The following is a 144179-nucleotide window of genomic DNA, read 5'->3' on the forward strand; positions in this document are numbered from 1 at the left end:
AATGGAAGGCACGGGAGGAAGCTTTTCTCTTGTTGTCATAGAACACACATGTGTACCCTTCACGTCTTCTTCCTGAGTGGTGTCAGCAGAGGCCTGCAATTAATTTGTGTAATTGCCCCTCCCCTCCACACCCCTCACACACACACACACACACACACACACACACACACACAGACACACACATCCATCCCAACACCACCTACCCCTCCATCCCACCCCTTCCACCCTTGGCACTGCAGTCGTCCTGTTCTAACCCCCACACATACATACACAAACCCCAGCAGCTTCCTTTCAGAACTTTGATGGTGCCAGTGTGTGACAGTGTCTTTGTGTTTAATTATGTGTTTCTGAGTTACTGTAGCCTGATGATCAATAGGTTTCGAATGTTATCCGATGGGTTTTGAAATAATGGAAGAACTGACAGCTTTATTTAGTTTTAGGTATTAAAATGGCAAATGAATATGAACTAGGTTGCACATTTTTTACACACAGGTTTTAACAGATAACAGTGATTTATGTAATTTTGTGTGTCACAGTTTGATTGATCTGTCAAATCAGATCTTGCAGATCTCCATAATTTGTACTTTAAGTCTTGCTCAACTAGCTCCTGTAGCTCACTGCGACCTCTCGTTCAGCATTTCTTTCATTGGTCTTTCTGAAAACATAAAGTGTGTTCCTGGGGTTTACAATCATTACAAATTGGCATCCGCACACCAAAAAAACACAACCAAAACACCAAAGCTTCCATGAAAATGTACCACTTCTAAAGCATGGTTTAATCCATATCCACGACACACACCTAGACTTAAGTCATTTTTCCTACATTTTAGCTGTAATCTCTTGTCTGAAAATGTCTACACGGCTGGTTCAGTCCTCTCTGTCCCGAAATACAGACGGTCCAAAGTAACCATGACCCTTGACCTTTCGAAGGAATAACCCTTTCTGTTGGACCAGGACATTTAACCCGCAATGGTCTGGGGCTCATGCGAAGTGGTGTGCGTTAAAGGCGAATAAAAACACGAATGTTGAATAAGAATCAAAATCAGATTCTCTTCTAATTACAATCCTCTGTTCCGAGGCTTATGTTCTTAGTTATGTTTTAGTTTCTTTCTACTGAAGCAGAACGCGGAACTTTCCCTTTAGCGCTCTATACTGCAGCTTGGAGAGTGATATCTTTAAAAATAATCTTACTCACTGAAGATATTATTTTCATTGCGAAAGAAAAGACATGCAATTCATTTTATGCTGTTCAGAGTGGAGTCATAAAGCAGTACTAAGACCAAAGGACATTAAAGTAACGATAGTGATAATCCTAGCAATCGCAATCTATCCAACACTGCTTAATATCACATTTTTAATTGAGCAGCATATCGGCCTAACCCTCGGTGTTTGTGTGCGTGTTTGTGCTTTAATAGCAGCGCTCCCGTGCTGCCATAGGGAAAGTATGTGTGGAGCGGCAGCTGCAAAAGAGGGGCCTCCCAAACCCGGGCTGACGCGAAGTGACAGCTCTGTATATCTCTCACTGGCACCGACAGCTGACAGATGGATAGCACTCATACACCGCAGGAAAAAAAAAAGAGAGAGAGAGAGAGAGAGCGGGGGAGGGTGAGGAGGGGAGGGATGGAGAGAGAGGAAGAAAGAGAGAGAGAAAGCCCCCAGGATGATTCGCCAGCATTGCTCTCTGTTCAGAGGGCCGGCGTTTGATTGAGTGCTACAGAGAATAATAAACCCTCCACTACCCGGTGCAGTGCCAAGCTTTCTCTCCCTCCTTATCTCTCGCTTTCCCCCTCCCTTTCTCTCTAACCCCTCTCCTCCCTTAATTCTCTCCCTCTCACCACAACCCTTTTATTGTCGCCCCTCCTTTTGCGCTTTTGCTCTTGCTCCTTTATGCTACGCCTCCTATTCCCCAGGCCCATCTTCAACACCTCGTGGTCTATCTTTATGTTTTTTCTCTCTCTTCTTCTCTTTCTCCCTCTCCCTCTGCTCTCCCTTTCGCTCGTCTGGTATCTGCCTCTATCTGCCATCCCGGCGTATTTGTCTCTCTCTATCTGAGGTGTGAGAGACAGGGGTAAGAGGTCCCTGTCAAACAAACCAACAGTACTCACTCACAGCTATTCCCCTGTGTATCTGACTGTGTATCTGGCTCTGTACAGCCCGCTCTGTTTCCACAACTACAGATACAGGCAGCGTACACACACACACACACACACACACTGCGGCTTTCACCACAGCGGGGGGAACATGTGATGTACAATACTAGCATTAGCATTATATCAAAGGCACGTAAACATTCACTATGTGTGGAGACTTGTGCTGTATTGATGAATAAACCCTCAAGAGATTCTGAACTATGTAGCAAATGATAATGTAAGTGCCAGATGACGTTACAACCTAGATGTAGAAATAGTTATCTTGTGAAGTTATATTATACAATTCAGTTTTTTTATCTTTGACTTGTATAACGGGAAGATTTTCAACTTTATATCATCTAGAAATTGTAATATTCTGGTCCTGGAATGCCAAAAAACAAGTCACATTAGGTCCTCTAAAGTCTTTATGATGCACACCGTATGATTTCAGGACGTTGTGTATAAAGTTGGATGAAGAGGAATTAGCCGAGGATTTCTATTTATTTTCACTTGCATTTCAATACGAATCAACAACCAAATCAAACCATCAATGCTGATGTTTTGTGAAAATATATAAATGCACATAAACTGGTCTTACATTGCGTGGATGCAGTCTAATGCAGAGACACACTCCTTAAGGCCAATGTTCATTGGCTGTGGTTAATATTCCAGCTGTGTCGTGGTCACATCATCTTTTTTTATGAGCGATATAACGAGTGAGATGTTTCTCATTACAATACTGCAAAAATGTGAGGATTTTGTTTCTAAAGATTACCGGTCTGCTGTAAGCGATAGTCAGCGACATCCTAACACTTTACTGCACACCGTGCAAACTTATGGTCCATACTAAGTTTAGCACACACACTGCGGGAGTGAAAGCAATGATTCATGCTAAGCTCACAACACAGTATGTCAAGTTATCATAACACATAAATAAGGTATCAACCATGAAAGAGATTATTTAGCGGGCCGCGAAGCAAATCAAAGTACAGAAGACAAAATACTTAAACTCACAAATCTCACCACCAAGAAGAAACGAAGTAGTGCAGTACAGGTGTGCACAGTTCTGTGGATGTGTTTACCTTGTGAATTTGAAACTTGCTCTATTCATGAGGGCACCAAAACACTCCGTACTGCCACTGTATACTTGTGAGGACATATAAATTGCATTCCTTCTCTGGAGGCTTAACCGTAACCTCAAACCTGAACCATGATCTAGTGATGATATAAACCTAAACCCTGTCTTAAGTCTGAACCCTAAAATAAACTGTTAACCCCATGGGCGCAGGGATTTTGTCCCCAGACAGGAAGCCAGTCCTCACACATGATGGTGTGAAGAGATTATTGACACGCACACACACACTCACACATATATATACAGAGACACATGTTCCTGTCATTCAAACAATGCCCCTCTATTAGGGTGAACTCTATACCATATCTATGGATGAAGGCACAATGCGACGAGCGACCCCTCTTTGCCCTCACCCCCCAATTCCTTTTTCCTCCCTCCTCTGCTGCTTTTATTTGGGAGTGTGAAGGAGAGGATTAGCAGTGGCTGTGTGAGGGAAGGATGGGTGGAGGGAGGGAGAGACGGAAGGGTGGAGGGTCGCGTCGGGGAATTAAAGGTGTGTATTTGTTGTTGTTTTCGATGTCCACGGCATGGCAGAAACATAAAACGAACACCTCTGTGTTGTGGTGCTTGGACGCTTCTAGATCTTTCTCTCTCTCTCACTCTCTCTCTCTCTCTCTCTCTCTCTCTCTACACACACACGCACACACACGTATGTTCAGTTCCGCTCTATTTTCCATCTCCTCCGTGAGGGTTAATCTGTGGATGTGTTCCAGTGCCCTCCTTCTCCCTTTCTCTGTCTGGCCCCCCTATCTCCCCCCCCCCAGCTCCCTTTTCTTTCCCCTCTCATCCCTCCATCCCCTGGGTTTTGTAGACGGCCTGTTTCTCTGCATCCCAACGTGGAGGGGAGAAGCTAAGAGGCGGCCCGGCTGCTCGGCCGGTCTGCTGCCGTGGAAGTGAAAGATGTTTACTAAATAGACCCTGTGTCCCTGCGCCCAGCATTTAGCAGTCAGGACTCTTAGATTGCCTCGGCGACACGTCGCATGCTCCGTGCGTTTTCATGCCGCGCTCTCGCGTTCACAGTTTGGAAACATTTGAATAAGTCATTTCAATTAACGCGCAGTCTTGAAATTAGTTTTCCGACTTTTTATTCGTCTAGGGAAACACCGGAGCGTCTTTTACACTTCCTGCAACACCCTGCGTCACGTTCATCCTGACATATCATCCACGCTGGATGCAAAAGTGCCTCCTCCAGTTGCTGCGGGAGAGAGGAGTGTCATACACCCGCTTTCCAGACTCACGGTTGTTTTTAGCGACTGGATTTGTGAAACAAGAGGTGAATGTGATATTAACGACTTGTTAAAATGTAATTTCTTTTGCGGTGGAGGTACTTCTCTCTCTCTCTCTCACTCTCTCACGCACACACACACACACACACACACAAAGGCAGGCCTCCCCATCTGTGGCTGTGAGAGGGACAAACCAGGCCTCATCATAAATCAAGATGATAAATCCTGATCATAAGTCAGTCAGGCTGGTGTCAGAGCCAGCAGGCAGAGACATGCCCTCAGACGACAGGGACACCGGTGACACCCATCACCTTCACATTACACCCAGCTGAGACACATAAAATGTACACACGCGCACACACACACAGACAGGCCTCTCTCTCTGCTGCCACTTGCTTTCCTGTCCTTTAACCGTCCCGCCAAGGACATGAACCCGAAAAAGCAACACACACACACACACACACACACACACACACACACACACACAGACCCAGGTACACACTGCACACATTCTCTTCAAAATAGAGCTATCTGTTACCCGAGCAGCATTAGACAGAAAAAGATGACTGCGTTCCCTCCTTTCATGAGATTTCCAAGGCTGCGAGACAGAAAAGGCCTCCGCTATTAGCCTGAGCCGACCTTCATTAACGGATCGCCATTGATTCCTCCCAATGAGCTGTTTACCTAATTAAAACCCGGAACCCCGCATCGGTTTGCCTAAATAAATATGTCTATTAAAATATGACTTCAGCGTGTACAGACAGGGGTGACGGGTGGCTCGTTTCTCTGCGCTGCGCTGCCAGGCTTTGTGGGGGGAAACAGAGTTTAAATCACACTCGGAGAGGCGAGTGTTTGACAGACCTGGTCCTTGTGCCGCTTGTCACGCACATTTGATATTTTGATAGCTTCCCGTCTCTTCCCATTAGCCCCTGGGGTCCCGAAACCATTTTAGATGTTTATCGGCAAAGCGCTGGGGGTTAATTTCGTGTCTCGTCAGGAGCGCCGGCACAGAACGGTATCGCACTGTCACCCGTCGCGGCCAATCGTCGCAATCGGCCCGGCTTTATCGGGGAGAGTTGTGTTACACTGACTGACACATGACAATGACCCTGGCGACTCTCTGAGGGCCGATAGCATCTGGGTTTCCTTTTTTCGCTACCTCTCCTTACTCTCCCGCTCTTTCCCTCCCCTCTCTCCCCCCCCTCCCCCCCTCGTCTTTCTGTTTGACTGCAGGCAATGGAGGAATTGGGACTTTGTCTCTGGGGAGGTGGAAAGAGTAGGAGGGAGTGTATGGAGTCTTTGTGAGTGTATTACTCACACGCATGCACAGATAACACACAAAGCAAAACCCCTGTAAACCCAGTGCACACACACACACAAACACAGGAGCTAACTGAGCAGTGTGTGTGTGTGTGTGTGTGTGTGTGTGATAATATGCATGCCTATCTCTGGCCATCCAGTTTTATCAGCGACAAAAAGGTATTGGTTTCACTGTTTGGTGTGGAACAGCATGGTGCCACGGGGCATGCCTGCTCAATAATCTGCTAACACACTGAAAACAACCGCTCACACACACACACACACACACACACACACACACACAGGTTCATAGATGCAAACCAATATGCATAAGCACGCCAAACCCAAGCAGGTGGCACGTGTAAAAGGTGGACATGCACATGCATTCTGCAAAAATACCCTTCAGACACACATATTCAAAAAGACACACAAGGTGCATTGTGGCTGTCCATCAAGACTCTTAACAGTCGTCTCCATCCTCCCCTGTCCTCCCTGCTAGTTCTTTTTTTTTTTTCTTCCCCTCTGCTTTAATCCCCTATACTTGCTTTGAGCTGCTGGTACTGACGTGGTGTTTATCTTCACACATACACACATGGCGCAGCTTAAATGACCTCGTATGTGTGTGATTGAGTTCATTTTTTTGCAATACAATTCGCAATACATCGCAAATGAATGAGTATACAAGCAATTCACGTGTCACACTTCTTTAACCTAAATAAAGCATGGCGGCATTGATTGAGATGCTTCATGTGACAACCATGAAGGAACGAGACCGCGGTGGCTTCGGCCGACCTCTACGCCGCCTTTTTGTTTACGCCGGCTGCAGCTGACTTTGATTTTGTCGCAAACCTACTGATACAATATGCGACACGACGGGAGATTGTTTCATAACACGAAACAGGAAGCGGGTGCTGCTCTTTCAAAGCAAAATGAGTAAAAGAAAAAAAGAAGATAAGAGTTGTAGAAGGCCAGTATTCAGAAAATGCTCGTTTCTTGTGAAATACAGGATCATTCCAAGTCTTTAGAACCCCTAAAAATCCTTCAGACACAGGAATCTGAAAAGAAATAAATCATCCTCACTAAGTTCATAACCTGTGTTCAGTGGTTACATTCCTTCTTTTTAGGCGTTCACAAGGCAAAAAGGTCAGGAAGCAATAGTCTAAATCACGGTCTTCTTTGTTCAGAGTATTCACACCTAGACAGCACAGGTAAACAGCCAATGATATATTATTGCTAGATTCACTGAAATTAAACCAATTCTTGTAAATCATACATTTAGTCCTATAATTCATCTATTGGACAGCTGTAGTACTAGCTGTGCTACTCACATTTGTGGATATTTGCTGAAGTGAGGAAAGCAAAAGGCAAATGTGTGTGTGTGTGTGTGTGTGTGTGTGTGTGTGTGTGTGTGTGTGTGTGTGTGTGTGTGTGTGTGTGTGTGTGTGTGTGTGTGTGTGCGTGTGTGTGTGTGTGCGTGTGTGTGTGTAATTCTTTGGGCGCCAGCCATGTCAATCAGCCCCCTGCAGCGCAACTGCCCTTCACACTTCTGTTTATCTGCTGCTGCTGAGGACTGGGAAGACTGATAAGAGTACATCACTCTCTGTCTCTCTCTTCCTGTCCCTCTGTCAGTCTGTCTGTCTCTCCCTCTCCCTCTCACACACATTATACACAAACACCCACAGTTTGTTAGCTGTCCCTTTTAGCGCTCTCCATCAGCGGTGAAGATCATCCAGGCTATGTTTTCTTTGCAACCGTATTGTTTGAAGACCTGACCTTACCAGCTGTACATTTAGGATGTTTTGCTTCCACTCATGTTTATTCCTCAGATGTGGGAAATTAATACAACGGTGTATTTATTGGTCAAAGAGAGACCACGTTCTTGATTTTCAGGTTGCTCATTCAGACTCTGAGTGTGTGTGAGCCGTTTCAGATTGTGCCCTATATTATAATCAAGGATCAGAATCCTATTTCCCTATCAAAGCGCTTGCCGCCGGCAATGTTGATTAGCACAAACCCTCAAAATGTTTTCTTTTTTCTTCTTCTTCCTTCTTTTTCCCCACCGCCACCTGAAATGTTCTCTTTTCATGTCTGACGGCCGGCGACTGCGAGGCTCCCCATTTCCCTGGAGACGGGCCATTGTTACCATGGTCGCCGGACAATATTGGCGGCCATTGTGCCACCCATGTACACCTGTCACTCAAGGATGGAGAGGGCCACTCTCAGCACACAGGCGCACTCTATTGAGGTGAACATGAGTGTATGGATGTGCTGAGTGCTGAGGGAGTCCATCCGTGTATATTGAGTGGGTTGAGTCTGCATGCCTCTCTCTCTCTCTCTGTGTGTGTGTGTGTGTGTGTGTGTGTGTGTGTGTGTGTGTGTGTGTGTGTGTGTGTGTGTGTGTGTGTGTGTCCTCACTCAGTCAGCCAGCTGAGTCTGCAGTCAGTTTGCGTTTGACTGCAGGGCAAAAGCTTGAGCAAGAAATGAATTCTGACTCACCGAGCGCCTCACATAAATTCCTTTTCTCATATTCCGACACAAAAGACAACATATCTGCATTGCATTAGCCCTGGGACTCCTTTCTCATTCTGATGATGATTTAGGGATGTTGAGATCTCCCCATGAACCTCTGAGACGAGCCAGAGAGAAACAGTGAGACAGAGATAAAGAGGGAAGACACACTGGGAGATGGTTTTTGGGTGTGGGGGTGAGGTGATGACGGGAGGGGGCGCCGAGAAGAGGAAAGGAAGGGATGAAATGATATTTAGGTTTCATGTGCAGCCAGAATTGATATGTTTTCCCCTCAATTATTTGTTTGCCAACGTTTGAATTTGCATGCTGTTAAATGTAATGTGCGACCCGCTCCGTTATTGGGCGGCTGTAAAGTTAACGACTTAACATTACCGAGAATGTAATATTCTGCTGTTTGAGGATTACACTGTAGGAAAACTTTATCTGCGTTTCTAACAGACTAATAGAATGTCAGTATAGGTATATAAGTACATTTTTATTGACTGTCCCGTTTGCACGGTAAGTTTTCAATCAAATCAAAATGTATTACATCCATCTGACACTTTCATAATGTGCTTATGTCTTAAAACACCTGTTCTGTTTACCTCTCTACCTCTCTACATCTCTAATAAAGTGCTTGTCTGATGATAATATTGAACATATTCCCCCACGCCTCTAGCGGTCTTGTGTTGGTTGTCTTGACATGTATTGCCACGTTATTGGTACCTTTTTATGCAAATAAAACCTACTAAAGGATCTGAATTCCACAGAGACATTCATGTTCCATGTTTTTCTCTCACACACACACTTTCTCTCTCTTATCCCTGAGGTGTACAGAGTGACGCTCGATGTTTTCTTTTGACTGAGGGGACAGCCTTCGCCACCATTAGGTCCCTGTGATGCCACCACCGAGGAGACGGAGAAAAAGAGAGGGAAGGAGGTGTACAAAAATGATCGATTTCAGTTTTTGGCACCTGTTGTTTAAGGAAGTCGTCTGTGCGGCGGGAAGACATTTTCAAAGAAGGGAAAATACAGCATGTGCTCGCTTTGACACACTCAGGAAATAGTCCCTGGTCTTGAGAGGGGCCGTTTCCTTGTTTGTGTCTTTTATTGAGAAACGCTTCACTCGTCACTTGATGATGATTTGATGAGGTGAAGAACAACTTTTGTTTTTTGGTTTCATGTTTAAGGTGAGGTGAGGATGGTTGACGTTGTCAAATGACAGCATATACTCTACTCATACTGTTTCATTGGTCAGCATGGCTCACAAGTGGCCATCTAGTAATCGGAAAGTTACTGGTTTTATCCCCGGCTCTTCCAGAGAGTGTCAAAGTAAAATCAATACACTGAACCCCAGACCGATCTGCCTCCAACACATTCTTATTCTGGTATAGGGGAGAAAAAAAAACGTGGGCTTGTTTGTATTTCTTTAAACCAAATACAATCGTTTTGGGCGGCACTAGGCACGGAGAAACTATAGTGAACTCAGCGCTCCTGATGACAAGATTGGCACCTTGCATGGCAGCCCCATCAGTGTATGAATGTGTGCGTGAATGTTGCAAAGCGCCTTGCAAAAGCACCTTGCAAAGCGCCTAGAAAAGCACTGTATGAATGCGTTCCATTTAACATTTTACTTTTCAAAAGGTGCTCTGCTGCTCCACCTTACCAACGTCTCAACTCTCAATGCACTCAGAGTGGGTGGAAGAAAGCATGTCGTTTGTTCGTTCTCGCCGAAACAGCGGTGGTGTCAAATGAAAAGTCCAACAGAACACTGATGACACATTTAAAACACTGCAAGTCTGACTGGCATATCATGTGTTGCATCTGTTCTATCCACATGTGTGTGTGTGTGTATCGTATGAGGGGTGTGTTGCTATCAGAAAGGAAAGGGTAACATGCAGGTGTGAACCTCTCATTACCCAGTGGCATCTGTCCTGTCACTCATTCATTGTTACTGGCCGCGTTCACATCTGAGCTCTTTCATATTACTCATCCTCTGTTTGCCCCACCTGACCTCTTTCTCTCTAACACACACACACACACACACACACACACACACACACAGAACGCGGAGTATTCAGGCAGACAAAGCCTCTGCACTCTACAATATTTATACATCTCAGTTGTTCTTGTGTGCTCAACTTAGAAGAGGGGAAATTGTTTTACAAAATACTGCTTATTCATTATTTACCCTTCTTTTCCCTCTGTTTGCTCTACTCGCCATTCCTTTGTAGCCCCACTTTCGAAACATGAGCGTGGAGAAATCTTTTTTTAACAGGATGTGTCCTGGAACACGACTAATAGTTTGAATCACCTGCTGCCATCGTACTAGACAAGACACTTTGGAATTAAAGGACCATAATGTTCTCTACAGCCAGTCGCTCTTAAAAGACTGGGACGCGGCGCACCGGTGGGTCGCAGGAGATTTCATCAGGCTCGCCAAATACATTTGCAGAATTTCTTCCATTGTCCATTATATCTGCAGTACACCTCTGAGCCACATGAGGGAGCCTGAATGTTCGTATTGTTATGATAACTGGAGCGTACTATTACATTGAATCCAACATGAAAGGCTAGTGTACATTCAATTAAAGAAGGTCAGGAACGTTCATTTACGCACTACTTACGATTTATAAATAAGGCCTGTACTGAATGGGGTCGTGATGGGTGGTCAGTTTTGGGCTACTCTACTCTATAGAGGTCTGTGTCATCGTGCCAAGTAATCTTCATAATTTGTGTAAAAACATTTTTTTAAATATATGTCAAATCAAAAGCTAAACCATAAAGCTGTAGAGTGACGGAACTTCCATTGACGATCCCATCAGTTGGAAATGTGATCATTAAGCATCTAACCAGTGTTCCAGGTGTTCATAGGTCAGATGCTGGGAGTTTGTCTTCCTCCATGAACTGTGTATTTTGAGCATTGGGAGGCGTGGGGAACAGTCTTTTCTATTGTGCTGTGGAGCTGTGGATTATGGAGGCCAGGACGGCTGGTGGGGTAGTGACTGTGTTGTGTGCATCATTTCATGGGTGACAGAAAATGGCGAGCCCCCCAGTGGGCGCCTCCTTCTGCTCAGAGAAGCCAGGGGAGAGGGACTTTAGGGACGGAGAGCGTAAGAAAGAAAGAAAGAGAGAGAGAGAGAGAGAAAGTTAAAGAGACGAAGTGAGAGAGAGTGTGGGGGGGGGGGTCCTGGCATCACATGGGACAGATCAAACCACAGCTGGCTGATTTCATCCGTCCCTTGCCTCCCACTCCTCCCAGCCACCCTGTCCCCTTGAACCGCCTCGCTCCATTTGTCTGTCCTCTCTCAGCGAGGCTACGGAACAGAGGACATCATAATGTTTTCGGTGTTCAGCCTGTTGATCGTTTACTGTTTGTCCAACGAAAACTATCCAGGATTTCCAAATTCCTGCACAACTGGCATTGATTTGTTTTGAGGCAAACCTTCTTGGTGTAAAAACAAAACAAACAGGAATTCCTCTGCTGGCTGCATCTTTTTTCAGGTTTACTAGCATGATGACTGAAGTGAAGTTACTCTATTCCTCATGCCAACAACAATATAATAAGCTTCCTGTTTCATCTGTTTATGACCATGACAACGGCTATAATTTAGGATGGTTAACTATCGGGATTGTAACAACATCACTTGGCTTCACTTTTACGTCACACATTTGGCACCGATGTATCACTTCATTTCAGCCCAAGTCCTTTATCAAAAAGACTTCCTAAAGATATCGTCCAAGACAAGGACGACCACATCCAAACAGTACAGATGACCAAACTATAGAGCCATATGACCACCGGCTCTATTTCAATCAGCGCTGTTCCTCCCACCTCCTACGCTTCCTGCTCTCCTTTTTTTTTGTTTTCCATGCAGGGGAGGAGGAGGAAGGAGCGAGATCAGACCACACATGCAGATCCAGGCCTCCACCCTCCACCCTCCACCCCCAGCCTCCCGATCCCCCGCCATCTGTGCACGTCCCTCCGCCTGCAACTCCACCACAACAACAAGGCCCTGAACCTCCGCAGAGGAGTCAATCCATCACCGGAGGAGAAGAGAAAAAGACAAGAGGAAAGGAAGCGAAGGGAGAAGGGAGAGAGAGGGAGAGAGGACGAGGGGTGAGGCTGTATGAAGAGGGAGAGGTGAGGAGAAGCGAAAGTGAGATGCCATGAAACTTAATCACAGAAAGGGTCGTGTCGGGCAGAGGAGGGGAACAGATTAAATTAGCATAGCATTAGATATGGAAAATGATCTCTGTCAAAATCATCCGCTGCACAATTATAATATGTTAATTACTTATTTCATTAAGGAAGTTTATTATGGCCTCGCAGATGAAATCATGCAGGCCAAAGACACCTGGAGGAAAAGCAGTGAGGCCTGAATATCTCTCTCTCTCTCTCTCTCTCTTCCTATCTGCCGTCACTCTGGAGTCTCATCTGCCTCCCCCCCCACACTCCAATCCTCATTCCTTCACTCTTCTCTCTCTTTGTTCATCACTACATCACTCACAGTGTCACGCGTTAAAACACAGTGTTTAATAATCGCTGTACGAGTGCTATATTGACGACCACCAGAGTAGAGGTTTGATGTCTACCCCTCCGTCTCCTGGTTCATCAGTAAAAGTGTGCATATAAATAGTCTGGATCTGGATGCGTACAGTACACACACACACATGGAGGCTGTACAAAACATCTGCACATGCAGGTTTACGTCTTTTCGCTGAAGACAAAAACTCGCTCCATCCAAGTGTTATTCTATTTTAGTGTTTTTACAAATTCAGAGAAGCTGAACGGTCTTAGTAATTAATAGCCAACATTCCACAGAGTTTTTTTTCAATGTAATGATGCAATAATTATACTTTTGTCAAACACACGGATGAAAAGGCCTCATTGCTCAATCAAAAAGTGGCTTGACAAACATTATCTGTCTCTATACAGCAATAACAACTTTCCCAAGTCGTATTAATTATTGAGAGGCCAGTGGCTGTGTTTTTATTCATTCATGAAGCCAATTTATTCACTCCAAACCCAAGTGAAAACACATTTAATTCACATTCTTTTTTTTGCGAAATATCAAAAGTTTGCATCAAAATTTGCTCGACAGTTGGATGCAAACGGGGGGGGGGGGGGGGGGGGGGGGCACGCACGGGGCAGTTTGCATTTGCTTCCACAGCCCTGCTGTCTGGCTGGCTGCCTTTCTGGCTCGTCAGCGGCGGTCCGACACACAGACGATGATGATGACAGTCATCGGGGATGTAGCAGCCTTCCGCCCGTCCATCCGACAGCGAGAGCGAGAGGAGCAGGTGCAGAAAATGGAGAACAAAGAGCAAAGAGCGCGCAGAGGGACTGATGGAGGGAGAGATAGGTTGGTTGAGGGTAACAAAGAAGCCCTTCTCTATACCTGTTGTCAGGTTATATTGGTTCAAACTCGAGGTCAGGAAGAGGCAGCACATCCAGCCGTACATGTGCCTGGTGGTGTTCTGATCAACCAAACAAACTCCCAACTACAAAGGCGGTCAAAAGTACGACGCATCAACTATTCCCATTAAACGAGTATCAACCACATGTCGGAGATAGTAACCACGTTGGGCAACACATCACTTTAACCCCTCCCTTATTTATCACCAAAGTTAGTGGAATGCATCCTCTGAGGACAATGAATCTCTAAAGTTTCATGACAAGCCATGCAGCTCGCCTAGATCTTTCAGTCTGGACCAAAGTGACATCCGACGATAGACATCGGCCTCCATAGAGCCAAGCTGCTAGCATGGCTAAAACAGGTGGTGTAAACGTCACTACGCTGGTCAGGCGGTTCTCATAGACCTTTCGTAGCTATACCTACAAAAAGTAATGTTTGTATGTATGCCACGTATTCGTGAACCACGAAATATAATGATAAACAAACTCTGCATAGGCAGGTCGGTGTGGAATGTGGGGTCCATACGAGACTGTAACCCAGCAGACCGCGGTTCATGTCCTGTGTGAAAACCAGAAGCCAATGCTGGTTTATTTGTCACACGTAACTTCCATGCTTAAGTAACGCCCCTCCCATAGTTATTTTGACCAAACTATGAGGTTTACCTAGACCTAATCAAGTCATTTTTTTTGCCTCATTAAGTTGTTTCCTGTGGCCAAAAAAAAGACAACAGTTTATTTTGAAAAGACTGTATGAATGTAACGAGCCAAAATTTGACATGTGTTGCTGGACATTTGTAGAAGAACGCTAAAAAATTAGGAAAAACTTGAACTTAAAAAGCATAAAATATCATACCAACTGCAGTCTGAGGATACATTGAGCTAGATGTGTCTTTCGTGCTTTCTTCCAGGCATGAATGTGGTGCTGCCAGCAGACTGAATATTACATATTTTGTCATAAGAACCTGTAAAATGTAGATATATAATCATGTAAATGTATTCAATTGTTAAACTGTCAATATCAGTGCATATTTGTTGTGAACAATAGTGAGATAAAACCTTGCCTATTACCACTACCCACATCCTTGTCTACAAATACTTTTTATATGCATAGATATAATAAATTGTGTCAAACCGATGGCAGCTATAGATAGGACTATAAAGTAAAAACAGCTGAGAGTAAATCTGTTTTTTCTCATACTGGTCATTATTTGATACATAATCTTATTGATTTTTTAAAAATTATACTATATTACTATGTATATCATCCTATTATACAATTTATAATATGTCGTCTTTCAGGGGTTTATTATCTTGTTCAAGGATAAAAAAAAGAGATATGAGCTCATGAAGGATTGAACATCAAACACCTAAAAGCCTTGTATTACCTCAGAATGAAAATATATTAGGGAATCTTTTCAAGATTTTAACTACTGAGTCTACGCATGAACCACGCAAAATATGCAGTAGGACGATCGGCTGATGCAGTGTTGGTTTCAAATGAAGCAAACCGATTTTCAAAGTAGATTTATAAATACATAAATATGCATATCACATGTTCATTTTGTAACGATAACTGCTACATCCCGGATTTAGTGATCCGCTAATAGATTCAAATGCAAGAATCAGAAACATTATATAAAAAGCCAGAGAGAGAGAGATCAAAGATAGCTGATAAAAAGCCATAACGTCTGATGCACGTACAGTATGCAGCTGGGAACTGGGAAAAACAAATTCAGACGTTTAACATCTCTCCGATGATCCCAAATTTTCAAAACATCTTCGCTGTTTAACATGTTTAGCATTCCGACTTCAAAAAATCCCGCAGCTCCTCTCATATTGGCCGCGAGGCTTCAAGCGGAAAACCGTATTGATCGCAAAGTGAGAGGACTTGCAGAAGATAAATAAAAGGGAAAAAGAAAGGAGATGAGAGAGGAGGAGGATCGGGAGATATATATGGCAAGAGAACGAGGGAAAAAAAACACAGAGACAGAGACAGGCCAAATAAAACCAGGGGCAATATCCTCAGTATCTGGGGCTCTGTTCTGCAAGGAACACAAGGGGAGGGGGGGGGGGGGGGACGAGGACGAGAAAAGAGGAGAAAAGAGGAGGAGAGCGAGAACATCTTAGAGAGTGTGTACAAAGAGAATGAAAACGCACACACACCCGAAGGCTGGGGTCACAGTCAGAATGCTAGAGAGGTGCAGCGGAGCCGACGGCTACGCAGGAACACCTCGCTCTGCCTTTAATATACCCTGCCCACCCCACAGATTTCAAAACAGATAGTCAAAAACTAAAAAAAATAAAATCAACGCCCCCAAACACTCACGCACAAACACACACACACACACACACCCTCCGCCATGCACGTAAACTCTGCAGCCCCCATGCAGATGTTGCGTAGCCTTGTTAGGTCGAGCTCAGAGGGTGGGAATGGGTAAATTTCAACAATGGCAGCCTCTGGGGAATTGCAGAACAGTCTCACACATACACTAAACACTCTCTCTCTCTCTCTCTCTCTCTCCACATCATGCTCTCTCTATCTTGATCTCTCTCACACACACACACACATACAGAGGCAGAAGTGAAAGGTAAGCTTTTCTTACGCTTTCATGCATAATTCTGCCTCACAGCGCCAAACATTGTGATGAATTTTCACAGGGATTTTTTTTCTTTTTTCGTTGTTGTGTATTTTGAGGCCACGAGGTGCCGCGATGACATGATAGTTAAGTTGGTTTGGGCAACAGCTTGTTTTCAATCAGGACATTTATGAGGGGTTGAATCATTTATGCGCCCGGCATCCCGGGCGTATGACAGATCCCTCGGAAACACAAATTATCATGTTGACTTGCAACAAACACTGTGTAATTACATCATGGCCTGTCGAGAGGCATTAAGAAATCTTCTCCCTATCGCCGAAGTAATGAGACGCTAATGCAGCTATATATGACACAGTCATTGGCAGTTAAAAGATTCACCCAAATACGCCGCCACTGAATAATTATGAAATATCTCCGTTTTATAGGTTATGATGTTAGGGGGTCTCTAGCATGTCGGCTCAATTTCAATAAAGGGTTCAGTAATAGATTCACTATCAGGGACAAATGTCTCTGTGGCCTGCTGTTACATCTGGTGTATCCCCCTGTGTATCAGACCGGCCTGTGCTTTCATTTATACATTTCTATTCTTAGTTGAGGAATAAAAGTGCCCCGACTTGAAGTCCCATTTGAAAACCAGCGGCTCCTGCCGTGTAAAAGAGCCAGAATTGGGACAGTCCTCGTGCATGTGTTAGCACGCCACTTGATCCATCAGGCATCTATCTATTCACAGAGGTCTCTTTAGGAGCAGACCGCTCAGGGCTGTTTGCCTTCCCAATGAAAGTGTGAGAGAAATTGGGAGGGCCGTAGCCCTTAATGGTGTAGCCCCCCCCCCCCACACCCAAACGCCAGCCTCCTATCCTTAAATCTGCAGGGAATAAAGAGTGCTGTTAAAACCAAACTGGAAGAGAAATGGTTTTGTTCAATGGGAAGCTGCCTCCATAAATTCCCACTTAATGCGGTAGAGGAAGGCTGAGGCAGAAACAGGTGATTTTGGCGCAGTGAGGGACGCCATTCATTACCTCTCAGCAGAGGGGGAGAGCAGGAGAAGAAAAGGCCGGGCACTGTAGATGGACAGATGGACGGACGAGTGGAAAGAGTAAAGAAAACACGGCTGTATTCTGGTCGTTCATATCTCATCGTCAGAAACTCCATTTTAAATTCTTAGCCCGGAGAACATATTGTTTTTCTACCCTTTTATTAAAAACCAGTCAGTGTCTGGTATGTCTGATTTGATCCTGTTGCCGTTTGATTGATTGTAATTGATTGCAGTATATGATCCATATGATTTTGGTCGTCCATTTCATCAGATTCCACTTCATTACTTAACTTACGAGGATGATTTTTGTTGCAAACACGTGGAAGTTTACGCTTTAAAAAGGTTAAAATAGGTAAAACATGTGACAACTCATCAGTTACAATCTAACAACACTGACACTGGTATCAGCATTCCAAAAATGTAAATTACGGGCCTTGACCGAAACACTTAGTATGTATGATAACAGTGGTCTAGTGCCTATTTGGAGTCCCTGACCGTTGCCAAAGTGCTAAAAGTGATTTCTGTTCAATAATGTAATATCTGGGCAAATGGCCGAGGAAAGGAGATATTCTCCGAAGAGATGAGGCGAGGATAAGACGAGAGGCTCTGAAGGGTGAGATAAGTAACTGGGGGGGGGAGGTAGGAAGGTAGGGGGGGGGGTGTTGGAGGAACAGTGGTTACAGGGAAGAGAACTGGAGTTTGGAGTGAGCGGTAAGTGAGTTATATTTAAACCATTAGGCAGCTTATTCGCTCAGTGCAAATGCAAATGAACCGGCATTATCATCACGGCCTCTTCCCTGGAAATCGACTCCCTCTGTAATACCTCGGCAGAAGTGGACCGGTCGTGAACCCTCCTCCTCTGCAGTGCCAGCTAGCCCTCAAATGGCCTACATAGGCAGCTAGACGCACACACACGCAAGCACGTGTGTGCGCACACGCACGAACGCACACATGCAGCCAGTACCCCTCCTCTGCTAGGCACCCGCCCAAATCAGAGATCAAAGGCTGGATTTGTAAAGCTAATGGCTGCTGCGCTGCAGCCAGGGACAGGGAGGAATGGAGGGAAAGAGGGCAAAAACAGACAGCAACAGCGGAGGCAGAGCAGCACAGACGCGCCGAGGAAGAAAATTGCCTTTGTATTTTTGCAACGTGCAAAATTACCACATACAATGTGGAACGCGAATGCCACGCTATTTAAAAAAAAAAAAATAGGCGATGTAGAATACAGTGGGAGGTATCTCCAAGACACCTAGACAAATGCCACACTGAGGCGTTCACACTTTAACTTTTCACTGGGTGCAGTTTTTACTTTTTAGGCGAAGCGATGAGAGACACGTCCACAGATGGTGACTATCTCTCGCTCGTCACTGTGTGGGATTGTGGGATTGATGGTGTTGAAACAGACCTTTCTCTTTGTCTCACACATGGCGCAAGTGCTGCCGCTATTCCCACAGTGCAGCGAGAGGCCATTGAGATAAATGGCATGAATACAAGAAAAGGAGCGAAAAAGGAAAGAAAGGAAAGGAGGAAAAATGTGTCTTTGCCTTAATCGGGGGGGGGGGGGGGGGAGAAATCTCAAGCATTCAGTCTGCCAGTTTGTATTGTCCCAACATTTATAATGCTTTAAGCTTGTCAGCGGTGCTCAGTCACTCCCACTCATTACAGTACGTAGAAATCCTCGCCGTCACAAACAAAAACGTTTTATCACGTGCGGTGATTTGGTGATCACAGAAACATATTGAGGGGCAGATTTCAGCAGCTACTATCTCTGCAGCATGTATACTGAATCTCATACATTAACAAGCTCAACTCTTGGCGTACCGTTTGCCATTCGCTCAATTAGGAGCCATTTTGGTGGCGAGTGGCTCGCTGACAGTGATGAGAGGGGAAAAGTAGCTCTTGCATACATTAGCAGTGGAACCAGGCCAAAATGCTAGATTTCTCCTGATGACACTAACACTGTGACTTCATTATCATGACAATAAACAAGCGAAATGAGCAAAAAATAAAAGTGTCAGAGCAGCAGAAACGCGCCGGTGGCTGGTTAGAGCCTCCTCTATGATGCCGATACCTTATTCAATGTGTTAATCAAGACAGCTGGTAATTCTCAATGGAGATTTCACGCTTTTGTTCTTGTTGTTTGACGGTGAACAAACTGCATTCAAAGCGTTTTCACCGTCTTAATGCCGCAAACAGCCTTGTACGTCTCCCTGTGATGAAGATAGCCTTTGAAAGTGCCATCACCCCCCCCCCCCCCCCCACCCTCTTCCTCCTCACCCATCCCAGAGACTCCATCAGTCATCATGATGGGGCGCTGAGGCCCCACCATATCCCCGTGAGAGAGAGGATGAGGAAGAGGATGATGCAGAGGGATGAGGGCCAAAGCCAGAGCCCTTTGTCAGGTGACAAAAGCTTTCCAACGCAACAATAGCTATCAGTCACTCCCCGAGCCTGTCGGATTATGGGGATCACTATACGGCAGCGCTGCTATGTGTAGGTGTCTGTATAAGTGGTGTGGGGGGGGGGGGGGGGGTTGGAGGTGTGGTGGCGGGGGGTTGGGTATTGTTTGAAAAGCTGGACATGGTTAAAACCTGCTCTGCTCCTCTACACATTTAACTTTCAGTCAATCATTAAGCTTACATAACAGACGGGTCCTAAAGCAGCAGGGCAAGCCAAGGATCAAACGTCAGGGTCCAACTGGTGCCGTTGTCTGGTTGTGTATAAGGCTGACTTCTGGGTCATGGCAAAAAGAGAATAAAGATATATGATAAAAGATATTCTTAAGTTGTACTCTTCCCAGAAATATTATTAATTTGAGCCTTTATTGGACTGTTAATAGTATGTCCCGGCACATACTCTTTGGTAGTTTAATCTATAACTACGTAAGTTAAGTTCATAGTAAATCTGTGTATGTATGCTAAATCTTTATATACAACTGGCTTGTAAAAAAACATTTTACAATATTTCCCGAAGTAACATTCACCAGTGAACACAGCACGTTATTGGTGCTTCTTTATCGACAACCAAACAAACACAAACTAATATAATAATGTACTTTGTTGCGTATTTGTTAACTGAGCTATCATAGATAGAGGAAAGTTAAATATTAAAGTTAGCAGCTCATTTACAGTAAGAAGTCGTGTTGTAGTTCACCACCTTGAGTGCGCACGTTTAAATGGAAAGTAAGTGGGTGTCTGTCTGAGTGTATTAACTGCAGTGCATGCTGGTGGAGGAGATGGACGAGAGGGGCATTGACAGTGACCTCCAGCTACATTCTGTCCCAGTTCAAAGTTCAGGCTGAGGACGCTGCTGAAGGATCCGACTAGAGGGAGCCTGAGAAAAGGAGGTGGGATCCCGGTAAAAAAAAATCAATGCATGGCCGGTGGTGGGTCTCCTTCTCAATCAGCCACCATGACAGCTGCTCCAGATGGCCACTGGGTAAGTTGGCTGTCAGGCCATCAGTATCATCATTACCCATAAGGCCCGGCGCGGTCAAAAGGTCAAAGGGTGGCCTCTGTAGATTTGTCAACCTGAAACACCAGGGAAGCGCCAAATATTTTGTATCCCTGTCAGCGTGCCTGACATTTATCTGTTTTATGTAAATGCCATTTTATAATGCTCGCTGAACGCATACGCAAAAAACACACACACTCCAAAGCAGCGGTGCAGAAAGGGATAATTCATCATGAGAAGTCAACATTTCACTTTTCATTTCTTTGCTGAGCGGTGTAAATGCCGGCATGGAGACATGTGTTTTGCTTTGTTTTTCATACTTTAGTTTAGAGCGTTGTTGCAGGACAGCCCTTCTAGGAATAATAATCTGAGGCTGACGGAGTGTCTGTGTGTCTTTGAACAGTAGGTGACCCCTGTGAACTCAGAAGTAACACCGGCCTGATGAATCCGAGGTCGCTGGGTCATGGGTCACAGAGAGGACTCTTGTCTGACCTTTGGCACAGTGTCTCACTGATAACCTTGCTGTGGAATGAGGAAGCAGGGTGTTATAAGAAAGTAAAAGGGAGACATTAGCCCATTCAGTCTTAAGTATTGTAGTCACACTGCTTTGAGCCCTGCCTCTTCTGCCGAAGTACTTGCTCCGTTAATTAGACCTAGCTCCTTGAGCTACTTGATGTTAAGGTTAGAGTTTGCCGATGAAGTTCAAGTTACAGGAATAGTCTGACATTTGGGGGAAAGCCTTATTCACTTTCTTGCCAAGAGTTAGATGAGAAGTTTGCTCTCACATCTGTTCGTTCAAAATGTAGCTGGAGCAAGCAGCTGGTTAGCTTAGCATAAACACTGGAATAAGGGGAAACAGTTAGCCTGGCTCTGTCAAGGGTGACAAGACCCACCTCCCAGCACCCCTGAGGGTCTCTAGTTAACATGATACATGTTTAGTTCACACATTCATTCAAAAATAACTTTTTATTAGGGCCAATACCTCTCAACATTAGGATTTGAAAATGAGGAAAATGTTCTGTTTTTCAACTTTTTAATCAAGGTTAAAATACGGCAAGTTTACAGAAAAATGATTAAAGGGGAGGACAACAGGGTGGAGACAGGTACGTAAACTATGAGAGAATTGGGAGGATTGACAGACATGCAAGGGAATAACTTTTTCTCCCTTTGTGCTAAGCTAAGCTAACCAGCTAATGGCTAGAGCGTCAAACTTCCCATACGTACTTGAAAGTGATGTTTAAGCCTTTGACTCTCAACTCATACACTTGTACTATGGGCTACTTATTGACCCTTACTTATTGAAAAGAGCCAGCTCTGTATATTTGAACAGTTTTTCTTTACCTGACTAATCAGGACCCACTAGACTTAAGTGTGTAACCAACATAACTGTGATTGTTAGCACAGTTCAGATATATGTGGTAATAAGAGCACAGACGTGAATGTCAAGAAAAACTAAATACGGATCTTGAATATGACCTCCGAAAGCACTCCATATGTTTTAGTAGAGCGTATGAATCTTTGTTCACTGAAAGCCATAAAATCATGTTTTTAGTAATCAGTCAACATTCAGCAGAAGTACAAATTGCAATATTAAAAAGGCAGAATGAATGAAGGTAATGTTGTAGTGCCACCTTTGACAGACAGCTATAATGATATATGTTCAGTTTCCTTTGCCGGCTTCCACTGATTAAACACAATGAGGGATCAACAGCATGTTTTTATGATTGCTGTCTGTTTACTGCCCTGCCTGGTCAAAGACTCACAGTGTGTGCATGTAAACATTATGTGCTGTCTTTCACACACACACACACACACACACACACACACACACACACACACACACACCGGTATGGGAAAACAGCAGTCGTGTAGGAGGGAATGCAGTTGCAGTATGTCTGGTGAATCCACAGTCTGACACGACCCTCTAAACAACAGATGCAGTAGCGCACACTCTGGCAAACATGCACACATATTCAGTGTGACTAACAGAAGCAAAAACACTCCCATACATCCACACATGCAGTATACGTGACCTTGCCCTGACAATGGCACCCACCTACGCTACAGTCTGTGTGACAGTGGAAAGCAAAAAAAAAAAGGATGAGATGCCCATTCTTCGCTATCGCTTTTGTAAGCCAGCAAATGCCGAAGCTGAAAAGCTGAAGTAAGAACTCAAAAGAAGATTTTTAAAACATTTGATAGGTCCGCTCTTAAAAGTTTAAATTAAAAGCATTAAGAGCCCTATTTAATAGGCTGGCAAATAATAAATTACATTCAGAATACATTCAGAAGTTTCTCTCAGGAGATAAAGATTTGGAAATGTTGAGGTCATGTAAAAAAAAATAAGTAGCAATGTCGTTTTCTTGATGACATCTTTTTGCAGGTTTGATACTACATTAGCTGTCTGTTAAGAGGTCCTAACTCAGAGGTCTGTGGATATCTTTTCCCATCATCTTTGATGGGTTTCAAATCTGAATGTCAAAAGACGGTTGAATACTGATAATAAATAAGAATAGCAACGAATACTTGTGTTAATCTAGCTGAGATGGAATGAGTCTCCGTCTGTCTGTATGTATCTATGTATGCCCTACGATTTTCTCACAAAGCGTCCATCCGATCGACTTCACACTCGGTGGGTGTATGGCTGAGGACCGAAGGAAGCGCGGCGTTGAGTGTGAAGTTGTTTGGATGAGCGGTTCTCCTCGGGCACTGCAGCCAGTACGATTAACCAGGAAATTAGTCAAATTCAACGCTTCTTAAAAAAAAAAAATGGCGTAAAACATCTAAAAAATGTCTGTGTCTGTTTTCCAAAACTCATATTGTTCAAGCCCTGATCTTCTGAAACATTTCTTTTCATATAAAAGGGGGGAGAAAACAACAAGAAAACCTGAAGGCTGTTGAACTACATTTGTCTCTCAGACAGCACCTACAGTCTGCTCTGCCAGCAAGGAAAACAAGGAAGGAGCAACCAGACGGGGGGGGGGGGGGGGGGGGGGGGGGGGGGGGGTGCTGTATTATCCTCCTCACAGGGGGAGGCGGGCGGGGGGGGGGGGGGAAGATGCTCTGCCATGTTATTGAAATCTCCAAGTCCTGAAGCACTCTGCTGTACTTCTCATTAACCGGTGCAATGTTTGCCGGGGTGTCTCTTTCCTCTTTAATAATAAAACAACGCTCCCCTCTTTTCTGCCGACTTAAAGGATTTCCTAATTTAATCAACACGGGCAGGAACAATAACAACAAAAGCATCAACAATGGTAACATGGCCTCCAGTGTCTCGTCTGTACTTTTGCGGAGAAGAGAACATGCCTGGATGTGCGGAGAAGTCATGTGTGTGTGTGTGTGTGTGTGTGTGTGTGTGCTCGTGTTTGGGTTGCTGCGTGTGGACGGGGAAGAAAAGGCGGGGTGGCTTTTACTTCGGTCTCGATGTGCTAATAATGTGGCTGTCAATCCATCAACTGCTAACTGATCAGCACGGGCAAAAGAGGATACTGTGTGTGTTTCCTGTGTTTGTCTGAGCACTGAAGTTTACACTAAAGGATGACAAACAGTCGAGCAAAGACGTTCCTCAAAGTGGGCCACGGTGACCACTGCTTGACCCCCAAACCAGCACACCCCAGTCTCAGTGTACATAGGAAACCTGACCTGGCTCTCACCCCGATTATCACTCCAACACCCCTACACCCCCCCACACACACATACACTAGTGTCTGACCTCATGATCACCCTCCCACAGTCCTGCCGGCCTCTCTTTCACCCCATAACCTCTGGATCACCCCAGACAGCACCCTGAGAGAGACTGAAGGACCGGGGCTGTAGGTGAAAAGGCTACGGTCATCTTCCTCTCAGTGGGTGTCAACAATCCATTCCCCAACTCAGGACAGCTCATCAACCAGTGTGGGTTAGATGAGAAATGTAACAAAAGTACTCGGGTTCGAGTTAGTTATGTTATTTTCGCAGAGCAACCGATCAAAGCCATGAAGTGGAAATTACAATTTGAATAGATCCATTTGACTTTAATACAAACGATCAAATCACTACTTGAAAAATGAAACCACTTCAATTTCCCCACATTGTATTTATTAAATGTTGGCTTTTAAGTCTAATAATATATTAGGCGACTCTCATGGTTGTCATGATTGTTGCATTTCCAAAGTAGTTACATAATTAGTGTAAATAGGAAATAAAATGTAAGGAAAGGCCCAAAAAATATTTTTAACTAATTGTATTTATTTGCATCGGGAATGAGAAATAATTTTGAAGTCGTCAAAACCTCTTCGAAATGACTTTCTTGACGTGCACTGTGATGCACAACAAGTTACTCCAATAGATGAACTTCTCTTAAAACCCAAAATATTAAATCATATTCAGTTTGACTCACAAATAGCCCCCCCCCATGAAATATTAATACATTTTCACAGATTGTGCTCATCGGGTTATCATACGTTAGCATATGATGCGCCTTTTAAGTGCTATAGTGCCTTATTAGCCCCCCCTTCTAGACACGTTTTCTTCTTAAAAACGTGCCTATCCTGAAATGTTAGTGTTATTTCTCTGTCCAACCACTTTACTGGTTCAGACCAGGTCCCTGTGGGATTCGATTAGCGGTCTTGTGCCTCAGATAACACCGTGTTATTGTGTGAAGAAAGGGAGTACATAATTCACCATTGTATTAAAAAAGAAAAAATCTAATTGTGTTTGCCAGTCCAGCATTACATGATGCATGCAGTACAGGAATCCAGAGAAACATTGGGGGGAAAAGGTAGAATTTTGTGCACAATATGCAATAGCTCCATCATATTTGAAATGCAAACTGGCTCCTTTGGTGAGAGACTAGTGGGAGTTGGAGGTGCACTGCAATGGCTTCTGGGAGTAGAAAACAAACAGCGCTGTCAAAACAAATGCTTTAATGCCTGCGGAGGCTGTCCTGCACTCTGCAGTTAGCAAGACTGGTCCATAGCAGCCGGCTTAATGGGCTAATATGGATGAGAGAATTTGTTCCTGGTGCTTTTGTAAGCTGAACTTTACATCAAAGACCCATGATTAATTACTGATAAGGGGTTAATAAAACATTAATGCTTTTTGTAATTAACCACGACTCTGAAATACAGTACAACTCCCCCCTCCGTTGCCACCGCCACTTCTCTCCTCACTCACCCCCAGCTATGTCTTGTCTTCATCTTTTTATGTCACATTCTGCTGCATCGTGAACATCTTGCATTTTTTTCCCTGCTTTTTTTTTTCCGAGGTTGAAGTGAAATCATTAAAATAGGAGTATAGGATGGGCCAGAAGGGAACAAACACAGCCCCAGATTTGTTTATCCTGCTCCAGAAGAGGACGGGGTGGCGGGTTTTTTAATTAAGGGCTTTTGAATATTAATTTGGAAGGGTGATGGAGGCTCCAACAAGGTCAAGATTTTAAAAAAAACAAGAAGAAGAAGAAGAAGAAGAAGAAGAAGAAGAAGAAGAAGAAGAAGAAGAAGAAGAAGAAGAAGAAGAAGAAGAAGAAGAAGAAGAAGAAGAAACAAGAGCTTCATCACACTGACTTTTACAAGAACTGAGCCTCCAGAAAACAAAACACTCTCATTAATTGTCTCGTGGAGGCCAGTGAGAGGGTTCAGACAAAAAGCAGCGTTGCATCATCAAAATAGGGATTCTCACTGTTTCCTTCCACCTGAGTCAGGCACACACAACAGAACTTAAGTATTGAAACACTGTGAGGTATTGAGCGTGTGGCGTCTGATCTTATCAACGTGGTTTTGCTGAGTGAACGGCATCCGGTCTGAAATATGCAGTGTAACATGCTATCACACCAAGAAGACATTTAATGATATCATTTGTGATATCATGTGATGAGTTGTGGGGCTTGAGGAATCTGCCTAATTTTCACTGCCATCACTGGCATCAAGAATGTTCTTGTATATTAACAGCCATGCTGCTGATGTCCAGGTGTAAACTTAAATGTTTTTTCAATAATGTGAAGCTCTTACATGACTTTAACATGTTGTTGATACTAAAAGGGACAATCCACAGATTTTTAGACATGAAGTTAAGTTATTCATAAGGAGTACTATTACTAGGACTAAAGTCCTCCAACTCAATCAAATATTTAATACTAAATTGTTGTCGTACCCCTTTAAATGGAGCATTTGCCACTGCCACACTGCCACTAACTGCACTCTCTGTAGAAATATCTATTTTTAAGATTTCAAAGAGAAACAGAAGGGACTACATTATGAGTTTGAAGGATATATCCAACATGTCCTTCTTCAGCAGCAAAACTAAGAGAAAGATAGAAGCTAAAACCTACAGATCACAATGTAAAAGTGAACCACCACCTGGCGATCTAGACAGAGTACAATGAAGTTAAGGAACAACACTGTTCATGTATAGCCGCGTAGGTCTTTATTCACTGTTACAATCATTAAAAAGCAAAAGCAGCATGTGTATACATGCAGTATATCTTCAGTAGCTAGCATAGCACTCTAACTCTAGTTAATGAAGTGCTGTGTTTTATAGTGGAGTTTTTGTCACAGAAATGTGAGGAGGACCAAAAGGTCCCAAGATGTGATTGGTCCTCACCATTACACTGACCAATACACACTGACGACTCAAACACACACACACACAAACACAGGCACGGACACAAATAGAGAGGTCGCACACGTAGCTCTTTCTATCTCCCAAACACTCACACACACACACACACACACACCTGAGACAGCGGGAATGTGTGGTTAATATTTAACAAACAGGAACAGAAATAGATGGGCTTGTGTGTTCAGAGCTGAATAGGTTTCAGCAGAGTGGCCTCTGTGGCGCATGAAACATTTAACACACTCCGAACAGTAAATCATAGGAAATAGAAAAGTAAAGTTTACATCAAGATAGACTTGTAAAAGAGCTTCCACTGGACTGGAAGAGGCATGGTTGCAGCCCTCCCTTTTTTTATTCCAACACTTGATTAAAAGGCGCTCCCCAAATGGATGTTGCTGCAATCAAAAACGGTATGTATATGTCACAAGCAGATTATTTATAGCGTATTCTGACATTATCCAAAATTAGAGACTGTTGGTCGGGTTGTGAAAACATGTTTTGATGATAAATAATCTGCGCTTTTACTTTTATGCAGGAAAAAGACGGATAGTTACTGCATATTATAGATTAAGGCAATCACCAACACTAATTCAAAGTCATCATATTACCAAGTTTACTGCATGTAAGGATCACATTTCCTCAAAATGAAAAAAACATCTGGTGTATGAGTCTGTGAGTGTTTTTATTTTTTTTAGCTTTTCTCTGCTTTTTGGAGCCTGCACATGTGCTACCTGTGTGTATGATAAATCTGTTCTCTCTCATAATCTATGTGATTCAAAATGTGATATATGTGAGCGTGAACTTTGAATTATGACCCGTACGGCGGATCGTAAATCTCTCCTCCCAAACTCTCTCTGAGTATACACTCTTACACTCTTTGGTTTGGTCCACTCATAAATCTCTCCAAACTGGAGCGAGGTACACACTCTTTCTTTCTTTCTTTCCAACACTCTCTTTCACACAAGTTGGGAGACTTCAGATTAGACGAAACTACAGTGGAGAGGCCAGCGGACTTTTGTGAGTACACACGAGAAAGAAAATGGCAGACTTTGGGAAGAGCAAATTTACAGTTTGCTTTGAATTATTTGTAACTTTTGCTATAAAGAAACATTTAGATTTATTCAATTCCAGAAAAGCAGTTTTGTTTATAGATTACCACACACTGGAATGCTTCTTCAAATTAATAAAATCCCCAAAACCTAAAAGCAAGGCAGCCTACACCATTTCTCACATAAAAGACATGGAAATTGGACTTGCACCTGAACACACTCAATAAACAACAGCAGTTGTTTTGGCCAAAATCTCCCACAGCTTCCAGACTGACCACTGCTTTAAGGACTGGGGCCTTGAGGGGGTTTTCCAGACGGTGTTTTCTCTCTCTGTTTCATTTGTGTCGCAGCCAAAGTCGATTTCAGGAGAATCACAGCATCAGCAGCCGCAACCGGAGTGGTGAGAGGACAAAAGAGTCGTCTGCTATTGTTACCCCGGCTCTCAATAATTTGCAAGTTAGCATGAGGTGCGATATCACAAACAACCGCCCTCAAACAAAGAGAAAAAAAAAATATTGCCATCTCGGCATCCTTCTGTCACCTGTGAAAAGAAGCACCTGTGATGCGCGAGAGCCGGTGCACGGAGGCGTCGCGATCGGATAGTGAATATTCAGACTGCTTCCACCATAAGTATCCACTGCACAGTCAGCGGGCGTCAGCCAACTGAACTAAGACTACCACTGTAAACCTGTGTGGCTAGTGGGCTGGGTCAGCTAGATCTACTTCCTGGATCATTTAGTGACATCGAGGATTGTCCTTGAAAGCTTAGCTTTGTTGGAAAAGTGTCACATTGCTGTAGATTTTATCTTATAGCTCTCGTCATCACCATTTAAAAAGAAATTGTCAGATATCAATTTTAAAGCCACTCACAATGGCACAAATAAGCAGTGGTAAAAGAAGTATTTAGATATTTTACTTAGGAAAAAGTAGCAAAATAACAGTGAAAAAACTCAGATTTCAGATTTCTATATTAGGTTTTGTCTCATTGGATTATTGGTATGCAGTCAAGTGCAAGTAGCATTTAACTGTTGTAGCTGGTTGAGCTGGAGCTATTTTGAACCACATTATGTGCTGTTTCGGTAGTTTTGGATTTAAATGAAGTAGAAGTAGAGAGTAACATAAAATGGAAGCACTCAGGTAAAGTACAGTACTGTACTAAATGTGTTTGATTAAATGCGGCCATTACAAATAAGGATTATCAGTGTTCCCTGTAAACTTACAATGATCACATTAAGCAAATAATAACATCTTGTCAGTCATCATGGATAGGCCCTGCTATTTCTCCACTTTTTCCCCAGAAACTCAGTCCTGATGATTTTTTCCTATACCAGCTTGCATTTAGCGAACTGATGCACCTGATATGGTTCATTATGATTGTCATTTCCACTTCTGCTCCTACTGGTGCCGCTGCAGCCGTTTCGCTCCCGGTAACGGCGCTATATGGAGTAATTAGCCCGAGTGTGCCGCGGTGGGTTTACGGGACGCGGCGGCGTCGCCTCCATTACGGCTGACATTCATCGCTCATCAGTCCACTCACAGATGATGATGATCAACATACGGCGCATCATCGCCACTAATGAGATGCGCTTTGCTGATGAAAGCCATTCGTCGAAATTCAAGCGTAAAAAAAGATAGAGAAAGAGAGACGGGAAGAAGAAGAAAAAAGAATAACACATACACAGGAAGGCACTTTCGGACAGCGCTCATCTTTCAATCTAATGGTGTTAACTAAGATTCATTAACCACCAGCCATCTTTGTCCTGCAGGAATCTTGGAAGCGTGTTTGTGTGTTTGTCTGCTCTCTGTTTCTCTTCCACATACTCTCTGTCTTGTGTGGCATGTGCTTGTGTTGTGTTGTGTTGTGTTGTGTTGTGTTGTGTTTTGAACGCACTGTATTTGTGTGAGTGGCCATGGGAATCGGTACCAAATTAATCTGTTTCAAAAAGGGAAGGTTCACTTCATGTCATTATCCATAGTAGAAACAAATTCACAAATGACTTGCTCCTGGAAATGTGGCCGTGTGTGTGTGTGTGTGTATGTGTGTGTGTGTGTGTGTGTGTGTGTGTGTGTGTGTGTGTGTGTGTGTGTGTGTGTGTGTGTGTGTGTGTGTGTGAGTCATTGTGGGTGGGTGTGGGTGTTGTCTGTGCAGACGGGGTGCTCATCATCTCCTGGAAGGATTGATATGAACATTCTGTCACTCACGGGCAGCACAGATGGCTAATTTCCGGAAAAGAGCAGATTTGAGCCAGGTTTTAAAGGGAAAAAAATAGAAATGGCACTTTTTCAAAGTGCGTGTGTGTTTGGGAGAGAGAGCGTGTGTGTGTGTGTGTGTGTGTGTGTGTGTGACTGCCTATAATGTAGCGGGGGTTCAGTCAGGCTTGACCACTGACAGATAAAAGCTTTGTGTTGTTGAGCTGCCAGCCCAACATGGCTGCCTGTCAGAGTGTGAGTGAGCAGTGTGTCTGTGTGTGTGTGTGTGTGTGCGCGTGTGCAGTGAAACCTCCAATGTGATCTAGGCGCCCACAGCTGTGGAGCTCTGCCAAAGTGCTAACATTTAGACAAACAAACCCTGCTCCACATCCATCGGAGGGAAAAAAGGAGAGAAAGAAATCCAGATAACGTCACTTCAATACCCATTTAACACTCGCTCCTCTCGCCACCAAACGTTGGCCGAGGCTTTGTGGAAGGACGAGGGAGAGGTTGTGACAGGATTATAGCGCTGTTTACTGTAAATAACCAATTTAATGACCGCTGGCAAGCTTCAGGCTACAGGCCAGAGGCACAGAGAGAGAAACAGAAATACAAATGCGAGTCATCTGGTCGACTCCCCATAAGGCGAATTTAGCAGAGGTACTTTGGAGCTGTGCTCAAGTGACGCCATGAAACTTGTCCACGAAATAAAATAAATAAATACAAGTAGCACATTTACATTTGAGGGACTTCCTCCTTTGTCAAATCTTGAGTGTTTGAGCTGGAATGTGGGTGATCTGGTGCTGCCATAACCTCAAGAGAGCCAAGCTGGGCCAGAGGACTTCAGCAAATATACTGTAGCTAGAGAGAGTGTGTGTGTGTGTGTGTGTGTGGGGGGGCACACATTTATTCTTGGCCTGTGCAAAGATGCTTAACAGACACGCACATCATACATGTTACCGTGTTAGTGTGTCTGCATATGGCTGTGTGTGTGTGTGTGTGTGTGTGTGTGTGTGTGTGTGTGTGCCTTTACCCCCCAAATGCATGTTTAACCCTACTTGTTTAGCACACATACATGTGTGCATGTGTGTCAGCGTGCATGCATGTGTGCAAATGTGTGCACTCACCCAACACTGCCTCTTCGACTTAAATAGATGGACGTGTGTGTGTGTGTGTGTGTGTGTGTGGCATAGAGTGCATAAGCGCATATCTGTGTGTTCATCTGTGCTAAGCGGATGAGGGCCCCGGTGAGCAACGCTAAAACATCTAGCTTCTTGTCCTTGCCCTTGTCAACATGGCGCCGTCCGTTATCCCTCACCTAGCAGACAAAGACACTTCTTGCAGGAGGGATCATCAGTCGCCTTTGCAACTCTGCAGATTCACTCCATAAATCCTAATTATACCCCTCCCAAGTCTCCCCCCCCCTACCCCTCCCTCTCCCGCTCCACAAATAAATGGTCAGAAAGTGTAAAACATCTGCTGCGTGGATCATCTCAGTGGCTGCGAAGCTAAATCATCCTCGTCTGTTTCTATTATAAAAAAAAAAAGGCAGGAGAGTCAAGGGACTTCACTTCGCCGACTTGTTCTACCACAGCACTTGACTTTTCAGCCACTGAAGCTGCGAATTGTTGCCTGATACTATTATTTTGCGTTATTAAAGTCGTGCTCATAAGGTGTTAGAAGCACATTACAGGAGCAACGAAAAACTCAGGGTACGATATGATATGAGATATGGTAATGGTGCGAAAAAAGAAAGAAAAAAAAACTCAGTTTATTGTTTTCTGCGGCTTAAAAATCTAAGTTATTGTTCTGATGGCTAGTAGTACTAAATACATTCCAATGCTTCTGTTTGTTTTATGCTGGACTACATAACATTTGACTTCGATGTAAGTGTCTTTTGTCAAATCTCTCATTGACAAGAGCAATTTGAACAACTTCACAACAATGAAGATTTTTTTAATGAATCTTAAAAAATGTACCAACATCAGTGAATACGATAAAATAGTGTGTTTCTTGTGCAGGAGTCTGGCACATTCGTGTTTACAAAGTAGTATTATTCTTTGCTTTTGTTGGCTGGCGCATTGCAACGCATCCTAGCACCTTACTGCCACAAACTGTCGACAAACAAGATCTTATCTCCCTGAAGGAATAAGCTAATAATGCTATCTATAATAAGCCACTTATCGATACATGCGTCTACTAGGGCTGTCACTTCTAATTCAATATTCAAACATTCATTTGAACTTTGCTGACCGGATAATCAGGACAGCGAAGCCTCTGTGAAGAAGTGTGTGTCGAAGTATTCCAGGTTCTCCAAAGACAAGGCTGTTTGTAAAAAGCAGCTGCCTTACAACATCAATACATCTGGGAAGTCATCTGCTAGCTTCCACCAAAGTGAGGCAGATGAGGCACCACAAACAAGTGGTGAAACTGTGCAATAACACACTCATCAGGACGTTGTCAAAAGACCATCACCAATACGCAATTACGCTCCATGGGTTCCGTTTCAATAATTCAAACACATTCTATGTATGTGTGAACTTGAGTTTTTGACATAAAGGATAGCCCTTGTGTCTACACTTGGGACAACAGCCAGCTCCACCCCTTTAGAGCACAGAGAGAGGTTGCTTTATGGCACAAACAGGAGGAGGGTGCTGTTCTGCCAGTGCAAACAGAGATGAAGCTTTCTGCTGGTGGTGGTGGGGAGAGCAAAAGGCTGATGGGAACATGTTCGTCGTCCTCCGTCCACTCCAGAAAATGAACCGGAGGGAACAAGAGGGAACGGGGTTCTTTCGGAAAGGTGGATTTTAAATTGAAAAAACGCTGGCGCTGCCGCTAGCAATGCCACTGCCATTCAAGAAGAAAACTAAGTGAAAAGACCTTTAACATGTACAACTACAGTCATTTATTTGTGTTAAATATTAAACAAGCGTACTCACCCGGCCCTGTTGCTATTGACAGTGCATTGTTGTTTACTTGTGTAAAAAAAAAAACAGATGGCCTTAACATATTTGATGTTGGGGGGGGGGGGGGGGGGGGGGGGCAGCGGGTTCATGCTAGTTTAGTTCTGTGTGTGTTTCTGGTGCGGGCGTCTGGTATTTTGTTTGCCCTCGTCCTTTTCTGCCTGTCTCCTCTCCCCTTCTCCCTCTCCCTCTCCCGGCTCTCCTCAGCCTCCAGCCAGCCTCGCTGCAGACAGGAGGTCAGGCCACGCCACTCCGCTCTGCCTGCTATGAGCGCTGGGTCACCGAGCCAGATAACACCGCCAACTGTTCAATATTTGAAGAAATCAGGCATTCTGTTTGTTTGAAATCGCGCTATTTGTTCGCATTCCCTCCGCCTCCCCTGACAAATCTTGCACTTTATGCAAAACAGTGGAGCGGTTCAAGGGTGGAAAGTAACAAATTAGGGCTTTGTGGGAGCTGTGAGGCAGTGGCGCTTTTATGAAGTATAATAAATGTAGGTTTTGACTCCTGTACTTTGCTAGGTTTCAAAACCAATCCATTGTGGAATACATATTTCACAGGTTTTGTATTTAGAAACGGGCCAGTCACAGTTGTGATGAATCAAGTGAGTTATTATTTTATATATGCAGCAAAATGCAAATCTTTTTGAATCAAAACCTAACTTTTTACTTTAAGTACATTTTTAAATGTGCCCCCTGGATTTTACAGCAGTGTGAGAATTTCAGCTCAGCGTCGGTGGGACATTCTGGCACTTGGCTGTTGCTGTTTATCATGAATATTCAAAACCATGTTGAATTCCAACACCGAGACACCAAACATGCAGATCAGTGAGGGGAAAAACACTCCGCCATTACCGGGGCGCCGCAACACTAAAGCTTGTTTTGATCCTCTGGCTAACGTGAATGTACATTTTGGTCATCTGCAGTGAAGTGAAAGCTACCACCGGTAAAACAGAAAGCCTCTGTTGTGGGTGTGTTGTGTGAGAAAATGTGCCGTTTAAAATGGGAGTGCTCTCATGTGCAGCTGAGCCACGCAGTTTCCTCCACAGTAAAAAGGTGATTTATTTAGTGTTTGGGTGGCTGTCAGGCCAAGCACGAGATTTCACAGGGTGTAATTTGATCTTAAATTGCTTGGCTACATACACTTTTCACAGCCAAGAAAGGGACACCCACAGGTTTTTCAATAAAAGGATGGCAGACATGTCAGTCCAACATAAGCCCGAAGTTGTACATATGCAAACATAGCATATACAAACATGCATGCTAACACATTACTATAAGTGCCAGCACGCCAGCATGTGTCAACACGTAGGCCGACAGAAAAGTGATGTTTCATCTTCTACAGAGCCTGATCATCGTAGACGCATGATGTTATCTTCTCTCATTCATTTGCTGCCAAAAAAAGTCAACCAGATTTTGTAGGAACCAACTGTAAATATAAAAATACCAACAACAATTTTAGTCTCTCTCTTTGGGGGCAGGAGAAATAAGCTGCGAGCACAACCTTTTCTGTTGACATGGTGAACTTGTTAGCACAGCTGCCTGTTTTTCTGGCGAATGCAAGTCCAATTTTCACTTTCGTTTCAGCTCTGTTTGTGATCTAAACTTATTGTACGAAAGGACATTTTAAATGCTCCATTTGCCGCCTTGTTCACCAGCTAACTTTGTATTCCTGCCATTTGATGCAGCTGGAAATTACTCTATCAGAGTTTTGAGAGTAAACCAAAACTGGAAACATGCTGGATTCAGAGCGCTGAAAGATGCTAACAAGATGCTAGCAGCTCTATGAGGCCGCACATACGCACAATGCTAACATACTGATGTTCTACTGTTTTAGGAATAACAACCAACACTCAGTCTACAAAAATTACAATTCTATCTTGTCTACAATTTAGCAACCTATTGGCAAAGCGGATCCCCGGCACATTATTTGATTTGATCAGTCACTCCTGATGTTTTCAGTGGCCTATGAACCCATTTACACTTGGTTTAAAATGCGTCTTGGGTAATCAGATCACAAGTGGACAGCCCTAAATACAAGTGTAAATGACCACCAAGACGCATTGTGATCTAATCACTCAAACCACTTGCTGGGGTGGCCTGGGAGGCATTTGACCACATACCCTTTGCAGTGAAGGCCTAAATGCTAATGTATCCCGGACTGGAAAACACCGCTCTCCCCTTTTGTCCCTCCTATTTCTCATCTCCAATTGGTTCTCAAATCACATAAGCTGCCTTTTCTCCGCGTCGTCTGAAATATTCTAAAAGCCCATAGAGATATTAGGAGTGAGTCAAACATCTTGGGTGATTCGATTTCACCAGAACACGCCAAGGAACAGACCCAGTTTGTATTGTTTTCATTTCTTCTTCTTCTTTTAATTTCCGACAGACTAGGCAGAAGAAGTGCACTGCTGCCTCCCGCCGTTTAAAACCAACACATTTGGTCTTTTCCAAATGGAAATTATGCACGTGTTCATTTGCACAAGTTGTCACTCGAGAAGCACGTGGAGACGCATTCTAATGCCAGGTGTGAACGGACGCACTCGGAGCTGTCCGCTTGTGAACGGGATCACCCGAGACACATGTTAATGCCAGGTGTAAACAGGGCCTGTATGAGCAGGGTTTACTCATCGCTGTCAGATGATCTCACATCATCTCCTACTTTGTCTCTCTCTCTCTCTCTCTCTCTCTCTCTCTCTCTCTCTCTCTCTCTCTCTCTCTCTCTCTCTCTCTCTCTCTCTCTCTCTCTCTCTCTCTCTCTCGGCAGGTCCTGTCTGCCTGTCTTACTAACTCTCTCTTTCCATAATGTCCTCTCCAGACACCAGTACACTTGAGGGGCTTAAGGTAATTGCACTCAGGACTTCATCTTAGCGTTGCTCTCTCACATGTGGAATCATTATCCAGACTAACAATTACAGCCTGCTCTCGTAATTGATCAGAAAACTGTCTCGAGGAGGTTAAAAGGTATTAAATATCACCACTTTCTTAATTTACTGTGCCTGTCAAATAGAAAAGAAGGCGAAAGGGAAGAGTGAAAATGAGAGTCTTCAGCCTTTTCCCACTCTCAGCTTAAATAATGACCCCCAATTAGAGTTCTTCTCTGTTACTGTGCACTGCTCTGATGCAGGTCTGTTGGCCCCGTGGCTAATTTTGTGTACAGGGTCATGCAGATTTTATTTATCGCCTCGGCATTGTAGATATGTGCGTGGGCTTGCTGTTGCGCGTGTGTATAAGCACCATGTGTGTGTGCACCCGTTTATTTGTGTGTTTTCTCTTATTTTTACACTTTACTTTCACCAAATCACCAATTCTAATGAGTTGCCACTGGCAATTATTGCCCACTTTAGCGCTGACCCTACAAGATGGTGTGGGGGGGGGGGGGGTCAGAGTGTGCTACTTTGTGCCTTTGTATGCATCAAAATGGAGAGGGAAAATTATCAAAATGTGCAAAAAATAAACACAAGATGTTCATTGTGGCCTAAGTGGTCCATTATGCTCACCAATTTCCCTTTGTCTGCTATTATAGCACCCTTTGTACGTTTATTACAAAAAGTGACTCATTGGATGGTAAAGCAATAATATAAAACATATCAGATACTGTAGGATTAGTTCCCGCTATTTTTATATTCATCTTTGTCTCGTTAGTGTGATGCAGCCAATTGGTGAATTATGTGTTTTTCCCCTCACTAATGCAGACACTGTATCCGATAACACCCACAAACATCCCTTTGTGGACACGAGGACAAGCCAAAATGTCCCCCATTCTTTCTTCTTTGTATCCTTTAGAGGATATTTGCTCCCAAACAGACCACACAGACATATATGCACATGCAGACTGACTCTTAATAGCAACCCCAACACCTTTTGCATGTCTGCTAATTCCTCTTCACCTCTATTAAATAACCAGCCCCAACCGATCCTTTACATCTCCCCCTGTTTCTCTCTCTCCCCCAGTAAGGATAGCTGACAATGATAGGCCGACAGGTTGACGTGGAGGGGGTGATAGGAGGAAGACGAGGAAGGGATGGGAGGGATAGAGGGTAACAGCAGGGGACAGCAGGGCTAGCGGGGTGAGCGACGCTCGGTGCCTCTGAAATCAGGTCCATTTTTTCATTAGCTCATATCCTTGCCAGGCTTTACAGCTGGCTGATCAGCAATCAGTGGCCGTTTGTTTCAATCAGGCAGCACCTCCACTGTTATAGACAGGGCCAGATTACCGAGAGCAGGGAGAAAGGGAGGAGAGGAAGAGGGGGGGAGAGGAAGAGGAAGGCCGGCGAGGGAGGGGGGAGGATGTCTTTACCTTGCCGTCGCAGAGATGATAGGGGTGAAGCAGGGGACATGCAAATACAAAATGGAGAGCGGGCTTGTTGCAAATGTAAGGGTTTGAACAATAGAGTGAACTGTAGTGGAAATGAGGAAAAACGCTCGCTGTCACTGCAGAAACAATGGAGTGAGGCTAATTCTATTTCGCCGTTGCCACTTGTGCGCTGGAAGAGTTTAAGGGAGAGCTGAATGATCGGTAGGCTGTTCTCTTTCAACAAGTCTGCCCAGTGAAGTCTTTACTTTTTGTGAAACAAGTGAAAAGGTTCTGTCACCGGGCAAGATAGAGACAAGAACGTCTCTCGTTTTACTGTTAGATTCTGGTGGAGAAATCTGCATCTGCCTTGTTTCAAGATATCGTGGCGTGTCTGTGACAAAAATCAGACAGGCGAAACTGCATGAGTAACAAAGGGAATTGTCTCATCTCTGCTGTCCAAATTACCTTTTAATTTCAAGAAAAAGAAGACTTTAAGATGAGATATGAGATTAAAAGACATACAGAGAGTTTTTCTCTTGCAGTGAGGGGAAGCGTGAGGAAATAAAGAGAAATGAGAATGATATCTCTCTCATCCCTCTTCCAGTCACCCAGCCGGCATCTCAACGTTGAAAAGGAGGGAGTGAAAAAAGATGAGAATGAGGGATGATTTAAGGGGGAAAGCCAGCACCGTGCCCAGGGAGGCCTTGTGCCTACTGAGCGTGCCCAATGAGTGGCGGAGACTGAGGCGTGTTGGATCTATAAGCAAAGTATTTATCCTGCCAGAGACCCTGAGAGATTAGCCTCCGCAATGGTGATTTATACCGACACACAGCCATCCTTTACCTTATACTACAGACACCCACCCTCTCTCTCTCTCTCTCTCTCTCTCTCTCTCTCTCTCTCTCTCTCTCTCTCTCTCTCTCTCTCTCCCTTCATTCCCCATGGAGTGTGTCTGTCAGTGGGCCCTGATGCCCAGTTAGCCTCCAGCTATGATATTTGATCATAGTAACTACTGACTCTGTCACCTCCATTTCTTTTCTGTTCAGATACATTATATATAAGGCTGCTGAGAGTTGGATGCATGGTGGATAGGCTTGGAATCATATGGAGATGGATTAAAACAAGTCTGACGAATAGGAGCGGCTTCGGCGTCTGACACGTTGGATGCGGGTTTATTTAGCGTCTTGAAATAAGCCAGTTGTCTCTCTGTATCAACATGACAGCATGGAATACATCACAGTAATCAAATGTGTGAGATGTTGTTAAATTGTAGTTGTTTATGAAACAGAAGACAGATTCTGACCGTGCTATTTCTGGGGCTGAAACTGCCAAAAAAAGTCCACTGACATATTTGAAGGCCCGGTCACACCAGCAGAATGTTGCCTGTGAATGTTTAACACTTGGTTCTGCTAATTTGCATGTTGTTTGTGTGTGTGCTGGCCTCCGAGGGGACAGAGGAGAGCACAGGAATCGAAAATGGAGGAGGCTATTGTTGCTTTATTAGCTTTGTTGTACAATCCGCTTTGATTTAAACCTCCTCTGCTTGAGTGGGAACTGCTCAGTGGGAGTGCTCCGACAGTTGGGACATGTATTTTGAAGAGATGCGTGAACTCATCGCCCCGGTAGTGACCAAGCTCACCGTCGGTGGCACAGCGGATGAATATTCCTGTGCCACTTTCTGTGTGAGTGACGGGCCTTTAAACCAATTGCCGGACAAACTACAGTAAATGCATCACATCTATGAAATCATGCCTGGGTGATGCTAACCATTGGAAACCTTCTTCTTCTTTTTTAACACAAAGCCAGCGTGTTTAACTCCAGATTCCATTGAATATCTGAGCATGTACAATCATATTGTCAAGTCTTATGTTGTCAAGAGGGCATTACGCTTCTATTGCGAGCAATAGCCAGCGGGATGTGGCCGATCATGTGAGCCTCTGTTTGCCCCCCCCCCCCCCCCCCCCACTGTGCATCGCTGCTGTAATTGGCTGGGCTCAGACAAATACAGTGTGACAGCTAAAAGCAGCAGACAAGTTGGGACATTATGCTAATTATGAGATGTCATTACATCTTTAAGGGAATGGCTGGTGGGCTCAGAGAGAGGACGGAGGATGTCGGCAGAAGCCATATCAACACAAGCTCAATCCATTAGACGCCCCCGCTCCGTACCCCCACGACCCCCACGACCCCCCCTTTCCCTCTTTAACATCTCACCCTCGACACCGGCACCTTACAGCCCTGTAATTGTCTAGTCTGACCCAGTTATGCAAACTCACCAGCGCTTCGACATCTCAAGGCCTCACCTCAACAGGTAGCGATGAAGACTGTGACTAATGAAGGCGAGCATGTAATTGACACCTTCTTGGTTTGCCGTCACCATGTTATTACACAAATCTAGTTGTATCCAAAGCTGTGCGCACTCGAACATACTACCATACCCGTGAACCTCGTCCGGTGTTGCTATGAAGAAGAAGCTAGGCACAGCCGCAAATTAGAGCTGCAGCGAATTTGCAAAAAAATGCTCGGTCGGTTATAAACGTCATAATCTTTAAAAGTATTTTGTATTCTAACTGCGAACCTGAAACTAAAACTGGACTAACAAGGTAAAACAATACAAATAAGGAGTAATGAAATGTAGGGACACGTCGGCTGTGATGCTAAAATGTGTGGCCCATGTACACAAACACACATTTCCTTGGTAGCTGAGTGGTTAGAGCGCATGTCATAAAACCGGGTTCGACTCCAACACTGTCAAATAAATCTTTCGAAAGGAAAAGACGCTCTATATAAAATGTATCAATGTTAAACGTTATGGCCTATTCTAAACACTAATCTATAGCCCAGTGATACTGTATGTACATATAGGAAGTGTGTGGCCATTTAATGGCTTTGTAAAATGAGGGCTGGTGGTCCTCTCTGTGAGGTCACTGAAAATGACCCGTCACACACACACAAACACACCCCAACACAATTCATGTAGTCATGGTAATGAAATATCTATCAAGTATGACTCAGAGATGTTTTGATGTCTAACTAAAGATGTCACACTGAGAATCTAAGTGTATTTGAATGGCCAAGTAAGAGTAAAAACTACCATGGTGTTGATCGTGTTATTGTTGTGTTGCTGAGGCAAATGAGACAGTATTTGATATTTTCTCCCACAGTGACAACAGGTAGAGTGGGGTAATCATCAACAGCAGAAAGCCTTTACACACACACACACACACACACACACACACACACACACACACAGACTCACACATTCACACTCAGGCAAAGAGCATTCATCTCTCACTAATCTAACCACAGGGATCCCTCACAGTGTTGGCCCCTAATTGCAGGAGCTGTCAATATGGACAAGGTTAGTGAACCCGGGGCCATAACAAGCCAGACCCCCGCCACCGACCACCATACACACACACACACACACACACACACACACACACACACCACAGCTACATAATAAATGCAATGCCTGGCTTCGATCACACACATGAACATCATGAGCATCATTTCAGAATAGTAGATGAAATAGCGATGAATGTGTGCGCTGTAATAAGCCTTAATACACCTCAGTCTGGTGCTAATTGAATTGTATCCATTATACTGCTTCACAGTGGTATAAGGCACAACGTGGCATATGATCAACCATTCACTTCCAATGGCATAATATTATATGGATGTTATCACAGGGCCTCTATCAGGGGACTTGTATTGATGAGCTCAATACGCTCATCTGGAGCAACAATCTAAATGTATAGAGGAAGTGCATGTGTTTTCTCTGCCCATAACTGAGATTAAATTATAGTAAAATAAAAAAAATGTAAAAAGTCAATAGACGAAGAATCATCATGCCGATAATAGGATTATTGTTTGTTGTTTGTTTGTTATGGATGGCGGATTAAAAAGAAAACCAGGGTTAAACGCAGGGAAGATTCGCACAGGCTGCGTAGTTATCGCCCTGCCGTTTCATAAAATTAGCAAACGCAACAGACTGAGAGCTCATTTGCATGAGGAGATAACGCTGGCATTGTTGTACGAGTGTTGCTGCTAATTAGAGGTTGTGCGAATACTGTTATGATGAATTAAACCCTTCATCATTAACACTGAGAAAACTCACAAATGATTGGACAGAGGGGGGAATAGCTGAAACAGGAGCTTGAGAGAGTATTTACGGGGTGTCAAGTTGACTGACATCACCCCCCCCCCCACAAAAAAAGCATCAAGGGAGGGGCGGCTTTCCCTTTCCGGAGTCAGTAAAGCCCCAGATTGAAATATTATGGGGTTTAATAAGACTTTGGGGGTGTGACCTGCTTCTGTGCGATGGTTTGTGTGTCTGTGTGTGTGTGTGTGTGTGTGTGTCTGTGTGTGCCTTCTGGTTATGATTAGTGTGCGTGCGTGTGTGTGTGTGTGTGATGCGTATATGCCTTTCTGTACCATACTGCATGTGTGTTTGCTTTATCTAAAGTGGTTAATTAAATAGGAGAGTGGAATTGTCATTTAGTTTTAATTATGTGCCATAAATGAGGAGAGCAGCCGGCTCGCTCTCCCTCCCTCTATGAACTGGTCCTTCAAAAACATCAGTGAATAAAACCTAATATACGGTTCAGTTCGAAGTTATGCAATCTGACGAGGGGGGGTGGGGGCTGCGGAGAGGGATGGGTGTGTAGGAGGAGAGGGTTGGAGGGGGGGTGGGGGGTAAAAAAGGGAGACGGTGCTAATTAAAGTCAGCTCTCTGTCAGTTCTGGTGGATAAACACTTCAAGAAGCTTTGCAGATAGACGAGAGATGCCTTTGTGTCAGGGAAATCTCTCTTACGTGGAAACGTACTCCGCAAAGGGTGACAATCCCCAGGGAGAGAGCGTCTGATAAGGACCTTGTCTCAGTTTTTAAAAAGCCAGAACAGGCCTCATTAAGGACCAAAGTCATATAGATATGCCCTTCGTCTAGTTTCTATAGCCAGCCACAAGAAAACAACGGAAAGCACTTGGACTGCAGATTGTGTTGCAAACAGATGGAAGTTCGGTTTCGCAAGGGGTAAAATATAAATTACAGCTTTTTTTGTTTCTACTACCAAATGATTTGATTAAAAATAAAATACTATGTATTAAAAAGTAAAATTGTCTGGATTCTACAAGTAATAATTAGCATCAACTTAGGGAAGTAACAAAGTGCTTTCCATTTGCTTAAGATGCCGTCTAAAAGCCTTCACATTTGTTTCTAGTAACATACAAGAGGAACTTTATGCCTAATAATCCCATTATGAAAATGTGTACATCAATGGTATTTAAGCCCTAAACGTACTTTAAGTGCAAAAGTTTTAAGACAAAAACAACATATTTCAAGTTTTAGTCTTTCGTCTTGCATGAGGATATATTTTTGCCTTATTCAAGAGACCAAATATCTAATTAAAAGCTTTAATCTTTTGTTTCGCATACATTCTCATTCAGTTATACAATAACAATAACAAACTTTAGTCTCAGAATTATAGTAAGACCTAACACCCTTCACTAATGATGAAAATAATAAAAACTAGAATACCACATAGTGCAGAATGCTTCATGGCATAACTTGGAAGTAACACCATCATTATTGGTCAAATGTGTCAAAGTTTTTTTTTTTATTGTTTATGTCTGCAGCTTCAGTGCTTTGAGCTAACGTCAGCATGCTAACATTAACGTGCTTACAGCGATATAAAACTAATTTTATTTGAAGTAATCTAAACCCTAGTATTGAGTGCTAATTGGATTGGCAATTGAATTAACTGCATTGAACAAGAATTCCTTGAAACGAGTCTTTTAAATCACAGCTGTGTAGGCGAGATTCAGAATCCGGGTTGAGCTCTTACTACATAGCTACCTAGCTACCTAAGCTACCTTAATTAAAAAAATAGCATACACAATGTCTGGCTGAATAAATGAAAAATGGCCATCATTTCTTACTTAGTACTTAAATAACAAGAACATGTTTTTAGAGGGCCAAAATTCATTGACTCCTGATTTTTGGTAACTGTTTTTAAAATGGGACAATAAGAGACACATGAAGATGTGTTATGCTGTGCTGGGGGTCATGGCAGCAGTGTGCAGAAGTTGGATCAAGGCCACATGCAGCGTAACTTTCTAATAACGCTTAAATGAGCACCTCTTCAAGTGTTACCAAATATCTTACAAATGTCTAATCCACATACATCTAAGGTTAACGGCGAAGTAACCTCGTTCATCTTGCCAGCCGTTGATCCTGTGCTCGTTCGTCTGCTTTGCTTTGCTGATGTTATTGTGTTACTTCCTGGTCAGCAGCTACAGCCGGGGCTTCTGTTCTCGTAGATGTCGGTTGAGGGATGAAATGAGCGGCTGCTGCTGCTCCGAGGGGCCCCGTGCCTGCAGGCAAAGCTGACCCTGCCGTCCTCCTACGACTGTCTGCGATGAGACGGCGATCCTCGCTTCAGGCTACAAACATACAAGGGAGGGATGAAGGGAGGGCGGGGGAGGGCAAGCCTGCATGGGGCAAAGGCTTAATTTGCCGGTTTTGTCACTAAATTTCAAAAGGGAGCTGCTCAGAAGTGTAACATTTTACACAGTGTTTAATCCCACTCTGTCATGGCAAACAAGGGGCTAATGGGGGAAACTGGGGTGAGGGAGGTGGGGGTGGGGTGGTTGGGAGGTTTTCCCTGAAGTGTGGGGAGCCGGTTGACTGGTGGTTTGCATGGTAATTTGCATCCTAGACAGCCAAAGTATATTTTGTTTGTAGTTTAAAACAATGTACCCTGCTATCAAGATAGTAACCTGCAGATTTCATGAAGGATATTGCGGATTTTCAGAAATTATATATTTTAGAACAACTTAGACAATTACAGCATTAGTTGTTTGTTCAAAACCTTCGAATCACTTGTATATTTACATTTTCCTCTTACAGTTGTATGACTACAGACCGTCTTCCTTCAGCAGCAAAGGCTAACGATGATACACTGACACAAAACCTCTCAAGGAGGATGTCAGAGTGGATGGTTGGCCTTATAAAGCGTGCAAAAACCAATCATTCATGCAGTTTCTTTCCTTCAGTTAACACTGGTTTCTTTAAACTATCAAGGACATCTTTTCTTAACCGTAACCAGGCGTTTCTAGAACACATTTTATTTGTCTAAAATCCATGAAATGCTACTATGAGTTGCTTTCGGAACAACCACATGGATTGATCTGAAAAGGCAAATGACCCATTTTGTCGTTTAGGTGCTCCATGTGGTGACGAATCTTGAAGAGGAGCGAGTTAACGCGATGGGCGAGAGGGAGTGAATCCAAACTCCCGCTTCTGTATCGTGCCTGCGCAGATGTGTGCATGAGAGCCAGGTTCACCTCTGGTTCAGCCTCTCCTTTAGACTCTCGCACCCCCTGAGCCGAAGGAGGAGTCCTTTCATGAGCACATCTACTGAGCCGAAGAACGAGTGAGAGCCGCATGCGCTCAGCAACAGACTCGCTCAGCGGGCTAACCCGGTCGCACAAAGCAAACCCACTCACTCAGTTGAAGACTTTTTGCGTTTATGGGGCTGGGCTCGCCAAAAATGTACCTGAAACACAGTTTTTTGACGCTTACTTGAGTCACTTTTAGGTAGTATTGTAGTGAGCTGTGTCCTAAATTAAACGAGGACTGCACCGATTATCACAAACGGCAGTTTACCTTTGAATTTACTACTATAACACTGTGTATCACGTCCTAGTGGCAGTGACGAGGAGAGATAGCAAACAAAAAGGTATTTGGTATTTTTTATTTATTTTTTGGAACTAAACCACATATCTCTTTGAGTGACAGCCAGCAGTATTTTCAAGGCTTTCCTTCCTAGTGTAGCCCGGGCGACAAACTGCACATCACAAGCCGGCCAAGATGGCATCCATCGCACAGCCCTGCCACTGATCTCACCGCCATCGGCCGCCAATCAGACTCATCACATAGCTGCCTTCTGCTTGCTGACAGCAGCCAGGGCCAAGAAAGTTAACTCTTCCTCCTCCAGTCTGGACACAAAAAAAAAAAATACTAAAATAACTGGCTCTTTCTGTGTCTCGCTTTCTCTTTGTTTCTGGTCAGACTGTACCTGCATAAAACAGGACTGAACCACAGCAAGCGATCACTCTCTCCAGGATCCACCTCAGCCTTCTCACTGTCACCAGGACAGCAATGCAGCTGTGGGTTTTTCTCTTTTTTTCTTCCTCCTCTTCTTTTCTTTTTTCACAGCCAGGCCAGGCTTATCATCTCAGTTAGCATACACAGCACTGTGGTGAATTATTGTGTGGATGTGCATAGTGAACATCTCTAACTTAATTGGGAATATTGAATAGCAGATAATTAGATATTTGATGTGACACGTGGCGTCTAATGGGCTTGATGCAGTGGTCTCATGTTGTTCCCATAGCGAGAGGGATTTTTGATGTGTTGTCAGGCCCCAGTGTAAAAATAACTGAAGTGACAGCAGTGACTTGGTTGTCAGTGTTGTCGAGGCTGGTGCGGATTTTCACAGCCGTGGGTCCTGTGTATGTGTGTGTGTACGCCTGTGCGTACGCGTGTTTGTGTGTACGCGTGTGTCTGCGTGCATGCCTGCACTTGTATACGTGTGTGTGTGTGTGTGTGTGTGTGTGAGAGTGTGTGTGTGTGTGTGTGTGTGTGCGTGTGTGCTTGTGCACGGCAATGTTGTGGGTGACAGTGCTGATCGCTGTGTGATGACAGCCTATCATTGTCGCTGTGCAAGAGTGAGAGTGGCAGGGGGGCCTTTTTGGCATGTGTTTTCTCCACGCCTTCATCTGTGTCTATGGCACTCCGAGCTTGGCTTAACAAAGAAGAAGCAGGGTGGTGAGGTGGGGGAGTCGGGGGAGTGGATGTCGGAGGTTGGGTGGGGCTAGCCGTGGAGAAAATGTGTTGGTAGCGCCGTCGCATGGTGTCACCTCCATCCACGATTCAGGAACTGGAAGCAGAATTCACAAACTCTGTGGGACACAAAAAAGTCACCATGGCAAACAGCTTCTTTTTTAAACTCTTGGTCAAAACCACAGCTAACTGATGTTTAACCACCAGTCACATTTAAAAGGTGCTCACAGTAGGGACCACCATTGCTGCAGGTTCGTCGGGTCCATGGGGCGACGTGAGAATCCAGAATCCGGATCCATCGCACAGACCCTCCGACTGCATTCATGCATTGGTTCAGCTGCGTTTCACACCAAGCAGACCTGACGTTATCAACAAGTGCCATGTGGGAGCAGACATTTCTTTCTCTGGTCAGGAATTTGGTATGGGGAAGGACTTTTGTAAAAAACTAGCCTCAAGCCATTATTCACAGTGTGTTTCAAACAGACGGATTACATGATTCTCTGTCAAAACAAAGCTCTGGAGTGCTTGCAGTCCGGGAAAACAATGCGAAAAGCCTCCTTCGTCGTGGTGTTATCACTGTATGTGGCAAAAGAAACCAAAACAGCGTTCACGTTGGAAATGATTTCCCCAAACCAACGACTGCAGGAGGAAAAAAAAACCCCAGAGATGGTGGCCTTTGCATGCTAGTGAACCAGCAGGACTCATTTAAAAACCCGCACGTAATGGCTGTTGAAAATGCACATACAGCACACACACACGCAAATGGGTGAAGAAAAATTATCTCGGCGAAGTGACAAGGAAGTGACAGGCTGTCCATTAAATCAACACCCAGGAACTGCAGCTTCCTACCTTCCTACCACTACGGCGATGCATGGCCATTAACTGGACTGTCTACCCGTCTGTACTCTCCACATTCACCAAAGCTTCACTCATCTGCACACTCCTCTACGGGGGAAAGCACAATGAAGTAGACCATAAACGGCAACCAGTCTCCCCGATTGTCTGATCTGTTGATCCTTTTTACATTAACAACAGAAAATAATCTATAATAAATGTGAACTTTCATGCGCGTCTTGACATTTGTCAATTCCACACTCCTTATGCCTCCGCTTTTATTTCCTCTCAAGTTCAGGTTGAGTTTACATGTTCCTCTGCAGTTATTTATACCAGACATGTGACAAATCCTGACATTTACTCTTTCATCAGTGGAGGCGGCAAACTTTTCAGACGCGACAGAGACAATCCACTGCATGTTGTAAACTCAGAGGATTGCGTGAAACGTACGCTTCATAAGTGCGGAGGCAGTTAACCTTTGATAAACAGATGGACAACTCCAACTGGTGCTGTGAAATTAACAGGCTCGAAATAACAACGGGACGATTACGTGCAAGCTGCCTGCAATGGCGGTCTGCTTCATTTTCCCTTAATTTCACTGTTGTTTCTTAAAAAACGGACACCGCAGTGGTCAGGGTAGTTCTCAAACAGAGGACTTAGGGCCACCTAAGGGTCCTAAGCAAAGTGAGCAGTTACATCTGGAGGATAAACAAATGCCTTTTGTAATCATACGTTTCACTTTATTTCTCAAACTATAAAAAGAAATCCACTGTCTCAGTTGTACTGAGTCATATCCAGCGTGAACCCATATGTCAGTTATTTATCTCAGCAACAAAAAGGCCTCTCTTGATGGTGCTCTGTCTTCATTGCAGTCCAAGAAACCCTGTCAGCAACCTCTGACTACAAAAACCAATAATGCTAATGGAGGGTCACCAGGGAGCAGTGATTGAGCTGGCTGGGGTTAATGCAGGGATACCGCTTCCAAACAAACACATTGAAGTTCTTTACGGGAGGGGAATGGATGTACAATACATGCCACTGAGGTCCAAACCCTCTGGGAAATAATCATTTTATATAAGTCTTAGAAACAGCATTTAGAGCTTTACAGGACACTAAAAACTCTCCATAAAAAAAGCTTTCACTGCAGGTTTTTTCCAGACCGTTGAAAAACTCCCCCACACCACATGCGATTATTTCTGGCCACACATTTGATCTGAAAGAAAAAAGAACAACAGAAATATATTGACTGGTTGTGGTCAGGGAGGAACCAGCATCAGGGCCGTGGCGGTTAGATCATCCGTATCCTGTCCTGTGTGAGATAATGTCCGCTGTAATAAGGCTCTGACACTAAATGGATATTGTGCTGTCTTGCCACATCTTTGTCTTCAGCACAAGCAAACTTAACTTTGCCTTTGAATCGCCATTGGTTATGTATTATAGAAGATTCTTTGTAGAATAATTAAGTTATTCAGTTTCAAGAATTTAAACCAAAAAAATTGACTTTGTTTACTACAGTCTGGGCCACATACACAGCCTTTGATATATTTTACAGGCTGCATGTCTTTTCTTTTTTATTTGCGAATATGATGTCAATAGAAGATACATTTTCATTTGCAATATCACCAATATCATAAAAGGTTGTTATAATTCTAAGGGTAAACGGCTGGAGAGGGCCCACAAGCAGTATTTCGCAGGTCCGAAAACTTCTTACTAAAAGCAGTGCATGTATTGTTTGGGGATTCTCTCTATACTCCTTGCTCCTGATGAATGTTCATTGGGTTTATCGGGTCATAGTTAAGTGGTTTGAGACATGGGTGTGACCATTTTCACAAGGAAAAATTAACACATAGACAGAGAAAAACAGGTCTGGCTTTAACATGTATACCTGTTAGTGAATCATTATTGGTATAAGTATAAAAAACAATCACCCTAGTTATGACAAGGTGTTGGTGAGTGAACTTTAAAGCCTTAACCCTTAATTAAGCTTAATTAGTGGTCTAACCTTGGCTACATTTTCTATTTGCCATCCTTAACCCTGTTCAAAGTTGTTTGCCAACTGAAACCTAACCAGTCGATGGCTTTTTCCTTTAACCGACACAAAAAAAGTAACGTCGATTTTGTTTCTACACATGATGCGAGAATGTTTTGTTCACATAATTTGATTCCAGCTAGATATATCTGGATATCTGGCAGTACAAGATGCAGGACCGGACACATTAACCTCCCAGTGGTACAAGAGCCCTCATAAGATGAAAGCACATAAACATAAGCAGGAAACCCCCAGTCAGGCTATGTCAAGGGACAATTCCAATAAAGTTTGTTCAAACAAGATGGTGGTGTCCTCACTGTAACATCGCTCAGGTGAACAATCAGGCCCCCTCTCAAACTGCACATCAAACAGCAACCAATCTGTGCGGATCCGTACAGTGTCTGACTGGCTTTAATGTTCATGGCAACAGACTGAGCTGAAATGAGATGAATATTTCCCATCAAGCACCAGCATCAGTACAGTAATATCAGTGGACAGGTGACCTACAGGCTTATAGGACCTCCGGATCCTCATCCATGCCTGCCCGGGCTGAGGCCTGTCCAGATAAAGGCCCCGAGGGTCCATACTGTACCTCACAGTCATGTCTAATTTTGGTTACTGCGGCAACGGCAGGGATTAGGAGCAGGATGAGGGAGGGGCTCCTCTAACAAGACTGGTCATATGCATAATTCATGTAAACGAGCCAGGCAAGGAGGGGGGGGGGGGGGGGGCAGGAGTAGTTGATGCATGATGAGCACTTCCCAAAGACACACACACACAGAAAATTACAAATAACACTAAAAGCTAACCATGAGCTAATTGAGATTACAATATTATTGTTCATATTTACTAATTTGTGAAACATCAACACCCATGCACATTTACCAAATCCAGTTAAACACAGCCGTAACCTAGCCATACCTGCTAAAGCCTGTATAACCACACCGATCGGCTGATTTACAGCAACAGAAAAGCACCATGTCACACACAAAGACAACAACAAACAACATATCTAATTAACGCTTCATTCACTGAAGCACAAATCACGTGACGCTGATGAGAAGTGGTGTCAGCGGTGCGGTTTAACACCCCACCGCTGCTGAGGCTTGGAGAGCGAGCACATCCAACGGAATGACGGAGGGTCATGTCAACAATATTAGTCGTTTCCACTCATGAACAGATGTCTTAAGGGACAAGATTATGGTTGTGATTTCACTGTGACTCAACATGCATATCACCGAAGCGTGAATGTGTGTGTGTGTGTGTGTGTGTGTGTGTGTGCTTTAGAGTCTGGGTTGTCTGTATTAGTGCATTTGAATGCACTTGTTTATGTATATGTTGCTTCTCAGTGGACATGACAAATGTGTCGCCCCTTCAATGTGTGCTACACCAAGATGCCTGCTTCCACCTCCCCTCAAAAACACACACACACACGCACACACACACACACACACGCACACACACACACACACACACACACAGACATACACAGCCACCTCTGCGCCCTCGCTCTCCTCTTCTTGCCTCTCCCCCACCTGCATAATAACCCCCCTCTGTCTTCCCTGCCAGAGCGCCCATGTCCAAACCAAACACAACAGATCAACAACTCGGCATGCAGATCGTGTCACAGGATAAATTATGCGCAGCGTGTCAGCTTCATACGTGGGCTCTCGGCTGGCTGTCCGTGACATGTGTCAGGGTGCCCCTGCGTCTCCGCCGTACAACGCTAATGACGTGATGCCGGGTTAGCCGCCGATGCACCCCACCCCACCCCACCCCTTCGCCTGCCCTCAACCACCCCAACCCTTCTACCCCTTCGCCCACTCCTCTACCACCCCCCCCTCCCACCCATCACGCGACGATGAGACAGTGTGTCACCTCCAGAAGGGCGGAAGAAAAAAAAAAAAGAAAAACTCAGGTTTTAAGGGGATAAAGATGGACAACGGTGTCTGTTCCAGTGTGAGGGTGCGGTGGTTGATAACTGAGGGCCTTTAGACAGAAGGGTGGAATCAATGTAAGGTCAGTAGTTTTATTAAGTACCGGTACTCATTATATTAAATACTAAATATGTAGATTTTAGTGCTTCAACAAAAATTTCATACGTTTTCCCTCAAAAATATTATTCGTTAAAATGGGAAAATTAGGAAATTTTTCGTTATCAGTAATACTCATCATCTTAGAAATAATACATTATCAATGCACCTACATTTCTTTTCCATTCGGAGGTACACAACACTGAACCAAATGCCAACGTCCAGTATCAGCTCTGTATATCGGTCTAACCCTTACCCGACATGACATGTAAGACCTTTTTAAAACAATTTACCGGTCTCCCCCTCCTCCCTCCCCTCCCCTCAAATCTCTACCTTCTCTCTCCCCGCTCAAGATGGTGCATTTTTTATTTATGCCCTCTATTTTTTTTTTGTTTTTTAGTCTTTGTATGCAAATCCTGTCTGACTTGTCTGAATTATGTGTGTCTGTCCGGGAGCCTCTGTGATTCGGAGTGACTGAGGATTGCACACACGGTGATTGCATCCACTGGGCCTACTCTGAGCCTTGCATAAGTAATTGAGATGTCAGTATGTGTTCTCATATTCCCACAACAAAACTGTAGGAAAACATGCACTGTTGAAGGTCATTTGAATAATTCCTTAATGGAAGGGAGGCCTTGTTTTTTTCGGGATGCATGAAAAAGCAAATGTCAATGATCAAAATCAAGCAGCATCATATCTCATGGAGGCAGCACTGATTCCTGGAGCACTTCACCCTCTATCTATCTCCTTCTCTTTCTCTCTGAAAAGAGAGATAAGGGATAAGTGTCTTTGTGCATATCAAACAAAACACCAGCCACTATTTCTCAAGGGTCTTTTTGTAACACAAATTGGTTTTGATACATTTTCTATGGTGACCCCTTTGATTTGAAATTGGAAATGACGGCGAACGGTAGTTCTCTTATTCATAAAACCACTGGGAGGTCAATGTCTGAATCATACATATACACACACAGGATAATAAGATATAAGTCATTAATCTTTCATATGTGGATTATCATTGTAGCTATAGACATGTCCCCAGGTGATCAGGCATATATGGATAGATTAGCTCTGTTATACAGAGAGGGGGGGGGGGGGGGGGGGGGGGGGGGGGGGGTGCACAAAGGAAAACATGTTAAAGATATATTTGAAGAGGTCCTCATGGTGGAATCTGGAACATTGTATGAAATGGTGTAGCATGATTTACTATACGTCTGAATACAAGTCAAAGATATGAAGGAAGGAAGAAAGAAACTCTTCCAAAAAAAGAGAAAAACAAATACAGCGCAGTGTAAATAGAGAATGGATAGGTATTGCATCTTGTTTTGCAAAACCACATCCCTCATCCACCAAGATGGAGGACACATTTCATCCCCTGTATTCTTTGTGTTTCGTCCACTCCTGTGATGGATGAAAGGCCCGGCGACGCACTTGCAGTTCTCATCCACCACCACATCATAACTAAAGGCTTGGCAGACCGAGATGATCTCCTCGCATCCGTTAGTCTGCTGCTGTCAAACACCGTCATTCTCCAAAGACGACTCTGTCACATCGACCCTCCCACCACAAAATAAACCCACCTTGATGAAAGACTGCCGCGTGTCCATCAAAGAAATATAAAATACACTGCTACTGACACCAGCTGGAGTGCTGCACTCTCAGTTACTGTGCACTGTAGTTCCTCAAAGACGTAGCATATTTTTAAAATTCTACAGTATTCAATGTATCCGAGTGGAAAGAAGACAAACTAGTAAATAGATGTTAATAACTTATAATAAACTAATACATTTTTGTAAATAAAAGGCTGACTGTAATGGACCTCATCAGATTACATTTATAGCTAATGCAGTTCACCTCGATAGGACAATACAAGCGTAAAACATTTTAAAAGTACTCTACAATTTTGGTTTATTTTGGTTATTAAAAGATGTCATTCATTCTTAAATGTATTTAATACATCATAGAGGCTTAATGTAAACTCAAAACATGTTTCGCTGTTGAGCCTTGAGAGTCATTTTCTAGTAGAACATTATGCAAGACCTATACCCAAAATGTAATAAATTCTAGGTGGAAAGAGTATCCTTCTAGAATATTTTACTCAAGTTAATGTAGTTACTTTAAAGTAACTTAACTCAAGCAAAGGTAAAAGCACTTAAGTGAAACATGACCAAACCAACACACGGGCATTCTGCAGTCTGTGCTTACAACTGATGATCAACTATATAAACATACATTTAAACAGCCTTCGCCAGCGTAGCCTCACAAGAATTAAGCAGAAAAGAGATTAAATATAACGAGCTATGGACACAACGGCACCTGAAACTTCTTCTGGAACCAACAGTAGAATCAAACATCAGCAAAGCAGACACCGTGGACATGTACGAACACATATAAACTACACTGCAGCCACTAACACACATGTAACAGCACAGTAGAGATTTGCTCGGCAACATTGTTGCCGCAACGAAGTGATTGTTGACGTTCTCATCTTGAGAGTTCAGCAGTGTGTTTTTTGTAAGTTACTCACCTGTCTGAACGGGATCCTGCAAGTCCTCCTCAATCTGCTCCAAGTTCAACATCTATGTCCGAGTATAACCGGTCCACTTGGCCTCTCTGGTCCCACGGCGCTCCTCACATTCAAAATGTTTTGAGCGTCAGTGAAGAGTCTCAAACAGCAGGAAGTCCCCACACATCTCACTGAAGGTAGAAGCTCCTCAATGAAGCAGAAGTCATCCACCATGAGCATGTTAGCATTTAGCATGTTAGCCAGACCCAACGTACCCCCCATACTGTACAGGTGACGAACATAGTGGGTGTGTCATTAGCGTGCTCACCGGCGTTAACTCGGTCATTCATTATGATAGATGCAACGTTTTTAGTTTAACCATTTTGAGGTACAATCATGCTACCTAAAACCACATCGAAGTGACCCCGGCGGCCCGTAAACGCAAACTTGTACAACGTATCATTTCCGTATCATTTAGATACTTGTGACAATAGTACTTAAGTATAAGTAAAATTACGAAGTTTTTAAATACTCAAAAACTACAAGAAATTAAAACAACTGGAAATATAAATACCCGGATTTTGCCAGTAGCCTTACCAAACACGGGTCTGCTGCTACGAGAATTAAAAAAAAAAAAATAATAATTTAATTTTAAAAGCATTAAATAAAGAATTGTTGTATTATATATTCAGTGTGTGTGATTAAGGTTGCGACACTAACAGAACCTTGTGGTGCTGTGCAGAACCCTTATGGAAAGCAGAATTGTCCCAGATCCCGCACATTTTACATTATGAAGCTGAGCAACATAATTGACTCAAGTCTACAAACTGACTTAAATCAACATAAAAATAGACTGAGGCAGGTATCTTGTGCCCAACGTGAATACTGATCACTTATTCCTGAATGCAATTTTCACAATGGGGCGTTTTATCAGGATCCAAACAGATTCCTCCGACTTTAGTTTGTGATCCAGTTCAAAGGCTCTCAATCGTTGTTGCTTTGTTTGTTGATTCTCTGTCAGACATTGTTTGTTTGGTTTGAGGTTTTTTGGAAGGGTATTAAAACCATACGTCGGAGTTTAGTGCAAAGTTGGAGGTTTTACAGACGGCAGACACGCGCCGGAATCCTCTGCAGGAGCTTTTTGTCTTTGTTCCGTGGGTTGACAATGATCTTCATGCCGCTATACAAACCAGGAACAAGGACCACGAACATAAGCCCAACAAAAGACTTGTCAGGAAACCACAGGTGTGTGTGTGTGTGTGTGTGTGTGTGTGTGTGTGTGTGTGTGTGTGTGTTCCGCTGAGCATACATACATTGGAGGTAATGACACAGCTTGGAGCTTTGGAGATGAACTTCTGAGGAAACATCAGAAGCACTGGGACCAACACGCCCTCTCTATTTAACCTCACTTCTCTGTGATCTCCTAACCATAGAGGGACACTTCTCCATCAACAGATGACACAAACATATACAGCATACTTGGTGCAATGAACTGAGTGTAAAGAGTATACACTGCAAACACCAATACATGCCTGTTCTATCTCGGCAGAGGCAGGCGCGAGTTATGCAGGTTAATACTCCCTGTGTTCCCACCAGCCCAGGTAATTTTGTTATTCCGTTTGTGCCCTCTGTCTACACCCACCCCTGTCTGCTGTACATAATGGTCCCAGCCCTGAGAGGAAGCAGGCATTTACTTATACAAAACCTTGAGGAAATCCCTACCAATCCTCAGGGCTCACGTTCAGCAGCGCCCCAAAACACAAAGGCTATGCAAATCTGCCCAGCCCGCGTTTATCTACCCTCGGTTTCCGTTTGCACCACGGGAAACCAGCATTGTGCCGTGCGTGGCGATTATCGCATGTAATTTACATAGAATACGCACAGGAAACAGTGCACTGATCTCTAACAAAGCAGGCAAGAGTCTCTATCGGCTCGGCAGCTATCTGACGGCACAGCAAAATTACAGGTTTAGCTGTGGGGTATTAAACCTACAAGGTGTTTTTTTATTTCTGGTGTGCAGGGAACACTATCTCCTCCAAATGTTGCTTGTTTATCTGCCTTGTTTGTTTTATAACCCAACTCTAGCAGCCTCTTCCCGAGGAAGCTGCATCTTCAGCCGGGGCTAATCTACCCTCTGCCTGTGTTTCCTTTGTCACTGAATCCATGTATCAACACAGCGAGGTGCAGCCAGATCGAGGAGGTGCGTAATTGCACAAAGACACTCGCGCTAATATAGCCGGGGAGAGTGAGCGTGCGTGTGACTGACTCAGCCGACACAAGACATGTTGTGAGTGTGAGGAATGGAAGTCATAACACTGCAGCATGGCGTCATCCATACAAAGGCTGGCACTGTAAGTACTCTATCAGGGTCTTGAGACATGAGGGCGAGATGGGAGATCAGATTCCCAATGCTTTACCTGCAGGGCTGCCCGAGGAAGAAAACCCCACAACTTGCTGGCGGTCATCTAGAGGTCATTGTGCACAAGGGATCACTTTCAGCTCTCGCTGAAGCTAAATGTTGAGGTCGTGGTGTACATTGAACACGGCGTAAGAGAACACAACAGCACACAAAGCAGAGACAAGAGAGCGGAGGACTTGACTTGAGACGACGTAGAAGCTGATTGATAAGTCAAATACGGTGCAGACATCTTCTGACGTGTTCTGCAAGCAACTACGCAAACATTAATTTTAGATGAGAACAGAGTAAATGAAGCGGAGAGGCGGAGGTTTTCTGCACTAAACTACATTTGTTTCACTGACTGACAATCACACACTCGGTTCAGCTGATAAACGCTAACAAAAAAATGACACTTTATCCTTCAATGTTGCTTTATCTGAATAAATCTGCTCAAACGTGGCATGTAGTGTACACATGTGAGTTGGATTGTGGCCCTGATGAACGATGCAAGCGATGCACGCTCACCAATTGACCAATTTGTGTCTGATAGAGAAGGGGGAGAAAAGGGACAGCTTCATGCTCATGTATCAAATGAACAGTTGTGTTAATTATTGGTTGCTTCAGTGAGGCCGGTCAGGAGGCTACTTCAGGCAGCACAGACACCCATCTGATTTTGTTCCAAGACAGGCGAAAGTACACTGCCGTCATTAATATAACACTGATTCTTTCAGAGGGCCCTCCGAAGGCCAGTCACAAGCCTAGCATGAGTTCCTGGCAGTACAATAGCCACCCTTACAGACTTATCATCCCCGTCATCTTCATTATATTAATCATCAGCAGTATGATGTGGCTCAGTCATCAGTTATAAGTATGACACCAGTGACTTTTCCTTTTTCTCTTAAAATGTTGTACACGTAAGTTGGCCTGCTGTAGAACACCAACAGTGAGACAAGGGCCTTTTGGATCTCCTCCTGCAATGCTTCAATACAACCCCCCCCCAAAAAAAACAAGAAATCCTGTTACACTGCTCGGATTTAATATGGGTATGATCGCTTTAATCGTCCGCCAAGCAAACGTTATAGAGTGGAATTTTATACATGTTGAGTTTGGTGCACCACCGTGACAAATGAACACACAACCACAAATGGACGACTGTTAACAACTGCTTTGGGGTTTATTTTACAATTGAGAAAGAAATGAAACAAACTAATCGTTGCTAAAAAGTTTTTTTTTTTTTTTTTTTTACAATATTGTCGATAAAACATTGAAATGTATAGTCATTGTGCATCGCTTATTTATTTTCCACACCATTTCATGCATCAAATTGGATGCAAGTATAATTAAAGTCATTTCTGTAAACCAAGCCAAAGAAGCTAAATTTGTATTTTCTTTAAAAAAAGGACATTTTGTAGCTCTACAGCATATATCTATATACACCATCTGTTTTTATTTTTTATCATTTTTTGTATATAAAATGACAATATAAAAGTTAGAGAATGCACACACCTTAAGATACAAAGAATGTTGAGCCGTTTCAAATGGTAAGATATGTCTTATGGAGTACTGACATTTCACTGGTAATCATTTACATGTAACGGACTGTTCTCTTTACAGTTGAATAAAGCCACACAATTTAGAAAGAGAATGTTGTAACAAACCATACAACTGGAAAATTGCTATAAGGTGATACTTCACAACAAGGAAAGGTTTTTTGAGCAAACTTGCATACTGACGGCCATTCATTTTCACTGATTGACTCGTAACCAGAAGCAGCATTTCAGTTTTTCCAAATGTTCACGTGATCTTTTTTCTAATACACTGACAGATTTATGAGCAGGCCATTCATCATCAGAAACATTGCAGTGACAGGAACCCAAAAAAGGAGAAGGGGGAAATGATGGTCCTTGATCTTTTAAAATCTGACGGATTTTGACAAATGCAAGATATTTCAAAACATGTTCTCTTTACAAATTCAGAATTCAACTGTCTAAGGTGCTACTTCAGTCTTTCAGGGTATTCTTTCATTCTTTTGGTGTATACATTTAATTTTCACCTTCTTCATATCAAGTATTTTACAGTTTTCTCTCCCACCAATTCTTTTCCCACTCGCCACTTTTACCATTGAAGCAGTAGTTGTATTTTTGCCATGAAAAGATTAAAATCTTGTGTTTAACCTCGATTCACTAAAATACATGCACAGATCAGACAAATAGCATATAAATATATTACAAAATAAGTGTAAAAAAAAAGTTTGGCAAAACAAAAACAAATCAACATGAAAAGACATGGTCCAGTCAGGCAGTTATCACAACAAAAAAAAAATATAATAAGACCGATTTTTTTCTGGCGGCTCAGTTCGGCCCAGTGCAGTAACTGTGAACAATGTCATTTTAGTGCAATGAAATTCTAGTCAGTTCCACAGCTGTCAGTCTCTACGCTCAGCTCGAGACCCCGCTTAAACCTTCTCCATCTTGTCTAGCTTCTCCAGTTTCTCCAAAGCATTGACGTACACCAGGTGGTCCTCTGGAGACTTGCCGTGGGTCTTGCTGAGGTGCAGTTTGACTGCGTGTTTGCTGACGAATGTCCTATTGCAAAGTCTGCACTGGTACACAGAGCTTATGTCGTCCTCTGCCGTGGTCAAGGCTGACAGGGGGCTGCCGAATGTCATTTTGTCTGTGATCACCTTTGAGGCAGCCTGCTGCTCCCGAAGGTGCTCAGTTGACAGTTTGGACAGGTCCTTCAAGCTGAAGCCCAGGTGAGACTCCAGGTGGCCGATGTAGGAGGAAGGAGTCCTGAACTGGGAGGCACAGTCACCACAGAGGAACACGGGCTGGCACGAGTCCATGTTCTTGAGAAACTTGGTGCCCCCAGTCCGTCTCAGCTGGTACTTGACATTAGCCAGCCAGTGGGATATGGTGGTCATGGAGAGGCCTGTGAACTTACAGATGTGGACCCTTTCCTGGGGGCCCAGGTCAGTCATGGCGAAGCGGCCCTCTGAGGTCTCCCTCAGGCTGGAGACAAACTGTGCCTGGAGGATGAGGAGGTGCTGGGGATTCCAGTTGGATTGCCTCCCTTTCTTCTTCTGCACTGGAGAGAGGTCGTCCAGGGCGTCCTCAAATGCACTGCCATCGGCATCTGACTTCTCTGAGATTGAGGAGGGAGTTGAAGATTTGGGCGTCAGTCTCCCAGTGAGGTTCTTCACCATATCAGAAATGTCCATCAGAGCATTCTCTCTCAGAGGAGAGGAGACCGAGTCAGGGAGGGAAATGAGGGGTTTGTTACCATTTACATTGTTATTGGTCAGGAGCATACTGCTGCTGTTGTTATTGTTATTGTTGCTGTTCATGGTGGCCTTACTTTTACTAAGGTCTATGGGCTGGTCACTGTTTTCATACAACGGATAGTGGTTGATGGGCTCAGCTGGCTTGCCCTGAGGAGTTGGGTTGAAAGCTGGCTTATCCATCATGCTGTTGCTGATCTTGTAAAGCATAGATAGTGGGTCTGCGGCTGGGCTTACTGGTTTGGAGGCCTTACCCAGGTGTGTGTTCATGATTGACTGGAGTGCACTGAGAGGGTTGATGAAAGGACTTTCCGGTGAGTGATCGGTGATGATGCCAAGACTGTTGCCATTCGTTACCGGGGATTGGCACGCCTCAGAGCCGTTCTTTGAATGGTTGTTGTGGCCATCTACTAGGCTCTCTTTGGGCTCCTTCTTGCAGATGAACTCTGAATCTGCACTTCCCGGGCTTCTACTTCTTATACCAGATGGTTTACCTACAGAAAGGTCATTTGGAGATACTAATTGTTCTCGCTGCTCTCTTAGTGCAGGAGAGGGGGATTTTACTAGCGATGGGGGCCGGTATCGTTCCAGGCTCACCATCTTCTCCTCCTTTTCTTTCTTTACAGTGGCAGCTTTCCCTGTCACTTTCTCCACAAGCTCCTCCATGGCAGTGACATTGCTCCTGAGGGGGGCAGGGGAGGAAGGGCTCCGAGGCGAGTGGATGACTGAGCTGGGGTCAGTCACCATGCCTCGTAGCCCACTGTTAAACATCGGCTGCATCTGGACACTCTGGACCATTGGGGGCAGAATGGTAGCAGAGCTCTTCATGGCACCATGCAGCTGGTAGGCCGCATGAATGCTCGAGTAGCCACCCCATTTGGGTGTGCCTGTCTGGGCCTTGCTGATGGCACTGGATACTGTGTTCTCAAGGGATTTGAGAATATCTAAACCCCCCTTTGGTGCCTCCTCCAGATCTTCTTCTCTCAGGTATTTATATGACGTGGCGTTAGTCTCAGATTTCTCACCTGGGTCATCTCTCTCCTCCTTGATTTTTCTCTCCACTGGCTCACCGCCTTCGACTTTTTCATCTTCACCTCCTTCCCTCTTCTCCTCTGAGCCAGAGGAGAGGGCAGGTGACACTGGCTGTGACTTAACACCACTGGGAACGGGGAGTCTGGTGGTGGTCGGTGGCAGTGGGATAGACTGAATCTTTTCTTCCACCACTGGATCAAAAACCAGCTGTTTGCCTTTCTTGGATGCAGAATTTGTAACCTTCAAAAAGTGACCTGTAACCATCATGTGGGCAGTCAGCTGTTGCAGTGTATCATGAGAGCTCCCACACTCCATGCATTTGAGGATCTGGGCTTTACGAGCTTCAAACTGCCATGTGTAGCTGGCCCCATTCTGGTAGCCATAGCGGTTGTTTGGCGTAACATAGGGGTTAGCTGCGGATTTTGTATCTTTGCCAACCTCCCCAAGAGATACATTACCACCACCACTACCAGCATGGACAGAGTCTGGGGAGCATGGGGAGACTATAGCATCATGGATTGCTCGCTTTTTAGCAGAAGTGGACATTAGTTTAGTGGCCAAGGCTGGCATTGGTTCTTTGAGAGGCACTTTCTGGTAATGCTTGGTCTTGATCATATGAACGCTGAGATCTTGCAGAGACTCGAATGAGTGGCCACAGTACATGCACTTCAGCACCTTCTGGGCATCCTCTTTCCCCTCCATCTCCATCAGGGAGCGCTTGCGCGGTTTGGACCAGCGCTTTCCCTGATCCTCCTCTTTGTCCTTGTTGTCATCTCGATAGTGGCCCGTCTCGTTCATGTGGACTGTTAAACCCACTAGTGTGTCATAGGCACCGCTACAGTCTTTGCAGCGGAACTTGCTTGCACCAGTGAACACAGAACCATACAGCTTGTTGTTCTGCCGGTAGAGCTGCACTGTGCTGAAGAGGCTGGGCTCTGGTAAAAGGTGGTAGGGGTTCTGCTGAAAAGTTTTGGCAAGTGCTGCCTGGTGCCAGTCATAGGCTACACCACCACCATTACTAGCCCCACCACTGCTGCTCCCACTACAGCTGGTTGCACTATGGCTGCTAACAAAGCTACCTGCTGTGCCATTAGTGCTGCCACTTGCGCTGCCTGTGTGGTTGACAGTGGTGCTGGAGCTTCTGCCGTTATGGTGACTGCTAGCCATGTTGACCCCACTGCTCTTGTTTGTGGTCGTAGTTATGGAGACAGAAGGAGTAGAGGCGGGCTCTGGAGTGGTATGGGCACTGTTGACACTGCCAGCTGCAGCAGGCTTAGATTTCATGATGTCCATCGTGATGCTGGACCAAGAGGCATCTGAGATGAGGTTTGCATAGACGGCTTTCATCTGTGCCAGGCTATCCTGGAGAGAAAGGCCGTTGTTGGGGCGGAAGGGCAAAGCTGTGCCTTCCCTCTCCTGACCGTCCCTGGAAGAGGTGCTCTTGAAGTCCGTCAGCCGGTCGCTGGCATCACTGAGGGGAGACCCGTATCCAGCGTCAGGGTTAGTGCCATTGCTGAGTGGAGAGTCTCTGTAACTAGGTGGCTGGCCTCCGTCCACATCTTCCTCTTCCTCGTTGCACAGAAACTCAGTGTCCTGGCCGTCTAATGAGAGGCCATCATCCTGCATGTGCTCTTCCTCATCGTGATCGCCCGCCTTGAGCTCATCTTCGGGCATGTACGCTGGAGAGAAAGAGAGCAAGAGACAGAGGACAAAAAAGGGGAGAAAAGAAGAGGAAGAAAAGAGGTCAGCTCAGTGAAATTAAAGATTTACAGCACACCAACAGGAGCGCTGTCAAAATAACATGGAATGAATACTCAATGATGGGAAATGTAGGCTTTTACTCTCATCCAATGATAGTGTGTGTATGCATGCATGAATTTGTGTGTATTTCACACACATGTGGCTCTGAAAGCCAGTGGTGAAAAAAGCCTCCAAGGGAAAAATAAATCACTGAGCTTCTGACAGTTGTCCTTTTCCTTCCCAACTCCCTATTCCTCCACACATGCCTCATGTTCCCCAGGAAATGACTGGCTGTTTGGCCTTGTTAGCCAGCTGCATGCTTGCATGTTCAACTCCCCCTTTCTCTTTCTTTCTCTCTTCCCCAAGCTTTATTGCATTTCACTGATCCAGTGAGTGAAGTTCCGCTCCTCACATGTTCAGGTTATGCAACTGATCGGGGAGGGAAAGAAACAAAACATTAATTTGGAAACATTGCAGCTTTTCCCAACCCACTCTGATGCGCTGAAGGTCATTTTCATTTGAACTAATAAGCAGGAACTGGCAAAACAATGGTACTTGAATTGAGAATGCCACGATGATTGTTGCAGGAAGGAGTCTGGGGCATAAACAAATACTACTACTGTTCTGTGATCCAATATGGCATGGGCAATGCTCAACGAAAATACGTTAAAAGAGGAGAGTGAAAGGGAACTAAACAAGGCTGAGGTGTAACAGGTTTACCAATAAAACAAATAAAGGCAAATGAGATAGAAGGCTAGACCATGTGTATGTATCTGTGTGAGTGTGTGTTTGCATGCTAGCGAAGAAACAGCAGGCATCAGTAAGTAGGAGAGACAGGAGGTGGTTCGGAGGAGAACAAGTAAATGAAAAGTAGATGTGAGGGAGAAAGAAAAAGTGAGCAGGAGGTGGTGGGTTTGGTGGGCGGGGAGAGTGGGTGCGAGAGAAAAGGGAGAAAGAAGAGAGACAGAGCGAGAGAGGGGGTGAGGCAGGCAGGGAGACAGGAAAGACGGCCCCCTAGCTTCTTCCTTTATCTCCTTCCTGCATGGTGAGATGTGTGTCCTAGATGCCAGTATCAGTCTCTCCTGATGAAACAGATGTGCTGTCAGCTTCAAACGGCACGCTAACCTGTCATATCATAATCTAAGTGGACATAATACCTGATATATATACACTGGCAACATTTACTGCTGCCTGAGAGGAGATGGGTGGAGGAGGTGGGGGAGGTGAGCAGCTGCACCGTCGACTGTGACTGCGTGATGATGTGCGTGTGTGTGCGTGCGAGTGCCTTCAGTAAGTGCCTGTTTGCCAAATGCGTGTTCGCCTGCATGCTCACCTCTCCATGCCGATGAGTGTGGTTTACGCACTCTGCAGCTCATACATGCTTGCTCTTACAGTGCAAACCTGAGCCCAGCAACCATAATATTGCCTATAAGTCTGAGTTCGCTGTGTGCTACTGATACACCCCTCTCCAAATGAGCAACATACTCCCCTAACGCCTGACAGGATTTCAGTGAAATGAGAGCACTACAGGAGAACCTGGCTGCGCTTCAATCCCACTGACAGACTGAGACCGAGACAGTTTCTAAAACTCCTGAAAATCCCTAACACAGCAGATTAGCATTACGTGCCGTACTCTCTACAACACATCTGCAGAGTGTCTTCTGTTACAGTGCCTTCCCCCTCGCTAACCCTCTTCCAGAACACTAGGCTATCATTATATATCAGCCATTTAATATACAAAACATCCTGCAGACGGCTATCTGTTCTTCACAAACCCACGAAAACAGAGCAAACATACAGTAGGAATTACCTATGTGAGTCAGTCACAACGGCTGCAGCCAAAAATTAAATAAATAGCTAAACCCCGATAGTCTTCAGTGCTTAATACATACACTCACACACATACACACACACACACACACACACACACACACACACACACACACACACACACACACACACACACACACACACACACACACACACACACACAGAGAGACAGCAGGAATGAGAAGCAGCAGATCAGAAATATCACTGGGTGAGTGACAAAACACAGACTGCAGCAGGGAGGGGCTTTCGAACAATGAGCAGGTCGCCAGGGAACCCTTTGACGATCCCTGTCAATCAATGCCTGTCCTGCCATGTTGTCATGGAAACAACAAAGAGGGAGATATCAAAAGCACACAGACAAAAGACTGGCAGACACAGACATCTGTAAAAATCACAGGCGGCAAGTGGACGGTTTCGCAAACCATAAATGTACAATATTAGTGATGAAACGCGGCAAACGTTAGACTGAAATAAATTATCCCCCCAATCTCTTTTGAGAGGCTGCATCCATTCTGACAGGATGCTAAAATCTAAAGCGTGAGGAAGGAGAAATATCAAGAGCTACATATAAACTCTATCTGTTCAATCACTGCAACTGGAAGATGTGTGATTCTGACTGGCGGACAGATTAAGCTCCTTCTCTCGCCCTGGACACGCATATGCGGAGCAACACCAGCAGCAAGGGGCGGGCTCGGGAAGGGGCAGGGCTTGCGTGCCCGTCCCTGGCGGTTTGGTTTGCAGAGTGGGTGATGGCTGTGAGCAGGGCCATCTGCACGGGCGCCAAAGCGCCTGTCACTTTTGCTCGGGGACGTGCCGCCATCAAGGAGACAGGCGGCAGCGTGGCCAGGATAGCACTGCAGACTCACTGTCAGAAGCAGCAGCGATCAAGCCCCGCCACCAGCCACGCCAGATCACCGACAACACGCACCAAGGAAGCAAGAATTAGCATCCGACCGAGTGTATCACTGAACTCCGTATACCTACACATATGGTTAATACACTGCTAACAAAACGGGGATCTAGAATATGTTAAGTACCAAAAAGGGTTTTGCAGAAGCCTCTTCAGGTGTTGTACTGAGCCTTTTTAAAAATGCATACTGCACAAATGGACTGGCATTCACACATTATGGTGCTGCAAAGGCTATCAAAGGTTTTTCATGTAGGCTAACAGAAATACTTTGGGGCGACAAAAACCTTTATTTGATTAGAGATGAGAGCTCAAGTGTGCGCTTTGTTCTGCATCTCTCAATGAGAGAGTTCCTGAACGACTACCACAACTGAAGCACCCTTGGTTCTGATTTGTACCTTACACATAAAAAGATCAAAGAACGCTACATGTTATTACAGATTTCGCATTCGCAATCTGTGTTCAGGTTTGTGCGTTTAACATTCAAAAACAGAATTACCCCGACCAGAGCTGAGCGCGCGCTGAGTCCTGCTTTGCGGAACAGACGACGCTTTGATATGTTTTTGTGATGAGAGGACTGTGGTGAACGCCCTGTGTCCTGCCTCGACACAACACTGGGCCTCGCGATGGGACAACATTGTCGACCTAAGCACGGATCATCTCTCAAACATTCTCCCTCACACGCGGCCTGACTTTGTGTACGGCTTGATTTTTGTAAACGATACCAAAAGAAATACAACCAGCGGACACGTCAGTATTTTGGCAAGGAGCAAAGCAGAAACATATCACTCCTTTTCAAAACTTTGTCGGTCTTTCTCCGCCCTACACGTGTTTTTTTCGTCTTCTCCCTTTGCTTTGCCTGAGAGTCTGCTGGTTGTTAAATCAATAAAACTCTCTGTCAGGCTCGCGGAGCTTCACCATTTGGCCGATGTCAAAGCCAAACAAACCAGATAAGAAAGGCAGAGAGGCGATGAAACGAGGGAGAGGAAAAAGAAGGGGATGAGACCAGTCAGCCTCCCCTCACCACCACCTCCACCACCGCCTGCCCCATTTCTCCAACACCCCTCCTTCTATTTATTTACACACATTTCTTTATTTATTTGATGTGAGTTTGGGAAGAGGGGGCAATCACGGCAGTCATTTGCGGCACTAATGTCCAATCACAGGCCCCTTCACTCATGTGATTTAGGCAGTGTAGGAGTGGGTTCGCAGCAGAGAATGGAGGAGAGGGGTAGGTGGCGGGTGAGGTGGGGGGGCAGAGGCCGTTTAGGCCGGCCCCTAATAGGAAACTGGCAGTCTTATTCCTTCCCCAGATTCTGTTTGTCACCCCGCTCTCCATTACGTGCCTCTCAACCCTGATGGCTTTGGACAGGAGCTGATCAAAAAGCCATCGCTTGACCTACACGCCGTGGCAGAACGAGACTCGCGCCCTGCACAGGGAGAGTGGGAGAGAGGGAGATGAGATAGACGAGGAGGGGGGGGGAGGAGAAGGAGGGGTGTATGTCAGTGTATGCGCGGAGAGGAGAAAGAGGAGGGAGGTAGGGAGGGAGGAATGAGGAGGGAGGAGGAGGGGGGTGATAGCTCTCGGACCGGGACAAGAGGGCTGTAAATAAAATGACATTATTATTTCCTCTGTCCCGTCATGTAGAAAAGCCAATTATGGTAATGCTGCTGCCGGCGTGTCAGAGGGAATGCTGGGATGTGCTTCCCGTGAAGCGGCTAACATGAGAGCAATGCCCTGATCAGGAACACAGGCCTCAGTTTGACAAGAGACTATACAGATAGGGGGAAGAAGAGAGAGAGGGAGAAACAAGAGAGAGAAAGAGATATGAAGCCAATAACAAAGCAGCATCTGGGCCTTGTTTTCTTAACGCATAGTTATTAAGCTATCTGCAGGAGAAAATATATTTTGAAAAATGTACCCATAAGACCTGACAAAATGAAGTTTGTGGATCCACGGTCTGAAGTGTATTCTCACCATTTACTTGATATTACCCTGACACTATTTCATTCTCACTGCTCCAGTCACATATTTAAAACATTTCAGTTGCGGCGAGTTGTGGTTGATTTTGTGAAAATCAAAATCAACAAGCAACAAAACAAACGCGAGAGGAGGCGTGCCGTACAGAATCTTATTAAAGTGCAGCTCCTTGATGTGAAAATGATTGAGAAGCCCGAACTCAAGAAAAGCTATCAACCTGAAAAGTTCAGGAGTTCATGAATTATACTCTGTCACACCTCAAAATTTGACGAGATGAATTATGCAAAGACGACGGCGAGAGCGCCGGATATTGAGGGTGAAGGCGATCATTTACTTTGGAAGCTAATTCGTTCTCATCTCATCTCAGGCTTCTCCAGGTATCCCGTTCGTAAAAAAATCCTCTGACGCTTGATAGGGGGGCTCTCCTTAAAATAATTCCTCAGCTACCTTTCTCCTTTCACCCCCCCCCCCCCCCCCCTCCATCACCCCCTCCTTCTGTTCTCCTCCTCCTCCTCCTCCTCCTCTCTCCAGCCTTGCTCACATGCCCACATGGGCCCCTCCCGAGCGGAATAATGGGAGCATATGGCCTAGGCAGCACCTACACGGCCTTAAATAACTGCTGCAGCATTCCAGCTCGCTGTACCAATTTATCTCTCACCCCTCCTCTCCACCCCCCCCCATTTCAAAACACTTCGAGCCTGAGTTGAGCTCAGCAAGACGGTGGCGGATGGGACATGTTGTTCTTGAGGCACGTAGCTACATAATGGACTGACGTAGAAAGTGGAGTGAATGTGAAGAAGTGCTGCGCAAACAGGATTAGTGGGGAAATTCTGTATTATTGATATTCATTGAGTCCACCACAAGCCTTTCCGGTGATCGTTTGCACTGGTGGCTCCATGCAAACACTCCGAGTCATTTTGAGTTACAGTTGCCCGGCTGCATTATGTAAAGTCACAGCGCTGCTCTTTTAGAGAGCAGTTTGTTAGCGCGTTTTGCTTTGCAAGCGGGATGGCGATGTCAGTTTGCCTGCCAGTCTGAGGTCTAAACCTCGACAACTACTGAGGTGGGACAGAGTCTTCCTGGACTCTGAGGGACTGTGGTTCAGGTACAATGCCTTCATCAGCTATTGCCGTTTGATGACCGTTTCGGGGGAAGATATCGATCAGCTTCTCACGTTACAAGGCGCTTTGAATAAAGGTATCAGCTAAAATGTGCACACTACAGATTGATGTGTGGGCATTATTGTTCTGTAAAGTGCGGTGGGGTCAGAGGTCAGGCAGGTAGCCAGTGCTAAGCTGATACAGGTCATGCTCTCATGTAAACATATCAATATGGCCCACAGACATCCTTCTATCTGACCTCTAGAGAATGATATATGGATTGATGGGGAGGCCTAGGTGCAAGTATTTGTGCATACGTTTGTGTACGGGCAGGTGTAAGATCCAAGAGGCATGTGGGCAGGTTTGAGTGTGTGTGTGTGGGTGAGTGAGAGACAGTGAGTGTGAAAGGTGCTGCTGTTTTATTTATAGAGTGAGCGCTATTTATACCCAACTCAAAGATCAGTTCAGAGAAGCAGCTTGTGGGCCACAGCCAAGATCACTCTCCATTACCGTGCATGCACAAAACCCAAGTCACACACACAATCACAATATACCAGAGATGGGGCTGCAAGCACAATCGTCTGCGCTTTTTACACATGCATGCAGCAACAACACGGGGAGACATTTACAGTATATCCAGCCAAGTGTTAGTTGGCGAAGGGGTGGCAGGGTGAGGGGGGGGTTGAGCCCACACTGACTGACTGAGTGTTCTTCATGGAGTACAGCAGGCTTTAACATGCTGGCGGATCAATACAGTGAACCAGCGCCAATCGATTGCAATTCATCTGGCTTTTTTTTTTTTTCTTTTTAAATTTCATTCTCACCCACTCACACTGCGCACTGTGCTGCTGCTGCTGCTGCTGTCCTGCGAGGCAATACATAAATAAACATGCACACGCGTGTGTGCATGCACATGAACACACAAACACGTACACACACAAACACACACACCTGTGAGTGGCTGGAACGATTGCACCCTCCATGCAAACGCGGGTTCAATAAACCCGTATGGAATTTATTTATTTTTATTGAGCATATCAGCCCATCCTGGTCTTCTCTGCATAACAAGGCCTGTATAATTAAACCATAAATTTCAGTGCGCTCCTTTAATTACCACAGACAATGTCAGGAGGCAGCAGAGTAAACAAATGGCTTTGAAGTGAGCAAGAAAAAAAAAAATACGCTTCGACACAGCAATGGAGAAGCTGTTCATTTTGGTGGGGATGTTGTTGCACTTGAAAAGGATGAAATGTTCAAAAGAGTGTGTGTGCATGGGGAGTACAGTATGTGTTTTCTTTTCCCTCCTGTCTTTTCTAAGAATGCTTTTGAGGGATGCAGGTTTGCTGTAGAGTGAATGGAGGAATAATCAGTGCGAGTGCATCGCTGCAAGCATGACAACGTGCAAATATGTATATTTGGACGAGCGCGGCACGCCTGCGACAACTAATGAAGTGCGTTAGGAAGTGTGTGTGTTTGCCTGTGTGTTTAAGGATTTGTTTTTCCTGAACATACGGGGGTGCGTTTGTTTCTATATGTATTGTAGTGGCAGCCAGGGGTTCTTGTCCCTCTTGACCATGACTGGAGACTGTGCGTCCTACAGTGTATATGTGTGCTTGTGTGTGCACGTGTATTGTGTGTGTGTGTGTACGCTTTAGGTCAATGTCAACACACAGACCTGCTTCCCAGCAGCTTAGCTAATTACACAAGAGCCCCGAAGGCCACTTAGAACAGGTTAGCTAATTAACAAACAGGCTGATTGCAGATTAATTGAGAGGTGTTCCTAATCTTCACCCCTAAACGCAATGACAAATGCTAACTGGCGCTAATTAGGCCGGTATGGAGAGTCGAGAGTGGAGGTTGTATTTACAGTTACCGTCGCTCATATGGACGTGTGGCGTACATCCAGCTACCTTTTATAGATCTGCCAAGCAAATAAAACTCCAGTGAAACTACTTGGATGCAAAGATGTGAACGGGACCGTTCAGCCCTTTTTAGGCTGCTCCCAATCTAAACAGTCTAGGTGTGTATTTTTAAATGTATTTTAAATGAGTGTGCTAATTAGCTCTTTGGTGTTAGTATAATTCTTATTATTATCAGTTTTGGTAGTAAACAGTAGTGAATTATTTTATTTATTGCTTGTAATTTTTGCTATTCAGGCTATCATATTTGTTTACTTTTACTTTAGTTTGCACTGCTTCTAATATCAACATAATACTTATCATGATTGCTTATATACTGTAATTACTATTATGTGTCCTCTCAGTTGGAGCTCTTTATTATATTACATCTACAGTACACATTTCAGCAATCTCCCGGTCTAAGCTCCGAGCTACCTGTGATGATAATGCCCTGCAATTTCTTTGAAAACGCCCCCTCACATGTTCACTAAATGCAGTGTTCAGACTATAATGTTTGCAGTTGACCTTTCAATGTGTATTTGTGTGTGTGTGTGTGTGTGTGTGTGTGTGTGTGTGTGTGTGTGTGTGTGTGTGTGTGTGTGTGTGTGTGCAGGATTTGGGTGCGTTAACGTCTGCTCCGACATGAATGTTGTGCGTAGATCATGAAACCTGAAACGGCTTCAACACAATGGGCTACGCTGGATTACAACGACGAAATGAGGAGAAATGGGCTCCTCAGCAGGGATCTGAACCAGCACCCATCTGTGTGACGCTGACCTGCCAATAGAAAATATGCCCCCCCCCCCCCACACACACATACACACACAGTCAATCTTGCAATTTTCACAGCCACTAAAACTACTCCCAAAGGCCCGACTTCTTCCAACTTCCATCTGCCTGGATTCATTTATCATACAGCTCCCCTGTCTATCACACACACCTGTGCCTTTTAAGTCCCCCCCCCCCCGAACAAACACACACACTCTCAAATTCCACCTGGCCCTTTTCAACCTCCGACCCCACCCTCACCCCAGTCTCCCTCCCTCCTATAATCCTTCCTTCCATCCGTCGACTCCTTCTCTTCCTTCTGTCTCCTACAACACCTGCGCTTTTAAATCCCCACATCAGGATGCGTCGCTTTACCTGAACACACACACACGCACGCACATTGCCTGTAAAACACACAAGCTGGCACATACAGGTAAACGCCCTAATCCCAGGAAACACACGCGAACATGCACAAGTATGTACAAACACACACACACACACACACACAAAAACACACACACTGTCCCTGACGAGACAACAGCCAGCAGCAGCTGCTTCCATCGCCTAGCAACGGCCAGCCTGATAGATGACCCAACGATGGATAATTACCGTAAATCACCACAGCTCACACACTAAAGGAGAGAGAGGGGCGAGAGAGAGAGAGAGAGAGAGAGAGAGAGAGAGAGAGAGGGCTGGGACTGATCATGTGTGCACTAATGCACCTTGATGATTATAAATTCATCTGCCTTTTAAAGCACACACACAATATTAGAAATGCAGACCCAACACACGAATGCACAATTCATTCACTCACAAAATAAAACTGCATTTATCTGCGTGGACACGTCTGCGTGAATACAAATGTGCGTGTACACTTTGTTGCGTTTACAACACTCAGCTGCGCACACACACACACGTTGTCGCTGTAATCTGACACCGCAGGCCCCGCCTCCCTACAGAGGCGCTTGCCTGTCACAGATTCACCTCGTTTACACAGCAGCACCAATCAAAGGCCAAGCGGTGCTGGAGGGTGGGTCTAAACGCTGCTGTGTGGAGCGGGGAGTACGGCACGCTGAAATAAATGAGCTGATGTCTGACAACGTATTATTGATTTTTGGTCAGTGTAATAAATGATGATGTTAAACAGGCTGCACCTGAAAGTTCCCCTGAATATGACTTCTTTTACTGAAGTAAAAAGAAGTCATAACTTAAATTGATTCCTAATAACTTGTCGTAAATCTTCTAACCCTCCACTGACGATGGTAAAACACATTTGCATGTCATGCCCGACTGACACGCAGTCTGAGTTCCATGTATTCTAAATTTAGCAAACATGATAAACTACCTCCAGAAGTTTTCAAATAATTGCACTCCGGACAAAGTTTACTCGAAATTATCAACAGATCTTCAATATGCACACGCAGCTGCTCCATTTACTTCCCCTTCATTTTCTGCTCTCCCAGACACGCAATCTGTCCCTCTCTTTCCCTTCTTTCTTTCCTCGCTCACCCCCACCTCCCTCCATCCGTGCCTCCCTCCCTGTGCGAGTCCTGGCTGCTGCAGACATTTGATCTGGCTGCCTTGTGATAGATTGACAGGTAATGAGGAGGTTGAAGGGGCGTTGGAGACAGGAGCAGGTGTTCAGCACAGTCTTTTTGGCCAGCACTAAGCTGCCATGTCCTTCACTGCTGCACCGCACCACTCCGCTTCCTCCCTCCTTCTTTCCTTCCTTCTTTCTTTCTTTCCACCCCCCCCCCCCCTCTTCCTGAGAGAAGAAGACTATGCAATCCATCACTCGGTGACACGGTTGGACATGGACTGTCTTTATATGGGGAAAAACGCACGGGCTGAGGAAATAAATAGAGAAACGAACATTGAGTCCCGGGCTGGCAGCAGCAAACTAGGCCTCGGACTGATCGAAGAGAGGATGAGACTGATTTGGAGCATCCTGTGTAGAGGGTACTGACAACACTTCTATCATGCTAAAAAGATGTCATTATTATGTTTATCCCCTCAAAATGTAGCCTTGTCAGGTTAGGAAAGCCTCTGAAACAGCATTTCAATCATCACGCAAACTCTTGAAAGCCAAACTAATGATATTCCTTTAGATTTAGCAGCTCTGCTAGGACGGAGATTCAGGCTTCATTGCTGGATTTACACACTTAAGTTGGTGAGTAAATCCTCCCACACCACACCGAGGTGCATTTTCTGGTCAGCCACTTGAAATAAAAACATTACGAAACACAGACATATTGACCTGCTTTAGTCAGGCAGAAATCTTAGCTACATCACAGCAGAGGTGGGCTGGAATCCAACAAGAAGCCAACATCAGGAAAGATACAGTGTGCATCGGTCTGACGCTACACCTATCTTGAGTCATTCTACACTTTGACCTGTTTCAATCCTGCTGACATAGCGAAGCACCGCTGTGCATCACACTGCACCTCACAAACTAAGGAGGAGGCAAGTGCAGAGAGGAGGAGGAGGAGGAGGAGGACGATGATGAGTGGGAAGACAAAGCAGAAATCTGAGGATGTGGAGAAGAAAGGACAAGCTGAATCAGAATATAGGGTATGAGTGGTTTTAAATGTGCAGTAAACTTCACCGGCTTTGCTTCTAAGTGAGGGTGAATTGTTGCTTTGCTGTATTTTTGCATTGTTTTGGTTGCAGTTTATGGATGCACCGATACCTATACTGATATCGGTCCAATACGGACTCAAACAGCTGGATCGGGTATCAGTGAGAATAGGCTGAAACCTAAAGCCCAGGTATCGGTAAGAAAAAGTTGGATCGCGTGTACGTGTAAAAATATCAAGCAAAGCTAAATGTATGGACAAACAAGAAACATCTTGGTTATGAAGTCTTTAACCTGTAAATCATGACATGTTTAACCCAATATGACTGGAACTTGCTGATGTTGGCCTTGGTGATTTTTGATCCTAACTAAATTCCACTGTGTACTGGGACACTTTCTCTCCGTCAAATGTCTGTGTGACATATGGCAACGGGCTGAGGTGGAAACCAACGGCTCTGCTAAAGCTGCTACTGTAGCTTAGAAGAAAAAAAAAACACCTTTTTAACGCAGCGGGGCTGGAGCTTGTGTTGTCGCCATAGGAGCCAGAGGACAGACACAGCGGGGGGGAAACAAGGCTTGAGCCTGTAAATCCACTCCTCCAGTTTATTACCCAACATTAAAGGACATGTCACCCTCCTAAATCAGCAGGCCGAGAGGAGACAGCGGGGCTAAAACAGGGAGCATTTGCATGTTCCCTCAAACATTCCTGAGAGGTGAGCAAACCGCTCGACCACCTACCTACCGGTTATATCAACATCGTAGTTCAAACCATTTCAGATTTAGCACTGCATGATGGATGCCATCAGCTTGCTGTCATAAAGGACACTATCTGGAGCAAAAGTGAGGGTTTGGATAAGAAGTGAACCTCGTGTGTCCTGTTATCTCGGGTTTGTTTCCTCCAAACGGATTTAAACATCCAGCACCTGGCCAGACGTCTGACCAGCTTTCCCAGTTATTCACAGCGGTAAAAAATAAGAAAAGCTTCACCTGGACAGTCTTACAGACAGTTTAATTATTTCAAATAACGCCAGATAAGAGTGTGTAGAATTAAAGAGGAAGCCACCAAGCTTAAAATTAGCCTTTCCCAATTGTCACCCTACTCAAAGAGAACCTGTTTTCTGAAAAAAAAACGGAAAAAAAAACGTCATTGACGCGCAATCACATTCAAACACACTCGCCTGTCAGTTTAAAACTCTCCTACTCACACACACACACACAATGACACACTCGCACTCGCACACATAGACCTAACGTTGTCCAACACGCAAACAGACACTCTCACGTACACACTTTTTAAGCCCTCGCCTGGCATCAACTGTCACACAACCTGTCTCGGAGAACTAAGCAGAGACAGACGCTGTCAACTTAGAGTGCCTCAAATGCCCACATCCAGCAAGGCAGAGGAGAAATCAAGCCTGTCTCCCAGTATAATTTGCGCTAATCCTTCATGGGAGATAGTAAAGTCTACGGCATATCTGCCTAATAGCATCAGTCACCGGCAGGTTCTAATCTCATATTTAGACCCATTTCCATCACGGAATGACGACAAAAGCACCAGCACAAAGTGTGATTACCTTCTTATTTTTTTTTTTTACATTTCTGCATGACTTGACTCCTGATAGTGGTGGTGGTGGTGGTGGTGGGGGTTTAAAACCACGAGAAGCAAAAACTTTGAGGTACTTTTCTTAGTGGAGGAAGAAGAAAGTCATTTCAGGCAACTACAGAAGACAGGTAGACAGATGGGGGAAAAAAAGAGGAGTAAAGTAAGTGGCGAACTGTATCGGGAGGTAAAGAGAGTGAAAACCTTTCAGTCAAGAGCCTGCACACACTCAAACACTCACTTCGCGTGCACATTCACACACCCTCGTGCGCGCACGCCCTCGCACACACTCGCCTTTTCAAAGCGTTTTACAACCTGTGGTGTTTGTCCTGCTCTGCTGGCTGCTTTACCACGTGCATTTGAATGCCGACTGGAGTGCATCCCTCTCTTTCAGACAGCGCCATAAAAGACGACACACACAATGAGAGCTCTTTTCAGCCGAGTGGGGCTGCCTGGGGGCAGGGAAGCACCTCCAAAACCGCCACAGCACTTCAGCTCTCAGGGCACAATGAGGTGCTGAGCCCTTGATGCATAATAAGAGATTATTCATAAAGGTGACAAACAGAACAGAAACAAACTATACAACGTGTTTGGGATGAAAAGTCCTTTAGTTGCAGCTTTTTTCCTCTACAGAGAGTGTGGTGCATGCGTGTGCGTGTGCGTGTGCGTGTGTGTGTTTGTGTGTGTCTCTGAGGGTGACCTGGCGATTGCGGGGAGACAAAAAGAAGGGGGAGGTAGCGCAAGGATCCTAATGAAGCCGTAAATCAGAGTCCGATGAGAACAGGCTCCGAAGGAGGATCACATCACCGGAGATCAATGCAGACAGCTACACACACACACACACACACACACACAAACACACACTGACAAGAATAAAGACGAGAAACAGTCAGACGCAAGCACATGCCAGAATCCCCAAGTGAGGCAGACTTATGAAGGTACAAGCGAGTACATGAGCATAAGCACACACATTCATTCAACACACACACACACACACACACACTCTCATCTACAATCTATTAAAGTTCCTCCACGCCCCCCCCCCCCCTCCCCCCTTCCAGAACCCACCCACATGGGCTCAGGAGGCCCACCTCCTTGTTCAATCCCGCTCGTCTGAATAATATCGGCCGTGATGAATGGCGCCATAACTCTGATATCCACAATCAATCTCTGCTTTAAAGACACATCCATCTTCTGTAATGCTGACTGTGGGGGTAAAGGGGGGGGGGGGGGGGGGGGGGGGGGGCTAGGGGGGTGGTAGAGGGGTGCTCGCCTGACCTCCTAGTAGGGCGGCGTACGGGGGAGAGAGGGGCTCAAGGGTGCCGATGGAAAAGGGAAGGGGTAGTTGGGGGGCACTGAGTGATGTCTGTCAGCTCACATCTGGCTGCAAAAATAAATGAGGCTTATGAAGACAAATGAAAAGGGGCCGTCTTCCCGGTCCCCCATCTCCCTGACACACACACACACACACACACCAAAATGGACAGAGGAGGGAGGTGCACACACAAAGAGGAGCTGAATGGGAGCGGTGGGAAGAAATAGAGCCCGGTTTCTCTGCATCTCGGAGCTCTACTTCTCTCATTCTCGAGCACCCTATAAACACTGTTCAACGTACGTTTAGCGTCAGCATGAGCCGAGTTGTGTCTGAGTGCCAAAAATTGTGCTCCGGAGCTACGGCAGGACTGTGTGAAAGTGCTCGTTTCATTGTGCTTTGGCTAAACTTGGCTGCCCGTTACAATCAATGAAAAGCTTTTACTGCTCAAGAGCATTTACTCAACAGGAGAAGAAAAAAAAAAAAAAGGAAAACAAAGATATCAAAATGGCCACTGTGTGACTGAAACTCTCCGCCCTGAACTCAAACCTATGGCTGTGTTCACGGAGGAGGGGGGCGGGGAGGTATTTAGTGGGCTCGGGGTGGGGGGGGGGGTTCAAGAGTGAACTATCCGTGAACCTGTTAGACGGGTCACCCCTCAGTGACACAGCCGCTGAATATTCTTCTTAATGATGTACCACGTCTTTTAACCCCCGCAGACAAAGCAAGGAAACATTATACTGTCAGGGGGGCTCCCCCACTACCTCTTTTTTTTCTCCTTTTCCCCCTCACTCACTCTCTCCATCTCTGTCTCTTGTCTGCCCGCCACCTCGTGCTGCCCCGAGTTGGATTTTTAATTATTAAACAGTGATATTCACCCAAAGTTTTTCAGCCGTGCTGGCAACATACTCTTGTTTAGTCTGGTATTAGAAATGTCCTTGCATCTTATATGGGTGGCCATTAAAACCTGGCTGTGTTAACTTCATTTTAAAAGATATAAAACTTGTATTTATTCACCGCGATAAGATGTGCAGTGCTGGCTACCACATTGGTCTGGAATGACATGATTTTTAAAAATATATATTTCACAATAAATTCATGCCGATTTGACTTGATCTCTTCTAATTTGGTCGCACTTGCTCAAAAGTAACGCGCTACAAAATGAGACGTCGCCACGAGGCGGACAAGCAAGGCCTTCTTTACTGCCACTAAACACAGGCCAAGAGGCAGATTACAGTGTTCTTAAAGTCTAATCTGGCCATGGTGGAGGCGGGGAAGGGCACCCAGGTGAGATAGTTTATTGATTCTGCAAGCGGCTGGGATAGAGTTAGCCCCAGCAGGGGCCGACGATGGGGGTGGACGAGGGGGTTCGGATGAAAGGTGAGCCGATGATGGATGAGAGGAAGCTGGAAATGGAGTGCGTGCGGCGAGGTAAGACATTCAAACCAAAAAGTTGTGGATAGGCATGCCATGACAGGACTGACACAGTTTGCCATTGTAACTGACACATCGGTTGCAACAGGCGTTCCTTGGTTCCTTGGTACAAGCTGTTCTGCAACGTAATGCGTTTCTTAAACGGGCCCCGAGTGTTCAGTGCCGTGACCCCGCAGACCTCCGACTGGGGCCCGACCAGCCGGGAAAGCTGTAATCTCTCTGTCAAACAACTCTTCAGTAGCAGGTATAATGTGTGTGTGTATACACGTTTCCAGGCCACTAGGAGATCAAATGTATAAAAGTGATAGCAAACTAAGTAAAGAATGATGTCGATAAGTGGAAAGTGCTAACCACTATACTTTATATGGTTACAATAATAATTTAAACCAGTTCAACCAGATCAGCAACATCAAGACAACCTATTACCCATGAGGAGCACAACACACACACACACACACACACACTCACAAATGTCAATTCACTAATCCAAGTGGCAAAGCACCAAAACGTTAGTACTAAAGTGTTATTAATACCGTGATTCACTGAGGAATTTATGAATGACTGTGAAGAAGATTCTGTGTAGGTTGTTGAACTGTTAGCTTGAAGTAATTTAAATGCTTTCTTAATGTGATTTATTCTTTCAGATTTTTCTTTAAAACACAAACTGACTTTGGCTTTCATGTACAGCAAGTGCCTGCATTCAGTGGAGCAACACCGCATACATAAACACACTACAGACACACACACACACACACACACACACACACACACACACACACACACACACACACACACACACACACACACACACACACACACACACACACACACACACACACACACACACACACACACACACACACACACACGGCGGCTGTGTGTGAGTACAGGGAAGACAGAAAACATTACAGAGCCCTCTTTTTGGCACCAGGCAAAGCGAGCAGGGAGGGTGGAGGTGGTCAGAGGGGTGGGGGGGGGGACGGGAGGAGAGAAAACGAGGAGGAGAGTGAGCGGCGGGGGCGGGCTGAGGGAGTAGAGATGAGGGAGGGAGGGAGCGAGGGAGGGGAGGGAAGGAGGGAGGGTTGAGCGTTGGAATGAACTCTCTCAGGCTTTGTGGTGCACGTTTCCCAAGGCCCCCGCCTGGCCCCTTTGATAAATGACACATGTCATTCTGTCAGCTTGTGACACTGCAGCTGGGAGGCCCTGTGATGTATGGCTCTGCTGAAAAAGGAAATCACCCTTTTTCCCTTCTCTCGCCCCCTCCCCCCCCCCCCCCCGTTTCTGTCTCCCTCTCTCTTCCCTTCTTCCTCCCTCCCTCCTTCCCTCGGCCCGGGCTGAGTGCATGGCCTTTTTATATGAGGATTTAGGTTTCCTCTGGTTCAGTAAGCGCCCACCTCCTCCACCTCCTCCACCCCTCCACCCCCCCACCCCCCCTTACAGCGATGGCATGCACGCAGCCAGGTTGCGGCTGGTTTGTTCTGTCGTACACACACACACACACACACACACACACACACACACACACACACACACACTCACAGTGACACAGCTATTATGATGGTGTACAAAGCCGTAACCCGAGGAAAAAGGGGGCAACGCCACCTTGGAGGTGGATCCAGGATTTATGGCTAAAAGCCGAGGAAGTAAACAAAGTATGCACTTTTTAAGTAGGCAGGGGGAGGGGGCAGGTGGATAGGGGGCGAGGGGGGGGGGGAGAGATTCCGGTTGGGCAGGATGACTGGTGTCTCCCACTGGGTCATCTGTCATCCATGTGTCTGACTGGAGGACAGGCACACACAACTCTGGAAACATTGTGCGTACACACACTCCCACAGGAACTGGGATGAACTAAGAAAAGTATGCTCCACGCACTCACACTTACGCGGGCACATACTGTACAGATGCAGGCAGATAAATATTCACACTCGAAAAGAGATTTCAGAGCAAATACCCGCACTATCAATCTTCAGACGGTGGAAAAAAAACGAAAACAAAGACGCGATGAGATTTTATTTCACAGGGCAAATGAATGTAGCCAATGAGCTGCTCCCGCGAGGCCTGCCCTAACCCTCCCTTCCTGGCAGATTAGCCTATCACGGCATCCCATTGACCCCTCCACTCCATGCACCGCCCACGCAATGGGTGAGCCAGCACAGAGAAGACCAAGCTCTCTCTTTCCCTTTTTTCTTCGTCAGCATACACACTTTCTTACTCTCTCTCTCTCTCTAATCGTATCCTGGCTCTTTCATTTCCTCACTCTACCCTCTCTCTCTCGCTCTCTCTCTCTCTCTCTCTCTCTCCACACCCCCTCCTCCCTCTCTTTTCTCTCTCTACGGCTGACCTGTTATCAGCGCTCTAGAGATTTAACGGCCAAAAAAAACAGCCGAGCGTGAGTCAGGCGTGACGGAGGGACGTTTCCCAGTGTCGCCTCTCAATCTTTATGTGATCACACACACACACACACACACACACACACACACAAACACACACACACGCACACACACACGGACACTTCACACACCACTACAAGACAAACACATTGATTTGGAATCAAGCAAATGTCCAAATATCACCGCCGGCGGTTTACTCAGTGCGGCCCGGTAAAATCACGATGAGGTGATGGATGTGTTGGTATGAAATCACAGGAATGAGGAACAGGATCCAGGCCATTCAGCAGGGCTGCATACACACTAATGAGTAAGAGTTCACTATGTGTTGCTATGGGGACCAGGGCTACTTTGACTAAAGGAGAGCAAAGGAGCGAGAGACACAGAAAGACACAGGGAGCAGAGAAAAAAGGAAAATAGCATGAAAAGGAAGGAGAAGTTGGTGAGGATCCAAGAGACAAAGGAGGAAAAGAAAGAGTACGGTCAGACATATTAATACATGTGCTCCCCAATATTTATCATTTATTAAAAGATGACCCACAGGTCTATTATGACGGATGGACTACACTGTTGTCTAAGGTAAGCTCTTTTAACTGTTTACAATAGTGATGCAGCATTCTGTTCGGATTGAACAACAAGGCAACAATATTTTAGTGGTATTATTAATATCGTCGCTATTATTATTGGCTTATTGGCTTAGAGCATTTTAGTATCATGTAATTCTGGTTCAAACAGAAAATATTTGGAATTTTTGGAGGCGTGAAAATTGCCAAATTAATACCATGCAACATTATAAATATAAGCTATTTGCACCTCCCAGCACCGAAACATTGATACCCGCTGGAACAGAATTGAGTGCGTTGAACATAATGTCAGCCGAGGAAGAGAGAAACTGAGCCAAAGAGAGAGAGAGAGGAGGAGATCAAACCAAAGCACGTAAGGAAAGGCAGCAATAGCCTGCACTGCGACCACCTGGGGGTCACGACCTGCCTTCGACCCCTTCAGATGTGCACTCTGGCCAGTATAAGGGGGGAGGGGCATGAGGGGAGGGGGGCGGGAAAACAAGGCATCATTAGGAGTGAGTGATGAGCGGTGGCCATGTCTGACTGCAGGCTAGAGCCCTGCTGCAGGACCGAACACTGCATTTATAAATGCCAGGAGGCCTTCACAATGCTGTCAGCAGCACCAGTGCAACAACTGTGTGTATGCGAGTGTGGTTAGAAGGGGGGAGGGGGGGGGGGGGGGGGGGAGCCACCATTGGTATGAGCCCCCCACCCCTGTTAACAAGCTGCCTCTGTGACCCACAGGATATCGCTATACACATGTAGACAACAAACACATTGAGGACACGCAGCGCCGCCACCGCCGCCGGACGAGCATTCCCACCGCTAATGTCCATCGACATGAACAGTGTAGCCACTGTAGCCATTTTGTTTTTGTTTAGTCTCCTTTTCGGTGTGAGCAGGTTTGATTTTTTCTCTTTTAATCACAGCTGGAGGAGAGGAAGAACGAGGTACGAAGGAAGTGATATGACAAGAGGTGCACTGTGTGTGTGTGTGTGTGTGTGGAAGCAGGCTCCTGGGAGTGTGTTGTTGCATGTGTGTGTGTGTGTGTGTGTGTAAGAAAGCAGCAGTGTCGGACTCCAAGGTCAACCGATAAACACAACATTCACAAGTCAAGGAGGAGGAGGAAGGTGGAGAACCGGCAACCACCCATTTACCCCAATTCCTGCGATCCTAGTCGAGCATTCGCCTCAATTAATCACTGGAATTGTTACACCATGGTAATACCAAAAACAATCTCCATGATCACACGCACAAACAAAATTTCAAATTGCTATCATCCATCTCACCTGCCCCCGTTAAAGGCACGGGGAGGGGCAGTGGCGGATGGGTGAACCATTCATTGGCCTCCCTCTCCCTCCCTCCGTTCTAAAGGCCCGGCCGGTGAAATGATGGTGAAAAATTAACGGCAGGCAGCCAAACAAGTAAAGGCGCCAGGGCGAGGGGATCAATGCGCGGCATCCGCGGCGGGAGCAGCTATGTAAAACACTTGCCTTAAGTCAGCCGCATCCGGTTAATATTTAATCCCTCCATCCATCTCCACAAAGAGCGTTTCCCTTTTAGCTTTAGCTGCCGTTTACTTTGATTACACACAACCGTTTGGGCTGGCTGGCTGGGGGGGGGGGGGGGGGGGTGAATGATAAGAGAGCATGGTGGGTGATTTGCATGTGGATGGAAAATATTCTCAGGTTTGATAATCGCTCGGAGCGGTCTAGTGCCAGTGTGAGACAGAAGAGAGGAGCTAGGCCTGAAGAAAGAATTACATAGAGAAAGAGGGAGAGAGGTTGAGAAGTAAAAGAACAGGAAAAAAAAAGAAAGGTGATGCAGAATGAAGCTTCGAAAAAAAAAAAAAATGAATTTCACTTTCTCCGAGGGGTTGCCTTATTTAAAACAAAAGGAATGCAAATAAAGCAGGAGTAGCGAAATAACACTGATATTATCTTCCCCGGTTATTTTCTGTGGCAAACGATTTCTAGGGAGGAAATCCAAAACTGTAACTCCCAAGTGAACATGCAAATCCATCTGTGTATTCCTGGGGAGCCTTCTGCGCTCACTCTCATGTTGCTTTTTCCGCGTTGCTGTTTTTGCTTCCTCCTCTCTACCGATTGAAGCCTCTCATGTTTATTCTGCACCGCCACAGAAAGCGGCATTTATTACAGAAACCGAGTAATAACTACACAGTGTCAACAGCGTAGCGCATGAGCATGTAATAACTTTAAAATTCATAGAAACTCATGTGCATGTAAGGGTAAATTATATGGTGTATAAGTAGAAATAAAGGTATGTAGCACTAATCTTTACAGTATGTCTCCCGCTTTATTACTCACACACTTTGGCCAACTGAATCGTAGTCTCATACACACGATGCTTTCTATTACATTCTAATAATTAAAGGGGAAATTAAACTGCATGCCACCGCACTGATTTAAACCCTGAAAAATTGAGAAAATATGTCAAATGGAGAACACACACGCATGAATTTCCTTCTTTCTTTTTTTTTCTCACTGCAAAGCCAGAAGCCTGCCGACCCCAAAATGTGTTTGTCAGCCAGCGGGTTTACTGGAAGGGAGCCTTTGAGATGGGCAATGGCAACTGTTCATTTTCTCACTCATTGACCTCGACTCCCCACTTTACAATGTGGAATAAAAGTGGCCCTCTATTAGGCAACAGCGTGAGTAACAGAGGATCCAGGGAATCAGAGTCACTCTGCAGCCGCTGTTTTGCAAAAAGTGAGCACACACCACACACTGTGCACAAATGCACCCGGACTAGGGATGTAACCAAGGGGCTTTTTTTAACCTGTAGAATGGAGCAAAACACCACATCGCTGGCTGATCTAAATCTTCAGAACTGACGGTTACTTAAAAGGCAGAAACAATCCAATGGAACGGTCTCACACTGAAGTTAAATCAGCATTTTACTAATGCGTGCGTCATCGCATCTCTCCGGAGAGTAGATCACAGTTTGTGAAGCTACAAATGGACAAAGTCGGACAACCCCCACCCGTCCACCTACGGACACGTCACCGTGATCGCTAAAACGCCGAGCTATCGATGAGCGAGCCTCTACGCTGCCGTTTCAAAAGGGGGAAGAGAACCGGCTGCAGGGCCTCTGACAACACTGGCAAGGGTAAAGTGTTATTTCACTGGCACGCCGACAGCTGGACAAGCGGGTGGGAGGGTTGGGGGGTTGGGGGGGGTATGGATGCAGGGACGTGTGTGCGAGTTGGGAGGGGCATTCGGCCGGCCGGGCAGTAATTCTTAATTGACACCTGTCAGCATAATGGCGGCAGTCACAGCTGTTGCAGGAGAATTTGTCCATCGTCCCGTTCATCTGTCAGCTCTAATACCCGTCCTAAAAGCTGCCCCCCCCCCCCCCCGACATCATCCCACTATGTTGCCATCCATCCACACCACATAGACCCCCACCTACTAACACCATCTTCTTCGATGCTGCTGTTGGACTAAACATTGGTGCCCGCTGCCATCATCGAGCGTCTCCTCTTCCTGTCTTCCTTCATTGCCAAAGCCAAAACAGACCTATTTCATTACATTGCTCTGCGCATTCAAACCATGTTGAAATGATTAAGTATTTGGCTCAAAAAAAAAGAAGAAAAAAAAAGAATGCACACTTAAAGTCTTTCACCCGTTCCCTCATTTGTTTCCCTTTCAGATTTTCATTTCCCCGACGATCCCCACCTAACTCTGTCCGATGAGGTACAACCGACTGGGGAAAGAAAGGAGCACAGACTTCAAAATAAAAAGCTTCATCCCCCTCCCTCCCTCCCTCCCTCCTCTACCACCAGCACTTCTCTCTCTTTTCTCTTTGGCTTTTGAGTGGCAAAGAACGGTTATTTATCCAGAGGAGAGAGAAGAAGAAGAAGTAGTGAGATGAGAAACATGCTGGAGAGGGGAAAAGAGCAAGAAATGAGAGAGAAGAGATGAGAGGTACGTGAAAGAGACGGAGAGCGAGGGGGGTAAAGAAGTAAACAGGAGGAGATGGAGGAGAGGGAGGAGTGAGCAGGGGTTGGGTGTCCCTGGATAGGGCTTTTTGCTCTTCTGTAGTGGGCCCATCTCATTTGTCTTGTTTGTTTGTTGGCATCAAAGAGCTGCCTCTCACTCCCCCTGCTAACTGATGTAATGAGTGGGTAAGCTACATGGGTTTTTTTGTTTTTTTTTCCTGCGCCGAGGAATTCAAATACTTATTAGACAAAATATTCTGTAATTGCTCATCTTTTATTGATAGAAGTAACATGTTAAATTTGGCTCTAGCAGACTTTCCCATAGCCTCTCGAGGAGGCACGGCACTGATCAAGAGAGCAAATGTACCCTCTGCAAATGTAATACTTTACTTAAGAAAATTTGAGATGTCAATTTTTGCGCCCTAAATGTTGCACGACTACTTCTCTTGAACGCTTCCCCTCTTATCTTCCTCATGTCTCAAATTATGAGCCGGAGCAAAATAAAAAAAAAAGAAGAAAAAAGAAATAAAACAACATATGAACAATTTTTCATTAATGAGCTCTTAAGCCTTACATCTCCACTGTGGAGCCTTAACAAAATGTAATTACTCAGCACAACACACATATTACATAGTAATTAAGCACACTTAACAAAGAGCTGATAACCGCCGTTCATCAAAGCTACAAAGCTATCAAATTACATGAAAGTTAAAAATAAAAGATAACAGTTTGTGATGCTGCTGGAACATTGAAAAATGAGAACAAAAATTCTTTATTTGGGGAAATTGTTTTTCTATGGCAGTCAGGAGTAAGACTGCTTGTCAGCCCAGTCCCAGAGGGCTGCTTTCTATCTGTTTCAGACTTGATTTTCTCAGACTTGGATTTCTTTTTTTGGATCCCATGACTTGCTGCTGTTTTTATGTGCTGCAAGGCAGGCAACAAAGCACATCTGGCTGCTTTAATGATATGATTTCCCATCATACTAAGCCACCTCCATTATGACCTCCCACAGAGACATGCTGGCTGCACTTAAGCATTAGGTGTAGGTGTGTGTGTGTGTGTGTGTGTGTGTGTATCTGTCTGTCTGTCAGTCAGACTGTCTGTGTTTAGAGGTTGACGGTGTGTGTGTGTGTAAAGAGCAGCGAGGGCAAAACACTGCTAGTGATGGTAGCAGCGTGCCCTGAGGGCAGCTTTAGTTGAGAATGTCCCGGAAAGAATCAGAAAGAAAGAAAGAGAAAGACACAAGCAGAGTAATATCGTTACGGTGTGAAATATATCCTTATCTACGTGAACAGAAAAAGCTTAACGCATGGTGTTCAAACCTTGCTAATGCCTTCCATTTGATTATATTACTTATTGACTGATTATCAATAGAAAAAACCTCTCATGTGGATCTTAAAGCTGTTTTGCGAATGTGAATGTGAGGATTTGCAAGGATAATAAACATAGCTAATGCAAGTAACTGAGCAACTAACAGCACGCGCACACAAACACAGGGGCACTTGTGGTGACTCGAGGCATTAGAGGAGCGAGCTGAGCATGTTTGACCTTTGACTGCCTCAAATCCCTGATGTCAATTTAACTAATAGTTTCAGAGGGTGGCGCAGGAGCAAAAGTGGCTATCGACGAGGTCGATCGATGCCACCTGCTAACGACACCACCGCTCCAATTAGCGTAACCTCTAGCCGAGTCCGACCGCCAAACACACACACACACACACGCACACGCTAAAGGGAAATGCCCAGGAAACACAGAGCACAACTGAAAGAGGGGGATAAAAGTGGCCGCTGCGGATCAATACGTGTTCCCGCTCTGTCTGATACCCCTCGTTTTGATTTGGAGCGCGGAACAGATATGACGGTCAGAAGTAAGAGAGATGTGGAGCTGCTGCTAGAGGTTGTATTTGGCGCTCCGAGGAGCGGATCTGAAGGCAGGCCCTGCTAAGGAGGATGACTAACGTGCCGTGGTTACCGTTACACTCGTTCAAGTTATTCATTCCAGGAAAACTAACACTGGTCAGTGCTAAGCTACAAACACACACACACACACACACACACACACACTCTTTTCGCCTGTCTCTACCCCCCCACCCTCTCTCCAACTCACACACACATAAACACACACACACACACACACTGACTTCTAACATAAACTTCTCATTTCTCAGAAGCCGTGGAGCCTTTAAGCCATCGGAAGTTATAAGCCGCTCCAACTTTCAGGCCACAAGACACTAGTTCCTTTACTGAAAATCAACTCCTTTTTTGTTGATCAAAACAAGACTGTTCTAATTCTCAGGAAGGGGGGGGGGGGGGGATTAAAATCTGGCAACATTAAAAGTGAAAAAAAAAAAAAGAAACTCTTAGTGGGTATACACTGCTGCACTGCTCAGGACGCTGGCGTAGACAGAAGGGTGGTGGTGGTAGTGGAGGTGCGGGCACATAAATCTCAGCATACTGATTATTTTGAGGGGAGAATATCACATAACAGCATCGTCAAGTAAGAGCACAAAGGTCGCTGTGTAATCTTAGCCACCCCGGGCATGCAAAATCATTAATCCCCGGGCACTGTGATTCTCCAGCTCGGAAATAAACTGCAGGCCTTCAGCGAGGCGGCTCCAGCACCGAGTTGGGAGGACGTTCGGCCAAAGTACGACGAGACCGTGTTATGATGTGGCGGTGATTTACTAGCAGGGCGGCAACACATGCAAAAGTGTAAAAACTTCAACTTGAACGTCCACATTTTTTTTTTTTTTTTTTTTTTTAAACGCTCCCTGGGATTACTTCAGAGTGCCGATACATCAAGTGGTTAGAACAGGCCCGAGTCGTGTCATTAATATGAAAATAAATAAATCTCTCGCAACAGTCGAAACATTTCCACCCTCACATTCCAGCCGGAAAAAAAGAGAAAAAGTTAAAGAGGATGCACTGCTAGCTCGACGCAAAAAGAAAACCTCTGTAATTGAAGGAATGAGAGAACAGAGGGAAAGGTTGCGATGTGCTGCCGCTGGTCTGGCCGGCCTTATTACAAGGTTAGAAGAGCGGTGGGGGCGAGGGCGGGGGCAGGGGTTGGCGGGGGCTTACCGAGGTCATTAACTGGCATTGTCTCCTGACGTGATTAGTCAGGTAGCAAAGTCCATTTGTCACCTGCACAGGCAAATTGAGTTGGTGCTGCACTAGGGGCTATGGGGACTGTATAATATCAACTTGATTACATCAAGGCAGCTGCGGACTTGACACCTTACTGAATTTGTCAGCATTAATCGTTAGGGCCTGTCACAAATCCATCAGCTCCACAGATAATTAGGGCCTTCTCTAATGAAGCCAACGGGAAGCAACCTAACCCCCCCCCCCCCCCCCCCCCCCCACACACACACACACACACACGTCTTTTCTTATAATTAACCATCGTGCTCCACAGAAATAAGAGCGACTATCTTATCTGCTCTTCCTCCTCGTCTTCCTCCTGTACGGCTATCTGAGCCTGCCTCGGATGAAAGACGACGTCACTCCGTTCTGTCTTTTTTATTGTCGTTGCCTTCCTTCCTGCCCCCCCCCCCCCCAAACCCCCCCACTCTTAAATCGAGTCGTTTAATGATGAGGTGAGGCTACAAGTGTAATAACACACACAGGAACATGCATCTGTGCACAGTAAAAATGCACAGAGGAAAGAGAGAAATGTACGTGTACGTGTAAACTCACTCTCTGATGCAGGTTTCCAAGGTTTCTTTCCATCTCAGCTTTACTACTTGGATTTCTGAACATGGATTCTTAAATAAAAACTAGAGTGTATTTTTATAAAGTGTAATGATAGCTACATACGTTTTGTAAAAAAAAAAAAAAAATCCTTGTGTTTTGGCCATTTTCTGTGGATCTTAACACCACATACACACACAAGCTTCACACTAGTACTTGAGGAAATTGTGTTTGAAAATGTTTGTTTGAGAAATTAAATGATGTGTCAAAATCAGAATCATAAACACTTGGCCTAAAAAAATACCTCTAAATTTGTAAATTCAGGGGAGAATAAGGAAAACAATAATCTAGTTGTTGCTGCAAGACCATGCAAGGCATTTAATTCTAAGCTGTCTGCATTATAGGAAAATAAAATGTGTACAACTGATTGTAAAACTTGACAAAAAACAAATACACAATTATGCCTTTCACCATTTCTGATGCTGTGGAATATTTAATGCCGGATTTGGCCATGAAACACTAAAATAGACATTATATAATAAACAATATTCTCCAAAAAAGGTACGAGGTGAGAGAGAGAGAGAGAGAGAGAGAGAGAGAGAGAGAGAGAGAGAGAGAAAAGAAACCTATCAAGACAAGTCTGCTATTGTTTTAATTGTCTGAGCTTTGATTTCCATGCTCAGTCCCACCATGAGCAATTTTCCTCTCTGAAGCTACAGGTCAGTACCAGCTCCCAGTGGAGCATCGGGCTAGCCTAGCGTGTGTGTGTGTTCCGTATTTGTTGCTACTGGGAGCGTGGGGTGGAGGGCGTTATCTCTGACCGACTGTCATGTTCATGGGAGAATGGAAAACATCCCGTCTGCCAAGCTGTGATTGACCATTACAACCCATGATGCGCATGGCACTCAGTGGACAGTCTAATGGATCAATGGTGTGTGTGTGTTGTGTGTGTGTGTGTGTGTGTGTGGTGAGTAAAGGGAGGGGTCACAGCGATGTCATGTTTTCATGCCTCCATCTACATGCAGAAACCTAACAGGAGTCGCTTTGCTGCCACCATGGCCAACCAGTTACAGTGGGCTATCTCGCCAAAACGACAAACGAAACTCACACACACACACACACACACACACACACACACACACACACTCAGAAAAGTAAAGCAAGGCTCGATATCTACATCCTCTTTTTCGCGGTGCAGGCCCGACATTGTGTGAAAAGTGCTTCACTGGAAAGGCAAGCGAGAAAGAAAGAAGTCGACAGCGAGCACCGGTTGAATGTTCTCCGTCCTACACTCCCTTCTCATCCTCTTCCTCCTCCTCCTCCTCATCCTCACCACCACCACCTTCACCAGCTCCCTGCTTAAGATGATAAAAAAACCCGCTGAGTTCAAAGTCTTCGTCGGCTGGCCCTCCTGTTCGACCCGCTTTGCACCTCATATTTCAAAATCTCTTTAAAATTCTGTAACTGTCTTTTGTTCACTCCAGTTGTTAATGCCTAACTTCAAAGGCTCGGCCTCATTAGCACAGAGGTAGAAACCCCTGTCACTCATTTACATTTGTTTAAAGGCTGCAGGGAGACGAGGGGAGAAAAGGGGGAGTCCAAATCCAAACCACTAGAAGTCAACCTTGTCGGTCCTCTGCCAAGACCCGGTTTTATCAGTTGGTCACATTGCAAACATTATATACTCCCCTCCAGCAGTGGATATTGATTTCATCACTGAGCTGATTCTTACAGTGAGTGTGAGGTGAATTTTGGATTGGAACGTGCAAAAGAAAACTTCAACATTTATCTCCATTAAGGAAAGGGCATATACTCAAACACCCGATTATAATTATTTTTTTTAAGCGTTTGGGTAGATTTTTCCTGTGATCTATTCAACATACACACCGTCTTTTTTCATCTGCTTTTAGTGCCGTCCTTAAAAAAATAAAACGAGGTGATTTTCCACCATCATTTTCAACTTTTTTGAATGCTTTTTTTTAGTTTCTGGCTGAGACAACAGGAGGGGTTGTGTGTACGAGTGGCTAAACCTACCAGAGGCATGCTTGTCTTCGTGGAAGGATTTATTGATGTTTATCAGGGATGAATAGATCAAAGACTGCCACGTGACAGGCGATCAATCACGCATCAAATCAAGGATGGCAATCCTCTAATAAAACAGAAAGAAAGAGGGGAGAAAAAAAACGGCTCTCACCAGTTGTCTCCCCCTTCTTTCCCAGTCAATTATTCATCATTACTCACTCTTGAACCTCAAAAGCTCCCTTTTATCCCCATAACATGCCATTTAGTTTATCTCACCATTCTTAAGAGAACTTTCCTGGCAAAGGAGGATGAATAAGAGAAAGAAAAAAAAACAAAGTGGCATTGCGCAGATTTGTGCGTCCCCTTTTTTTCCGCTAAATTAAGACACATTTTAAACACAACTGTGGGTCATGGGTTGAGTGTGTTAATAACACAAGAAATATAATTCAAAACAGTGAAATAAATCTCAGCATGCAGCGCAACCAAACAATGCGGTGTGGAAGGAGACATTTTCATTTGGCACTTGTGAATAAAAACGAGTTGGCTACCGTGGTGGGAAATGGTCGTTATGAAGGGGCGGGTTATACCTGCTGATCGCCGCGGATCTTGCTGCTTTCTCCTCGGCATAGTGACCGTCGCTCTCCACGGTGCTTCTCATGCAGGGGTTACAAACAAATCGAGTCTGTCAGTTTTGAAAAATCATCCCGTTCTCTCTTTTTTTCGTGGGGGTAATAGGGTTTTGATCTCGGAGCTGGAAAAATGTCTTCTTTTCAAAGTGCCTGCTCTCTTTTGGACTTAACAGCTTGTTCGGCTTCGAGAATGAGCAGAAAAATTACGAAGGGATTCGGCCAGCTCCTGACACCTTCATGTCCATCAAAGATCATCTTCCGTCATGTCTCTCGTGGCACGGGTTTACAAAAAAAAAAATTTAAAAATCGGCAGCGAGAAAGCACCTTGAAACCCAAGTTTTCAGTTCACTCCCCCTGGAAAAAAAAAAATCTCGCTAATCTCCAGTGCTGTTTGGAGGGGGACGATACTTTGCTGCGCCTTTTACGCACACCAAAACTAAAAAATAAATAAACTCTGGCGGTAACAAAACAAATACGTCCCGTGTGAGCGCAGCGCACAGCTCTGACAAGTAATGTATCCTTGTGTTTCCTTCTCTTCTCTCGCCAGAGACCTGAAAGAGAGAAAGGGGGGGGGGAGAGAGAGGGGGGGGGATAGACAAACAGGCATTAGATGGGTTAATGTCAGTCCCGTCACCACCACGCCACCTCAGCCCGGATCCAGCCTCACCAGTCCGGCGGAGACTTTTCCCTCCCTCCCCTCTTTCTCTCCCATTGAAATAACAATTCTAAATGAGACGACCCGCATTTCTGTATTACTTACGTTTCAGGAGTCGTGGAAATAATTTCCACCGCTCATCTCATCGCATCTTAGACAGAATTATTATTTTTTTTGGAGGGGTGGCTGATGCGGTGGAGAAGGATATCACTTGAGAGAGAGAGAGAGAGAGAGAGAGAGAGAGAGAGAGAGCTAGAGAGAGAGAGAGGGGAAACAAACAAGACGCAGGCGCATCCAAGCTTCGCCAACAGCAGATCAGATCGACATGGACTAAAATATTTGTCTCTTAAAAGAGAGGGAAAAAAGGAGAGTGGTAGGGTGGGTGGTGGTGGTGGTGGGGGGAACTCCAGTCAGTGATCCGAGGTCTCCCGAAAAGAAATAAGAAAAAAATGGAAACGCGGTGGATCCAGAAGCTGTTTCAGACAGTCTCAACTGATAGACAGACGCATCGAGTGGCTTTTCCTGCTACATTTTTACTCCTCCCCTCTCCGCAAGCGTCACCCCTGACAGAGGAGCCTACCTGTCAATCTTTTTAATTGTCTTGTTTTCCCCCCTCTCTCTCTCTCTCCCTCTCTCTCCCCTTCTCCCTTTGCTTTAAAAAAAAGAAAGAAACCTCCGACAAAAGAACGGATCCTTCCGGAACTTATCAGGGGGGGGGGGGACTAAAACCAAACTTATAGGAACACGCATCGCAAACCACAACAAGTTCTCCACTAGTATATGAGGCTGCTACGACTTATATGTCATATTTTATGGCAATGACACTAGTTCGTCTCCCACTGGGGGGGGGGGAATCATTGCTCCCATATGTTGTGGTAGCCTAATGGTTACATGCTTTGAATTGACTATTTCAACCCCAAAATGACAGATGTCAATAGGTGGCAACGCGTCTGCGTGAAACGTACAGACCAGGGGATGCGAACAACACCCTCTCCCGGGTCGCTGGTACGGGCTTTGGTTACAGGTGTACATGAGGGCACACACATGTTCCGGCAGCAGCCCCCCGCCCCCCCCCCTCGAATAAAAAAAAAAAAAAAAAAAAAGAAAAAGCGCAGCTGCACAGCACCCCGTGTGATTATGTTTAGTAAAGCCTATTCGTGGACGTTTTGAGGGGATTCGGCGGGGTCTGTGTCGGTTTCGTGGGAGGAAAGAAGCGGTTAAGGGGGACACGTTCGCAGGCGAGGATTGATTTGTTTCACCTTACTAGGAAGTGAGCGCCGTGTCCGGGAAGGGGAGGGACTCCCGACAACAAGTCTGCGGCGCCGCTGCTGCGCTACCTAACAAGGCTGCGCCAGCGCAACGTTTTCAATCCCACATACTGCGTGTTGTTGTTGTTTAGTTTGTTTTTGCTGAAGAACCAGAGAGCGGTGCCACAAAGCGCAGCGGCTTCTCTTTTTGTTTGAAAGCGCGTGTTTTAGCACGGCTCAGCCCGGCCTGCACGCTGTGCATGTGCAGCGAGGGGGGTGGTGAGGGCTGGTGGGGGGGGGGGCTAATGGCAGCCGGGCTTTATCGCCGCCACGAACGTAGCCGACGTCAAGTTCGTCCGTGAACTTTGTCCCATTGCGAAGCCATGTCCAGCCTGCTGCTGGTGAGAAACGGCCGGAGGGCGATATCGGTGCTCGGTGGCGGAAGCGGAGGCACCGACGCACTTTCTGGAGTTCGCACGGTCGCGCGGCGCTTCATCATAGACATGTCCTACTCGGCGCACTTCATGGATTTCAAGGGATCCTCCATACCGAGCAGCATGAAAAAGCTGGTCGTGAACAAGCTCAGTCCTAATTTTAGGGAGGCCGTTTCCGCGCAAATCGTCGCGGTTCCGACCCCCGGGGACGCGGACTTGCTCGTCAGAAATCGGTAAGTTGTTGTTTATGAAAGGTGGACAGAGAACCGACACTAAGTGTTTCTCCCTCTGTCTCCCCCCCCCCCGCGCGCTCGGGATAGCAGTAGGTGACCCGGAACGTGTCACGGGTCTGTTAGTGGATCAGTAACGTGATGTCGATCTATCACAGTAGGCTGATGTTGAGAAGTTGTACAAAGAGGCTCCGCTTACCTTGATTCACCCATGTCCAGCACCTGCGATCACCATCATCATCATCATCACGAGATGGCAAAATACGTGAGGAATAAGCGCTGTACTGTATTTCCAAGTTCCGCCCCTCTCTGCATTTGTCTATCAATCCATCTCGGCATCTCTCTCTCTCTCTCCCTCTCTCTCTCGCCCTCAGTCCTCCTGTCTCACTACGTCACCAAACAGCAAACAGAAACTCATTTGGGGCGGGGGGGGTCAGACTGGCATCAAGAGATGGAGATGATGGAGCAGGAGATGCAGTGTTACATGGCGCGGGTATTGCAGCATAATTTCTCCGATTAGCAGCAGAACCCAGCGTTGTATTCACGGTTCGGGAAGAGTGCCCCCCCCCCCGAAGTCCGTTCGCCTGATCTAGACTCAGGGATTATTATTGTATTAATAGTGTTGAACTACACTTGCTTGTGTCAGGTGGAAAAGAAAAGACATAAATGACTTCTCTTTTTCTGAAAAGAGCAACATTTCTGTTTTTTTTTAAATTTTCTAATTCCAGCCGGATGTAATATCTTCCCCTAATTTAGATTTACCACTACATTACCGACTGTTTGTGTGCCTAACCTGATCTTAGATTTTGTATTAGTCTCATAGAAATGCCCCTCAGGGTTTATTGTGGTATTTTACTGCCAATGAAATATATACATAATTAGTGTCTTACTGCCTTGCAAGACAGAGATCGGTTGTGTGTGAACTACGGCCTTTGACCGTTGTTGTCTGTAACACTGAGGCGCCGCCGTCATGGGAACGTTGGAGATGATTTAACTAACAGAAAATAAATGTTTCCGTTTGTGGACTTGTGCAAATGGAGAACCACTTATCCCGTATTGCGCAGCATCAGTGCAGGCTTAAGAAGTGTTGCATACGAAAGTGTTGAATGACGAATTTCAGAGTGAGAAATTGATCATTGAAACGATCTTGGCTGCAGCGAAAGAGGCGGATTAAATCACAAGAAAGAAATGGAACTTTACCGATTACATCATTAAACCGTGTCTTTGCAACATACAGTGAATCCTCAAATCCCTACATTCCTGAGGAGTAAAACTTTAAATGTACTCAGAGAAATGTACACAGATGCATGGGCTGCACCGGAAAGACGGAGGCCTTATCAGATTGTATGGGGAGCTTTTTATGACTACGTTTGAACTGGGCCGCCATGACTCCACAATAATACATTGTCTTTTAATTATTTTTCAGATGAAAACAAATCATTTCCAGAAACTTCATTGTCCGTTTTGCTATAAATCTAGAATAGAGGCCATGAAACCTGAACATTTCATTTAGTTTTTTCCAAAGTCTAGCATGTGTAGCAATAACACATCATTTTATCACCATTACTACATTCAAAGGTTTTTCAGAGGTTTATGTGTGAACACACTTTATTCCCGCAAATCTCATTTTATTTGAATTTGTTTAAACTCAAGTGTATTTTAAATTAGACCTGTGTACATTGAACGAGTTGTACCTTTTTGATGAAAAACATTTCCCTGAAAGGAAACTGATTCTAGAGATAAAAAGTAGTCAAATCGAGGTGTCTTATGTCACTGTGGCCCGTCTATAAACCACAGAAGCATTATCTGCGAGCACAAAGTACACGTGTGACATGCACAGTAATGAGGCACAGCATGCGCGCCGCTCTAAAAGACAGTAAATGATTTATTTATACATTCCTTTCTCACATATTTGTTTCCAACATGTTTCCAAAGTAAGATGAAAACGGCCGTCTCCGTGTTGAGGCAAGAAGCGACTATCTAAGATTTTTAAAAAGTGCAGTTTGTTGTGGGTGTCTCTGAAGACAATGAATCATGACATCATGCAATGTGTTTTGTGATACAAGCCTTTCCCTGTCAGCGCCGGGCCGCTCTCTTCCAGAGAAAAGGGAGTCATTGCCAAAACAAAGCAGAGTGTGTGTGCCCTGTGCAGACATGTCGAGAGAAGGAAGCTGAAGTCTTGACCTTCAGACAAAATTTGGGAAAATAGCGCACTAATGACCACCTAACTTTCATTCCCTTGAATCCACAATTATTGTTGTTTTTGTTTGTTTGTATTTCAGTTTTGCAGGAATCAACGCCTCCGATATTAATTACTCGGCAGGCCGCTACGACCCCTCGGTGAAGCCCCCCTTCGACGCCGGCTTCGAGGGCATCGGCGAGGTCGTCGGCCTCGGCCTCAGCGCCAGCTCCCGCTACACTGTGGGCGACGCCGTGGCCTACTTTGGCAGCGGCGCGTTCGCCGAGTACACGGTGGTGCCGGCCAAGGAAAGCGTGCCCGTCCCCGCGGTGAGGCCGGAGTTCCTCACCCTGCTGGTCAGCGGCGCCACGGCCTACATCGCCCTGAAGCGCTTGGGCGACCTGGCCAAAGGGGAGACGGTCCTGGTCACGGCGGCTGCAGGAGGAACGGGACAGTTCGCCGTGCAGTTCGCCAAACAGGCCGGTTGTCACGTGATCGGGACCTGTTCGTCCGACGAGAAAGCCGGCTTCCTGAAATCCATCGGCTGCGACAGGCCGATCAACTACACCACGGAGGACCTGGCCAAGACGCTGAGGAAGGAGTACCCACAAGGCATAGACGTGGTGTACGAGTCCGTTGGAGGCAGCATCTTAGAAGTCGCCGTGAACAGTTTGGCCAATAAGGGCCGGCTGATCGTCATCGGCTTCATTTCGGGGTACCAGACGGCATCGGGGATCCCGGCTTTCAAAGGGGCAACACTGCCGGCGAAGCTGCTGCAGAAGTCGGCCAGCATTCGGGGCTTCTTCCTGCCCCACTTTATCAGTGACTATAGTGAGGCTCTGGGTAGCATGATGCAGATGTTTGCCAAGGGGAAGCTAGTGTGTGAGGTGGATCATGGGGATTTGGCACAGGAGGGGAGGTTCGTAGGCCTGGAGTCAGTCTTCCGGGCTGTCGACTACATGTATGCTGGGAAAAACCTGGGCAAGGTGGTGGTGGAAGTGGCCCCGCCCCCTGTTAGCAATAAGCTCTGATTTAACTAAAATCATACTTGAACACAAATGATTGAAAACGGGAAAATGTAGGGCTTTAATTTTTGAATAGATTCATTTCTTTATTTTTGTACGATGATTGCTATAACCCTCAATTAATCTAATGCTTTCACAAATAAACATAATGAGCAACTTTTATTTTCTGCTATTTTGGTTTTGGAAACTACAAGCAATAGGAAGGTGTTTTTATTATTATTTAAGGGAGCTTTCAGCAGTTTGTTCCAAGATTTAAATTAGTTTAAAACAAATCAGAAAATGTACTAATGGCAATGCATTAATAACCATACTGCACAAATATTTTGATTTAAAAAAAAAAAAAGAAAAAATCAGACACGGCACACTATCCCAGAAAATATTTTTTACAGTGTTTCTTAAATTGTGTGCCCACCGTCTGGTACAAGTCCACCTCCAAAATTAATTTAGACCAGCTGCCATAATGGGCTTGCTTTTAGCACTCTCAGGCACTTTATCTACCATAAATGTTTTATGATAGACTTCATTGTTTTTCTAATAGGGGCTTACATTGGTGTGTGCTTGTCAAGAGTGAGTGCTGCTCCAGGTGTGCTTGGTATTTCATCGCCTGTTTGTGGCTGACAGAAACAGCATTCACACAATCAATCTTTTCATTCACATGTCCCGAAGCTGCACATAATAAAAAAAAAAGTTCAGCTAACCAGGAGTTGCACTAGAAAATGCCATTAGGTTTCCACACCGCAAGTAAAGAAAAATCACTTATAGTGAATGCATTGTGGAATGCCCTTTGACATTTATTTTTTTTCATTTCCATTTATTTTTTTTGTATTTAATTTAGTTTTGGATAGAAGAAACGAAGCAGCACAACATATGTTTGGAAGTTTAGTCACATGATGGATCATTTCTACATAAAACCCAAAGATTTTCACCATGTAACAAAAGACTTAGAAGAGGGGGGGCGGGGGGAGTGTTAACTTCAACAGTAAAAGCCTCAATAGGTGAAAGGTTTCCCAGATTTCTTTAAAAGAGCTGCGTTGTGTTGAAGCGGTCCACGTAGTATAAATGCGCTGAACGTAGCCTAAAACAAACACCTGTTCCTACCTGGCAGCGAGGGCTGCAGTGTTCATGCACTGTGAACATGTTATTTCCTCATCCAGGTGGCCACTCGAAATATAACCCAGTGTGAAATGCGTTACAGGTGTGACCCCAGCATGCAAAGCTGCTACCTTCAACAGACGGCGCAGGAAATCAGAAACGCACCACGCCAAGGCCGGTGTGCAGCCACAGTGTAGGAAGTCCACGAAGACAGGGGTCACGTTCAGATGTAGTCACAGTGATTACTGATGTTTAAGTCAAAAGAGGTTTCACATACACACTGAGGGTTTTATATTAGGGGTTGCTATCCAAATAGAAAAAGTCGTGAGATGTATTAACTACCCACTATGAAGAGTAAAAACGACTTTTTAGATTATAACTTAAAACACAACATAAAAATGATCCATTTATAAAAGTACCTAAGGACATTCATTCTTCTCATTTTTCAATATATTTAAATCCATTTTCCTTCTCTCATGTTTGCTTTCACTAAATGTGTGTTAGTAAGAATGGTTTTGTTAATATTATAAATAGTCATTTTACACACTGGGTTCTGAATCCTCCCAGAGGTCGCGTCTTTTCTTTAGCTAGGGCTCCTTTTCTTAGCTCAGTCTCATCAAAAGCTACAATATAAAAAAGTGGACTGACTTCGATAAGAGGTTTGGTACATTTTAGCACATAACCGTGACCTTTAGCCCGACGCACGATATTAAACATCATGCCTGCGGATGACTTAGATTTGGAGTGACTTGCTGTGAATTTAACGAATATCACAATTAAAGAAGAAATAAAACCAACGCAGAGTTTGTCTCACCGGCAGCACAAACGCTAATCGTTAAACCATCGCACTCGCCTCTTGTCACACCACTGTTTGGTCAGGCGTTATGCAAAAGCGAGCTCGCGTACGGAAGGCGAGGGGAGGTGATAATGCACGAGGATGTTTAGATGAAGTTGGCGCGCTCGAAGAGGAGGCCAGGTTTAGCATCTCTTCAATTAACGGGAGAGGCCTCGTCTCGGCGTCCTCCAGGGCCTACCTGTACCTCCGCTGATTAGTGAGCAGTCACAGCCCCAATTAGAGAACACAGGAACCTGGAGAGACAAACACTCTTTATTTAATTGGATTGTGTTGAAGTCGGAGGCTGCTAACTGGCAACGTATTGAAGCGACTGCGGAGCGTAAACAAGACATTAAAGACGGAGGAGGTCTTCTGGAGTAGCATTCGCAGACTTCAGTGTGATGGTGTAACTTTATAAAAAAAAAATTCATTTGAGGAATTATGCTAAGTGTCTCATTTTAGTCGAGGCTTACTGTAGTATTTCTCCTCAGAATGGAAGTAATGGAGGGTACACTAAATGAACCCTTTTTTAACTGATGTAAATGATTAGGAAGAGGAAAAATTGCGGATGAGCCTTTTCTCTTTATTTGTGATTACGGTTTTTATTGCTTTGTGAATGGCTGTTATATATATATATATAGTCAATGCAACTGTATGTGAGTGACAGATGCTCATTTAGCTTGAAGTGAGACTGTAACGTTTTGAAAGGAGATAAATTCATCCTCACACAAATGAAAAGAAGGAAATCATACCTGTGTTCATGTCGACACACTTGGTGTGGTATGACCAGCAGCTTATGCTGGCTAAAGACGTGTGATGTTGTCTAAGTGACTTTGCTTACTGAGTCTGACTTTATGACTCTTCTATATTTGTGCCACGGTTACACTACGTTTTAGCATTTACAATTATGCCGTAATTGTCACTTGGGGCTGCTGCTCAGCAACGGGTTACAAAGTCTTGCTTTAAAATTTAAATCTTTTCTCTTTTTTTTTCAGACTATATATATTGCTGTTTTTTAAAACGCAAAAACAATACAGTCACGGCTCTTGAAATCACAACTTTCCGCAGCTTCCGATCCATTTCACTATTCAGTCCAGAGCACGGCGCTGGATTTCATTGTTGCACGTTGACATTCAAGGGATGTGAAACTCTCAAAGGTCTCTCTGTCTCTTTTCGCTAAAACCCTCTCTTTCCACAGTTTTCCCATCGCCGGAACATGTGGCACATAACAAAGACATCACCCTCGTATTGCGGGACGGTAGTCTACCTCCAGGCGCCTAAGGGACACTGGCTGGCTGCTTGGTGCTGCCAGGATCCAGACAGTCCAGTTTCTTTCCGTGCAAGTCAGTCAGACCCCCTCAACTCCCCAACTCCCCGAGCCCCCGTCACTCCTACCTCCGCCTAATTACCAAACCTAAAACCCCACTCGACTAATTAGCCACAGCAGACCCAGGAACTGTGAGTAAAGGTAAAGAGATGGCTTCATTCAGGAGCTAGTGTGTGTGTGTGTGTGTGTGTGTTAAAGACAGAGACAAGAAGAAAGGGAAATGGAATATTCAAACCTCCTTTAGCGAACACATCTCTACAGCCAATTAAAGTCATTTATTAAACTCTTTGCGAAACCTGAGTTGTGCATGACAGAATGATAGGGGAATGTGTTTGTTTGTGGCTGTGCATGTGTCGATGTGCATGTGCACACACACACACACACACACACACGTCCACAGTTGTCTCAGTATGGCTGGCTATCTGTCAGCTCTTCTGTCTATCAGCGGCGCGAGAGCTCAGTGGGACATAAATTACAATATGCAGCTGAGCCACTTGTGTAAGTCTCAATGAAGGGGAGGAATAACTTTCTTAATCAAGTTCCCCTGATTAATTGTAATAAAGGTGTCATCCGTAAATGTGTCCTCCTGATTGAGTAATTCGGGGCCGGAGACAGTAAGCACATCCCCGGTGATTGGGGGGGGGGGGGGGGGGACAGAGTGGGGGAGGAAGGTGTGTGGAGGACATACTGAGACACAAATAGCTCCTGGGCACACTGGCAGCCTTCGCACAACTGACAGTTATGAAATACAATTATCAGTGTGATCTGCTTAAGAATTCATCAGCGGCTTCACCGGCCAGTAAAGACGTTCGTAGAGAGACGGAGACAGAGGGAGGGAGGGAGGGAGGGAGGGAGACACAAGGGGGAGAGAAGGCCTCACTGATTAAATGGAGTTTTTATTTAGTCCAGCAGATTGTTCCCATTATGTTACACTATTGTGAGGAGATTATCTTCTCTGTTGTGTTTCCTCTGCTAGAATCACCTGTGTTGTTCCCTATCATCCACCTAATCTCAGTCCAAACCTAGTAGCATTTCAAAAGGTTGATCTTTATGGTGTATCGAAGTGACTCAGTCAGCACTGAAGCACAGAGATGCACGTTTAAAAGACTGACTTCTAGGTCGGAGGTTCCCAACCCTTTTGACACGTGGCCCTTTAAAAGGAAGCATCGTCTTTTTGTAGTCTCTCGTCACAGGCTGCACATGTCTGAGCCGGTCTTGAAGCTGTTTAGATCATCTTCAGAGGCTTGAAGAGATTCAAATAATCCATCTTTTTACAATACAAGGGCAAAGTTTAGAGAAAGGTCAGGGGAAAAAAAGAAATTTGACAGTTAACATACAATAAGTCATTTTTTGAACATTCCTTTTCTTTTACTCTTCGTCAATAATCTCACGAGTGGGGTTTTAGTGTTCTTTAGTGGGGTCTCGAGTCTGGGATTGCATATTGCAGTTGTTTCAACAGCATTTGCATCAGTATGTGTCCCTTAAAAAAAGAGAAAAGAAAATAGTCATTTAGATGCTATTCAAACAATGGTTGTATGCAACCTAGACCTGATCTTAACCGAGACATCTGGACACCTTTTGACCCGCAGAGCACAGAAAGCGTGCAATAGAAACCATGTTGATCAAACCATTGTAACTGCCAATATTTGACAGATGATAATCTGCAGCTATGTGTGGCCAACTTCAAGGGCAACCCAAATATGCACATCGATTTAAAAGCATGATCTGACAGCATCCTAAAAAAAAGAAAAGGAAACCATATTGAACAGTTTACATTTACCACTATCAACGCAGTATAATAAAAGTTTATTCTAGCTCGCTGCACCGCCTGCAAAGGTATTGAATAAAAGATCAAAACAAGCACTGCCATTTCTATTTGACAGATAAAATCTCACTCAACAGCATTCATCATCTCGTTCTACCTACATTAACCCTTTAGGGCACCTTCTGTAGCCTCTGGAGGGGGAGCGAGGGTCCCTCACTGTGTCTGTTCAGATGTAGATATATATTCAGGTGAAAGGCAAGGGCACTATTCACTACCTCAGGATTAATGACAACATCATCGCCATTGCCATGCTGACCAGCCCCATATTTCCATTGGCTGGATAAAGAGGAGACGGTGGCGGGAGGAGGAGGAGGGAGGGGGGAAGGTATGAGCATCCTGTCGGCAGGATGACGGACAGGTCCTCAGTCCAGCTCCCCCAGGTCCCCCCTGTCCTTATTCTTTACTGGCCTGAGCTGGCGAGCGAGGCAGCGTCTCTGCGGCCAAGGACACAGGGGTGTCAGCAATGCGTCTGGGTAACATCGTTCATCAGGCCGCATCGGTAATGGGTAGCTCTCTGTGACAGTGGTCATCAGGACACAAAAGCAAAAGGGCCCATAAACATCGCATGACAGATGGCTGGGAGGACAGCTTTGGACAAGGAGGGAGGGATGGAGAGCGAGCGATAAAGTGAGACGGAGAGAGAGAGAGGGAGAGGGAGAAGGACGGAGGTGGAAGAGAGATCTCAGGCTGGATTGTTGAGTCTCGTGGAAAGTCTCGAGCGCCGGATGGTTTATGAATGCCCATGTTCAATGTCAGCTGTGAAGGGAGGAACTGGAAATCACAGGGGAAATAGTTTGCAACGGATGTCCAACAAAAAGAACAAGTGTAGTCGGTGCAAAATAGCCCCAGTAAATCAGCTGATATGAAGAAATGTATACTAAATATTTTGTCCTGTTATTGCACGAAAAACATAGTGACTCTTGCCTTTTAGCGGCATAAAGTAAGATATCTTTCAACAAGACATTTTGTTGAAAACACGAAGAAAGATCGTTCAAGCATTGAGAAAAATAAGCATTTATTTCTCAGTTTAGTGACGACCTTTTCCTTCTATCTCAAGTTTGTTCGCCTCCACGTCAGTGATGACTTTGGCCAATTAGTAAGGGGAAACCATTGAACCTCCGGCGTGGCACAAACGGTTAAACAGAGGGGCCGATATGAAAGAGGCATTTGCTTGAAAGCCTAACATCCAGAGACAGTTTTGCTCGAAAAGAAAGGATAAGAGATTATTGAGGAGACATCTTCAGAGATTTCCAGCCCGCAGCGCCGATATGTCAGAAGATTTCATCAAAAAGGATGTTGGGCACAAGTCCGACTTTGAAGAGTTTGATAGATAAGCGCGCCGCGTCGGAGGGGGAGGAGGGTGTTTTTCTATCTTTACAATAAATCACGGTATATGCAGTCTGAGGCGGCGTAAAAGTTAAGGAATAATTATGGAGGTGATAGCAATGACAGAATGCGAGAAAACAGGTTGTGTGAAAATGAGGTGAGGAGAGGGTGTCGAGGGCTGTCATAAAAGTGACTGCGGAGCTCGCTGTAGGTCCCCGCAGAGGGAAGACAATTGTTGTGTTAGCAACACCTTTGTCACCTCAGGATGCATACTGTGTTTTCACGTGTTTACAGGGAAATCAGGTCCCACATGTGACGGATCCTCGTCAAAAAACGCGGCGAGACGCAGCTCCCTGCCCTCCAAAGAGACACCGCAGGCCGCGCTGCGTCTTTCTTTGTTTTGTGGAACCAGCCTCGCCCGTCCATTAATCGTCATCCATCCATCCTGTGCACCTGTATATAAAGGGGAAATTAGAATATCCATCACTCGAGCAAAACGTCAGCGTGATTGATGGGTTAGTCACAGGATCCCCTCCGTTTCCTACCCAAGTCTGTGTTTCAGGAGTGAGAAGTGAACATTATCTAGCGCCATGATCAGATTTAGTCCGCGCATTTCCATCTAGAGGAGCATTTTTTTTGAGTGGATGATACACGATCCCTACGAGGAGGCAGCCAGCAGAAGGTTTATGGAAATCTAATATCATAAGGCTTTTTGGTTTGTTAGACTTGTTTTTCACGGAGTGGGCTGGTGACACTTTTGATGTAACAGTATAAGACAACGTAACGAGGCAGAATCTCATTTTGTTGAAGTGTTTCTGTCAAACTGCGGTCTGAAGGATGATTGGGAAAATCTGTGCAAACAGGTTTTGAGTGGGGTGTGCTAAGACTAAAATACCAACTGTTCTGAGAGAAGAGACTTTGGTAAATAACAGGAAAAGCATGTGAATGCCAGAGAGCAGAGGATGCACGTTTGCCTTTTAAGTTAAATCAGGCCGTGTCTAAACAAAAGGCACAAATAGTCAGCGCAAACAGACAATGAGAGAGAATTTAAAGCATCAGGCTAATGTCGGGCTTTTGTATAGAAAGCTGCTGGCTGTTGCGGGACGTGACGGTGTAAATGCTCTACGAAGGATTTCATTCGGGTGGAAAATCTTTGAATTCATTTTGGTATAATCGACCGATCATCAGCGCGACCAATAAAAATATTGGTGGTTAAAAATCTATAAAATCGGTCAAGTTAATGTCCTTCTCTGTTAATTTCTCTCCCTGTGTGTGTGTGTGTGTGTGTGTGCGCGCTTTGACGAGGTGCAGACAGGAGCCCTAACGCTGCAGGATGGAGAAAGGTGAACAGGAAACAGAAGGTGCCCATGGAGGAGGTATATGACATCTGTCAGGATCCGGGGTGGGTGGAGGATTCAGCGCCCCCCCTCCGCCGGCCGAGGGTCACCCATCGCACCGCAGTCGCTGAAGTTGTCACGGCACCGTGACACTTCCTTGGCAATGGTGGCCGCAAGCCGGACAGCCTCGGACGTTCAAGACACACACGTATTTTTGAGTAAATTTGTCTGTGGGGAGTGTGTGTGTGTGTGGGGGGGGGGCATTTTATGTATGTGCTGTTTGTTCTTTCTCTGTGCAGAAATGTCAGCGTCCTCCTCATTGTTTTTTTTTCTTCTCCTTCCCCTCTCCTCAGGGTCCTGGATGGAGGAAGGTCAGCTGACACGGCAAGGTCGACAAACAAACAAACAAACAAACAGAAGGAATTAATACAGAGGAAAAACAGAGCAGGTGAAACGTGGCAGAGTGTTTTTATCGCTGTGAGGCTGATTGCATGTAGCAGCCATTACTCTCCGTTGTGTCCTCTGCCCCCCATTGGCTGCAACAACACCGCCTGGCAGGGCTGCCAGTGTCACGTCATCTCATACGTCTGCTTAACCACGCGGATCGCTTTACCGCTTCTTACTTCTCAGGCAGCTGGGTTTTCTCAAGGCGGCAAAGGTCGTTCACACTTGATTTGATACAAATATTTTTCTGAGTTCAAATTAGATCTTGTAGTTGTTATTATCTTCATGGGGGGGAAAGTAAAAACAAAAATCCCCACAAAAAGTATTCATAATAGCCTGGTTCCAGACTCATTACCACTTCTTTGACTTCTTCTTTTCTTTTTTTTTTAATGAAACGGCAATTCAGTTTGATTATCCGGCTAATTGGAGCATCCCCAATGTTCTCTCTAAACTGATGATGTCTGGTGACCTTTTTCTTAATTCATCCCATAAACCAAATAATGATCTATTGTCAGCAGCAGGTTTGGATTTGGGAATTTTGATTGGGAATCGTTTTAGATGCAGGAATATGGAGAAATATGGAGAAAATAAGGCTCCGCACACTTACCAGGTCTAGTGGGGAGGGCAAAAAGCTTGATCCTTCAAGCAGACCTCAGCATTATTTCCTCCATATTTGATGTTATTGCAGCCTCGCACCTTTGTATTGTGTTGTGAGGAATGTTGTCATGGATTAAGATTTGAAATGAATTCAATTCATTTTTCTTTATGTAAATCCGTTCATTTATTTGTTGCAAGTAATTATTGTGTTTCATCAAAAACATTACGTGTAGCAAATTCCGATTTAAAAGTGTTGGCAATCAAGACTCGTGAAAAAAAAAAAACATGTTATTGTTGGGCCTATTGTTGAATTGATAACCCTCCCCTGTAACTTTGCAAGAATAACATAGTTGTTGTATTATTCACACTTCATCTAAATAGCCAGCAAAGCTCCGTTTGTCATGAGTTCATGCGGCTCAGGCTGCTGCAGGTGGAGCCCCGGCCTCACCCTCACAGATCTGTATGCAGAGTGTGCCTTTAAAAAGGCATGTTTCTTTTGTTTATTCCTTGCGTTGTCTTTTCCTTTCTGTGTGGAGTTTTGACATTGGAGATGACAGGTGTCTGTGGGGTGGAGGAGAAGGAGGAGGGGGGAGGGGGGGGGGGGGGGGGGGGGAGAAGAGATGCTGGTAAGAAAACAATCTTTGACTGCCTGTGGGTGAAGGCAGACTCCTCTAGGCGAGGCGGCCTTCAGCGTTTAGCTGGGGGCGCAGTATCAAAATCACAGCCACTGCTGTACCCCTAAGGCACTAATCTCAACCAGTTACCGTCAAGTACTGCTTCTTCTTTATATAATCCTTCATTCACCCCGCTTCTCTCTGCTCACTCCATCTCCGCCATTCCTCTCCTGTTTCAGACCCAATCCGCAGAGGTGAAAGAATAAATGACAGCTTGAGAAGGTAGAAGCCGAGCATCTTGCATCCATTGTTTCTTTGCTTTAAAACAAATCCAAAGCGTGGCGCTTTCAGAAAACCGTTTACTGGAGTTGTAATATCATAATTAGCAGGGCTTCTGTGCTCGTCTGCACCAAACTAGGCATCTCACCAGATGCTGAGGAGACCTCCGCAGTCAGTCAGTCGGCTCGATGGAAAAGGGTTGTTGTTTGATCACTGGTTGACTGCTAATTTAATAAGTGTTAACTGTGGAGCAGCCGAGCGAGGGGGGAGAGGGAAAAATGAGGGGAAATGTAGGAGTAAAAAGCATTAAGATTAACTGATGACATGTTCAACTGTGCGCATAATATGAGGCTTAGTTAAGTACGCACATGCTGTTTGTCAATTATTTAAAACCCCAGGAAATTAAGTCCAGGTAATCTCATAAGGTGTAAATAACATTCTTTTTCGTGGCAGCTTAATTGAATTAATTTGACGCTATTTAGAAATAGCAGAATTAGATTTGCTTTCACATTCAACCAAAGATTGTTGAGAGGTGAGAGCCTTTGTAAAGGTGAGAAAAAAAGAGAGGAATTAAAACTCATAATTCAAACAAATTGAAAATGAACATAAAAAAACATAGATTCCTCGTGCCTTTCTGCGGAGCTCTTATTCCTGCACTTTGCACAAGAGCTGCACTCAAGTCCTTTATTTCATTGTGACGTAGAACTGTGAGAGTGACTTGATGAAAACCAGCTGAATGTCTTAACACACAAAAGACGACATAAATTGCCATAAATTGCCAATGTCAACTAATATAAATATAAAGGCTTTCTTAAATCATTTTAAAAACGTTTATTTTTAAAGCTGTAGTAATCTCTGTAATACAGATCTCCTTCACATCATTATAACTCATGCATGCTGGGCACCTTCATGACTGACGGTTATTCTACCGCTGCATTCACTGAAGGTCCCGCTGCATTAAAACTATACTGAGTATAAATGAAGTATCAGTAAATGTTCAGCCACTGTGGAGTGAAGCGAGGATGTTTGACAGCGGGTTGCAAAGACCAGGCCGACCATGCAGATTCAGAGACAGTGGCCTCGGGCATTTCTGAATTGGCCTTACTAGTGGGATGGCATGGCTTGACGCTATTTACACACAGACACACACACGCACGCACACAGAGACAAACACACCCACAAAGAGTCTTGATGCAGACTCTAGGTGAAGGCCGGTATATGTCTGTCTTGTCTTGTGAGTGAGCGGGCCAGAGACGGGGGTGGTGGTGGTGGTGGTGGGGGACCGATTGGAAGGGACTGAGGGGAAGAGGGGAAATGGAGGGATTAGATGAAACCTTTCAGTGCGTGTCATCATCCCTGACATTCTGTAGGGCTTGACCTTAACAGAGCAGCATTGTGTCAGAGACAGGGTCTCATCACCGCCAGGGAACACACACACACACACACACACACACACACACACACACACACACACACACACACACACACACACACACACACACACAGACAACCCATCAGAGATCCCTACAGCTCCGACATCAACACCCAACATACATTCTCACATTAAACAATGACATCTCACATGAAGACTCTCACTCACTCACTCACTCACACACACACACACACACACACACACACACACACACACACACACACACACACACACTGGGGAATTGACAGGTTAAGTGGGCCGGTATGAAAACTCTGATGTGATGTACGTGATGCAGTTTGAATGATTACACATTTACTGACTAGTAGATAATTAGATCATTATTTTGAGGAAGTTGAGGACAAAGCGGTGAAACTATTTTGCTGCCGCGTCAAAAGCCTCACAAGGTAATAATGTTCATGAAAGTGTAGGGAACGAACGGTTGTTCGATTCAGTTGGTCTTTTAAAATTCTGTATTGATGCCAGTTAGTTCTGGTCCAACTGGTGTTCGTACGGGCTTTTTACAAACGAACCAAGAAGACGTCATATGGACCAGTACGTAACTGCGGCTGCTGCTGTTCAGCAAAAGCTCCGTAGTCTCACTGTAAAGCATAATATGCTTGTAAAAGTACGTATCGGTCAAGTTCTCACATATATTATACACGTACCAAGACAGAGGCTAACAAAGGCTTCTGCACGTCCTCACCCGACAGAAATGTACTTAAAACCAGCCTTTAAAACATGACGCGTATCACAAGTCCCATCTTTCTGTCCCGCTCACCTATAAAGACTGTGTCGTAACGTCGCCTCGCGCAGGTACTAGACTTTATCTTCCACACCCCCTCATTGGTTGCGCTCCATATTCTGGGGACAGATTTAGATTTGGCCATCGGGCTGCTATTATAAAAATATGGTTGACCTTTGAGGACCAGGGACGGTTTTAGAGCAGGATTGTCTCTCCCCAATGCTGTTTGGACAGCGCACTCCTCTCAGTCTTATTAACATATGCCAGTCTCCCTAACTGTTCTCAGTCACTTTATTAAAAAATTTAAGTACAACAGTATAATTTTTATTATGCCCATAAAAGGAAGCGCTCGTTCGCATTAATTTTTTCATGAACAGTGAACTTTTGGAGGGAACCGCAATGGATTACATAATTAATTCCTGCTTTCTGTTAACCCATCGCCATATATTCCAAAGTCCTGCTCTTTTGGTTTCTTTTGGCTTTGTTCTATCCATCTATCCATCTATCTATCCAACCTTCTATCCATCCATCCATCCAACCAACCTTCCATCCATCCATCCATCCATCCATGCAAACTTAAAGTACAGTACTACTCAACCATTCTGCTGTCAGTGTATTTGAAAGCATTTCCACCGTTGCTCATATTTCTTTATTTCCGCCCTTGAGCAAGTTTGAAAATATTTGTGTGATATCTTTCCTATTTCAATACTTGGTAAGTCACAGGAATAGCCGGATGGAACACACATTCTGGTGTCTGTGTTTGTCAGTGAGAGTGCTGCTAGGAGTTTTGCAGAAGCGGTGCAGCGGTAGCAGCGTGTTTCTGACCCCATCATGCTATCTGTTCTAATGATGCTCAGGCCTCCATCAAAGTAGGGACCCCCCGTGGCTCCTGGGGGCCCCTGGGCTCAGGCACAGTTGCTCCGGTCGTTTTTTTTCTTCCCCTCACTGCTTGAGGCTCGGCACAGTAATGAGAAACAGAATTTAAAGAAAAAGCAAAACAAAACAACAAAAAACCCTCCATCTTACGACTGACATCCAGTCTGTGTTCAGTCAGCGTGCTCTTTTTCTCCTCTGTATCAAAAACAAAGATTGTTTTAATGGAGCAGTTCAAACACACTGGGCAGCTTTTGTTCAATGCAACATTTTTCTCTTCCCTTGCACGCACACACACACACACACACACACACACACACACACACACAACACACACAAGCAGGGGGGATTAGTGTAGACTGCGTGCACATATGGATTGATATGTTACAGCTTACTGGACCGATGCAAGACAGAGGGAAAAAGTATTGATTTCTTGCCAATATGGCTTCGTGTTGATCCTGGGGCCACATTCATTTTCATCACTCAGATACAGGGGGGGGGGGGGGGGGGGGGGAGCAGGGAAGTGTCACACTTGTTTTGCCAGTCTCCATGACAACAATGATCATCCAAGTCAGAGGAGGTCAGGCCGCTGGTGAGAGGCGAATGTGGGTTCACTGAAATCATTCCTGAAATGCTCTCCATCCTTCACTCTCCGTCCCTCCCCTCTGCTCACATTGCTATTCCTCTTCTTCCACATTGTGGAGGTCCGTTCTCAAATTCCTCATTCTTCAGCGAAGAAAGCCTCCGATAGCAGTCGTGAATACGGCTTTGAACCCCCAGCTGCTCCCGTGGAACCACCCAGCAGCCATTGGCAAACACGGTCGCCTTACCCTGGATGAATGAAGTTTAAACACATCAGTCGTTTCTCTCATGCCCCTCCGCTCTCCTCTCGGTGTGCTGCAGCTCTCTGACCAGCCTGCATCCCTCATTCTTCCTGATAGATAAGAGTTTATTACTGCGACCCCAGATTTGTTGTCACTTTGTAGTCGGGTGGTAATGTGTTTCCCGTCTCTTCGTCAAATTTGCCGGCGGCTGACGGGCAGCTGATTTCGGGGGGAGGCGTGAGGAGAAAGAAGGGCGGCCGCGAACCGACCGAGGCTGACCGACTCTACTCAGGTGATAATTGGATCTGATGCAACAGCCAACCCCTCGTTAATAATCTCTGTAGTTTTGTGTGTGTGTGTGTGTGTGTGGATCACAAACACAATGTGTTCTCCTCCTAATGTAATTTTTATTGTACAAAACTAAGGGCGGCTCTGTTGGTATTGATGGGGGTGAGACCTAAACTAGATAGGTTTACTTAATTGCTGAAATGCAAAATGTGACCTTAACACTCAACATTTTTATGGGGAGGGGGAGCAAACGTTTATCTGCTCATATGTTTGACGGTTGAAAGAGAGTTCACCATGTGGCCATGGTGCAATAATCTGCCTAGATTGGCACACATTGAAAGGTGTTATTGCTTGAATACCAGTCAGTCTGTGTTCTCCACTCCTGATATGATGGGGATGCAGCTCGACTGACTGATTAATTACTGTTACACTCATTAATCCACTTTATCGTTGTTATAAAATACCTTGAACAGATTTATTCTTATTTTCGTACAAACTACGTCTATATTGGACAACTCCACACCTCAGGATAAGCCTCACGTTCAGTGTGACAAAAGAGTAGCGGCGCCTTTAGCGAGGCAGAAGGTAAGAGTGTAGAAGCGTACCTTAAAAAGGTGCAAAGTGTGAGATCTAAAAAAAAAAAAAGTTACTTCATTTTTTTTAAAAGAATGTAAAGAGTTTACAGACGTCTATGTATTGTGTTGCAGAGATATCTACTGAAATGAACACGCTCACTGGCCGCTGGCCACTGTGGACAGATGTTACACATTGCACCTTTAACCATCGCTTGTTTTGCTACGTTTTGCTACCAATTAGTTTATGAAAATATAAGCGGAGAAAAGCCTTCGAAGTTAATTTGAATCTTTTTTTTGGAAAACAATGTTACATTAGAACACTTCACATAATACAAATCAGGTACGCCATGCTATTATGTTGCAGTTGGTGATAAGCCGTGAAAATAACCAGACAGAGTACAAGGCAGAGATAAGAGGCAGATAGAATGAGCATCTATCTTTCTGTGTTAATTAAAGATAATCCGTCCTTAAACACACCCAACCCTTTAAAACACAAGATGGTGAGTCCTGCACCTCGAAGAAAAAGAGAGATATAAACACTGATAGAGACCGAATCCGTTTCCATTCAACTGTCACGCCAATTTTACACAAACTTTTGAAATGTCACTAAAATTGTTATGTTAATTATGTGTGTTTCTACTGATTAGGAGTGGCCGTAAAGACTTTTTGAATATAGAACAGCAACAACAGGAGCAGGAGACTGTATCTCCAGAATTGATCATTGAGCAAGATTGTGTAATTCTACCTGATGTTGGGCTATTTCATGTTGTCTGACAAAGATCTACTGAGCTATTTGCACGATAATCCACTAATTAGGCTTTCACCCATACAAAGTCCAGTCTGTCCAACACCAGCACAGATATTTTTGGACTGAAGTCAGGGGTAGGCTAGCTGATGTCTTTACATTTTTATGCTCCAAAATTGGAGCTGAAACTGAATTTTGACCATGAAGTCACCATTTTTAAAAGGTTAGGTGGTGACCTTTTCACCTTTTCAGTTGAACCTAGTAAGACATTCCTATTCATATTCTTAAGTATGAGTTCACAGAAGACATTATCAAACTGTTAAATATTTGTAAATCAAAATAAACATTCTTTTATGGTATCATATTGTATAAATACTGTCAATATTAGCACAGTATTGTATTTTTTGTTTTTGTATTTCTACAAACTGAGACTACACAATAGCCTACACAGTTAGTATCGACACGTTGGTTCCATATTTTCTAATGTTGGACTATATAGCTTCCACTGATATGAACAAAATCAACATGAAAATATTGAATCTTTGCCTAATACAATATGGACAGACAAACAAACAAGAGAAGACTTATTCTTAAGAGAATGGTGTCAGTTCATCATCTGTGTCTTCAGATAAACCACAACAGTTAACTAAGGGCCCATCCGGGCGTCTTTTTTTTCCCCCCAGCGACTGCGATGGCGGGCAACAGTAAGAAGCTGAGCTTCCTCGCCAGGCTTTGTTCTCTGTGACTCCCCTACGCTAGCTTTCATTTGACTCCCAGTGTGAGTTCCGTGTTAATTAGGTAAATGAATACGTGTGTACAGACGGGGCCGCCCTGCACTAATAGCGACACCAGCACAATCGCAACAAAAGGGCCCCACCAGCTAAGGCTAAGTTTGTGATTAAAGCAAAGGCCTCTATGGCGAGGTGTAACAAAACGGCATACAGCGGGCTTTGAAGCTTATTTATGGCGCTTTATCTAATCCCTACCACCCGTGGCTATGCAGGAGATATGGATGTATTATTCATGATAATGTATGGGGGTGACTCTTATGCAGATTCACAACAAAGGCAAACTTTCTTTTTGTACCTCTAAATGGCCAATTATTTTTTTTTTCTTTTAGACTGATGCGGAACGGATCAAATGATCGGAGAAAAAAACGGTGTTTCTGACGTTTGGCGGACCAGTTTACTATGTTCTTGTCGGTCTTGTGAGTCTCTGAGCCCTCAAGCTACGGGCTTCCTTGGCAGAACTTCTGACTACAAATCACAGTTTTATTCTTCTCACCTAGGGGATGCCAGAGATCCTCCCTAGTCCTAGTAGTAAAATTTGAACTCAGTCCAAATCCACATCATGAACACACAGGTCACAAAATAAAGAGGTATACGTAAAGAAACAAATCTAGCCCAAAACATCTGAAAATAATTGGCAGTGTACCTTGCACTTCTGGGTACTTTATATTGTTGGTGTAGACTTTTCCTTTTTTTTCTCTTTGGCCTGTTGTCCTCTTGATTTACAATGTGACACTGAAAATATGATGTGGATAGTTGAATACTTGGTTTTACCAGGAATCTCTCCATGTCAGTTGGTAGCAGGGGGTGAATATTCTGTTTTTTTTTACCAACAATTGACCCTATTTGACCTAATGGAATTCTTTGTAATTGTTCTTTTTTATGCTGAAATGAAACCGTTGGGTAAAACCCTCTTAAACTTGCATGTGATGCCTTATGCATATCCTTCATTCAGAGTTTGACCCATTCATAGGAGACTGCTTTCACAGGTTAATCTCTGGTCATTGGCTCCAAATCTGCAGCTATGGGTCCTTCAAACTACTGCTAAACCAGAGACCAACACTGAACAACAATAGCCCAACAATAGTCACTCCCAAATAATCACAATATCGCTAGATTACATTTTAATCCCGAACACGGACAACTGTTCTCCAAAACGAAGCGGTGTCCAATCTTCAATCCAGGTCAGGGCGAGGCTCGATGGCCAACATCGCCTGGTGTCTGTTGGCCAACATCTTACAAAGGTTGTACTTAAATATCCGTTTCTCATAAATGTTTTCCAGTCATTATAAAAGTGTAATTTTTTTGGGCTTTAACCAAGCAATCATCCAAGAACCCAGCCATTTTGGGAATAATAGCGTCGTATTCTTTACACAACTCAACCAATATCGTTTGTTCTGTATTTTCAAAGATGGCCGATCTCTCTCTATTTTCTCACTGTCATGTCGATGCTGCACTCATGTACAGTAAAGGTTGTGCAAACCTCAGCGCTGAATGGCAGTAACAAGTAGGACATGCGGGAGTTTCTGGTGGGATCTGATAACTTCCCATAACGTGACGATATGTGGTGTACTGTATCTCCATGTTACTGCACTACTGTCATGTTGATTTCCAAACCTTCTGAGGCCAATAACGACTGTTGCCCTGTTGTTTTTACATCGCTACTGATGAAGTGCTTTGAGACCACTATTGTGGGTCCCCTGGCTTTGCTTATCAGCCTATAAAGAGGTAGACGATGCTATTCTGGCCATGTTACATCTGGCCCATGCTCAACTTGAGGGCCTTGAATGTTTCATGTTTTTTATGATCCAGCTCCACATCTTGAATTATCAGCACACAGCCTAGTTCTTCCGAGCCTAATCATGTCACCTGAAGTACATTAGGTCAAAGTGAGTTCTTTTTTGTTGAATAAAACACAAATATGGATGTCCGTCACGGTTGTGTCTAATCCAAACTAAGCTGATTAGTTAATAAACCAATCAAATGCAGTACTTTTTTACATGTTGAGAACATTTCCATAAAATACTGTTAAACGGTGCCAAACACATCTGCACCGACTGCAATTTTCTTGGCTGATTCCGATTTCCGATTCCGAAGTCTGACCTGCTAATCCGATGTCTGCAGATTCAGATTATCCTTCTAAGAACTAGAATTGACAGCAACATTTTTTAACCACTGTCACAAAAATAATTTAAACCGTCCCAAAGTCGGTGTAAACCATCAACAACTCCAGTAGTGGTTATTTGCATAAAAACACACAGGAAATACGTGATTGAATTTAATTTAATTTTGATTAAAAAATAAAAATCTCGGCATTAGTAGTTTTAATGATGTATTATAAGATGCTTAGACCAAGTGTTAGGAAGGAAAACAGGTCATAATTCCCTCTAATATCTATTTTATGTTGCTGCGAAAACATCTTCAAACAACTGGAGTTATTCAAACTTTCTCGCCAAAAACGTATTTTTGCACGATTACATTTGAACACATTTGCTGATTAGCTTTAAATGCATCACAATGCGAGTCAACGCACCCGTCGTTAACGTTAGCCGTTAGCTCTTATATAAGCAGGGAATTAATTACAATATAATAAGTGTCTAATAATAACATAAGTGATGAAGTTAATTGTTCCTCCATGGTTTATTTTGCAGTTGTGAGCACGCTTCACGTCTTCTTCACTCACCTTAAAGAACTTCCACACCAACGATGTGTGTGTGTGTGTGTGTGTGTGTGTGTGTGTGTGTGTGTGGCTGTAACGTTACAGTCTGACACTACGCACAGTGTGAATGTGACCGCTAAAAAAAACTGAAATATGTCAGCTGAAAAATGTTTAGTAGAGGACAAGATTTGTCGAGATATCTTCCTATGTCTCTGCTTTAGTTGATATGAATGTGTTGATTTTCTCTGAGCCTTTATGAAAGTCTTGAGGGGGAAAGTATGAACAGGATAGGTTGAAGTTAAAAAAGACTGTATGAGATTGTATGAGATAAATCCTAAAATGTTTTCTTAAGCATTCATTTGCAAATCACGTTAATCAGATGACGGGGTGGGATTGCCACTGGATGAATAAGTCAATGCGAAACAACCCCACCAGAGTTGTGTGTGCTAAATGAAAGACTGTCATTAATTCAAAAGCAGTTGATAATGGATGAGGGAAGACATCGCTGAAAGCTATTTACGGTTTGAGGAGGCAGACATATGAATAGATGACCCTTCCCTCTCTCGCAGTGACAGTCGAGGGTTACTTTACAAAACTGTTGGCAGCAGAAGATCTTCCTGTAGCAGACAGACAGAGCTGCTGTCACTCAACGATGGGCTGTCACCCTCTGCTGCGATACCACGAGTGTGTGTGTGTGTGTGTGTGTGTGTGTGTGTGTGTAAGGGTGTGTGTCAATGTGACAGGTCTGAATTAATGAGAGGTAAGTGTCAAGGGGAGAGAGACACGTTGATGAGTAGGGCAAAGATGGCGGCTGAGTAGGGGCGATTACGGCGCGCGTGTATTTAGAAATGTCTCTAAAAAGAATAATTTCACTGTTTCCTGCCTGGTTATTTCAGGTGAAGTCATAATCTGATGAATCTTTTCAAGTTACAATCACAGTTTCATGTAAAAGCACCTCCTGTTACTCCCGGTCCCTAATATAAAGATACCAGTAACCACAATACAAAGGCTGTTATTATTGCTCTTGTAAAAACTCTACGACAAAGCCTGTGGTGTACAGGAAGTGATGTCATTCATATTTCAGGTTAGCCGTTATAAAGATGACGGCGCACCAAGAGTCGGTTTCCTGTATCGGTGTTATGTGGGATTCACCACCGCCCCGCCCCTTTAGGAGACTAGCAGCAGGTCCCGAGTCTGTTAACTCCAATGGGAGAAGTGAACGTGAAAACAGATTATGACCGATTCTTTCGCCCCATAATCACCAAAGTACATATTGGACCCATTTTTTCACAAGCCTCATATCATCCCAACAGTCTTATATTACAACGGCATTTTTCAAATGGACAACTCAGAAGGAAATAAACTTTGTTTGAGAGCTTTCTCTGTCTGAGCAACACACTCTCGCGAGACCTGGCAACTCATTTTCACAACTCTAAATATGACTGTTAGCTATATTACAACACTTCCATAGAAGTGGGGGATCGCAATGCGCCATCTTTGTTCTGGAGTATCTTTGGCTGTACTGGGCACAGCGTAGACGTTTCCGCCGTATAGCTTCGGCATGCTAACATACTCAAAATGACAATGTTTGCTATGCTGACGTTTAGCTACACTGTTTATCAAAATCGAAGCAGCCGACGCTGAGGTCTTGACTGGGTCAAACTAAAAAAATGCTGGAATCTACAATTCCCATAATGCAACTGGATAACATCCTTAAATAGATAACTCTAACATTTGGGTAAACTTACCCTTTAGGAATTTTTCTACCATCTATCTTTATGTCCAGCCGTAGCCCATTTTGTGAATGCAAAATACTTTACACTGGGTGTTATAAAATCATTGTAATGTAATTGAACGTATACAAAATATTTTCTATAAATTCTTACCTTTAAGTACTTTAATTTGTGCTGCTTTTATAAATCGCACATTTGGTCAAATATGGCATCTTTGCATTTGAAAGGATGTGTTGCTGCGCATAAGATGCATGCGGGTGACTCAGATTGGTAAACCTCAGTTTTTTCCTGTGTGCATTACTCTGTGTGTGTGTGTGTGTGTGTGTGTGTGTGTGTGTGTGTGTGTGTGTGTGTGTGTGTGTGTGTGTGTGTGTGTGTGTGTGTGTGTGTGTGCCAGTTTCCCCTCCTGACTGAAGGAGAAAAACAGCCAGGGAGAGTCTATCAGCGTGGCACCCTGCTCCAGAACATTCTTGATGAAGCAAAGGTTGTCTTCATTAGGTGCATTAATATTCATGACGAATGGTAATTTTGACACAGAAAAGGTCTCAGTAACCTTTTCTCGTGCATTTTTTCACTTCTCAAGGAAATTACAGTCCGGCAATGACTTAATTAATGCTTGGTTTCCTCGCCAAGTCGTTTGAGGGCCTGTCACTTTGAGGTTGGGGTATCTGTCTCACTCCGACAGCTATCCAGACAGAGAGAGAGAGAGAGAAAGAGAGAGAGGAGAGAGAGAAACAGAGGGGGAGAGAGCGAGGGAAGTAGGATTTCAGAGAGATAGGGAGGGACAGGATGAGTTGCCTTTCTACACAGGCTTATTTACCATTAAATCCTCCACTCTGTTTTCCTCAGTATGCTCCACCCCTCTCTCTCTCTCTCTCTCTCCGCTCTATACAATCCACCCCCTCTGTTTCTCCACCTCCTTCACTCACTGCGTTGTGGTGTGTTGGTATATGGAGGATGTCAACCTCAAGGCCCTGCAGGCCTCACATTTCAGCCGGGAGATCATGAGATGTGACAGGATGTGACTTTTCACTTTCCTCTCTTTATCATCTCAGGGATCGTTCTGCAACATGGCTTCAATGCCTGCCGAACAGCGAGACACTGCAGTCCTCCATGCGTTGCTAGTCCAGGGGCTATTGCAGAAATACAAACAATCCCCGTCACATACTGCTGTCTATAAGGAGTGAGAGACACATACACATTAAGTGCATACACATTAATGCTTTAAGTGTCTACATTCAGATTAAGTGCTTTTTAATGTTGAGCTTCCACAAGACCACACTTGATCTAGATTCACTGTATATATTTATGGCTTATTTTTCTGCGAGTACGGAATTACAGTGAAAATAATGTGTTCAATGTATATCAAGGGGCTCTCTCAATTTGGCCCAAAAAAAAAAAAGTTAACCTAATTCGTAAAAAATCTAAACATTTGTTTGAATGTTTTCATTTTTTTTCTCAATCTTGTAAAACACAATTCCAATACACTTTCAAGGTTATTATTTTCCAGTTATTATCATATCGCTATGGCGGAGTTATTACATGATTTAGCAGTGTATTACATTTAAAAACTTTAATGCATTTTAACTCTTTAGAGGCACTGTTTTACGAGACCGTTACCAACCATTGCGTTATCCATCAGCTGTAACAGTATGTCCACTCACACACACACACACACACACACACACACACACACACACAAAGATCAAAAGACACACACACACACACACACACACAGCAATCTAAAACACTCAATCCTTCCCATTTCCTCTAAGACAGTAAAAGATTTGAACATAAGGCAGCATTTCCTTTATCATGTCCCATAAAAATAGTAATTTGCCGGAGCCCCTTGTAGCACAATATGGTAGGCAGTGTGTTTTCCTGATAATGTAGAGATGACAGATAGGTCCATACTGGGAGGTTTCACTTCACTCTGGATACCAGTGTTATAAATTGCACGGGGAAGGAAGGAGGAGAGGGAAAGATAGAGCAGGAAGAGAGGAAGATAGGGCAACAGATAGAGACTCCTCCGACATCTCTCTTCACTGGCCAGTAGAAGGCTGCACTGTGGGCAGTGATTATACGCTATGAAAATGTAGGATTAATTAGGCCGGCAAGGGAAGGCAACCCTGTCTCATTACTGGCACACTATTCCCCCTCAAAGATATCACCGCTAACACGGCCATCGCACTAATGCCAGCAGACAAAGTCCTCTCTTTTCTGCCCATCGCCCTTATTATCTTATTTAAGGCCACTTAAGGAGGGTCCCAAAGGTGGGCGACACCGCACATTCTCCTCACCGTGTCACCTTAATCAGAGCCGCACCTTTGCTTTCACCAAAAGTTTTATATATATATTTAATTTTTTTCTTAAACCTATGTGTTTCAGAGAAGACAAGAGTTTCCTTTTCAGTTTAGCGCTAACATGTGTGATTGGGTGGAGCGGGGACAATGGTGGCACAGTTTCCACTTTGTCACAGGAATAATTAGTCTATGGAGACTTTGCCCTCACTGTGTTGATCCTCTGTTCTTCTCGCTTTATCCACTTTCACAGATAACGTGTCACACGGCCGGAGCCTTCCGCTCCCCATAACATCTGTGATTCTCCATCATACACTGTTCATCTTCCAGGTCTTTATCTTTCTTATTCGTCAAACATTTCACTTCACGGAGGGGCAATTTTCAACAGAGCCGTGCAGACGATGAGGAACTTTGCTGGATCGTTTTTTTTATCTTTGTGATTTTAGATAATCCTTTCGGGTGATAATCTGTCAAATCTTTTTTTTTTGGTCTTTTGTGGAGGCAAGTGGTCAAAATGGTGGTGTTTTTAATCTTTAGGTTTTTATATTTCACTCCTTTGATTTGTCGGTCAACAGAACAATTTTTCAAGCGAAATCTCAAAAGTGTCAATTTGATATCTCTCTGTATGATAATAAATTCAACACATTTGGGTTTTGGACTGTTGGCTCTGAGAAATAATTTTCAATATGTTGCATACATTTTATAGACAACTAATAGACACTTTTTGTTGTTGTTGTTGTAATTATTATTATTATTATGATTACATTTTGTATTCTTTATAAATGCTTTCAGACAGTAAATGTAATAGTTTATATGAACTGTTTTTAAACAGAACATATATATATATATATATATATAAATATATATATATATATATTAGCTGGGAAGTAAAAAAAAGAATAATTTTTTTATATAAAAAGGCATTATTCCTTTAATTATGCTGTGGGTGAATGTAATTTACTGTAAGAGTGGTGTAGCATCAGCATCATCATCACTCAAATGTGAGCCAACCTGAAGACAGCAGGTCACTGTGGAAGCTGCCTTCTGGTTTCATAATGCTACCGAAGGGTCTACGGTGAGAAGCCAACGAGACACAAAGATGTTGAGGGTGGCCACTTGCGCGTGATGCTTAAAAAGAGCATGACCTCGTTGCCCCGTGCACCATACTGGCCTCGCTGCCGACTGTAACATGTTGCGGAGCCTACATAACGAAACCTAATTAGATTGTTGAGTCAATCAGCATCCCACAGGTACATAACATGGCTGTAGAGAACAACAAACCTGTGTAATTGCCCTGAACATGATTACACCTCTCACCAGGACTGAGTGCTTCAAACGCGGCTTGTTTTTGTTTTTGATTGCAAAGTCGTTACATGTGCTAATTGTGGCGTGCAAACCTGTTGGAGCGAGTGTCGGCCCTGAGATGGAAATCTAAATTGATAAACAATTCAGTGCAATAAATGACATTCTTCCCGCTGCACACACGCCGAGCTCTTTGCCTTGGAAATGCTTCTGTGCCTGTGCGTTCGCCTAACTCTGCTGTTTATAACCGCTGCGAGAGTCTCACCTCCTCCGGAGCCAGACTTAGCCGAACATAATTACCCAGGGTGCTCTGCGATAACGCCTACTGTCACTCCTCATTTACAAGGCCTGCTGGAACTCCACTCAATTAAGTAATAAAACATGTTCTCTGCTATTACCCTCTATCACATGAACATTTCAATAGTGCATCCATAATTGACGCGAGCTGCTCCCCTTTTTAAATTGGCAAGAGAGTTGTGCGAGGAGACGAGGAACATCATTTAGTCAAAATGTTGCTGTGTGGTTCCGAATCATTCAGCAGAGGGTGACATCTTTCCCTCTGTTAGGAGTCTGTGCTCATCTTAACTTCTTAATCAATTATGGGTTTGCCTGTTAGTAATAAGCTGCAACATGTTTATGTAAATACAAATGTCCATTTTGCTACTTAATTCTAACAGATTGATTCATGAGAGCTTGTACATTTGTTATTCGAAACACCTGGCATACAGTTTTCTTTCTCTTTTTTTTTCAGGGATATTTTTTTGTTGAATAAATAAAAGAGCATCACCTACAGACGCGAGCTTCATCAACATAAACTTCTGAGAAGACTGATTTAAAATTGACAGATTAAATGTCACAAAGATCCAAAGGACATTTCTGTATTACAGATTCTTCTTTGTATACATACACATACATATATATATATTTATATATATATATATATATATTGCATGTTTACTTGAGCTTCAAAAATGCATCCATTGATTTTCTGTGCCACAGTAATTTAAAAAAAATACAAAACCATGAAAACTGAGTAACATGGGATCTCACTAAGAGTAATGAAAATGTCCTCTCGGTATTTATTTTCTCTCCGACTTGTTGTAATGCGCCTCCTCCGGAGGGTCAGCAAACTGTGATGTCTGCTGCTGCTGTGCCAGAGAAATAAGGACAAAGAGTGTGTTGGAACCAGGGATTTGTGGTCTGATGCAAATATCGCTGGGTCCCCCACATGCCGGCCGCTACTCCTGGCCAGTTGTGACCTGACTGCGAGAGGAGAAATGCTGTCCGACGCAAACGGCGAGGTGGCCTGCAGTCAGGGCCCTTAAGTCGACCCTGAGGCAGTTAGCTAACTCCCAGCCTGCCGCGCACAGTGCTGTAGTATGCACTGTAGTTGCACTGTAGCTGTACTGTAGCTGCCGCGCTCAATGTTTTTTCCCACTAGGTGCTCTCCAGGGCCACCACTACAGGCAGCTGCCACACCTCTGCTGAGGCAAGGTGCTCCTCTAAGAAGAGGGGCAACATTTCAGATGTGTTGCCATTAAACACCCGGGGGACCCCGGTGTACGCGCACAGGAAGAAAGTCTCGTAAAGAATTACAACTTCTGATAATCGCGTGTGTGTGTGTGTGTGTGGGGGGGGGGTATTTGGCTGGCTATGATTAAATCTTAAAGTCTTTCGCTCTCATCAATTATAACGAGCTAATTCGTTATGTCATCACTGATGTACATGATGTCATCATCCAAGTTTCATGTTTCAATGCAGTACGGCGCATTAGGTGTCATGGGGTCGCTCTTTTGTCTGCTTGCTTTTCTAGGACAAACTGCTTTGATCATGCCATGCGAGGTGGTATTAAGTGTCAGAGATGAGCCATAGCCTCTTGTTTTCTATTCTAACTTGGGGCTTAGTACTGAATCCTCAGAATACAATGACAGCTTTTGTGCACGCTGAGCTGGTGTTCTTGTTTTATTCATCCTTCCGGGGATGAATGCAGTTCGGTTTACGTGAGTTTACACTGATATCAGCTCCGCACTTGTCTGCCTATACGAGTCTACGTTTTCCTTGTGCTCTAACGTTTCGCCATTAGTGAACTTCCACACAGGTGAGTGTGTGGCACAGTGAGAGGGATCCTCACAATGTGTCCTCACAAATACAGATGAATGTTTTGGGATAAAGTGACGTGCAGCCTTTGCGACTAATATAAAAGCCATTTTGAACTTTCTGGTTCTTTCCGTTCCCTCATAAGGACAGAATTGTCTTCATTCGTTGCAACTTTGCAAGTTTACAAAAGTTCTTTGCGTCCGTGAGCAAATCCACCGATCGCAGCGATTCTATTGAAACAAACTGGTTTCGGTTGGAAATGTTGTTGTCATAAATGGCGATGTGACTAAACCCTTTGTCTTGTGTGTGTACGTACTGTATGTGTGTGTGTGTGTGTGTGTGTGTGTGTGTGTGTGTGTGTGTGTGTGTGTGTGTGTGTGTGTGTGTGTGATTGCACACATGTATGTCTCCTGTCAATGAGGCTCTGTGTTGTCTTGTTTCAACCATATGACTGAGTGCCAGTTTCATTTTTTTCTGTGTATGTGCATGTGCGTGTGTACATGTCTGTGTCATGGTATCTACCCACTGATTACCGAGGCCGAGTCTCAGCCTTTGGGAGCGTGGTGGAGGACTGGCTAAGCTCTCAGTGATGTCAGTGGCGTTTAACGCGGAGGGGAAAAGCCTCAGCAGTGTCGCCTACTGAACCGGACCCTGACTGCTGCGTGTTTGTGTTGGACGTCAGCGCCACGCCGCCTGACGCTGAGCAGAACCCAGACCTCGGCCAACGCAGTGCAGAGGGGGAACGGGCGGAAGAACCTGTGGCATGCTGGGTAACGGGATCCGGAGAGACCAGGGGGAGGATCATGGCAACCTGGCACGCTTTATGGATGTCAGAGTTTGGGGTCACTATTCTGTGCCCTACGTTATTCATTTATTTATTTTTAACATTACTTTGATGTCATTGTTGTTTTACCCAGAAGTAGAAAGTCATATGAAAGTGACATGCCACAAACTGATCTGATTTGTAAATTACATTACATTACATTTTTTGTTTGTTTGTCACTTCCTCCACAAATGTTTCACGTTAAGGCTTCTAGCAGCTCCAAGGCACAATCATCCCATTTCCTGGAAGACTTTTAATGTCGAACCTCTGCAGGAAGTGATGTGCTTAATATATAGGAGTTGAACAAAATACCTGGAAATTGAAGTGGGAGCAATTGGATTTAATTAGAGCGAAAATATTTATTGTCTAAAGGATCAGCCTTTAGGGTTGGCCTTCATCCGTTTATGCTATTTACAGTAACTCAAACTTCTTCTAAATTCGTCTTCTGTGACTGCGACTGTACTGTCGCAGAAATAAAATACTACCTCGCTAATACTAGCATGCTACATTCATGAAGAAAAAAAAAATGCAGCTTTCACACAAATTACGAATCAGCATAGCATTATTATTCATGGCCACGAAAGAATATAAAGACAGTGAAATTGGTTGTGGCTCCCATGATAACAAGCCACTAATGACAGTAAGTATTAACAAAACCCGACAGCTTCATGACATGTTAAAGCCGGGTTAAAGAATGACACACACAAGTGTGCACACACACACACACACACACACACATCAGCTCAGGAGAGGTGAGAGGAGACGCTAAGGTGGTGGCACGGGGAACAAGGCGGGAGAGAAAGTGAAGATCTGGGGCCCTGGCAGGAATCAGCATGGCCTGACAAGGCTCCCATTACATCTCGTGTCAGCTCATGAACTAATGGCGGCATTAGCATAGCTTACACTATGACTATGAGTCAGTGGAGATGATATATAATTTAGAGAATCTGCGAATCGGCCCTAAAACAGCGATTCCAGTTTACAAAGCTCTTGTTGATGAGGAGCATCAGCAGATGTGGGAATAAACTGGTAGTCATTCGTGTGCTGTGCATTAAAACAGCATCTCTCTCTCTCTCTCGCACACACTCTCTCACACACACACACACACACATACTTGCATCAGGAGGCTAATTACTGTAGCTCATGCGTTACTGATACCATCTCTTATTTTTCTCCCCTTCCATGTCTAATAGTTGTGACAGTAAATGAAGAATGCCTGGGGGGGCATTTTCATTGTGACACATTTAAGAACGCCAGCTAAGGCACGTGACACGAGTGTGCACGAGCGTGTGTGTGTGTGTGTGTGTGTTTGTGTGTGCAGCTTCACATGCCTCTTTACAATTCTTCAAAGTGCTGTCACGAAACACAAACACACACGCTCGAGCTTGATAAGATCTGTTCAAAAGTCTCCATCAAAGAATCACCATTAATTGTCATCTGTCACAGCTGAAGCTGTGCGAGGGCAGCGCGCGCTTGGGTTTCGATCAAGACGAGCACGGAGAAAAGGTGGCTGATAGGCCGTGACGGCTCCAGGGTGCGCCTGGCGCCTCGGGGGCATCTCTCTGCCCAGAATCAAGCCTGCATTGTGGGGGGAAGGAGCTCTCAGGGCCCCCTTCTAATCTGACGCCCATTCTCCTCTCTGTCTCACCTGCAGGTGGGCGCTCACAATCAACTCCCCTCTTTCCCCCCTCCCCTCCTTTTGCTCCTTCTCCCTCCTGCCTCCTCGTTTTAATCCGCAATCCATCCATCTCTCTCTCTCTCTCTCTCTCTCTCTCTCTGTCTCTCCTCACAGGTGCTTTTTCCTCCATTTCCTCCGCACTTGCTCACAATTAGCAGCTTTCACTTTTTGGGGGAAATTCTGCTCCGTCGTTCTTTTGGCGAATCCCCTTTCAGGCCTTTTATTTTGTCCTCTCTGGATCCGCCTCACCCTCCTTTCTACATTTTTTTTTCTCTCTCTCTCTCTCCTTTCTTTTTTTCCTCGCCCTCCTTCCGTTCCCTCTCCTCCTGCTATACCTATCTATCTATAGTCCGGCAGATGCTGTCCCATTTGTGCTCTCCCCCATGACATTCCTACGGGGGATTGCTTAAGGATTCAAGAATCTCGGTGCTCATGGATCACACTGACACTTGGTCAGCATCAGCAGATTATGAACTATAGGAGCCTGACACCCCGCCATTGTTCCTCCATCTAAATATGAACAATAAGGCCCATCCGACGCCCACGCTGACAGCTTATTCGCTCTTATCACTCCTGTGGAGTCGCCCGGCATGATCTGGGCGCCTCCCCCTTTCTCCTCCCCCCGTGTACACGCCTCCCCCTTGATTCTCCCCCACATGCTCCAGCCTCTCTTCTTAGCCCAGCCACAGGGCAGGGGTGGAGGGACTCGAGGGAGAAAGGGAGGGGAGGGAAGGGAAGGAAGGAGCAGAGGGCAGATAGAAAAGCTTGCAGAAAGATACAAGCGTTGGTTAGAAGATCATGGGGGCCTCATTTGGAGGATCAATGGACGAGGAACAGCTGATTCACGACGTTGAAGTGACGAGTTATCTATACGTTTTCTGTTTAAAAAGTACGTTGGAAGCAAGTACTACTCAATCATCTTTTAAGGTGTAACGTCTCCAGTCTGATCTCGAGCACACAGCTGATTGGTAAGGGGTTTGTTTACATGTTGTCGTATGACGATGACGCTTGCTGCCGAGTTCTCCACCATCATTACAGCTGTTGTTGATGGTTCTTAGTTCTGCTTGACCCAACGTTACTTCTCATTTTCAATCAATGAAAGTGACGTTGTGTGACTCACCTCGTGTGGCAGACATTCAAATTTAGATTGTTTGTTCACGGCCCTCGTTCATGGACACTTGGCACGGGGGAAGGATCCAAATGCGGTCGAACCTAACGGCCCAAAACTTTTACACTGCGCCGTTACGGAACATTAAAGCAGCTTGGAAAAGCTGCTGGCTCACTTGACTAATGTACTTATAATTGCAGCGCCTCAGGTTTGATTCTGGCTCAAAACCTTTGTCACATGTCATTACTGTCTCTGTTCTCTAACTGCTTGTCACTACCAACTGTCAGTTAAAGCCAAAAGTCAAACTATTTTTTTAACTGAAACAGAAAGGAGATTTTGATACAGATTACAGAAAATGATGCTTATACGGACAGCTGCAAACATTCCATTTGGAGCAACAATAATGCAACACACCTGTATCCCTGACATGGAAGACAAAACCCCGGGCTGGGTTGATTGCTGACATTTTTTACGTTCTGGCTGTCTACTATATTGGGTCATGGCAACTATGGTTAAGTTAAGGAAAGACTGTGGTTATCGCAAATGAAATATGGCTAGTGTATGGTTAGGGGTACGCAACTAAAACACATGGTTATGGGAAAGATCGGATAATAAAATGTGATCTTCAGTCTCCTGTGTGAACGTAGGATTGGCTACATGCCTATCCACCACCCTGACCTCTACGCCTTTACTTCCCGCCTTCTTACACATAAGGCACACTACTTCCTGTGTTGACACTCAACGCTGGCTTTCAATGTAATTCGTAAGGTGCAGAACCGTCCACTATGGACTGAATTGCTGTGGATACTGGGCTGTTTCCACATCATATATCAACCCAATATCACCAGGGTTTGGTTAATGGACTGTTTCTCCAACCAGGACACTACCCTGCCACTGATCTGCACATCTCTGTCACCGTCACAACTCCACAACCTCCACCAGCTTTTTAATGAGACTGGCCGTGTTCGCTGTTGACAGCACACCTTCTACATAGAGAGCAGAGAGAGAGAGAGGGAGAGAGAGTACGATGGGTGGATGAAGAAGACGAGGAGAGCAGCTTGAGGAGAAGGAGGAGGAGAGCAGTGGAGAGCGGCGAGGCATTCTGAGCGGAGCAGGAATTAACAGGGCCCCAGGGACGGCCAGATCAGAGCCAGGGTCCCCGGAGAGCACTTACCACAGGGGCCCCCCACGCTTGTTACAGCAAGGCAGAGGCCACTAGGGGACTCCCGGGGCTACACTTCACAAATGTGGGGCTCAATTCACCGTGCAAGATGGACGGTCAGTGTGGCTGGGAAGGAAGCGCACCGCAATTATGTCCCGCTTTGAAATACCCCGCTATGAGAAAACTGGAGGAATTATAACAAGCTCAGATATGTTTAAGATCAATTTGGGAATAAATCCTCACAAAATGACGTATTCCTCTTCTCTGAGGACATTATACTCAAAGGCTAACTCCCATGCTGGGTTGTTTTTTTTTTCGAAGGCTGAAATGCCAACCAGATCTTCGGAGATGAGGAAATTTAGCCAATAATATGAGTCCTGTTGAATGACACAGACACCACCCATTGGCAGCGCCATAAATCTGTGACTGCACTTCTCCAGTGGCACCGTCATGAGCACTATCACATCCAATCCAATATCAGTGACACGAAAACTCAATCCAGCAAATGAGATCAGCCTGCGAGTTGAGGTTCTGACTTCCTAGTTGTACATCAGGAGAAAGAAGCAGGAGACAGCAAAAAAAGAGGAAAGTAATAGACATGAGGGGGTGACTAAGAGGAAAAGGCTGCTGCGAAATAAAACTTTGCTCATGCACAGAGATATTTGACATTCTCATTTTAGTCACATCATTTTAATGGTAGAGATACAAACACACATGGGCCCATTTATAAACCTTTCACGCACTGAGGATAGTCCAACTGGACTGGAATGTAAGTGTAATAAATGGAAACAGAGTTGTGTTGCAAGCGCAGGCTGTGGGATCTTTTTCATCTGAAAGCTGTCACATCTACCCCGAGCAAACTATTTTTTCCCGTTTCTCTCGGTGGAACAACATCAGGCAGCTAAGAAAAAGTTTTCAGCAGTATCAATATGTAGGTAGTTGAGGCCACAGGATGGGGCCTCGCTGTGTTAAATTAGTAACGGACACCAACAGCTTTGTTTCCCTCCAACCGACAAACACATTTTCAACAACCTTTTGAAGTGGTGCAATATTAATGACATTTGAATTGGGTTTCCACCAGCTGAGTTGCGGTCAATCAATCAGCTTTGTGAATGTCAAGAAGGCACAGCCGCAAGAACAATGGAACAAGCCCTTCAGGATTGGATTAGTATTGGTCAGGTTGTTGTTGTTCTTCTTCTTTCATGACAGAAAATGTTAGCCATGTTTGTTCTCTAGCAAAATGCGAAAAGTCAGAATGTACTTGGAAATTGTCAGAGTGATAGTGATTTTGACAAGATATGGGAGAGACAACAGGTATGATATTTATTGAGGTGGTGGTGGACAGATGCGGTATAATCTGCTGTTTTCATCTCAGGTAGGTAACAACAATATTCTTTTCCTTAATATTAAATTGAATCCAAACAACTTTGGAGATCTACTGAATTTCTTTTTGATCTTTTTTGGTTTTGAGTGAAATGTCTTAATAACTATTGTATGGATTGCCATACAATTTGGTACAGCCATTTACAATCCCCTTTAGGATAGATTGTAGTGACCTTCGTGATCTTAACATTTTGACCTTACACCATCACCTGGTCAAAATGTCAATTAACCCAATACTAAAATGATTGTTAAACTTTTGATTCACATCTGGATCAGATGCACTTGTGCTATTTAGTAAATGTTAGCATGATAACATGCAAAACTAAGATTCTGAACAAGGTAAAACATTAAACCTTCTAAACATTAACATGTTAGCATTGTCTTTATGAGCATATTAGCATGCTCATGATTTAGCTCAAGACACTGCTGTGCCTAAAGGTGCGTTCACACCAAACGCGGTGCGGAATTATTCGCGCAAGTAGATTCATACAAAGTATGCGAATGACGCAAATTTGCGTCAATCACAGCATTCACGCGTTTCACCCCATTCGCGTGAGTTGAAATATTTCAACTTCCGCGAAAAAAATCACGTGACGCTGTAGCCTATCAGCGTTGAGGTGCTCCTCCTGTTATCTCTGACGTCCTGCCGTTGTTGAATCAGGAAATAAATACTGTAGCCGTCTGTGTTCACCCAGAGCTCTACGATACCTCATATCAGTAGAGACCGGACCAAACTGTGAATAAATGTATGTCTATAAACCATATGATACAAACAATGAAAAAGACGCTGCCGTATTTACGCTGAGATGACGTTATGTTGAGTGTTGATGGAGCTGCTACAATGTTAGCATAGCCTAGTACCGATTGATCCGAGCTCCATTGAGAAAACAAGTATTTTAAAAGTTATTTGCTTGTTGTCTTGCGGAGAGAACTAACAAAACATGAATTCAGACTTTTTACAAATCTGCATCATTATGTAGTTATTTCGGCATCCATTTTATCGGTTTATTGCAATCAAATCACAGCAAAATCAGTTTGGTTTGTGAGCTGTAGTAAACCAGCCGACATGTGGCTTGCTAGACACAGTGAATACAGCTCGATAAAAGAACCCCAAATAATCCAAGAGATGTGTTCTTGCAGATTTTTTACAAATAATCATCAGCAATGTGGATACAATGACTAAGTGGGTAAAGGCAAATCATAGTATAATAATCCCTTTACGGTCATGCAGCCTTTAAAAGCAGGAAGACAACACTTATGCCATATTACGATAGCCGAAATCTAAGAAGATATCTAGTCTCATGTCACAATATCAATATAATATCAACATATTGCCCAGCCCTACTACCAACTGAAGTTATGTGCATTAAGTGGGAAAGTTAAGTGATGACACACTTTTATCCAGATGTCAGAGAGAAATCTAGTGTACAGTTTTAATATCATGCATTAGTATTTTCTGTGTTGGCACATGTTATTTTCTCTTTTCCATACCCCGCAGTAAATGATGATTGCAAAGTAAAACATTTAGGTTTCACCTCATCGAGAAATATTTCTGAATCGAGAAAACCGTATACCTTTTCTTTTCTTTTTTCCCACTTCATCCGTCATGCTGTTTGTTTTGATAAAATGAATATACCAACAGAATTAACCCCTATATGGCAGGACTGACATGAAGCAGATGGCTGCAGCAGCGATGTAGAAAGGTGTTATCACAGGCTGACAGTGAAGATCTGCTATTTAAACAGAGTGGCGTGTTGGCGCGGGGTAGACTTCTCCGAGTCTATACACGTGAATCAGACTCAGTGAAGACCACTGATACAAAACTGAGGATGTCAAATTGTTTGAATTCAAGAAGGTAGATTTAAGGCGTAACATTTTAGAACCCTCAAGGAGGTCTATATCATTTTAAATATTGTAAATCTAAATGGAGAAGAAACGAAACTGGAACTGTTTTGAGGGGCATTTCAGTTCAATTCCAATTACAAGTTTCTCTCGCATGATGTGCACGGTGTTGAAGAAGCGGTGCTCTTGTAAGGGCAGAGGGAAGAGGCCTCCCACTGATCCACTCTTTGCCTCATCATGTACTTCCCCTTCTGCTGGAGATACTCCGTCTTTCACTCCCTCTTTTTATGTTTTGAAGTGCTATTCCACAGTGTTGTGTGCCTAATTAAAAAGCACTTACAGTTGTTTCTGGTTCAAGGTTGAAACGTTGCTATCTCATCACAGAGAGCTAATCAGATCCCTTTTCAATCACGGCTTCTCCTTAATGAAGTGCTGCAGACGGTCAATGGTGCTGCCTGCCGGGTGTTTTATTTTGTTCTTTTTTTGGGGGGTGGGTGAGTGGGGTGGGAGTGGGTGGGGGGGTAAGCCGCTAGGAATGGCATTTTGGAGGGGGGGGGGGGGGGTGTATGTGTGGGATAGAGTGGGCTGTCAATTTCTGTCAGGCGCTGAGGTGTGTGTGGCAGTGAGTCTATGGCAGGGAGAGCGGGGTGGGTGGGGGGGAGGCGGTGGGCGCTAGGCAGGGATTAACATGATCAAAGACACAAATGCAGAGCCACATAGGAAAAGTAAGAGAAAAGGGAGGAGAGCCATGCAGGGCTCCCCACATACCCCTCCCTCCCCCCCCCCCCCCCCCCCCCTCCTTTCCCATAATAACTCCCATGGAAGAGATGAACCGTAACTGAACCGTGGCTTCCCCTGCACTCCACCTCTGCCTCGAACAACTATCGATTTACAGCAACAACTAAAAAATGACTGAAAAAAAAACTAACACCGGATTCCGACTGTACATGCAACATTACGTGGCCTATCGATGTTAGCACGGATGTATGTACACACCAGGAGTTGAAGTTCCAGCAAGCAGGGCACATGTAGAGGGAGACAGACAGGAAATAAACAAACAAGTCGGGTTTAATAGAATTGTACCTGGAGCCCCGAGGACACTCTCACACACACACACACACACACACACAAGCAGAGCATATCAGCCGGCATGCTAATACTGCCAAAGGGAAGCCAAAACTAATAGCAGGGACATTAAGAAAATGATCCCCAGGCTGATATGTTTTCTATAGATGGCGACTAAACAGAATTGCTATATTTATCATACTCAGGGAAACAGAGAGAGCGGGAGAGAGAAAGAGACCCCCATCCACACTCCCGTCCCTCTCAGTTGTCCCCAGGAGAGTGATGAGAGTTGCCCCCGGGAGAGGGTGCAAGTTACTGTTTCTATGTATGAGAGTGTGCATTTATATGTGTGTGCGTGTGTGTGTGTGTGTCACCCAACATACTGAGTACTCTACGCTCTCCTCCCGCCTAGCCCGTCCGTAGAGCAAAGCCACAGTGTACAAACACCACATTACAAGTAAATATCCTGCCTTCAAAGTAAAAAGTACAGAGGCATTAATCTTTTAGCACCAGCTGTTCGGCCCGCAAGATGCTAGTACTATTTGGAACTTTTACAGACTTTTATGGGTAAGCACACATCGCGCTAGGTTCGAAAGGAAGACAGTTTGAGCGCAGTAACCATAAACACGACAACACAAGTGAATCCAGTTCAATGCAACTTGAGTTTGCCTTTGAATAGCAAAACAAATGCAACATTTAAATGGCTGTGACAAATAAACCAAAGAAAAGCTGGGTATAGTTAAGTCATTGTGTGTATTTGTCCATATGTGGGATTTCTCCACACTTTAGTACTTCCAAGTCAGTGTCGGGTGACCACAGGGGGAACTGGTCAACTTCGTTTGAGTCCAGATCAGCTGGAGGTCTGATCTGTCAGAGTCTGATGAGTCAGGGGGCAAACTCAAAGTATATCGTGTGTTTGAGTTTGTGCCGATCCAGGTGACTGGCATGATCCTACCACAAAGCAGATCGTTGATCCAGCTGTTTCAGGGGCAAAGTAGATCAGAGTTCCTGGAAATCCAGCAGGGAGGCTCACCGTCTACTGGAGTCGTTGGATCTTCTTCACTGGATCTCCTCCCTCAATAAAAGACCTGACCTGCATTTTAAAAAACAGCCTTGTAGTCTCAGTTTCCTGTTTAAAATGATTTGTCATTCTCTAGTTAAATTCCAAACACTGAGATAGTGGAATTATGTGTTCCGACAAAAGATGTTTAGCATATATTAACACAATTTACATTAAAATAGAACTAACTGTTTCAGCTCAGCCAATATATGAGTGAGCAATAAAACACACATATATCTTATAAAGTAAATATTAAAGCCATGAACCTTACTCTCAGTGAAGCAACACTGTAACTTTCTGTAGAAACACAGTCGCTGTTTTACCATCATGAGTAGTATTGAAAGTGATTAAGAACTCCACATTAGAAGAAATAGGGAATACTACTAAGAAACTTACACTTTAAGTGCCAGATATGTTTAATTTAAAGACACTTGATATTTACCAAACACAGTAAAATGCCAGAGTAGGCTTACATGGCTTACTTTGTTGCTAACAGACAGGAGAACTAGGATAACCTTAGCTCACCACCAGGTGAAGTGCAGCTAATTAAGGTGAAACGCGCACTTCTGGCGGACTCGTGGCACGTGCAGATGCGTTGTCTTCTGCTCTGCTCGACTTCAATAACCGTTTCGACTCAATGTTAGTTCACGCTGTTTCCGACACGTTGAGAAGCTCAATGTTGTTAGTTGCATCGAGCAAGGGCGCGTGTCTCGACGTCGCGGACCTCCCCTCGTGCTCGCAAATTGCGCAGGTATTTGGTCATTTTAGTAACTTCAGCGCAAAACTTCCGGTAATTCCAGTAGGTGGCGGTAAATTGGTTTGCCAACCGTCAATAAACACAAAAGAAGAAGAACAAGAACAACATGAAGAACAACAACAACTTCCTTTCATTTTTAGTAAGTGATGGGCATGGGTGGAGAATAAGTTATCACAACTGTAGTGTCTAATGACAAAAATAAATAAAACCATACTAACATAAAACTTAAGTCAATTGTTTACGACTGTATTCATTTATATTTCAACCATTTTTGTTCAGCTCGGTCTCTGAAGTGAATATGAAGAGACTTTATTCAAAAAAAGGTACAATTAATAGCACGAGTATACAACTGAGACTCACACATACAGCAGGGCAACGTTCATTTTGAATCATATTTCTAGCCACCTGATGAATCTTAGGCCAATATAATATAATATATATATATATATATATATATATATATATATATATATATATATATATATATATATATTATTATATACTGCATGTGATATTATTTAATAATGGTTGCTGATGCATTAAAGAGTAAGCAGCATTTTGATCATCATCAGTGGTGCTAACTTGAATTATTTTACAGACTTCTGGGTAGTGTCACAAGATGATTATAATGTGTTGCATGCCAGGTAACTAAATTACATAATAATACCAACAAACTGGTGATAAAGAAGTCAAAGTACTGCAGTGGATTTTTCAATAGTTACATTGTAACCGTAATGTGTTACTTCCTCCTTCCCACTTCTTTGCCCTCATCTCTCCATCCGAGGCGACCCCTCCTCCTCCTGCCCTTTTCCGGCTCTCCAATTAAGCATCAGCAGCAGGTTTCCATCAGCCGTCTGGTCCGCTGCAGCAGGACTCTTCAGAGCAGAGGCCTGTCAGGAAATGAACTCATCACTGGGTGACAGCTGCTAATTTCTCTCTCTTCCATGTCACACGAGTGGCCTGCTGCAGTTAATAATGAGCCATCCAGCCCTGATTAGGGACGTACAGGAGGAGGGCGGAGACGCTCACAATACAGTACACAATCACTGGTCCAGACATGTAGCATAACGTGCGAGCACGGGCGCAGATGGACATTCCTATTGAGAACAAAAACACCAACACACACAGTGAACTGGGGATGGGTGGAGGGCATGAACTCAGCTTAGCTCAGGTCCCTCACATTGTTATGTGGGCGCTTACAGTGGCTGATCTATAGATATTCATATGTTAAAAGAGCACAAACACATACTAAACATTAAGATGTGATTCAGCAGATTCAAACTTATGAATCAAAATGAAAGAAAAATATTGCAATGAATCATTTTACACCAGCAAAACTATTATCTGGATTTGAGTGAAGTGGCTCCACTTCATGAAATAAATCTGGAATTTCTGTCTAAAATGTTGAGTTATGTAAACAGTGGTGGGAAACCCGAGAGGTCACAAAATAAATCTGGAATTTCCCTCCGACTACTCTCTTCTCACCCTTTCTTACCTCTAAAAAGACTTCAAACTGAAGTCACTCTTTGGTCGACAAGAGTCATAATGTACGCCAAAAAAGCGTAGAAAGCACCAACTTGAAGAATGCTGTTGCAGTCCAAAATTCAGGTTACATGTACTATTTTAATATTTGACTAATATTGATCCTGCCATCACTCACACACAGTGCTTTCCATATTTTGATATTAAACCTGAATAACATATGGGTATTAAGCAATGTCCAAAACAGACCATGTTACAGTTGTATCTTTTACCACTAAGTGAGTGTTAACAAACTTTGGCTCACAGGCAACGTATGGATGCTCACACAGTGAACGGGACTACTGTTAAAAGTGTTTATCTTGAACACATGAGCTTGAAAAGACTGTGTGAGTTTATAAAAGCAACACTGGGCTGAGAGCAGGAGACAAAGCCAGGCTGAAAGGCAGACAGGTGTTATGTGAAATTACAGGCTCCCTTCTGTCTGTGCGGTTGTGGATTTCACCGCTCTTTCACTTCTCTCTGGCCTCACCTCCCTCAACGTCCATCTGTAATCCTCTCATTTTTCCTGGCCACCGCTCCACCACTTTCTCTCCGAGCCCACCTTCTCTCGCTCGGCGTGCATGTGTGTGTGTGTGTGTGTGTGTGTTGAAGGAATGATCTTTTGATGCCCTCTGTGTGTACGAGTGCTTTGTCTCTCCACTTTCAGCGGTTGGCCGTTGTGTTTTTCAGCCGTCATACTGCTCTCCCACTCACTCCATCAGAAACCAGGCCTGTGTAGGGGCCTAAATGAATATTGATTCTCCCTCCAGTGCTGAAGACTGCCGGGGGGGGGGGGGGGGGGTGAGTGTGTTGTATGCAATGAACAGAATGGGCTTGATGGGGGGAGAGAGGAGAGGATGACGATTAGGATGATGGTGATCATGATGACGATAATGATAATGGTGATGATAATGACTGTGTTAGTGATCAGAAAGCATGATGGGAGCCAGCAGCTGATGCATGCATGTTGCTTGTAGGATGTGCGCTGTGCTGTACATGGAATGGCAGTTATTGACGCTGAAATGTATGCTCGGCATGGCGATTAACAGCAAATGCGGTGAAAAAATAAAGAAATCTGGACACAGTTTTTAAAAATTAGACTCAATTTTTATTGTCAGAAATGAAATTGCATTAATGGTTCATAGAGGTTTCCCCAAAGCTGAACTTACAAGCAGCTGATATATAATTATCAGTTTTATTACATATAAATCAGCTGTAAGATCTGTCTTGGAGTTTTTTTGTCCCAAAAGTTATTTCATAACTAGTAATATGCTAATCTCTACAAAGTATGGTGAACGAAAATAGACAAGAATTAATAACTGTGTCAAAATCTAACAAACAAAACTTAGGGTAATATTAAACAAAAGTATCAAAGAAAACCAATAATAGATATTTTGCTTTATGGAGACTCAGAATATAAGATGCATTTTCAAAAATTTATTTCAGGAGGAAATATCTTCATTTCCTGAAGTTGCATGGCATTAATCAAGTGGTTAATGTAGTCTTGGTGGATGTGAGGATTGCAAGTTAACTCACTCAGCACCAAAACCAGTTTCCACCACTGTCCCTCCCAATAAATGATGTTTAACCTGAGTTTAGCGTAGCATAGGAGAACATAGTAAAAAAAACAAAATAAAACAGAAAACAGAAGTGACGTAAAAACAAACTATGTAGGCTTCATCCCAACTGAACAAGGAGATGTAACAACAAAACAAATGTACGTCTTTTAGTAAATTTCTCTCTCCGCTACCCTTCCAGAACTATATTATGAGGGGTCCCATCCAGATAGACTACCATCTCTTCTCCGGCCTGCGGCTCTGCCTGCTGCACCTCCACGTCACCTCCGCCGGCCTCTCCGTACATGCCTCCTTCCACCTGCAAGGTGCAGTTGTCCAGCTCTGTGACGATGTAGTGCGTTCCTTCGTCATTGACAATAACTTGGGTTAGGCCTTCCTTCATCATCTGGGACGCGGCGAGCTGCAGCACCTCCTGCATCCCGTCCTGCCGGATGACCCGCACCTCCTGCTGTTCCCGTTTCATGTCCGACTGCACTACGCTCTGCACAGCCGCGGCTATCTCGGGGCTCAGGACCTCGTGAACGACGGTGGCCTCCCCTCGCCTTTCCTCGTGGTGGCCCATTTCGCTGACGGCGCTGAGCAGAGCGTCCAGGGCCGTGGACGACTCCGAGACAATGTGACTTTGTCCCCCTCCTCTAACCATGGCCCGCAGCTCTTTCCTGGCCTCCCCCGAATCCAGCACCACGTACTGGGTGCCGCCTCCGGCCAGGTGGGCCCCCGCGGAGGCCACCTCCCTGCCCGAGGCTATGAATTGTCCGTCCTCCGTGATGTGGAGCACCTCCGCCACCTGGCCGGCCATGGCCAGCGTCTGCAAGGTGGCAGCGGCCGACTCTTCCAGGGCCTGGTCGATGGTCACCTCCCCGTCGCTGTAGCCCTGGATGATGATGACCTGCTGGACCGGCTCGTCGTGGACGGACGCCTCCGATGACTCCTTATTGTGCACAGGGGAGTCCACGGCTTCTGATTCCACAAACGTGGCCCCCTGACCCTTCAGACGGCACTCGAAAGACTTGGACACGATACCTGGGGAACACAGAGACACATTTGATTACATTTTGGGTTTTTTATTCCATTTCTGGGAAACAGAGTAGAAAGGCAGGCGGAAAAAAGACCATCGGAGCTAAACAGAATAGAAAAGGAAAATAATTTAGTGGCAAGATGGTCAAGATCATTATCCAAAAGACCCGAAACAAACTGCACATACAGTGCCACACATGGCCGTTTACATTTCTTAATGTTCTTTTAAACTTATTATGTTTGTGGATCCATCACTGTGACAAAGAGGGAAAAAAAGCTGTAAAGAAGTTGATATAAAAGGTAATGCGACACTTCACATATTTGTGTCACTTAATGCATGAAAGGAGACAGAATATGGAGATATTAGGCGGACGGAAGAGTGTGGTGAGACACGGCTGGTGCTAATTGAGCCACACTGTGCCCTCTCAGATCACAGGTTGCCATGGCGTTTCCAAGGTGATAGGAACAGTGTTAGAAATGCCATTGTTTAAACAGCGCCTGGCTCAGACATTTGTAGGCTAATCTATGCAGAAAATGGGAATTTGAGACAGTGAAGGGGGGGGGGGGCGGGGACGGACTCTGTTCACGCCTCGGCTTCCGTGCACAAATGAACTTATTGTACAAATACTGGAAACACACACACACACACACACACACACACACACACACACACACACACACACACACACACACACACACACACACACACACACACACACACACACACACACACACACACACACACACACACACACACCGTTGACCCTGATTTGCTCTGTTTTAGTTTCACCTGAAGGTCTGCACTTCTCTGGAACCCTTTAGGCTCGTGAAACCCTAAAAGCTCTCTTCAAAACATCAAATTATTTGGAAATAACAAAAAATAACTTTTGTTGCTTTTATCTCATTTCCTGAAAAGTTGACATTTCGGTGGTACGGGGTCCCCCCCCCCCCCGGGGCGGCGTGGAGATCACACAGATCTCACAGTACAGACAGGAACAGACTCATCAATCATTGATATTCCTATCTCCCCCTGACATTTAATGTCCTGCACTCACCAGGTTGACAATGTGATCAGAAAGACCGAGTCTGACCCAACAGTGCTCCGTCCTCCGCCAGTGTAAACAACAGGCACAGAAGCTCTTGTTCTGGACGTGTAGGCGGTGACCACTGATCAGTCCTGCGCAGACACACTCCCAAAATAGTACAAACCTGCACATGATGCACTGGAGGACACAACAAAGTGTGTGTGAAGAGTGTGTCCAGCATCAGAGTGAACTGTTAAGACCTGTCTGTCAGAAATGCAAAGAACTCCATTTTAGAGCATTTCAATTACCAATAAAATGTTTTCTGGCCTTTTCTAGAAGTTTCGTCAAGGCTGTAAAGATACTGGTTGTTGTTTCATTGCTCAATTTGGCCAATATCAGAGGAGAAGGTATATATATATATATGTATATTACTCTGTCCTGTGCTGCATGTTCACTCTTTCGCATAGAGTATCATAAATCATTAAAAGCTGGCACTGTCCTAAAAGCGAGAAAGATGACAACTTGTTATTTTAATGACACCTGCACACACACGCCCACACCTGTCTACAAGCGCCAAGTTTATTCTAGGGAGCAGCTAAAACTGAAAGAACGCTGGACAAAAGACTGCCATTTCCACATCTCTCGTCACAAAGAAAGGTGGAAGAGTTAGCGTTTTGTGCAGATGGACAGGGTGATTTTCTCCCGGGGATAAAGCTCTTTTCACCCACTCTCTTTCATACCTGGCAAGAGCAGTTACCGCGAACTCTGGAGCCGTTTCCTTTTAGCGCAAAGGAAGACAGGGCGATCAGACCAGGGCCTTGTTAAGAGGGAGGGTTCTTGGTACTCGGCAGCCTTGTTTCGATTGATATCGGGGCCACATTTTGCATTATAGCTCTAAGTGACCTACAAGACTTTAGTTCGGCCTGCAGGGTTCGTCTGCACATCTCTGACTCTCTTAGCCTGTCTCTCCTCTCACTCTGTGAGTCTCCATTTATCTCTATACATCTGCTGCATAGCTCTCTCTCTCTCTCTCCTTATTTACGTAGCATAAGAAAATAAATGTGCCTTTGTGTTAAGGCAGATGAACAAAAAAAAACAAACTGTGACGCTGCTGTACACAGGCAACAAGTCGGTGCAGTAAATATCAATTCGCACTCTGCAATTTGTATCTCAAGTGACAAGCGCAGCAGTTGGTGTGTGGAGGGAGTCGGCACTGTCGGAGTTGGCATTTTGAGCAGCAGAGGTTACCTATTTACACAGAGCTACAGGGCCCATGCTAACTGCCCACGCCAAAGCGCTGAGAGGTCGGCTGTGGAGGACAATAACTCAGCTTCTGCGGCATTACCATAAAAGCTGTATTTTATATATATATATATATATACACGTGTGTGTGTGTGTGTGTGTGTAGAGGGCATGTTAGTGAATGAACTCCTGACTGTATGTATATGTTCGGCTTGGTGAACCTCCCTTTTTGGCCAGTTTGTGCCAAATATATTGTTAATGCTTGTACGCATTCATGCGCCACTCTGAATGCACGTCGTATGCACGTGTCAATATGTGGGCGGGATGTTAAGGTTAGGCTTTACTGGTTGGTGTGTGTCAGCACAACGCGTGCTGCTATAGCTATTTGTATGTGCATGCCAGTCCCCGCGTGTGCTCGCTTATATAAATGTGTGTGTGTGTGTGGTGCTTGTGGGGGTGGTACGGCTGTGCGTTGCTAGTGTGTGTGTGTGTGTGTGTGTGTGTGTGTGTGTGTGTGTGTGTGTGTCACATTAGCCATGGGGTGCTGTCGGCGGGTCCCCGGCGGCGGCCCGCTGAGGTTTATGGAGTGTCACTCAGTCGCCGCAGCCGTGAATCAAGTTAATGTTGCAGATCCCATCTCTTCAGTTGTCCTGCGCTCCCGGTGGAAGAACAACATTTGAACAGCGTGATTTGGCCCCGGCGAGAGGCTGATGCCTGTTTAATATGTGTTTTGAGTGTTCTGACTGACTGACTCCTTTAACAGGAAGTAGGAGAGGGGAGGAGAGGGAGAGGCAGGCTGCTTTATTGGCTGTGATCTGAAACAAGATGGAGGCTCCCTGAGAGGAAGAAAACAACAGGAGGAAGAAAAAAGGATGCTGGGACGGGCGGTGATGTCATTTGGATGTTCAGATGACAGGAAAGTCTGACTTTAAAACTAAATCAATGACTAATGAGAAATGTGTACAGAGCTCAAAGTATATGTTGGAGAGTATTATACGAACTTAATTAATACAAATTCAGATTCAGACATCGTGCAGAGGTATGTGGATGGAGGAATCTTGGGAGTGTCATTCTACATTTTGCAATAAATCAAATGCCAAGCGCAAAGCATAGCCCTGCTCTGTGATAACCACTGGCAGGTGCAGCGATTTGCCAACACAAGGGTTTTTTTTATCTGGGGAGAACACAGCTGTCTGCTGTGCGTGGAGATACAACGGTGATGGAAATGAGTGAAACGGGATAACTCCTATCATGAATGAAATGATACTGAAATTGAACCCGATGTAGCCGGAGACTCCTCTGGAACCTCTTTAAGGACCCGCGAGGTGATTCCCCCGGACCGCAGTTTGCTCCCCATGTGTGCGGCGCGACAGCTTGCCCCACACCGGCCGGTGTGTTAGCGCCAGGTCAGTGCGGGGAGCTTGTCCGCTCTGCGTACGGTACAGATGCAATTATCGATCAGCGGATCGATGGGCTGGCCAGAGGCGGGGGCCCGGGGCCTCTAAGTGGCATTACTTCAGCTCGGAGAGGCCGCCAGGGGAGCGGTCAGACAGCACTTACCAGCAGTTAGAGAAATTAACCTTAACACCGAGACACCGGCACACACACAATCAATTACACTCGCAGTAACACAGGTCAGCCCGCTGCGAATGTGAGCTCACATGCACATGTGATCAGGCCTACATGTTGTTATACTTGTGAGGACATTGCACTGGATGTATTCCCTAAACTTAAACGCGAGGCTCATCTCAGCCTACGTGTACCACAGCCTACATCCTGATTGGTTCTCAGAAGAATAGGCGGGCACAAAGACAAACATGAAAAACAAAAGGAATCAATCCTGTATAGACACTGCAAGCAAGTCAAATATACTGTATCAAACCATAACACTAGAGTGGAGGAAGAAAGAAAATGCTCTCCAAATCAATTACAAGGTCAATGGCAGGACCATGAAACAGCCAGAGCTTATGATCAATTCTTAACTACAGCACAAAACCCTTTACAATCCTTTTACCAGCCGATTACCTTCAATTATAGATATGAAGCCGCTGCCTTAAAAACAGCATGATGGAGACCCCTAAACCTGACACACATAGACGTTATTTGTGGGGCGATTTTTTACAGACGAGGTAGTGTGTGTGTGTGTGTGTGTGTGTGTGTGTGTGTGTGTGTGCGTGTCACTGGTGCAGGCTTTTGAAGGTGACACTGCTAAGTAGATAAAGTGTCAGTTCTGGGTGTATCCAGGTCACCGGGGAAAGCCTACCATACGACAGTGTGTGTGTGTCTGTGTGTGTTTCTAAGTGTTTATAGCATGTCTGTATTTTAATGTCTATAGATTTATTTGTGTTTATCGTGTTTCATTATTATTTTTATAATACGATTCCTTTATTTTTCTATTTTGTATTGTTATTTTATTTATTCTATTTGTGCATGCCGTTTCTGTCATTGTGTTATAATGTTATGTATTTAATTATCCATACTAAATATATGTGAATATCTTGACATATTCGTGCAGATTGTGTGTATAGTAATAACATACAGTATGTCTAAGTATAAAGGTTTATGTACTATTACTTCTTTACATACATTTAGACCACGAGCTATACTGTATGTGAAGAGCGTAGATGTTTATCAAGTATTTAGCTTTATACATTTACATGTGTTGAACCTCTTTGCAGACTAAAAAAGACAAGCATCAATATGTGCATGTGTTTACTCACTTGTATGTGTGCGAGTGTGTTTTAGGATGTTCTTTGGTCGAGCCGTGTACACGACGACCTTACCTGCCTCTCCTCCCCTGTGAGGCCTCAGGCAAAGCTGCATGTGTTCCCTATGCGTGTGTGTGTGTGTGTTTGTCTGCCTCTGTGTGAGTGTGTGTGTGCGCACAAACTAGCAGGTCAGCTGAGGTCTGGCTAGTGACGGCTCTACTTTGTCTGGTAGGGACAGCCGCTACTGTCACCTTTACAAACGCCATGAATCAACGCCAGGGAGGACAGGCCGGCCGACCAAAAAACAACCAATTATACGGCCGCCGGATTGACACCGGGGTGGACCGGGCAGGGAGAGAGAGAGAGATGGAGACGCACTGAACACACCCCAAGGACGAACAAACAGAAGAGAATGAGGGCACAGACTGACAGGGGGGCCTTCTGGGCTGCGACACCGATACGACAACATTAACGCATCGCTGACTTCAGTTGGAAGTTCAAGAAAGAGTGAATGTCTTTTACATAAACAGTGTTGCTATTATATGTGGTCAGTCGACGTAACACAATGTTTAGTCTATAGAACGTGTTCATGAAGACTCTTAGAAGGAAGCATAAATCATCTGACGCACATGAAGTGTTTTCTGTTCTTTATGGTCGCTTTACTGTCATTATTTTGAGTCGTCCACCTTGAAGAGAAGAGTTTGAGTCTCAGAAACACCCCGCACTGCGTTTTCCTCCGTGTCTCTTCACTGTGAACAGTGAGTAGCAAAAACGGAGAGGATAAATGATGTCGTCAAGACTGACGCATCCTCTTACGAGCACAAATGTGAGTGCAAGCCGACATTTTAAGACATTCCTGCAGCGCCAGTTTACACAGGATTTAAAAAGGGAAAACAAATAACGGACCAAACAGTTACATAATACGAACGGTGTCAGCCTCATAGGAGCTGGCGTGTTTCACATCGCACGTGGGTGAAAATGACAGAAGTGCTTAAGACAACGACAGTATGTTTTAACTGACAGTAATCACAGCAGAAAAGAATTATAAACAACTAAAACACAAGTTGTGGGACTGAAACACTGCGTGTGATTCCGTCCCACAAACAGGAAATCGCTGCCTGGTGTAGAAGTAAACAAGACTATAATTAAAAAT

The 144179-nt window shown here is 44.7% G+C and overlaps 3 protein-coding genes across 4 annotated transcripts in view; 1 reads left to right on the forward strand and 2 right to left on the reverse strand.

Annotated features, from left to right (window-relative positions):
* Positions 1 to 57693: 57693 nt before the first annotated feature.
* LOC306699567 (teashirt homolog 1-like) lies at positions 57694 to 91431 on the reverse strand. The gene is made up of 2 exons (XM_079164207.1): positions 91213 to 91431; positions 57694 to 62534 (listed from the first exon to the last, which is right to left on the reverse strand). The coding sequence occupies exons 1-2, from the start codon at positions 91250 to 91252 to the stop codon at positions 58999 to 59001; spliced, it is 3576 nt and encodes a 1191-aa protein (XP_079020333.1). The 5' UTR covers positions 91253 to 91431; the 3' UTR covers positions 57694 to 58998.
* Positions 91432 to 93471: 2040 nt separating this feature from the next.
* On the forward strand, positions 93472 to 97184 carry LOC306699568 (prostaglandin reductase 3-like). The gene is made up of 2 exons (XM_079164208.1): positions 93472 to 93823; positions 96103 to 97184. The coding sequence occupies exons 1-2, from the start codon at positions 93540 to 93542 to the stop codon at positions 97028 to 97030; spliced, it is 1212 nt and encodes a 403-aa protein (XP_079020334.1). The 5' UTR covers positions 93472 to 93539; the 3' UTR covers positions 97031 to 97184.
* Positions 97185 to 136639: 39455 nt separating this feature from the next.
* The window catches only part of znf407 (zinc finger protein 407), a 134645-nt gene continuing 127105 nt past the window's right edge, over positions 136640 to 144179 (reverse strand). For both annotated transcript variants that reach the window (XM_079165138.1, XM_079165139.1), the window contains exon 10: positions 136640 to 138057. In XM_079165138.1, the coding sequence (XP_079021264.1) occupies positions 137204 to 138057 (854 nt within the window). In that variant the 3' untranslated portion in view covers positions 136640 to 137203. The remainder of the gene's footprint in view (positions 138058 to 144179) is intronic.

Source organism: Pholis gunnellus (assembly GCF_910591455.1).
Source record: "Pholis gunnellus genome assembly, chromosome: 8".
NCBI lineage: Eukaryota > Metazoa > Chordata > Actinopteri > Perciformes > Pholidae > Pholis > Pholis gunnellus.

What these genes read in the sequence shown, in the direction of transcription:
- LOC306699567 (XM_079164207.1), bottom strand. Translation starts at nt 91,252, where the DNA reads ATGCCGAGGAGAAAGCAGCAAGATCCGCGGCGATCAGCAG. An exon ending in AGATCCGCGGCGATCAGCAG is followed by an intron (nt 62,535 to 91,212) that starts GTATAACCCGCC and finishes CTTTCTCTCCAG; the next exon opens with CGTACATGCCCGAAGATGAG.
- LOC306699568 (XM_079164208.1), top strand. Translation starts at nt 93,540, where the DNA reads ATGTCCAGCCTGCTGCTGGTGAGAAACGGCCGGAGGGCGATATCGGTG. An exon ending in GACTTGCTCGTCAGAAATCG is followed by an intron (nt 93,824 to 96,102) that starts GTAAGTTGTTGT and finishes TTTGTATTTCAG; the next exon opens with TTTTGCAGGAATCAACGCCT.